General features: G+C 39.0%; 2 protein-coding genes across 2 annotated transcripts; one reads left to right on the plus strand and one right to left on the minus strand.

The window, feature by feature from the left end:
* Positions 1-26,661: 26,661 nt before the first annotated feature.
* LOC149245531 (TIM-barrel signal transduction protein) lies at positions 26,662-86,192 on the minus strand. The gene is made up of 9 exons (XM_089457795.1): positions 85,917-86,192; positions 78,629-79,285; positions 78,119-78,325; positions 77,446-77,661; positions 77,009-77,240; positions 28,132-28,379; positions 27,836-28,014; positions 27,300-27,553; positions 26,662-27,216 (listed from the first exon to the last, which is right to left on the minus strand). The coding sequence occupies exons 1-9, from the start codon at positions 86,046-86,048 to the stop codon at positions 27,062-27,064; spliced, it is 2,280 nt and encodes a 759-aa protein (XP_089313921.1). The 5' UTR covers positions 86,049-86,192; the 3' UTR covers positions 26,662-27,061.
* Positions 86,193-108,673: 22,481 nt separating this feature from the next.
* Positions 108,674-109,879, plus strand: LOC149245532 (uncharacterized). Its single transcript, XM_089439122.1, has one exon. It carries the CDS (start codon positions 108,674-108,676, stop codon positions 109,877-109,879), a length of 1,206 nt encoding a protein of 401 aa, XP_089295248.1.
* Positions 109,880-144,179: the final 34,300 nt, after the last annotated feature.

Here is a 144,179-nt window from a genome sequence, read left to right on the forward strand (position 1 = left end):
TTGGTTTGGCAATGGCGCAGGCAATGCAGGATCTGATGTACTTCCCGACATCCTGTCGAAGATTTGGCCAATAGAAATACTTCTACAGTACTGCCACAGTTTTCTTGATCCCAAAATGCCCAGCAGCCCGACTATAGTGCGCTTCCCAAATCATCTTGGCACACTCGCTTGAAGGAACACAAAGGTGACCCAGGTGGCATAACAGGGCATCTTGGAGGTGAAAATCTGGAACATGCTGACCCTCCAAGAGCGTCTGGTATGTGTGGCCGAATTTTGGGTAGTCTCGTGCCCACAAGAGTTGAGCACGGTGGATAATGCCATGGTCAGTGGTCGGCTAAGGCAATCTGCAACATTATTGGTGTTTCCCTTCTTATACTTGATATTAAAATGGAACTGTTACAGGTATGTGGACCACTTCTAATGGCGATCATTTTGCAACTTCTCTTGTGTTTGTATGAACTGCAGGGGATGGTGGTCTGTGTGGATGACCGTTTCCTTCCCCAAAATGTAATACTTCCATTGTCGGCAGGCTTGCACAATGGAATACATCTCTTTTTCATAAGTGGGATACTTCCAGACTGTGTCTGAAAGTTTCTCACTATGATATGCCACTAGATGCTCGTGTTGAGTAAGGACTGCCCCAATAGCATAGTCAGAAACATCTATCTCAACCTCAAATGGTTATTGCAAGTCTCATAATGCGAGCACTAGTGCTGAGAAAAGGTGATGTTTCAACTCTGTGAATGCCTTCTGTTGAGATTCAGACCAAAATAATTTTGCTTTCGCTTCTCCCTTGGTGACTAGACTCAAGGGCCAAGTGATATGAGAGAATCCCAACACGAACCTGCAATAGAAATTGGCAAGACCCAGAAAGCTGCGGAGCTCTGTCAAAGTTCTTGGAGCTGGCCAATCCCGTGTGACTTGGATCTTGGCTGGATCCACATTGACCCCCCATTCATCAATAATGTATCCTAGATACTGAACTTGGGTCATGCCAAAAGTGCATTTCTCCAAATTGGCACATAGCTTGTGTTGCCGCAGTGTTTGGAGAACCTGTCGGATGTGATGGAGGTGCTCTTCCCAACTCTGGCTAAAGATCAGGATGTCATCCAAGTATACCACTACAAATGAGTCAGTGAATGGCCGCAATATGTCATCCATCAGCCTCATGAAGGTTGCAGGAGAATTCGTCAAACCAAAAAGCATAACCAACCATTCGAAAAGGCCCTCCTTGGCTTTGAAGGTAGTCTTCCACACATCGGAGGGTTCAATTGGTACCTAGTGATATCCTGACTTAAAGTCGATCTTGCTGAAATATTTTGCCCCCTTCAGTTGGTCCAAAAGGTCATCAATTCATGGGATCGAGTACCTATTCTGGACAGTGATCTTGTTTAGCGCCCGATAGTCAATACAGAGTCTCCAAGTCCCATCCTTTTTCTGTACCAACACGATCAGGCTCCTACGGGGCGATGAACTTGGTCGGATGTGACCTTTTTGCAGTATTTCATTAATCTGCCTCTTGATTTCGTCGTTCTCCAGAACGGAGCGTCGATAGATTGGTCCATTGAGCAGTGGTGCCCCTGGGGTCAAATCGATGGAGTGCTTGACCTAGTAGTGCAGATGCACGCCTGCGAGGGAGGTGAAGATGTCCTTGTACTCCTCCACGACCTTGTTCATATGTTGTTGTCGTGCAGAGGGGCCCTATCTAGAGGTCGTGGCCACTGTCTTCTTCTTTCCTTGAGGGCGTATCATCAGGAAAACAAATTTCTCGGTTTTAGAAATGAGCTTACTGCATTGTTTTGCAGTAACTAAAGAGATGGCGGTAGGCGGTGTTACCTCTGATATCCTGTACAACTTATTTCCCTAAGTAACAATAATAGCACAAGGCATGGACTCATACACAACATGTCGCTTCCACAAGTATGGTTGGCCTACTAATACATCACAAACATCAAGGGGAGCAACGTCACACAATACCTCATCCATGAAGGGCTTGATTTTGTATGGAAGGCGACACCGTTGGCTCATGTGAAGATCTTGTCCTTGGTGAAGCCACCCGATGGTGTATGGTTGTGGATGTGTTGTGGTCGGTAAACCTAGCCGCTTCACGACCTCTGCCGAAATGAGGTTCTTTTGGCTCCTGTTGTCAACAATGAACTGTAGTGGGGAACCCTTTACCCACATCTGGGAGTGGAAGAGGTGCTCCTCCTCCTCTGGATCTTCGGGTTCCTCCTTCTAGATCTTCGTGGTGGCAACGGTGGCGTTGGGCTCCGCATCGATAATCTGCTTCCCTTTGTCATTCCCCTTATCGGGTTCTAACTCAGAGTCGAACATGCATCTGATTCTGAAGACTTTAGCTCGGCCACCAGTGACTGCTTGGCCCGACACTCACTTGTGTTGTGAGTGGAGCTCTTATGGAACTCACACCACTTTCCCATGTCCTTCTTCGGCTTCGCGGTGTTGTTCTTTGCTTGCAGCTTTGGCGGGTTGTCCTGGGCCACCCCGCCTTGGCTTTGTCCTTTGTTTAGCGGTTTGGGGGCACCTTTCCCTTGCTTCGGATTCGCAGATCCAAAGTCTCGCTTCTTCTGTTTAAACTTCTACTCAATCTTGACAGCGTATCGGTACGCCATGTCGAGCAAGGAGATGTCTAGGAACTCCATCTCGTCCTAGATGTACCTGTGTAGGCAGTCACGATATTTGAGTACCAAATGCAGCTCAGAATCCTTGATACCCAACTTTGTGCGAAGGGTATGAAAAGTATTGGTAAACTTTGGCACATCTTGGTCCCTTCCCTGCCGCAGCGTGGTCCACTTTATGTATTTATCCTCATAGCTTCTGACAGGGTAGTACTACTCCTTGATGGTATTCCGGAATGAATTCCAAGTGGATGAGGCTGAAAACAGTGAGGCTATACTTTCATCCTTCTGCTCGCGGTAGGTTTCTCACCAGTACTTGACGTGGGGAGCCGCTTTGAGAAGAGCGAAAGTAATATTTTCCCGGCCGGAAAATCATGGACAGAAAAATACCCTTCTAGCATATTTAACCATTTATCTATAGCGTCTGCATCTATATGACCCTCAAATATGTGAATGTCAAAATTAACTTGTACTTTAAAGGGTGTGGCACTTCTAGAGTAGATGTTGGAAGTAGATGTGTTGCCCCTGCGTAGCTGCTGAACGATCTGGGCAAAGTTGTCCATCATCACATTCCTTTATCGCTCGAGGGCCTCTTTCAGCAAGATTTTGATAGGATCTCCTGCCCCCTCGTCTTTCTTTCCATCCGCCATGTGAGGCCATTGGGATTTGTGAGGTTGGTCTTGCAAAGGTTCGACTAGTTCAAGCCCTAACTCCTTATATCTCGACCTCGTTGGGGACATGCAAAGAAAAACAGAGAAAGAGCAGACCGCTCTGATACCACTGATCCGGATTTAAACAGGAATGCAACAAATCACAGATATGACCATAAATACAAAGATGCAACAGAAATAATACTTCATTTCGTTGATGTAAAATATTGAAATATGCTTACAAACAGAAATGGAAATAAACTAGCTCGGGCGATAGTAGCTTACCTCTGAGAAGAGATGTGGTGGCTACATGCCTCTGAATTGTCTTACAATGAGGCTCAAATGCCTATTTATTATTGAGAAACAATGGAAAACCCTAAACATTCAAAAACCTAAACCTAGGAGATGAAGTGCCAAACTATGGGCCCCGTTTGGGGTAAATTGGTACATCAACTTCCCAAGGTCATAACTTTGGCATACGATCTCCGTTTGACGCACACAATACCTTGTTAGAAAGATCTATCCGAGAACTACAACTTTTGAATGAGAAACATCAAATTGATGTTTCTCCCATTTTTCCCAAAAAAACGTTGTTTAGGGCCTCAAAACGACTTCGGAAGTTCACGCCCCGAAAAATTGCCAAAAATAGTAATTGTGCTACAAATAAGGAAACCAAAAAACTGAAAAAAAAAACAATGGTGGAGGTCCAAGTGTGTTAAAATTGGCAACTAGGGCCAAAATCCATGTGGGTTATCTTATTTATGGCAGTTGATATTTTTATTAGATCCCTCTCATCGAGAGGTGTAGGATTGATCTAAAGATCATCCGATTCCGATAAGTATTTATGAAGATATGAATTTATTTAGATTATCGACAAATTGTCAAGTCAGCCAACAACTTATGTAGGTTCAGAAGCCCAAACATCATGTCTATTCAACCTCTACGTTTTTAGTATAAATAGAAGAGGACTTGAAGTCATTTGTCACACACTTACTCTTCAAGTGATCTCCTCCTCTCCACGTCTTTGGGTTTTGGTGAAGGAGAGACACCAAGAGATTACGCTGGCCTACAGATGATGCCCTAAACGCAGAGAAGGTGAAGGCCTGATACGCAGCACTAAATTACAGTCATGGAGGAGACATCAAGACGCAGTCACCTTAAGATCATGCATCCGCAGTAAAGAGGAGACTTAGCCGCAGTAAAGAGGTCTATTATTCAGCTGAAGGAGAAGCCCTAGCTGTTGTCCAAAGGTACTCTAGACGCGGGTCTAAAGGAAGTCTTAGATGCAGTTGTGAAGGTGCTTTAGAAGCCCTACACGCAGTAATAAGGAGCCCTTGATCCACCGTTCAGATATGCTCCTATCTGCAGCTAGCCGCAGTCAAATAGAGGTTGCTATACATAGTCAAAGTTGGCCTCATTTCGGTGTTACTACTCACTGTCAAGAGGAATGTTAATTCACTGTTCTAAGTGGTCCAAATCCGCAGTTAAGGGTGGACCTAATGTGCCCTAATCACAGCAAGTTTTCAGCGTGAAAGTGGCATGGTTTGGGCATCTATTTTGTGACAGTATAAGGTTAGTTTCTTCTTACAAGAGAACCAAATTAAAGGAGCATAGGATCAGACCCGTTGAGGTGTCCAAGGCAGCGTCATACACAGCCCTAATCTACAGTCTAAGAAGTCCCATCCGCTGCAGTCATCTAATCGGTATAAACTTGGATTGATGTAGGTGACAACATGATAATTTAGGTCTGTTGGAAGGTGGAACTATAGCCTAGCTGCTTTGCTAGGCTGCAAGCCATAGAAAGCAGCTAAGGTTGATATACTTATTGCTGCATGATGTAACAACAAGTGACAGGTGCAACTGATGATGAAATGTAGCATAGCATGCATTGTGGACAGATCAACAATGAGTACAACACTGGGTGCAAATTCGTGTTGAAGAACAGCTCAATGATTGGAGCAGATCAGTGACAGGGGCACCAACATGAAGTGCATAGCATGGTTATGATTAGTGCAGTATGTAAAGGTGCAGCAAGTGGACAAGATGCAGCACTATGATAGGTGAAGGAGCCACCTTGGAGAATCAGTTGAAGCAACATGTCTTCAACTGATCTCATATAGATATAGAAAGTCAAAAGTGTTGACTTCAGTTGTAAATGTATTATCTCTCTCTCTCTTTCTCTGCTGAACTTTGAAGAACATAAAAGAATAATTGATAAAGGGTTTCCCCACATTGGGGTTTGTCCCTAGCTAGCGCCACATCTTGTGTCCTCTTGTCTTGGCTTGTCTTCTGCAATTTATGTTTATGTTCTATCTGCAGTTTACTTTAACGCTGATATGATTGCTAATCTGTAAAAGATATTATGCTAACTAAGAAAATTGAAATAAATTTCTCTAGCATGGAACATACCTAAAATTAACATGGTATAAGAGCTCAAGTGAAGACAATGCCCAAGCAAGAGTGAAAGAACAATCACCGAAGACAGTTGGGACAGGACAAAAGGATCAATGGGTTCCACATCTCTCTTCTAAATTCACCAAGGGTGAAGTCGAAGCAGAGAATATTATCAGAATGGCGTAGTGGATGTTTTTGATGGCCTACCTAAAGATCACTTCATTGGGAAGTTCGGATCTAAGGGTGGAAGGAAAAGCAGATGCCTTGGTTGCAATAAGTTCAGCCATTATGCGAAGGAGTGTCTAAATGGCAGACACATCTCTTGATGAAGATAACAATCATTCCAGGGACATCTTCAATGATCAAAGGAATGACAGGTAATGCAGGTCATCAAGAAAATGGTCGACTCTTCAAAGAAAGCAAGGAACCCCAGTGCCTCAAGGCACTTCATCGGATAGATGGGTGCACTCTCTAATTTGGTAGAGATGGAAACAATCGTGGGATTATACTTGGAGCCGATGCCACCTATTCCAAAAAGGGTGTAGGGAATGTTACCCCTCAATTGAATGAGGGTAACTCGATTCATTTACAGAATCTCTTTTATGTACTTGATCGCACGAAGAACCTAGTGTCCATTTCAACAATGGAAGTCAAAGGTTACAGGGTGGCACTCATCGATGGAAAGGTACGTGTTTGAAAATAGAATTTTCAAATATGTTTTTGAGTTCAGGATTGTATCAAGTTGCAGGAAGTCCACTAGGGACCATGTCTATTGATACATAGCACCGAAGTTCTGTGAGTCAGATGGTGATAGGGATGCCTGAATTCAAAAAGAGCATGAAAGTACATGTCTGAGATGTACCGAAGGAAAATCTTACAAGGGGACTATTCCCCTCATGTAGCAGGTCCTCAGGTTTGGAACAACCCGAGGAGTTTGAGATTCATGATCAGGAATCTCATGTATACAGGTGGAAGAAAGCCCTCTATGGCTTGAAGCAAAACTCCCCGGGCATAGTATGAGAGGATTGATAGCTGTCAGATGGAGTTGAGATTCACTAGGAGTGAAACCAATCCAAACCATTACCTTGAAGGTTGTGGATGTAGACCTCTCATACTGGCACCTTATGAGGACGACCTATTTCTAACACATGCAGACCCTCTCATTTGCAGAAGTAAGAGGGAGTTGGATTCCAAATGTGGAATGATAAACTGCTAGCCTGTGACTACCTCGAGGATCTTAATTTTCAGAAGTTACATGGTAGTAATGTCGGACCATATTTGGGAACTGCCTCTGAGTTTCATAAACTCACTCGCGTTGATGTTCTTGGTGAACTTCCATCCGGACAAATGTTTTGCAGTTAGCATGGTGAGCTCATATTTGGTTGAGCCTCACTGGATTGGTGCCAAGAATCCTCTTAGATACTTCGGGGCACAATCTCCATTAACTTCGGGTTAGTAGAGAACTGGTCTGGGACCAGTGGTACATACTCTGAGACTGACTTCAAGTCAGTAGAGGACTGGTTTGGGACCAGTGGGAGTGGTACATACTATGATACTGACTTTGGGTCAATTGAGGACTGGTCTGGGACCAGTGGTACACACTCTGAGACTGACTTCGAGTCAGTGGAGAATGGTATGACACATTCTCGATCAATTCTTCTTCTTCATGGTTCAGCAGAGCAGAGCTGAGCTGAGCAGATCTGAGTAGAGCTAAGCTGCGCTGAGCTGAGCAGAGCTGAGCTGAGCTGAGCAGAGCTGAGCTGAGCTGAGCAGAGCTGAGTTGAGCATAGAGCAGAGCTAGCAGAGCTGAGCAAAGCTAACAGAGCTGAGAAAAGCATATCAGAGCAGTGTAGAACACTAATGGCAGAGATAGTACAGTCGGACATATGGATCAACGGATGGAGTTCTCCCTAGTTGAGAGGGAGTGTTAAAATTGGCAACTAGGGCCAAACTCCATGTGGGTCATCTTATTTATGGCAACTTATATTTTTATTGGAACCCTCTCATCGAGAGGTGTAGGATTGATCTAAAGATCATCCGATTCCGATAAGTATTTATGAAGATATGAATTTATTTAGATTATGGACAAATTGTCAAGTCGGCCAGCGACTTATGTACGCTCAGAATCCCAAACGTCATGTCTATTCAACCTATACGTTTTTAGTATAAATAGAAGAGGACTTAAAGTCATTTGTCACACACTTACTCTTCAAGTGATCTCCTCCTCTCCACGTCTTTGGGTTTTGGTGAAGGAGAGACACCAAGAGATTACGCTGGCCTACAAATGATGCCCTAAACGTAGAGAAGGTGAAGGCTTGATACGCAGCACTAAATTACAGTCATGGAGGAGACATCAAGACGCAGTCACCTTAAGATCATGCATCTGCAGTAAAGAGGAGACTTAGCCGCAGTAAAGAGGTCTATTATGCAGCTGAAGGAGAAGCCCTAGCTGCTATCCAAAGGTACTCTAGCCGCAGGTCTAAAGGAAGTCTTAGACGCAGTTGTGAAGGTGCTTTAGAAGCCCTACACGCAGTAATAAGGAGCCCTTGATCCACTGTTCAGATATGCTCCTATCTGCAGCTAGCCGCAGTAAAATAGAGGCTGCTATACATAGTCAAAGCTGGCCTCATTTTGGTGTTACTACTCACTGTCAAGAGGAATGTTAATTCACTATTCTAAGTGGTCCAAATCCGCAGTTAAGGGTGGACCTAATGTGCCCTAATCACAGCAAGTTGTCAGCATGAAAGTGTCATGGTTTGGGCATCTATTTTGTGACAGTATAAGGTTATTTTCTTCTTACAAGAGAACCAAATTAAAGGAGCATAGTATCAGCCCTGTTGAGGTGTCCAAGGCAGCTTCATACGCAGCCCTAATCCGCAGTCTAAGAAGTCCCATCCGCTGCAGTCATCTAATCGGTATAAACTTGGATTGTTGTAGGTGACAGCATGATAATTTAGGTCTGCTGGAAGGTGGAACTATAGCCTAGTTGCTTTGCTAGGCTGCAAGCCATAGCAAGCAGCTAAGGCTAATATACTTATTGTTGCATGATGTAACAACAAGTGACAGGTGCAACTGATGATGAAATGCAGCATAGCAGGCATTGTGGACAGATCAGCAATGAGTACAACGCTGGGTGCAGATTCGTGTTGAAGAACAGCTCAATGATTGGAGCAGATCAGTGATAGGGGCAACAACATGAAGTGTATAGCATGGTTATGATTAGTGCAGCATGGTGCAGTATGTAGAGGTGCAGCAAGTGGACAAGATGCAACACTATGATAGGTGAAGGAGTCACCTTGGAGAATCAGTTGAAGCAAGATGTCTTCAACTGACCTCATATAGATATAGAAAGTCAAAAATTGTTGACTTCAGTTGTAAATGTACTATCTCTCTCTCTCTTTCTCCGCTGAACTTTGAAGAACATAAAAGAAGAATTGATCAAGGGTTTCCCCACATTGGGGTTTGTCCCTGGCTAGCACCACATCTTGTGTCCACTTGTCTTGGCTTGTCTTCTGTGATTTATGTTTATGTTCTATCTGCAGTTTACTTTAATGTTGATGTGATTGCTAATCTAGAAAAGATATTGTGCTAACAAAGAAAATTGAAATAAATTGCTCTAGCATGGAACATAGCTAAAATTTACAAAGTGGAATAGGCGGGTGGCCACCAATATCAACCTGGATCACTTACATTTGTCTTGCATTGGTTTGTTGCTTATTGTCGTTGTTGTTGTTGCTTCATGCGGTGTTGTTGCCTGCAGAGTGGGTTTCCATGTAGTGGCTATACTGACATGTTCATTGAGCTTTGAGGAGTTGTAACAGTACCTCCAAGGGTCCTCCTCTACCCAATGAAATGTCTCGTGGATCCATGGGTAATACAGCTTAGCACCGCGGTTCTTGCAAATATCGCAGGGATCATACGGATTGAATTCCTTGGTGTCAAACTCAAACTTCACTAACTCCTTAGCTTCAGCATCTACATCCTTCAAGATTTTAATCTCGTATGATCCAATCTGTAAAGGAAGAGCGGTTCATGGCGCCTTCTTCCTCCTATGCAGCCCTATTGATAACCCTATGGAGATGTGATATGAGACCTCTTGCATGACTAGTTTGTTTATGGCATACCTTGGTAGAACATGTAGAGGCTTCTCTCCACCAAACATCCTGATGAAGGTGCCACCGGGTGAGGCATATCAATCTGCAATGTTAAGTATTTCCTTCATCGCTTCTTGGGACATGCAAGGTGGATCATGCTCAAAGATCAACTTGTACACCGGGATAATGAAATGGTTAGTCAGCCTCGCCATAACTCCTCTGTCGCTGCAATTAGAAAGCAAATTGCAATAAATGTTGACTACAACTTTGGGAAGAGCAACATCAATCCATTAACTCTGGTTAATCCCAGTTTTCCCAAAAAAACGTCTTTTATGGCCTCAAAATGGCTCTAGAAGTTCAGGACCCGAAAAACTACGAAAAATAGTAAATTGTGCTACAATTAAGGAAACTGAAAAATTGAAAGAAATAATGGTGGAGGTCCAAGTGGAATAGGCGGGTGGCCACCAATATCCACCTGGATCACTTACATTTGTCATGCACTGGTTTGTTGCTTATTGTCGTTGTTATTGTTGCTTCCTACGGTGTTGTTGCCTGCAGAGTGGGTTTCCATGTAGTGTCTATACTGACATGTTCATTGAGCTTTGAGGAGTTGTAACAGTATCTCCAAGGGTCCTCCTCTGCACAATGAAATGTCTTGTGGATCCATGGGTAATACAGCTTAGCACCGCGGTTCTTGCAAATACTACGAGGATCATATGGATTGAAGTCCTTGGTGTCGAACTCAAACTTCATAACTCCTTAGCTTCAGCATCTACATCCTTCAAGATTTTAATCTCATACAATCCAATCTGTAAAGGAAGAGTGAGTCATGGCGCATTCTTCCTCCTATGCAGCCCTGTTGATAACCCTACGGAGATGTGATATGAGACCTCTTGCGTGACTAGTTTGTTTATGGCATACCTTGGTAGAACATGCAGAGGCTTCTCTCCACCAAACATCCTGATGAAGGTGCCACCGGGTGAGGCATATCAATCTGCAATGTTAAGTATTGCCTTCATCGCTTCTTGGGACATGCAAGGTGGATCATGCTCAAAGATCAACTTGTACACCGGGATAATGAAATGTTTAGTCAGCCTCGCCATAACTCCTCCGTAGTTGCAGTTAGAAAGCAACTTGCAATAAATGTTGACGACAACTTTGGGAAGAGAAACATCGGTCCATTAACTCTTGTTAATCCCAGTTTTCCCAAAAAACGTCGTTTATGGCCTCAAAACGGCTTCGGAAGTTCAAGACCCGAAAAACTGCTAAAAATAGTAAATTGTGCTACAACTAAGGAAACTGAAAAACTGAAAGAAACAATGGTGGAGGTCCAAGTGGAATAGGTGGGTGGCCACCAATATCCACCTAGATCACTTACGCTTGTCCTACGCTGGTTTGTTTCTTATTGTCATTGTCGTTGTTGCTTCTTGCGGTGTTGTTGCCTGCAGAGTGGGTTTCCATGTAGTGACTATACTAACATGATCATTGAGCTTTTTGGAGTTGTAACAGTACCTCCAAGGGTCCTCCTCTGCCCAATGAAATGTCTCGTGGATCCATGGGTAATACAACTTAGCACCGCGGTTCTTGCAAATACCGCGGGGATCATACGGATTGAAGTCCTTGGTGTCGAACTCAAACTTCACTAACTCCTTAGCTTCAACGTCTACATCCTTCAATACTTTAATCTCGTACAATCCAATCTGTAAAGGAAGAGCGGATCATGGCGCATTCTTCCTCCTATGCAACCCTGTTGCTAACCCTATGGAGATGTGATATGGGACCTCTTGCATGACTAGTTTGTTTATGGCATACCTTGGTAGAACATGCAAAGGCTTCTCTCCACCAGACATCCTGATGAAGGTGCCACCGGGTGAGGCATATCAATCTACAATGTTAAGTATTGCCTTCATCGCTTCTTGGGACATACAAGGTGGATCATGCTCAAAGATCAACTTGTACACCGAGATAATGAAATGGTTAGTCAGCCTCGCCATAACTCCTCTGTAGCTGCAGTTAGAAAGAAACTTGCAATAAATGTTGACGACAACCTCTGTCAGTGTCCATGTCCAACCCATGCCAGGAAACTGATGATGGGCACAAATTGCATCAAGTAAATATGTGGACATGTAGAATCTCGCTTGCTCATCCTTGGGTGGATTTCGGGCATTAGTCATATGGACTTTCAACTGAAGAGCCAACAGATCCAACCAATTGAATGGCCTTCCATCATTCACCAACTGGTCCAACACAACCACCCAATTTTCTGGAAAGGACTTTGTGCTCTCTTGACCATACAATTGGCATGCAAAGATGATCAAGAACTGGTAGGTCTTTCTGAGTGACTTAGTCTTGTAAACATGGTTGTGTCATTTTGAACTTCGACGGTTCTTTCACTCGGTGCTTTATAACATCTCTGGTGTTTACAAAGCTATGGGTGGCATAGAAGAGTGCATCCATGCGGTTCACCGGCATAGGAAAATGATACATCTGTTGATAGTTCTTCGACCTGAAGTTGGCAAGTTGTATCCCACTGGCACTACTCAATGTCATAGTCTTTGGATCTGTGTGTGAGACAACCCAGTGGATGATGTCTGCACATGGGAAGTTGGGGCACCTGTATTTAACCTTCTGTAAGCCTAACCGGTGGACATTAACATAAACTTGTCGATCCTCTAGATCTTCCTTGAAGTCCCCTACAAAGATATCCTTGATTTCCTGCCATGTTAACTTCATGCCCTTCTCAATGAACAATTGAGTGTCTACATAAACTGGAAAATTCACTGACACCTGCTCAACTGCTTCCCCAGTGCTACTCTCGACAGTATCCTTTGATGCAACTCTCTTGGAAGCCATGTTACCTGTAACTGTTGGAGAGTTGCTCAACAACTATTGTACCTGGAGACAAAGATGACACTCATGGCATGCAAATGTTAGTTTGAAACCAAAAGCACTTCAAGAACAGACCAAACAACAAATCGGGCAACTGCTGGGAAGAAATGCACAATCTGGCTCTCAAAGGTGACTGACTATCAACTGGAACTGCGCATTGCACAGTCCCAACAGTCAATGGGAGGGCTTGCTGACTCGAATTGCACAATGCGCAGTTCAGTCTGGCTTAGGTTGGGTGAGACTACGCATTGCGCAATCCCAGTGGCCAAGGCTCAGGACTGGCTCCTGGAACTATGTAGTGCGCAGTTGGAGCCAGGCCTTGGCAGCCTCTGTGCAATTCTTGGAGCCAAGGCAAAACCTTGAGATCCAAAAATGCGTAGTGCATGTCGAGGGGGAGCAAGATTCAAGCCAAGGAAGCCTAGATTTTCCCAATGGGAGCATGAAAACAAGCAGATCTGAATGTGGGAATGATGGTGGGTGAAGATCTGAGTGAATGATGATGCATGAAAATAAAACGAGTGCAGGAATCAATCAAACTGAAGAACAATGAAGCATGTGGATTGCGGCGACCGTTAGTGCAAAAATTGGGTAATGCATGCAACACTTGGGAAAGGCAATGCAAAAATTAAAACAACACTTATATAAGCTAAAACAAATCAAAACGCCAAAGGTCGCTCAATAAAATGGGTAAAACAATACTCTTACAAGCCAAACAAACAAAAGCGACAAAAAAAGCGGCAAAAGGCTAGAAAATCAAAACTTACCCAGAAAAGTTGCGACGATTGTGCTGAAGGTTCATTGATCTCCTCGGGAATGCTAAAGCTCCAAGATCAAATGTGTAAATGAGCTCTGGTAACGACATTTAAATAGATTTGGTTGATTTAGGGTTTATGACACGAAGGCCAAAAATCAAGGGGAAAAACGACACTTGGTGGCAGTGTCCAAAATAACTCGAATGCCACCTCCAAACTGTTAAAAATAGATCCCTATTTTCTATGGATGTTTTTTCACATTTTGCTTTTTGTTTTTTGCTTTTTCGAGAAAAGATGCCATGCATTGCTCCGAGAGATTGTGCAGTTTTGGGAAGGGCTGGGCAACTCACTGGCTTGTACACTAGAAAACTTCTGAGCAATAAGCTTCTGCGCAATTTCTGGGTTGAGTGGCTCTGGGCTGCCTCTCATGCTCTACACAATTTCCCAGCTGAAGGCTAGTTGTCAGCTGGCTCTGCACAATTTTGGCGCTAAAGGCTCATTGTCGGCTTAGACTGTGCAATTCTTGATAGCAAGGTTGGTTGCCCTTGAGGATTGTGCAATTCTCGAGAGCAAGGTTGGTTGCCCTCGAGGATTGCGCAGTTCACTAAGGCAAGCCTGGAACCAAGTTGAAACCAAGTCAAGAGATCGGCTTGTGGGTTAGACAGTAAACCAAGTGAGAAAACACGAACCAAAATGAAAAAGATAAAGCTCAATCAAAGCACAAGCACCTGGGTCAATGCGAGATAAGCTGATGTGATTTAGGAGGGAGGTTCCAAAATGAAGCATAGGCAATTTTTTGGAGGGTGATTGTAGTCGCTACAACAAAACACTATGATACACAATGACTGTGCTTATGATAAATGAAACACTTTATTTCATTCAAGTCATTCCATGATTGTGAGGTTGACTCTTCACTCTTTCCCTTACCCTTTCTAGTCCCTTTACCTCTACTCTTATTTGATTAACCAAATAGAGCTAGGTTCTCATCAACACACTCCTTCCTAGCCTTTAATTCCATCCAACTCTTCTTATGGATATAGTCATCTCAAAGCCTCTCAAAGTCAAGAAGGTTTTCTCGAGCACAAATGCCTATGTCAAATGGTTCCTATGAAGCTAGTAAACCATTTAGTGCTATGTTCACTAACTCTGCATAAGCAACCTTCTCCCCAACCATTGCAAGCTAATCACAAATCTATTTGATATTTATAAATAAATAATCCCTGCTTAATCTAGTCATCTCTGTTTGTTCTGCAATAAGATCTTCACATTTATGCTCTGGCTCTAGAAAAAAAAGTAGCCAAGGCATCAAACATCTCCTCCGTCACAGTCTTCTCAAATCCACTAACTTCCAAGATCATCCGCTTGGCCTTCACTTTTTGTTTTGCGTTGCCAAGTCCCATGGATTTGTGGGGAGTCACACGTCCTTGTCAATATCCCAAAGATCATTCTCTTTTAGTAATATTTTAATCTCATTTTCCATGCTCTGAAGTTTGAGGCACCATCCAATTTGTTCTCAAACTCGAGGCATGTTGTTGCTATCTTTGAGATCTATTGCACAAACTCCCAAATAAAATAAAAAACTTCAAAATTCTCTTATTCCTGCTCCTTTGAGCAATAGATAGAAGCTGCAAATCCTTGAGAATCTCAATCAAGATCAAGCTTTAATACAATGTTAGAATTTCATGCCCTAGGTGACTAATGTCCTTATTATCTCAATCAAACAAGTAGATGACTAAAATTATGTTGAAATTAAATTCCAGACCATAGCATCAATCACAGATAGCTATAAATTACACGTGGAAGCATAAAAAACTATTTCGCATATACATAGGTAAGTACTTAAATTAGCTTTCATTTCTTTGAAAAGCTTACAAGGAAACCTCCACACACTCTTCCAAAACAAAAAAACATGCACAAATACCAAAAAAACCTTGAAGCTGAGTTTCTCCCAGCTGTTAGAGAGATACAACTGCTGAAAAATTCAGGAACAACAATTCTATGTTGTACAACACTGCTGTTCAGATTGCTGTTGTACGTATTCCATACAATCATAGAGATCCTTATGGTACTGTCTATAGCTATATGGATGACACATGGCTGTACGAAACTGGTCTCTCGAGCTGTGTGCTGCTCAGGAATGTCTCTTCCTTGGCTGCCTTTTCTCTTTCTTGGGCAACTGCTCAAGTGTGTGTAAAAGACTCCACCTTGTCCACTATTTATAGCTTTAATAGAAAATCTATTTTTAAAATTACTCCTAGCGTAAATACAAATTGCTTAAAAAAAAGCCTTTCACTTTTTTGCTAAAGTGAATTACAAAATAGAATTACCTTTCCAAAATTTAGAATTTCTCTTTGAAAATAATTTTTTCAAAAATAAGTTTAACTACTTTTCACATGTTCAGAATGAACATTTGTGGACGTTCATATCCAAGATATGCATCCAAGATATATTCTCAACAAATCGTAGCAACAAATTATTAGTCTAACAGCTGGCATATTGCATGTCTCAGCATATGAATCACATGATCAATTTACTCGGTATCCTAGTTCTGAGTTTATCAAGATTGAACGTTTTATATACTGGTGGTTTTTCATTTTATTAGAGTGATGGTTGGCGTAACTGATGTCGTCCTAACAGATCTTAAAACTGCCAATATGAATCAATTTAGTAAAATAATTACTCTTCATCTCTGCCTGGTGATATTTGAGGCATTAAATGGCAATATTGTTCTGTCCAATAATAATCATTATAACATTACAGACCTGAAGCAAACATTTGATGCTAAGTAGTTTCTTATTACTTAACAGTAGAATGTTTTGACATATGTTGCACACATGCAATAAATCTGATCTGAACTTAAGAGCCTTCTATTCAGAAATTTGACACCAGTTCTAAGGTTATCTATAGTCATCACTATGGGTTTCTCTTGAATAAGTGAACTGTGGACTTTTCAATCTAAATTTTGGATCTTTACCTCAATGATTTCGATTCGATACTCTCAGACTCTTATCTAGCTGTCCCGTTTCCTCTTTAGGCATGAATTAAATCTGTGATATCTACAGTAGATGATCAATGTTGGGGTGCTCATTTATGGTTTTATATGTTGGATGGATCTCCATCCTGCACATATGTATAATGCTAATTCTGTTAAAATTGGGAAGTAGGGCCAACTTCCACCTTAGGACAGCTCATATGATGGAGATGATTATTGCATTGGATTCCTCTTTTTGAGAAGTACAATTTTGATATAAAGATCATCTCATTCTTACAAGCAAAAATGGAATTTTAAATTTATTTTTTCTAATGAATAAATTGTCAAGGTCAGCCTCAGTGAAATGTAAGTTCATGAAGCCCAATGGATGTCTCCTCACCCTCAACGAAATGTATAAATAGAAGTGACCCTTCTCTCATTTGGACATCATCTCAACTCATCACATCATCTCCTCTCACTTCTCTTGATTGGTTCGTACAACATGGAGGCTCTCTACTTCGCACGTGTGGAAGAGGACAGATTTCTGGACTGGTTTTGGAGGCCGAAAATTTCAGGGATTAGGGCATGTGTTGACCAGCGTTGACTTCTCTTTTGTGGGCAGAATTTCGATTTCTGCAGAACACATTCTTTGGCATGGATTTCAAGGTGATTGGGGACTGTTTGACCAAGTTGACTGATGCATTGACTTTCTGGTTTGACCGCATAATTACAGCAGACTTTGACTAGGTTGACCGAGCAGGTTTTGGGTTGACTTTGACTCCCTTGGCAGACCGCATTCTTCTGTTGTTGATCGAGCTGCTTGGAGGACGTTTTGGGACAGCTTTGACTGTCGTTGACTTTCTAGTTAGGGCTGCATTGGCTGCTGATTTGACTGTTGATTTCGTAGAACTGTTTTGGGCTTGTATTTCTGATATTTGTACTCTCTCTCTCTGCTGAACTATTGAAGAATAATAAGAAGATTTGATCAAAGGGTTTCCCCACATTGGGGTTTGTCCCTGACATCCGCCACATCTTGTGTCCTCTTGTCTTGGCTTGTCTTCTACATATGTTTTTATATTCTATCTGCATTTACTGTCAATGTATATAAGTTAATGTGATTACTAGTGAAGATGATTGGAAATTTTCACTGGGGTGATAAAAAACATTAAAGTAAATTGTGCTAAAGCATAGAACATACCATTGTTATCTCAAATTAACATGGTATCGGAGCTCAGATGGAGACAAAGCCCAAGCAAGAGTGAAGTAAAGCAATCACTAAGGGAAGTTGTTGGACAACGACTTGGAACTAGTACCAATGATGACTACATCTTTCTTCAAATCCTAGGACAAGCGTAAGGACAAAACCAACTATCATGCATGGAAGATGACTCTAGATTTGGCATTGGAAGAAAATGAGGCTATGGACTATGTCAAAGGAAGAATAGCATAGCCTCCTTCAAATGCATCCGCTGTGCACAAACCAAGTATAAGAAAGGTGAGGTTAAAGCTAAGAAAATTATTGTTGATTCTATTTATAAGCCTTTGTTTGCCTATATTTCTGATTTGGAAACATCTAAAGAGATGTATGACAAGCTGGTTGGGATGTTCAAAGTAAATAATGAAAATCAAGTTATCTTTCTCAAGAACAAGTTGAAAGACATCAAAATGGATAGAGTAGAATCCATCCAATCCTACTTCATGAGGATTACCAAGATCAAAAATGATCTCCTATCTATTGGAGAAGTCATTGGTGACAGGGAACTTACTCTTATTGCTCTTGGTGGCTTTGCAAGAGAATAGGATGTGTTTAACACTACCATCCTTGACAATGATGGATTCTGAGATTTGATGAACTATTGGCCAAATGCACTCAAGAAGAAATAAAGATGATGGAAAGAGACAAGACCTCAAATGGGAACAATCCTACCGCCTTCTCTGCTCATTCTAAGAAAAGGAACAATGTTGGTCTAAGGAATCAAGGACAAGGGTTCAGGTCGGGATTCAAAGAAGAAAGGAAAGGAAGGTGCTTCAATTGCAATAGGTTTGACCACTTCCCTAGAGAGTTTCCTCACAAGAAGGATACTCCAAGAGATGATGACAACAATAACAATAACTTCAAGGGAAATGGAAATCAAAGGTACAACAAGTTCAATAACAAAGGAAAGAAGAATGCTCCCGTTGCTCGAAATGGAAATGGTTGTCCTCCCAAGAAGTCGAGAAACTCCAGATGTGAATTAGTTAATGTTGTAAAGCAAAAAGAATTTTATCTTATTTCCGCCCTCTCCACCGCCTCTCCTTCAGATACATTGGACCATTGGTTGATTGACAGTGGTGCCTCAAGGCACTTCACTGGATACAAAGAAGCTCTCTCAAACTTGGTTGAAAAGAAGACAAATATGGAGATTATACTTGGGGATAATGCCACTTATCCCGTGAAAGGAATTGGAACTGCTACTCTTCACTTTGTTGATTTTGGGTAGCATCGGATGCGCTCTAGCTCCGAAATTTTGTGGAGGGGCTAGAACACATGAGATCTCCAGAACCCAGAAATCGTTTGGAGAAATTCCACCCAGATGAGAAGTTATTAAAATAATTAATATTTTTAATGAGTTCCTAAGTCTAAACTTAAGAAAATAAAAATATTAATGTATATTAATAATAATATGGGTGAGAAGGTTCTAAGTTATGAGGATCAAGCATATTTTAATCTTAGTCGTTGATTAGAGATTAGATCACGGTCGTTGATTCATCAACAAGAAAAGTATAAGAGGAGGCTTGAGGATCAGTTCGAGACACACCGAATTGATCAAAGAGTACGATTTTTCTGGGGTGAGGTTTGCTGAGAAAATCGAGCTAGTGATATGATTTGTAGTGAGAGGGGCAGTTTGGCAAAGGGACTTCAGTCCAAGGCCGAGGATACATAGAAGAGAGTTAGAGCAGAAACAGGAGAGATAGCGCATCTCTAGAGAGGGTGACACAGAAGCTAGCGGGGTTGACGCAGAGGCTAGAGGAGCTGACGCATAAGCTAGAGGGGCTGACGCAGTTCTCTAGAGGCAATGCAGGAGTTTTCTATGGGGCAGAGAGAGCAGCAGTTTAGCATATCGACTTATGATCAAGGAAGGCTCACTGGGAGGGTGACGCAGCTCCTAGAGGAGGTGACGCAGTTCCAGCGCAGAGCTTGGAGCAGCCATCACTGCCCAACACTGGGAACAACAGTTGTCATCTATGGGGTCTAATCATCCAGTTGTTGGATAGTCAAAATATCTGTCTCCGGATAGAGGTACTTCTGCTAGGTTTATTCTCTATTGGGTTAGCCGAATTTGGCACCATAATTGTATTCAGAAATCTACTTAATAATACAAACCCTCTATATGTTGCATTGGTTTTCCCGAATTGGGTTTTTCCGGGGACGATTGTCCAAAAATAACGGTGTCCCTTGTGTGATTGTCTCAGTTTATTTCAGTTCATGATCTGTATGTATGTGTAGGCTACAATAGTGTTACTCATCGATGTTTATGTAATTAAATAACTTGTTAAATGCAAAGAACAAGTAGGAGATGATAAACCAATGATTGCAGTAGGATTTCTGATGTGTAGATTCAGAAATTTTCACACACTTAAATCAAGGTCAAACTCTTCATTTACAAGAAGTGTTATATGTACTTGATCTGAAAAATAACTTGGTCTCTATTTTTGCGATGGAGGATAAAGGTTTTAAAGTGATATTTATTGATGGGAAGGTTCGTGTTTGGCAAAGGAACCCAAGAGATGCATTCACTCTTGGATTCAGGGTTGAAGGTCTCTATCAGGTTGGAGGAATTCCATTGGGAGCAATGACTTGTGACCAATGTTGCACGAAGCGGGAGCGAAGCGGAAGCGGGGACGCCGAAGCGTCATTTTCCAAAAATCTAGGAAGCGAAGCGTCCGCGGAAGCGTCTGCTATATATATATATATATTTGCATTTATACTCAAAACAAACATCCCAAATACCAAATTAATTGTAGAAGACATGAAAACATGCATATTTTTGCATAAATCAAGATAGATATAACATCCATTGTACATTAATGATCTAGAATCTAGATTCTTCTCCTCTTGTCTAGCCTTTGCCTCTACCTCGATTGTCTAGGGATATTAGTCAACATTGCCCAATTTTGATCAAACTACCTAATTCAAGACTTAAAATATGGTAGAAAAAGCTTAACATGTTTGATCGATGATTTTGACTTGATTGAAAGGTAATTTTTTGCTAAGGGCATGCCGCGTGACAAAGGAGTTCAACAATTAACACCACCAACACCAGGGTACATATAGGGCTTGGTGCTCTTGATTAAATGCTAACCGCATACCTTCATACTTGATATAATCTAATGAAATGCCACAATCCCATTGTTCCTGAATACCTAAAAATTGTTAAGTCTGCTGAATTTTGAATAGGATATGAAATTCTATTTTCTCCATATGAAGTCCAATGAGGCTGGAACCACTCTCAAACATTCTGAGTCATTTCATGGTAATGTTAAAAATTTAAGTAAAAGGATGAAAATGAAAAATAAAGGAGAATGTCACTTTTACTTTAAGAATTTAACATTACCATGAGGGAGCATCTGCTATATTTATATTTTTTTTTGCTTTCATTTGTCACCCTAACCCAAGGTGGACCCACCCCCAACAAGCAAACTCACCTAAAATTTAAAAAAAAATTGAAAAAAAAAACGATTTTCTAAATGCTTTTCCGGAAGCTTTTCTGGAAGCGTACGGAAGCGTCTGGGAAGCGCCTGGGAAGCGTCTGGGAAGCGTCTGGGAAGCGTCGTACGAAGCGCGCTTCGGCGCTTCGGAAGCGCCAGCGCTTCCAAATTTCCAGGAAGCGTCTAAAAATTTCGGAAGCGCGCTTCCGGCCAAGCTTCCTAGGCACTTCCGTACGGGACGCGCTTCGGAGCTTGGAACCAGGGGGGGGGGCGCTTCGTGCAACACTGCTTGTGACACTTCTCTTCAATCCGAATTATGACACCAAAGATTTGCTCACCTTCATTTCAAAGCCTTACCTGATGTAAGGAAGATGGTCACAGGTATGGCCGAATTCAATTTAAATCATGAAGCTGTTTCTCAGGGATGTGAAGCTGGAAAACATACAAGGGGACCATTCCCCTCAAGTGAGACTCAAACCACTGATATTCTTCAATTGGTCCATTCTGATCTATTAAGTATGTTGCCTGTGACATCTTTGGGTGGATATTTATACTATGTTATTTTTGTGGATGACTTCTCTCACAAAACATGGATCTATTTCTTAAAGAAGAAGGATGAAGCATTCAAATGGTTCTACTCATTCAAAGCCTTGGTCGAGAATTAAACAGAGAATAATATCAAAATATTGAGGACCCATAATGGGACCGAATATGAGTCAAATGAATTCAAAGACCATTGTAGAGAAGTTGGCATTAAGAGGGAGACCACTACCGCATATACTCCTAAACAAAATGGTGTTAACAAAAGGAAGAATCGTACTATCATAGAAGCCACCCATGCTATGCTACATGATCAAGGTCTTCCGAAGTTCTTATGGGGAGAAGTTGCCAACACCACTGTGTATGTCCAAAATTGATGCCCACATCAAGCTTTGGACTTCAAGACACCCGAAAAAGTTTTCACCAGTAAGAAACCTGATGTCTCTCATTTCAGAATTTTTGATTGTCCTGTACCAAAAGAGAAAAGAAACAAACTAGATGCATCTGGGAAGAAAGGAACGTTTGTGGGCTACAGTGAAACTTCGAAGGCATATAAAATCTATGTGCATGGTCAAAGGGAAGTGGAATTAAGTCATGATGTCACTTTCGATGAAGATTATGCTTTTAGAAAAATGATATCTTCCTATCCCTAGGAAGGACAATGATGATGTTGATGTAGAAAAGCAGGATGAACCTTTGTCTGATGAATCGATGCTCAATGTTGAAGGTCCAATGAATCCCATTGATCCACCTCCTAGTGAGCCCTTTACTTCAAGGAAAAGGCCTTTGTGGCTCAAAGATACACTTGAAGATGCTGAGAAACATATTGCACCGAGGGGGGCATTTTGTGGAAGCAAGAAGTCGAATAGGTATCAAGGGTACTTAGCTGCCATGAGTACCATTGTTCAATCTGAGCCTTGTACATTCGAAGATGTCATGAAACTTGGAAGGATGCAATGAACGAGGAGTATGAGTCGATCATGAAAAATGATGTCTAGGATGTGGTTCCTAGACCCAAGGACAAGTCTGTGGTCACTTCTAAATGGCTCTACAAGATCAAACATGGAGCTTATGGGAGTGCTGAAAAGTTCAAGGTCAGATTTGTAGCTTGAGGCTTCTCCCCAAAGGAAGGAGTAGACTACGATGAGATATTTTCCTCAGTTGCCTGATATACCACCATCCATTCGATTATAGCCCTTGCTGCCTCGCAAAGATGGAACCTACACCAGATGGATGTCAAAATTGCCTTCTTACATGGTTCGCTTAAGGAGGAAGTGTATGTGGAACAAGCCGAGGGGTTCGAGGTTCAAGATCGTGAAACACATGTATGCAAGTTGAAGAAATCCCTCTATGGGTTGAAGCAAGCCCCTAGGGCTTGGTATGAGAGGATCAATAGCTATCTTATGAAGCTGGAATTTACAAGGAGCGACGTTGAGCCGAACTTATACTTCAAGGTTGAAAAGGACAGACCTCTCATTTTAGTCCTTTATGTGGATGATCTCTTTCTGACAAGTGATGACCCTCTTATTCATCAATGCAAGAGGGATTTGGCTTCCACGTTCGAGATGAAGGACCTAGGACTAATGCATTATTTCCTAGGGTTGGAGGTCTGGAAGAAGCTAGGTGAGATTTCCTTTCTCAAGGAAAATACATTGTGAAGTTACTTGAGAGGTGTGGGATGGTGGACTACAAGTCTGTAACTACTCCGATGGAACTCAACTTTAAGAAGCTATGGAAGTGTTGTTGGGCTCGGATTGGCGAACCCTACCGAGCATTGTCAACTTGTGGGGGCTCTGATGTTTTTGGTCAACTCCCATCCTGACATATGCTTCGTTGTGAACACGTTGAGTCAATATATGGTCGAGCCTCATCACATTCATTGGATTGCTGCTAAGAATCTCTTGAGATATCTTCGGGGCACAATCCACTATGGACTGAGATACACTGTCGGGAACTTGAGGCTACATGGATATTCAGATGTTGACTGGGCTGGTAGTGTGGTGGATCGTAAGAGCATGTCTGGGTGTTGCTTCTCTTTGGGGTCTGCTTCAATATCTTGGATGAGTAGGAAGCAGAAATCAGTTGCACTAAGCACCGTCGAGGACGAATACATTGCTGCGAGTATGGCCTGTTGTGAAGCAGTTTGGTTGAGAAAGCTCTTCAGTGAGCTATTTGAGCACGTGCTAGATACCGTCGTGATCTTTTGCGACAACCAAAGTGGGATTCGTCTACCAAAGAATCCCATGTTCCACGACTGCTCCAAGCACATTGATATCGGTACCACTTTATCCGGGATATGGTACAACGAGGAGCAGTTAGGCTCCAACACATCAGGACGGATGAGCAGGTTGCAGACATTTTCACAAAGCCTTTGGGGAAGGTCAAATTCTTAACCTTCCGAGAGAGACTTGGAGTCGTGGAACGACCCTCCTATGAGGGTCCCGTATGAGTTGGACATAGAGCTCTGGGAGCTCCTGGGGGCGTGGGGTACTTCTTGGAGCTATGAGCGACCATAGGGTGAGTGGTTCACCTTCCCCTAGTGGTGTGCCGAATACAGGGTGAGTGGTTCACCTTCCCCTAGTGGTGCACCAGATACAGGGTGAGTGGTTCACCTTCCCCTATGATACCCCATTATGGTTTACATCTGTGTAGGGTGAGTGGTTCACCTTCCCCTACCCGGACACATGCATGTAGGGTGAGTGGTTCATCTTCCCCTACGACTGACATATGCATACGATGAGTGGTTCACCTTCTCCTATGGGATATGAGCAGGATGAGTGGTTCACCTTCTTCTATGGCATATGAGCAGGATGAGTGGTTCACCTTCTCCTATTGATGCCCCAGCACACATCCTACCCATAGAGTCCGGGATTCATGGGAAGTACCTCTCATCTAGCCAATGAGTTGGGAAAAGATGGTTAGGGACCATATTACTCCCTATGACTAGGATGCATGGTGTTCAACAACTTGATTCGGGATCAAGGACTAACTTTTGACAGTGGAGAGTGGTATGATCTTATGACTCATTCTCGATCACTTCTCCATTATTACTTCATGGTTCAGCAAAGCAGAGCAGGGCAGTGATGACAAGGATGGTACAGGAGTGACAGGTTGGCATGATGATGTTCGTTGGATTGGCGGGTGGAATTCTCCTTAGTTGAGAGGGAGTATTAAAATTGACAACTAGGGTCAACTTCCACCTTAGAACAGCTCATATGATGGAGATGATTATTGCATTGGATTCCTCTTTTCGAGAAGTACAATTTTGATAGAAAGATCATCTCATTCTGACAAGCAGAAATGGAATTTTGAATTTATTCTTTCTAATGGATAAATTGTCAAGGTTGGCCTCAGTGAAATATAGGCTCATGAAGCCCAATGGATGTGTCTCCTCACCCTCAACGAAGTGTATAAATATAAGTGACCCTTCTCTCATTTGGACATCATATCAACTCATTACATCATCTTCTCTCTCCTCTCTTGATTGGTTCATACTTGGAGGCTCTCTACTTCGCACGTGTGGAAGAGGATAGATTACTGGACTGGTTTTGGAGGCCGAAATTTTCAGAAATTAAGGTATGCGTTGATCAGTGTTGACTTGGAGTATTTGACCAGCATTGACTTCTGTTTTGTGGGCAGAATTTCGATTTCTACAGGCCACATTATTTGGCACGGATTTTGAGGTGATTGGGGACTGTTTGACAGAGTTGACTGTTGCATTGACTTTCTGGTTTGACTGCAGAATTACAGCAGACTTTGATTGGGTTGACCAAACAGGCTTTGGGTTGACTTTGACTCCCTTGGCAGACTGCATTCTTCTGTTGTGATCAAGCTGCTTGGAGGACGTTTTGGGACAGCTTTGACCACCGTTGACTTTCTGGTTAGGGCTCATTGACTGCTGGTTTGACTGTTGATTTGACTGCTGATTTGGCAGAACTGTTTTGGGCTTGTATTTCTGATATTTGGACTCTCGCTCTCTCTGCTGAACTATTGAAGAATAATAAGAAGATTTGATCAAAGGATTTCCTCACGTTGGGGTTTGTCCCTGGCATCCGCCACATCTTGTGTCCTCTTCTCTTAGCTTGTCGTCTGCATATGTTTTTATGTTCTATCTGCATTTACTGTCAATGTGTATAAGTTAATGTGATTGCTACTAAAGATAATTGGAAATTGTCATTGGGCTGATAAGGAACACTGAAGTAAATTGTGCTAGAGCATAGAACATACCATTGTTATCTAAAATTAACAAATTCACACTTGTTAAAACTTAAAAGTTTCATTCATGATTATGAACTTCTTCATTTTGCACAATATGGACTGTGTCTCACTATTTCAAGTTCTAAAACAAATCTACAATTGTTCATAAGTGAAAAAGAATTTGAATTCATTACTTCGAAAGGTTAATCCTTTATTTCATTTTCAGCGATACTTCACACTTTCAATACACTTCCAAAACACAAACATTCATTCTTGAGTCATTTCAGTTCCCAATAAGTCTTTGGAGCTTCACATTCACATTTCACAAGGCTAGAGAACCATTGAGAGTATTGGGCTTGAAGCCTTAAACTTCCTCATAAATTTTCTCTAATGTCCTACTTGGACATCTTGGACTAGAAATGTTCAGTTCTTTGTGAGCTTGGGCTTTTAGGAGTTCTCTTCACTTTAAAGATCTTTGGCTTTTCACCTTAAAAGTGAGTGAGTGGGTTAAGTGAGGTCAACTTGAGCTAAGCTTCTTCACCCTAGGGATTCCCCTAGGTTACGATTTCCTTTATTTAAAGAGTGAAGCAAATCACCAAAGTGATACTGGGTGTTTTGCTTGATTTGCTTGATAATACTCTTGAGGATAAGACTTTTCCTTGTAGAAAGGGATTGAGAAATAGCAATACTTATGATTCAATTGGAGATGTGACGTTATCCACATTCAAAATCAAACTTATATAGAATACCTGTTAAGAAAGGTATTTATGACTCATTTGGAGATGTCATCTTATACACGTTTAAAATCAAACCTTATACAGGATCCCTCCTAAGAAGTGTTTTACATCATGCACGCAAACCAATGTGCAATTTTCTTCATATTTACCATTTAGATTCATTGAAATTCCTCTGTTGTAGGTGTCGAAATACAATAGAAAATACACATGGATATCTTAATGCATTTTAATAGGAATCTTGGAAGTGGATTAAGTACAGAGGATTTTTTTCATGCCCACAGTCAATAGAGCATACTCCCACAATGATTTATTACACCCAATAGAAGAGAGAAATTCCCCACATAAGACACATGCATAAGAAAAAAATCCACGAGGACACATTAAGGAATGTCAACAAAGTGATATTCTCCTAATTCCCATACTCATTCTGATTCCCATATTGTGGTCGCAAGATCAGTAATTTAACAGGCCAGCTTCTAATTCCTTGGCATGCCCAGCCCTTTTTCCTGTGTCTATGATGACGCTGATATGGTTTTGTACTGTTTTATAGTCTTCACAATGGCCTCTTCTACTGGTAGTCTCTCCATGCTCGATGCTCCATAGAAGCCATGGACTCCTCTTGTCCTCTGAAGCACATATTCTGCCTCTTTGGGACCTGAAATAGGACCTGTAATAGATGAAAGCTTTTCAGTCAAATATTTCCAAACATGTCAAAAATATAAATCTTTACGGAGTCTTCTATAAGCTAACCTCCATGGCATAACATAATCACATTTGGATTTACTCGGGCAGCAGCATCAGTAATCGCTTGCACACGTGCAACACTGTCATCCAAAGAGAGAGCTGTTTTTGCACCGATAGACCCTGAAGTTGTGAGCCCCATATGTGCAACAATGATGTCAGAACCTGCAGCTGCCATTACAGAAGCTTCCGCTTCATTGAATGCATATGGGGTGGTCAACAAACCCATCTTATGTGCTTTGTGAATCACATCAACCTCCAACCTGTTGTCCACTCAAAAATATCCATATGGATTTCAAATAAGTTACACATATCCATTTTGATTCTCTGTCAGTCTACAATAATAATACTTTATTTGGAAAATGACTATTGCCCACTGAAATATGTGCATAAAGGGAAGAAACAAACGTTGAAAGCATTTTAATTCAAAAGCAGTCTATCTAGACATGACACTACCTAGCCTTTTAGATGTTTATCTAGATTTTTAAATCAGCTGCAGATCCTTATCAACAGATGGTGCTGATTCCAGAGAAAAGAAGTTTTACCTGTATCCCATGCCAGTTTCCTCTAGATTTTGGCGAAAATTACCATCGAATAGACCAACAGTAGGAAAGTTTTGAACTCCTGCAAAACCAATAGACTCTAGCTGCCGCAAAAAGCTATCCATCCGCCTAAATGGATCTGTACCGCAAACACCAGCTAGAACTGGTACTCTTTTTACAACCTAATATATCAGTATACAATGCTTTTTCAGCTAGAGCACATCAGAATGCTCATGTACAATATTCGATTTACCAATAAAAAAGTTGATAAACCATCGCTATTATAATTTTGAACTTACTGGTAGGACCTCATTGGCCATATCAAGTACTACTGCATTAGCATCTGCAAAAGGTAACAAACCAGCTAAGGAACCTCTTCCTGCCATGCGAAAGCGTCCAGAGTTATATATAATTATCATATCTACACCGCCTTCTTCTTCAAACTTAGCAGATATTCCAGTTCCTGCTCCAGCCCCAATTATTGGCACACCTCGAGCAATTTGGTCTTTAAGACTTTGCAGTATGGTTCGTGTTGTTTTCAACGTTTCTGTTCACTCAGAACAAAAATAATTCAATCGGCTACTAGTCAGCTAAACAATTGGCTCACTATTAATATACTTTGTTTCGACTGTCCATTTGTATGTTTAGCTCTGTATTTTTTTTTTTAATAAATACGGAAAAATCTTATAATGCCCAGGGTTATTGAGCTAATTTCTGTTGATATAATTTCAAGATCTCGATTGATAGAGACATTATCTTGCAAAACCTGACAATTCTAAACAACTTGTGATTAGTTCAGAAGGGGCAGACTGCTATCTTGAATTTTAGGTCATTAATCTATTTCTTTCAGTTTAAATAATAAAAAATAAATAAATAACCAATTCTTAATCAAAAGTAATATTAGATCACACTACAAGATTAAAAATCCATTTCAGGGAGCATTTACTATCTAGTAGATACTCAATATCCTACTTGTGATACTTAAAAACATCGAACTTTTAATCATACATAAAATCTGGATATTATAGTTAATTACAAATTAATCTCATATTTCAAAAAACCCTTTTTTTCTTTATTTTGATATAAACAATATTTTCTGTGACTTGAAACTTCTGCTTGGTTAAGAGTTCATGTTCCCAGGAGATGCAAAAAAAAGTTAACAGCCCTAAACCCAAAGCTATCTGGCAAGAGTGGAAGCTTGTCCCTTTATGGACCACCAGCAGGGTATTCTAAGTAGTGTGGTTTCTCACAGTAGTCGACCTGACTCAACTTGCTTTCACATGCGCCAACCCCTGACATACCTTTATGCAGCTACCAACATTGTTTACCAGCAGCTCGACCTTCTCTAACTATTTCGACCTTCGACTAGCTGCTGACTGGCCCTACTGTGCCTTTGTCAACTCTCTCACAACTCCTTGTGATTGTTGTTTTCGCCAGCGTCAGTTGGCTCGTCGACTTGTAGTTTCATTCAACTGATGGTCGATGAATCTTCTCGCGTCTCTGTCTCCTGCCTAAGCTCTGTCTTGTGGGCCCTTGTGAAATCTTCTCTATTGCAGCTACTGGAAATTATTTTTCTAACTCAAAAATTAATTATGCAGTTTATTTGCTACGGAAAATAACGAATAAAATCACAGCTACAATTTTCACTATAAAAATACTGCGGAAAATAAAATATTGGAAATTGAGAAATTCTAGCGCACACAATATTTTCGACACAGTTATTTTTGGACAATTATCCCCAGGAAAAACCCAACTTGGGAAAACCGGTGCAGCAGATGAGCGTTTTATTATTAATATTCAGCATCAATTCTGAGTACAATGATTTAGATGCCCAACTGGCAATCTAATCTGAGGAAAATATTGTGAGAATTTTCTCTCATCCTACAACTATTTTTTGCCTCCGAAATAGCTCCCCCAGGCTCTGCACTGAGCTCCCTGCGTCACCCTCTGCGCAGAGTCTACACTGGCCCTCTGGAGATTTCAGCCTTCCTTCCTTCAATTCTTCCGGGAACTGGAAATCCTCCTCCAAGAATGCTACTGCTCTCCTCTTCCACTTGCCACTCACCCTTTGGCTCTATCTTTTCTGCTAAGTTGTTGCTACTGATAAAATCGAACTGCGTGGGCAACTAAGTTTTTGCACAGGATGATCTCCATCACCACATCGACTTTCTTTTATAATCCACTGTTGGAGCACCAACGACCAAGATTAAAACTTAATCAATGGCTAGGATAATTTTGTATCGATTTGCGTGAGTTTCTAGATGATTCATGCCTTATCTCAATTAATACTGATTAATTAACCATATTCCCTAAGTTTAGACTTAAGAAATATTTAAAAATCGGTTAATAATCTAATTGAGACACTTCTAGGCGGAATTTCCAGAAACAATTTCTAGGTTTTGGAGATCTCATGTATTCTAGCCTCTCCACAAAATTTTGTGGCTAGAACATATCCGATGCTACAAAAAATAACACTCTCTCTTAGTTAGGAATGTGTTTTAATGCTACTATACACCCTGTAGCAGCACCCTGTCTCTGCCCCATCTCCTGTCATGTTGCTGATGTCTGACCATACTGCACACCAACCACTGCGCAACTCTGATATATGTTGCATCTGTTTTGTTGCTGACCCTACCATACCGTTGCCAACACTGCAACTCCCTCTCATCTGTTGTTGTTGCAATTGCAACATCTGCACATCTAAAATAGCCTATCCTTTCTACTGAAATGGGTTCTCCACCATATCCAATTGTTCTCTGAAATAGAAGAACTTAGTGATGAGCCTCGGTATTGAAACAAAAATGTTGCAACTCCCAAGGCTACCAACTTTGATTATCAACCCGGGGTTTGTACAAAGTTCAAACATAACAGGTATCGACACTATATGTGCAGCATACAATGCATATTTCCTTTGTTGTCATGATGTAATGGAGTGCATGTACTGAAATCAAATCCTAAACTAATTGCAGAAAATGAAATGCCCGAAATGGAAATTTTAACCTATTGCAAGAAAGAAAGTACAAGGAAAGAAACCTATTCTAATTGCATAAAGTAAAGATCATGAACTAAATGTCAACCATTACATTTCAAAGAGTTTAGATCTATTAACAGAGTTCATTGGATGTAGCAATCAAGAAAATCATCATTGTATTATGCAATCCATAAATCTGTTCATTAGCCCAAATCGCTGAAATGTTTTGCATAGGTAAAGAGGCAATTCCTAAGTGGTCTTTAGTCTTCCCTAATAATTGATTTAGAGCCTAGGGGTCTTGATTCAACCCTAAGGGACAATAACAAAGCTTCTTGAGAAAATCTAGTGTTGATTTGGGGTAACATCGGATGTGCTCTAGCCATGAAAATTGGTGGAGAGGCTAAAGCACATGAGATCTTCAAGACCCAGATATCATTTTGGGAAATTCCATCCAGATGGGGAGTTATTAAAATAATTAATATCTTTAATGGGTTACTAAGTCTAAACTTAGGAAAACAAATATATTAATGGGTACTAATAAAGATAAGGATGAGAAGCTTCTAAGAGATAAGGATCAAATCTATTTTAATCTTAGTCGTTGATTACGGACTTAATCTTGATCGTTGATTCATCAACAGGGAAAGTATAAGAGAAGACTTGAGGGTCATTTGGAGATACACCAGTAGATACTCAATATCCCAAGGAAAATAGATTTTTTAGAGAGAAGGGAAAAATGATTTTAGAGGGAGAGTTGCAGGGTGGAGGAAGAGGGGGTGATTAGCAGCAGTCAGAAAGCTCAGAAGAGGAGAAGCAGGGACTCTGAGAGACAGCACAAAGGGAGACGTAGATCATAGAGATGCAGTGGATGATGCAATGAAGGACAGAGCAGCGCAGAGCCAAGCCGGATGACGCAACGCTGACACGGCAGGGAAAGGAAGTCCTACAGGGTGTCAGAAAGTCTTGGAGAAAAGTCTCAGGTGTTTTCTCCCAACGTCTATGTAAAATCTTTCTGTAAAAGCGATTGTTGCTGAAGATTAATAAAACCCTCCTCTGCTACACCAGTTTTTCCGGGGACAATTGTCTAAAAATAACTATGTTGATGTGTTTGATTCTTGTGCATGTATTTGTTTTTGTATAATGGTGTGATATCTGCAGTAGAATTTATTTTAATATTTACTGAAGGGATTTCATAAATAACTCACTGGAAAATAAGTAGGTAAAATAAATCAGTTGCTGCAGTAATAGAATTTCCCTTTAGAAATTTTCACATGGTATCAGAGCAAAGATTCAAAGACAGGAAGGGAAACTCAATTATGGGTCAAGATCATAATGCAGAGGCGTCCACATCAAGAGACTCGTGCAGATTTTCAGAAGAGTGCACAAGAGAGAAATTTCGATTTTTCTATGTTGGCTTCCAAATTGGAAGAAGAAGTTGCTTGCGTAGCAAGCTCTGCATCATCAGGGGTATGGTATATAGACAGTGGAGCCTCCTGGCATATGACAAGAATCCGAGAATGTTTCTCAGATTATCAGGAGGAAAGAATGAATTTTCAGATCACCATGGGGAATAAGGCAAAGTGTACTCCAGTAGGGAAGGGTACTATAGTTTTTCAAATAGAAACAGGAGAGCGGTTCCAAGCTACCAATGTGCTACATGTGCCAGGACTGGGGATGAACTTACTTTCTGTATCTCAACTTCAAAGCAAGGGCTATGACGTTTTCTTCATTAAGGAGAAAGTATACATCAAACACCCGAGTTGGAAAAAGAAGGTACAGATCGGAATTAGGAGTAACAGGTTGTCACCAATGGCACTGATAGGCAGTAATGGAGACAAGGATTTGAATGAACTATGGCACAGAAGGATGGGACATTTGCACCATGGGGCTCTGAGAATTCAGGAAAACTATAATAGGGGATCCAGATCTTAGTACAGAAAGAGATGATGTATGCAGAGGGTGTGCTCTGGGAAAGTATGCCAAAGCAGCGTTTCCTAGAAGTAAAAATAGGGCCAAGAGTGTACTAGGATCGATACACTCAGATATCTGCGGACCGATGTCCACAAAAGCTCTTAGTGGTGCCGAATATTTCGTCACCTTCATCGATGACCATTCTAGGAAAACTTGGATCTATTTTCTGAAAACCAAGGATGAGGTTTTCTGTCGATTCAAAGAGTTCAAGGCTCTAGTGGAGAATCTAACAAGAAAGAAAATAAAAGTGTTGCGCTCAAACAATGGTGGAGAGTATGTCGACAAGGACTTCACTGATTTTTGCGCTAGGGAGGGCATCAGAAGAGAGTGGACAGCTCCTTACAATCCAGAGCAGAATGGAGTAGCAGAAAGGAAGAACATGACTATTATGGAAGCAACTAGGGCTATGATGTATGATCAGGATATGCCAAAATTCCTGTGGGCAGAAGCATGTAGCACGGCAGACTATGTCCATAATAAAACTCCTCATAAGGCATTGGGCAAGATTACTCCAGAGCAAGTCTTCACCGAGAAGACACCTTAAGTTAGCCATTTCAAGATATTGGATAGTTTAGCATATTGGCGTATGCCCGAGGAGAAGAGAAAGAAGTTAGATCAAACTGCAGAGAAAGGATATCTTGTGGGATATAGCGAGAATGCTAAGGCATATAGAATCTATCTTCCAAGGAGTAGGAAGCTGGTAGTTCGACGAGATGTGAAGTTCATGGAAGATAGGGCCTTAAGAAAATCTCGAGAAATGCCTTCCGAGGAGCAGTCAAAAGATGAACCATTGGTCAAACCACTTCAACCAGCGGAAGCTAATACCAGGAATTCTCCTTCAGAACAGGAGGAATCACAGGAAGAGGAAGAGCTAATAGATGCACCTACTACCAAAGGAAGAACGAGTCGAGAACTTGAACACATTCTGCTAGATGCAGAAGATTTCGTTGGTGCACCCAGGAACAATAAAAGGGAGCGAAAACAGCCAGATAGATATCAGGCCTTAGAAGCTCAGGTTGGGGAACCTTCCACTTTTCAGGAGGCCACTCAACATCAAGTTTTGATGGATGCAATGGTGGAGGAATACAACTCTATAATGGTGAATGTGTCTGGGAGTAGTGCCTAGGCTTCGGGACAGATCAGTGGTAGGTTCGAGATGGATCTACAAGATTAAATACGCTGCAGACGGCAGTGTGGAAAAATGCAAAGTCAGATTTGTGGCTAAGGGGTATGCTCAGAAGGAAGGAATAGACTACGAAGAGACCTTCGCCCCAATAGCCAAGTATACATCTATTAGAACCGTGATATCTCTTGCAGCGCTGGTAGCTCGCAAGGCTCATAACCTTGAGGTCACGGGTTCAAATCATGTCTCTGTCAGACCAGAACATACGAAGTATTTTGGTCCGGAAAGGCGAGGGCGTTATATGGGGAGGATAAACGCAAGGTGGGGGGCACATTGAAAGAATACGACGGCGAAACACTTGCTCGCATAAGGACCCGAATGATAATGGTAGGCAGCCCAGAGCAGCCCCCCCCCTACCGACGAATTTGGAAGAGGGGTCGGCCCCGTAGTTGTCGTCTCTCTCTCAGGAGGTGGTGATTTGGTGACAATAGGTTCCAAAGTGGCTTTGTTACCAATTCCATTAGGAACCTCTCGTATAAGTAATAAAATCTCCCAAATCTGGCTTGTAGGGGTGTTTGAAAAAGTAGCCAGCGAGTCACTAGCCAGCCAAGCCATCTAACTACGATTCTTCCCATCGTAAGCGAAATAAGCGAAAATTTACATATATTCTTTGTACGATAACGCATGTGACTATTTCCAATTCTCTTTCGACGGGTGGAAGATTCATCAGAGGGATGTCAAAACAGCATTCTTGAACGGGGTGATAGAAGAGGAAGTATACATTGAACAGCCAGAAGGCTTTGAGACACATGAGAAGAAATTTCATGTATGCGGATTGAAGAAAGCTTGTATGGGCTCAAACAGACACCTAGACCATGGTATGGTCGAATTGATGGCTACATGCAGAAGATGTGGTTCGTCAAGAGCGATGCAGATCCCAATCTCTACTATCTGGTTGTAGAGAATGAGCCTCTAGTCCTAGTACTATATGTGGATGATCTCTACCTGACAGGATCATCCAGGCTCATCGAGGATTGCAAGAAGAATCTAGCCACAGAATTCGACATGAAGGATTTGGGACAAATGCATTATTTCCTGGGGTTGGAAGTTTGGCAGCAGAAGGGTGAGATCTTCCTTAGACAAGGGAGATATGCTACAGAGATCCTGAAGAGATTCAGGATGTAGGGCTATAGGCTGATGGCTACTCCAATGATCACCAACTGGAAGAAAATTGATGCATCAGAAGACAAAAGATGTTGATCCCACCTTATACAGGCAGCTCATATGGTCCCTGATGTATCTAGTCAATACCAGGCTAGACATTTGTTACGTTGTCAACACCCTCAGTCAGTTCATGGTGGAACTGAAGAGGCCGCATTAGGCAGCAGCCAAACATGTTCTCATATATATACAGGGAATAGTCGAGTATGGATTCTTGTATGCCAAAAGTAATGATATCAGACTGAGTGGGTTTACTGACGCAAATTGGGCTAGAAGTTCAATAGATCGGAAAAGTACCTCTGGGTACTGTTTCAACATTGGATCGGGGATGACCTCCTGGTGCAGTAGGAAACAGAAATCTGTAGCTCTGAGCTTAGCTGAAGTAGAATATATGGCCGCTAGCACAGCTTCGTGCGAAGCCATATGGCTTAGAAAATTGCTTGTGAACCTATTTAGAAGAAGGATGGAGGCGACCAGGATCATGTGTGATAATCAGAGTTGCATCAAGCTCTCTGAGAATCCATATTTCATAATCGATCAAAGCACATTGATATTCGGTGTCACTTTGTCAAAGATTGTGTCCAATGAGGAGTTGTACAGTGGAGCTACACTCCTACAGGAGAACAGGTGGCGGACATCCTTACCAAGGCCCTTGGAAGAACAAAGTTCGTTTATTTCAGGGAGAAGATGGGGATGGTAAAGAATCCATTTCAGTAGCAGAAATGGATAAGTGTCAGGTGTTGCAGTGCAGCAGTTAGCAGTGTTATGGGCAGCATGATGCAGCATTTGTGAGAGAGTTGCAGTGCAGATGCAATGTTGGGAGGAAGGACCAGCAGCAGCATGGATGCAGAGGGAGTTGCAGTACAGATGTAGTAGTAGCAGAGCCATGGGCAGCAGTAAAGGAGGCAATAGTGCAGTAGATGTAGGGCAGCAGGCCTAGCATCAGCACAAGTACAGGTGTCGGATGATCAGTGTGATGTTCAGTGGTGGAGCATTACTAGAGCACATTCCTCGCTAAGAGGGAGTGTTGATTTGGGGTAGCATCGGATGTGCTCTAGCCATGAAAATTGGTGGAGAGGCTAAAGCACATGAGATCTCCAAGACCCCGAAATCATTTTGGGAAATTCCATCCGGATGAGGAGTTATTAAAATAATTAATATTTTAATGAGTTCCTAAGTCTAAACTTAGGAAAATAAAAATATTAATGGGTATTAATAAAGATAAGGATGAGAAGCTTCTAAGAAACGAGGATAAAGTCTATTTTAATCTTATCTAATGATTAGGGACTTAATCTCGATCGTTGATTCATCAACAGGAAAAGTATAAGAGAAGACTTGAGGGTCATTTGGAGATACACCAGCAAATACTCAGTATCCCAAGGAAAATCGATTTTTCAGAGAGAAGGGGAAATTGATTTCAGAGGGAGAGTTGCAGGGTGGAGGAAGAGGGGGTGATTAGCAGCAGTAAGAAAGCTCAGAGACTCTGAGAGACAATGCAGAGGGAGACGCAGATCATAGAGGCAGTGGATGACGCAGTGAAAGACAGATCAGTGCAGAGCCAAGCAAAATGACACAGGGTTGATGCAGTAGGGAAAGGAAGTCCTCCAAGGTGTCAGAAAGTCTTGGAGAAAAGTCTCAGGTGTTTTCTCCCAGTGTCTATGTAAAATCTTTCTGTAAAAGCGATTGTTGCTAAAGATTAATAAAACCCTCCTCTATTGCACCGGTTTTCCCACATTGGGTTTTTCCGGGGACAATTGTCCAAAAATAACTGTGTTGATGTGTTTGATTCTTGTGCATGTATTTGTTTCTGTATAATGGTGTGATATCTGCAATAGAATTTATTTTAATATTTACTGAAGGGATTTCATAAATAACTTATTGGAAAATAAGTAGGTAAAATAAATTAGTTGCTGTAGTAATAGAATTTCCCTTTAGAAATTTTCACATTTAGGCAAGTATATACATGTTGGAAGGTTGCTACAGGGTTTCCTGTAGTTTACTACAGGAAACAACAGATTTGCTATAGGGAGTTATAATTCACCGAATGACCACCCAAATCAAATCCAAATTGGATGGGACAAATTTTGTTATTGACTAGGATGTCTTAGGTGTTGGAATTTCTAAGTCTAACACGTTAAAAACCCTCCATGCACTTTACTGATTTATTCCTACCTACTTGTTCTATTAATTAACAAGTTATTTACCATGTAAATACTGAAAATAAATACAAGTGCATGCTCAACACATTACAGATCATTAACTAAAGGAAACAGAAACAAGCACACAAATGACACCGTTATTTTTGGACTAATGTCCCCGGAAAAAACCCAATGTGAGAAAACCAGTGTAGCTATCTGAAGGTTTTATTATTAAGCAGTTCTTTTCTGAGTACACTGGGTGCCAAACTAGCTAACCCGACAGAGATAAAAAAATCTCGCAGCAATACCTCTCTTCGGAAACAAGTATTCGGAAAGCTTGCTCCACGAATTCCCTCTCCAGCACAATCTGAAGGTCTGCGTCAGCCTGAAACCCTCTGCATCAGCCTACTGAGGCTCTGCACAGCCTCTCTGCGTCACTCTTGCAACCTCTGCGTGGATGACGCAGGCCCTTCTGGCTTTGCGCAGTCTCTGCTGCCTCTGCGTGGCTCCCTCTAGCTCTGTGTCTGCCTCTCTCTGCTTCTGCACTGGTCTCTCGGCACTGTCCCTGCCTCTCTGCCTCGTACTCACTGCCCCTCGCTGCAACTGATCATTGATTCTATCTCTCTTAGCAAACCCCACTCTAGATAATAGAATGACTGATCACTCTGGTGTATTCTCCAACTGACCCTCAAGCCTTCTCTTATACTTTCCTCGTTGACAAATCAGCGGCCGAGATTAAGTCCATAATCGACAGCTAAGATTAGATCTGGCTTGATCCATGTCTTTTGAACCATTCTAACACAGTTTTATATTAATTCACATTAATATTTTAATTTCCCTAAGTTTAGACTTAGGGATTCCATTAAAAATATTAATTATTTTAATATCTCCCAAACTGTTTAGAATTTGCCCAAACCCTTTTTGGGTATTGGATCTCATGTTCCCTAAGCTCTCCACCAAATTTTGTGGTTAGAGCATCCAATGCTACCCCAAATCAACACTCCCTCTTAGCGAGGACTATGCTCTAGCAATACTCCTCACTGAGTATTACCCTGATCATCCGGCATCGGTCCCTGTGCTGATGCTAGGCCTGCTGCCCAACATCCTCTGCACTACTGCATCCTGTACTGCTGCCCATAGCTTTGCCACTGCCATTGCTGCATCTGTACGACAGCTCCCTCTGCATCCGTGCTGCTGCCCATGGCCCTGCCACTGCCACTACTGCGTCTGCACTGCATCTCCTCTCATCATGCTGCATCATGCTGCCCATAGCACTACCACTGCTAACTGCTGCACTGCAACTCAGTTACTGAGAAGTAAGTAACTGATCTCCCAACTCTGACCTCTCTGTCAAGCTAGAGTACTCCTGATGCTGAAGCTCCCTCTACCGCTGACAAGTGCTCCCTCTCTGACCTCTGCACTACTGCAACAACTCCCTGCATCTCGCACCGTTGCACACCTTTATGTGCCATCCTGCACTGGTGCAACACTCCCGTGCCTCTCGCACTGTTGCATCCTGCTAGCCTCGCGTTGTCCTGGGAATTCTGCACTGTAGCTCTCTTTGCCGCTTCATCCGCATCCGTCTCTACCCACATCCTCTAGTCCTGCTACTCCTCTTTGAGGCTCCCGTAGCATGGTCTAATCCAAGAGGCTAGGTACCTCAAGGATCCTGCCCCTCATCACCTGTAGTCCGTATGACTACAGCTCGATGTCTCCCCACTTCCGCTCAAGTGGCGTGTGTGCACTCATGGCACAATCATGTCTCCACTTCCTTCTCTGCCCTTGCTTGCGCTGCCTTGGTCTCGTAAGCCTCTCCCTTGTTCTTCTTCCTTGGACATTGGGTCGCATAATGACCCAGCTCCCCACAGTGGAAGCATTTGATCTTGGAGAGGTCCTTTTTCTTCCGTTTCTCTTGCTTTCCCTCAGATGCTAGGGCAACATCCTCCTCCTCCTCCTTGACTCTGATCCCCTTGCCGCTACTTCCCGCCTTGCTTAGACTTCTGATCTCTTCTTGGCGAAGAGCCGCCCACATTTCCTCCCAATGTGGAAGGGTCGCTCTGCCTAGTATACTCTGGACAAATACCTCCCAGTCGTCTGTGACTGCGTTCAGGGTTGTTCTCACCATCAATTCCTAATCCGGCGTGGCCCCTATGGAAGTCAGCTGATCTTCGATATCATTCAGTCGACCGAGGAAGGTATGGATCGGTTCTCCCTTTATCTAGAATGACCGCGACTGATTTTCTAGTAACATCCTTCTCTGCATAGAAGTATGCTGGTACAATTTCTTCAGGGCCTCCCACATCTCATTTGTGGTTTCCTTCTCGGCAATGTGTGGTACTACATGGTCCTTGACCCCGTCAAGGATGATGCTCTTGGCCCTCGCCATTGCCTTCTCGTACCTGTCGTTATCAGTTGGGTCAACTGGGATCGCTATCGTCCTCAAGGCAAAGTGCTTGACACGATTTCTGTCAAGTACAGATAAGATTTTGGCCTTCCAGACCACGAAGTTTGAGGCTCCGTCCAGTCTTTCTCGGTCTCTTACTCCGTGTAATGCCATGCTGCTCTTCTACTTCCCTCTTGGAAGTTCTCAATGTGACTCACTCTGAGCCTTGATTTCCCTCCTCGAAACCCTTCTGCCGATGTCGAGATGCCCCCTACTCTGATTGTCTGTGCAACTGCACCACTGATTCGAATTTTGCGGCTAGAAACCCTTGGTAGCAACTCCCTCCTCCTTAGCATTGCCCTGTTAGGTATTGTGCTGACTACAATGCCCCACCGGCTCCACTCTGCAACTTACCCACAGCCTCCTAAACCCCAGTAACCTGAAGGTGAGAGCTCCTAGGCTCTACACAGTCCCGACACCGACAAACTAGCTGCCTCAGCCAACTGTATCAACCCTCCTGGCCTCTGCATGGCTCCGCGTGAGCCTATCTTTGCCTCCTTTAGCCTCTGCGCAGCCTCTTCTTGGCTCGAACTTGATGACGCAGGCACTGCGTCACCCCTTCCTTGCTGCTTTGCTGCCAGGAACAACTTCTGTCACTCGAGACAACTGTTTTCTGCTACTGCTACTCTGCTCTACTGATGTCCTCAGTTCTCCTGTGATCTGCAACCTAGCAAAGATACCATGTTGGAATTTCTAAGTCTGACATGTTAGAAACCCTCCTTGCACTTTACTGATTTATTCCTACCTACTTGTTATGTTAATTAACAAGTTATTTACCATGTAAATACTGAAAATAAATACAAGTGCATGCTCAACACATTACAAATCATCAACTGAAGGAAACAGAAACAAGCACACAAATGACACCGTTATTTTGGACTAATGTCCCTGGAAAAACCCAATGCGGGAAAACCGGTACAGCTATCTGAGGGTTTTATTATTAAGCAGTGCTTTTCTGAGTACACTGGGTGCCAAACTGGCTAGCCCGACAAAGATAAAAAATCTAGTAGCAATACCTCTCTTTGGAAACAGGTATTCGAAAAGCCTGCTCCACGAAATCCCTCTCCGGCACAATCTGAAGCTCAGCATCAGCCCTGCTGGCCTCTGTGTCAGCCTGAAACCCTCTGCGTCAGCCTACTAAGGCTCTGCGCAGCCTCTCTTGCTCTCTACGTCACTCCTGCAGCCTTTGCGTGGATGACGCAAGCCCTTCTGGCTTTACGCAGTCTCTACTGGCTCTACGTGGCTCCCTCTTGCTCTGTGTCTGCCTCTCTCTGCTTCTGCACTAGTCTCTCAGCACTGTCCCTGCCTCTCTGCCTTGTACTCACTACCCCTTGCTGCAATTGATCACTGATTCTATCTCTCTTAGCAAACCCCGCTCTAGAGAATAGAATGACTAATCACTCTGGTGTATTCTCCAACTGACCCTCAAGCCTCCTCTTATACTTTCCTCGTTGACAAATCAACAGCTGAGATTAAGTCCCTAATCGACAACTAAGATTAGATCTGGCTTGATCCATGTCTTTTGAACCATTCTAACATGGTTTTATATTAATTCACATTAATATTTTAATTTCCCTAAGTTTAGACTTAGGGACTCCATTAAAAATATTAATTATTTTAATATCTCCCAAACTGTTTAGAATCTGCCCAAACCCTTTCTGGGTATTGGAGATCTCATGTGCCCTAACCTCTCCACCAAATTTCGTGGTTAGAACACATCCGATGCTACTCCAAATCAACATTAGATCTCCATTCCAAGTGGAATCACTCAAAAAGATCTCTGTTAACCCATGCTAAAAAATAGCAGAAAATTACTAGTCTAAAATCTAGAAATTCGAGAACTAGTGATTTAGTAAATCCTAAGTCACCAGATTCATGTTTGTGTTCAAGTTCGGCAACCTTGAAATTCAAATAAAGTTCGGCACCTAAAATTTTGTCAATAAAGTTCGACGTAAAATTTGACATATAGAAATTCGAAAAAAAAAAAAAAAAATATATATATATATATATATATAATCAATTTAAAGTCAAATTCAAAGTCCATAATGCACATTGCAAACACAAAAGATTATTTCTCAAACATTTAAATCATTTCCACATAATTTTATAAACCATGAAAGCGAGTGCCAAATTCCAATAAAGAACCAACTTCCATACATAGTAAACAAGGTGAGAAATTCATCATAGACATTGGCACCCATATCAAATTCAACAAAACCATGGGCCATATCAGATTTCATATATTGAAAAACAATCTGATAAAAAAGTATTCAAAATATATAAACTCGAAAGTTTAAAGTAGCTTGGCAGTTTTAGAAAATTGTTCATGCAAAAAGTAAACTAGAAATCTAAAACAGGAACACAAGTTTTATTCTTGATGTTCTTGTGGCCCACTTGTTATATCAAAAAGTTCTATATCATCAAGAGCAATAGGAGCTGTGAATCTACTAGATGCTTCAAAATCAAATTCATCAGTCAATTCCCTATCAATGTCACTATCAATGTACAAATCAGCTTCATCCATTGATGCATTTGGAACAAGATCAATCCACGGAGTAGAGGAATTGGATGACTCTTTAGCCACATTTTTCAAAGCCAACTGCAAGTTACTACGAACATAAACAAGATCTTCTAATCTTCCAGATAACAATCTATTTCCTTTCTTGGAATGAATGTGGTCAAAGGAACTCTAATTCCTTTCACATGTTGATGCACTCGATCCCTGGCTTAAGATACGAAGTGCAAAATTTTGCAATTTTGGTGCCCCTGAACCATAAAATTCCCACCATATTACTGGATCACTTTTGCTCCTATCATACTTTGCTGATTGTGTTCCAAATAACCCTTCTTCTAACCTATATGCCCTAAACTGACTTCTGACCAAACCTACAATTTCTAGATCTAGATTTAGCTTCTCAATAGCCTGGATAAGTCCATTCATGACTTATTCATCCCTATGTCTTGGTAACCCAAACAATCTACAGTGCAAATAGCATGTTTCTGCACGTAATGGACTATGCATCATCTTCCATCTTTGATCAATTAAATCCCATATCTCCTGGTAATCAGCTTGCACATTATTAAAAGCAGTTGCAATGGTCTGTTTGCAAGAATCAATGCTTTCATAAACAAAACCCATACAAGGTTTGTCACCATCAACCATGCGGAGCGCATTAACAATTGGGCCACATATTTTTAAAACCTTGTTTGCATTTTCCCAAAAACCATTATTGAGCACTATTTGTTCAACATTTTTCCCCTTAGTTTCTTTTGAAAGGGTAGATCTCTCCCACTTAGGCTCGCTTTTTCCTCAACAACTCTTTTCAGAGTAACATAAAAAGTGGCAAACCTTGTATCACAAGGCCTCAACAACTCTTTTGATGCATTCTTCCTGTATATGCTCAAAGTGAGACGATGGTTGATGATGAAGTTTGCAATTGTTTTGGCTCTTCGGATTGTCTCATTGACCCAAGGAAATTTGGCTAAGTCATGCAACATTAAATCCAAGCAGTGAGTTGCACAAGGGGTCCAATAAATGTGATTATACTTTTCCATAATCAGCTTCCCTGCACCAACACAATTTGATGCATTATCTGTAATAACATGGACAACATTTTTCTCCCCAACCTCTTGAATCGCTTCATCCAAAATTCCAAAAATAAATTCTGATGTCTTCACTCGATCCATTGCATTTACTGCCTTCAAGAAAAGTACCCCTTGAGGACTATAAACAAGCACATTGATCAATGGGCAATGACACAAATCTGACCAACCATCACTCAAAATTGTGCATCCTGTAAGCTTCCAAGACTCTTTAATCTGAACCAACTTTCCTGTCACTCTGTCTTTTGTTTTCTTTAGCAAAGTTGTCCTTAAAGCTTCAGATCTAGGAGGAACATAGCCCTTCCCAAAATCAATGGCCTTTTTAATTACATTTTTAAAATATGGACTCCTCGCCACATTAAAGGGAATTGCACATGCATAAAAGAATTTTGCAACAGCATCATCAACTTCTTGTTTCTCAACAGGTTTCCAGAATTGATTTAATGTTTTGGTTCCACCTGTTTTTACTTGAGTAGAACTTGATCCACCAATGGTTGAGATTGAATTAATGGTGTTGGAGGAAGACATGGCAATCTCCCTCTCAATTCGCTGCCTCTTATTTTCCCTTTTCTCCTTTTCCATCTTTGAAGTGAAATAGTCTTTCTCCACTGTGGCTTTTTGTTCATCAGAGATCTTAGTGCAGCCTTCAACACCACCTCCACTTCCATTGCTAATATTGAGAAGGTGATCCACTGGTCTAGTTAAAGAGCCAGTAATACATGTCCACACAACTGACACAAAAGATTTTTCCCATCTTTTTTGACAAAATTCCATGCTACAGCAGTGGATTTTGGGGGTGCCATTGAAATTTGAAGGTTCTAAACTTCTGATTGTTGAAGACTGAGGTGAAGGCTTGAAGCCTGAAATGTCTGCAATTTTTTTTAATTTACATTTTAATTAGTTTTATATTTGTTTTGCAAAATGAAATTATGAAAGTTTGAAACTATGATTTATTTAAAAAAAAAAAAAAAATATCAGTTCAAAATTCAGCCTTAGCCTCTTTAAATCCTGATAAATTGTATAATGTATTTAACTGATAAAAACTAGTAAATGGTATTGAACTGATAATAAAAAAATGTGTATTTTAATTTTTGACTTACCTGGAACTTGGAAGCTGGAGTCTGGACAATGCTGCTTGTTGGAGCCTGGACGCTGCTTGAAGGCTTGTTGAGGCTACTTGAAAGTGGCTCACTAATCTCAGCTTTGTCAAAAGTTAGAAGTTCTAACTTAGAACTGCAAGTCTGCAAGTTTGCAACCCTCGAGCCTTAAGTTTAAAACTTTCAACAGAACTGTGAGTCGCTGCACTGGTGAGTCGCTGTAGCTTGCCACAATTAATGCGCTACCACAGAAAATATAAAACCCCTGAGGGCCGAGACTGTAGGCTGTGTTCACTGTTAGGGCCGACGTTGTAGCTGTGTATGCGGACGCCAGAGAGGAGTTGTGCCTGTCGCGGAGAGGAGCCCTGGAGCTGTGCCTGTGGCTGTCACGGTTCACGGTTCACCAGTAGGTTGTGGTCTTGGTCGCCACAAAAGTGCAATAGCGTTGCCGCTGCTCAGTATTGTCAGAGTCTGGACTGTCACCAGTTGTGGTGAATGATAATAAAACTAAACAGTGAACAATGAAAGCCGCGGGCACAATTGCAAACAATGAAACGAAAACCACGGGCCCGCAAATTCCTAAATAACGTTTTTAATTTATTTATTTTTAAAATGAACTTCAACGATTTTTCAACGTTTTTTTTTTAAGTTCGGCGAATTTGTTCGGCATAAAATTCGAGTTCGCCATGATGTTCAAGTTCACCATTTTGTTCGGCGAACTTGAACGAATAAATTTGAATTCATTTGAAGTTCGACGAATTTCGAATTTATTCGTTCAAGTTCGCCAACCCAGTGACTAAGAGTAAATCTATCAAATTCCTAACCTAATCAAGTGCAAATGCAATGGGGTAATTTTTGTTATTAACTCGAATGTTTTTGTGATCTAGTGCAAGTGAAATCAACTCGATTGAAGCTCGTTAGCATGCTCTAAAAAATAGCAGAAATTTATTATTATTTGCCATAAGGGACTTCCAGAAATCTAGACTTGCGAATAAACAAATTAATCCAAGTAACTCAATGATTACTATGACCTTCCAAAGTTGTTCCAATGATGAAATGATGCTTGTGATCCTACAAAGTAACTTACTTCAACCATTTAACTCAATCCTACAACAATAAATCATTAATACTAAATGCAGAAATAGAAAACAAGAACAAGAGATGCATGTGAATAAGAAGTGAAAAGAAGAAAAGAAATGATACAAAAGGGCTCTGAGGCTCCTAGGATGGCCAAGCCCAAAGAAACTCAGAGTCCTATGGAGGAGACCAAAATTTAGAAGTTGAACATGGAACCAATCTTCATTATTTCCATCAATACAATTACATCCCTGCAATAAATGAAAGTGGCGCTACAAAAATATGAGTTCTCTCCACAAGAAGACTAATAAAAATCCACCCCTAGAGGCAAATTCGACCTGGTTCTTATACAAAACGATTAAGAATCATTCCCCATGAAAGGAAGAAGCTTTCCCCACCAAAATCCTTTGATTAGTCGATCTGGTTCCCAATACTATGAATCTGCATTAAATGGCAAGGAACACATTCCTAGATTTTCTCAATCATTGGAGCTCCACAATTTGTGCCATAATTCCATAATATCTTGTTGATTTATTATTTAATATTGATCCTCCTGTAGTAGGGAGCAAGTCCCTAGATTATCTCCTCCTCCAAATCTCCATAATCTGTCCAATATTCTCATAATATTCCACAAAAATAAATAATATTAGGCACAAATATACAATTATCCATAAATCTTCCTAATGAACATATTAAAGTTAAAAATGCATTATCTAATGCAAAAAGAGAGGTTTAATGTGTTGAAGGATGGTCAGATGGGCCTTAATTTATGTCTAATTTAGAGGCCCATCATACCCCCTATTGTAAGTGTTTCTCATCCTCTAAGCAACTTAGTGACCACATTGTGCCTCATTCATGTCCCTGGTGGCCTCTCTCTTGTGCATTCCTCATTCCTTTCTCTTCAGAAACTTGGTTGTAAGTTTTACAAGGACAAGCACAAAAATGTAGTTGTTCTTTTCATGATTGTTTAACAGTCCTTCAAGCAAAAAAAAACAACTTTCCTCTTTGCAAGTGAACGGTTATGAAACCAGCTCACAAAAAGATAGAAAAGAAAGATCAACGCCTTAGAATTCAGCCTCTTCGAGGGGGCAACCTCTTTTACATTACACAAATGAGCAATTCTTAGATGATACAAATGAAAAGACCTCCTTTCTCTATATAGGAGTCTAAGGGGTCATAACATAAGCAGAGCCGACATAACAATAATAATGTAAGGGCACAATAATAACAATAGTGGGCTTCTATGGGGCACAATAGTAACAATATGGGCACTACATGGGTACATCAATATAATAAGTGGGTTGTACTAATAACAATAAAGGGTTACACTAGTAGTATAGGGGCCTAACATGCCCCTCCTTCAAAAAGCGTTGTCCTCAACGCTTGAATAGTTCTTGATGTTTCTGTATAAAATTCTTGTCCTCCCATGTCGAATCTTCAGCGGGTAAGTTCTTCCACTTGATGAGATACTCTGAAATTGATCGATTTCGTAGCTGTCGGGTTCTTGTTTCTGTAACTGCTCCAAGTTCCAATATGATTTTTCCTTCTTCTTCAATTTCTGGCAATATTGTTTGAATTGGGATCTTTTGCAACTTTTGAATAAGTGGCCATACTTCTTCGTCATTTTTCCATTCATCCCTTGCTTCGTTTATCCAGTCTAGTTGGATAATAGAAATAGCACAAAACAATGCTTCCACATCCTCATCCTTGAAGAGTCTTCCCATTCGGTAAGGTCGCCATTTTTTAAGTGCATGTAGTATTGCCAACATTTCCTTCTCATAAATAGCTTGCTTGAGATGTAGCAGTAAAAATACCCAATCACCTACATCAAAACATTTTTCACTACGATGTTGATCTGCCTGTTGTTTCGTTTGATTTTGCACCGAAGTGGCGTTATCCTTTAAAAGTTAGAGAACTTGTTGTTGATGCTCGATGTGATCTTTCACTGCTTGAACCTTTTTCTTCTTGATATGTCCTTCTATCTCTAAAGTTTGAGGAGTGGTAATTTCTTCCAATCTGTTACAAGACATGGTCGGATTCATTTCTTGATGCTTGATGTGATCTTTCACTTCTTGAACATTTTTCTTCTTGATGTCTTTCTATCTTGATAGTTTGAGGAGTGGTAATTTCAACCAATGAATTACAAGATATGGTTGTATTCATTTCTTCTTTCTCAATGTGATCTTTCACTTCTTGCACCTTTTTCTTCTTGATATGTCCTTCTATCTTGAGAGTTTGAGGAGTGGTAATTCTTGCCAATGCTTTACAAGATATGGTCTGATTCATTTCTTCTTTCTCTGGGGTGGGGTCCTGGCGTATATCTTCTTCTTTTGATGTTTCTTGATCATTTTCTTCCTCATCTTCATATTCTATGTAAAATCATTTCTTCTTAGCACACTTATGACCTTTAGTGCATTTGCTATCACAATTGTAACAAAGCCCTTTTTCTCTTTTTTCTTCCAATTGTTGTGGTGTAACCCTTGTAGGTTGTCGAAGGCTAGGAGAAACAACACTTCCATATTTATAGTTGTGAGGGGTATGCTTCCTGGTTTCCATAATTTTGCTTTCCACTATGTCACAAAGCCCTTTTACTCTTTCCAATTGTTGTGGTGTTTCTCTAAAGAAGGTGTTGCTCTTTGTATCCTCATAATGTGCTATCATTTCCTCCGTGAGAATTGACCACATAACAAGTTGTTTACGAGAACAAAGCCCTTCATACCATAAAAGTTGATTTTGTTCTAAATATGAAGATGCAATAAATACCTTTTGTAACAGTGGTACACCATGTAGATCAAAATATTGCTCCATCTGAAGTATCCAATTTACTGGATCCTTGCCATCAAACTTCCTCATCTTGCTTTTTCTTGATTTTAGGAGCTCGATCTTGAAACGACTGTAACTCTGTACTTTCGGATCTTTAAGATCTGAAATTGCAACTTGTAGTATCCCTCTGTGTTCTCTTTCCAATGCCACCAGTCTGATCCAAATTGGATTCTCCAAGGAAGAGTTATGCGAAATCTCCCACAGTGACCTGATTATAGACTAGTTCAGTAGAGCGAACTTGTATGATGTGCCACGAGTCACTGTTTCAACCTTTGGCTCTGAAAAATATATACAAGAAACTATAGTCCATCCTCTTTCTGTACCTTCTTACAAAATTTCAATCCGATGCTCAGAGAGAAAGTTATGATGATTTTCCCCAGGTCACCTGTTTGGAATGTAATTCAGGAGTCTGCAAAAAGACCAACTTCCGCAGATCATATCTCCGCAAATATAGTGTGAAAAACTCTGAAATTCGGACCTGAGCTTCAGTGTGATGTCTTCTCAAATGGATTTTTTTTTAGCTTCTGAAACGTCGTAGAAAAAAGTTATAGTGAAAATGCCACGATGACCTGTTTGGAGCAGCGAAACCCTAGAATCCAAAGCTCTAATACCAAATGTTATGGAACCAGCTCACAAAAAGATAGAAAAGAGAGATCAACGCCTTAGAATTCAGCCTCTTCGAGGGGGCAACCTCCTTTACATTACACAAATGAGCAATTCTTGGATGATACAAATTAAAAAACCTCCTTTCTATATATAGGAGTCTAAGGGGTCATAACATAATCAGAGCCGACATAACAATAATAATGTAAGGGCACAATAATAACAATAGTGGGCTTCTATGGGGCACAATAGTAACAATATGGGCACTACATGGGTACATCAATATAATAAGTGGGTTGTACTAATAACAATAAGGGGTTACACTAGTAGTATAGGGGCCTAACATGAACTTTGTTGGCTTGTAGATCCATTTCATTCATATCCTCTCCCTTGAAACCTTCATTCCATTTTCACTCATTTTTCCAAAACTATTTGTGCATAGAAAAAATCACAGTGTTTCTTGAGACCATTAGCCTATCTTCTTTCCCTTATTCAAGATGGGTTCTTGAATATTTTTCAGTTTGGCAAGGTCTTCCACATCCTTTTCCAACCTTCTGCTACATTTTTCCACCATTTGGACACCTCTGAAACCTTCAAAACGTCTTTACATGAGAACTAGGACATCCTATAGTAATTCCTGTACTAACTACAGGAAACCCTGTAGTGGTCCCTGTAGCAGTTCCTGTAGTACTAGAGGAAACCCTATTGAAACCTATTTTGAGCAGAAATGATAGTCTGAGCCTAGGGTAGGCCCTCAACTTGACTTCCATGCCTTTCTCCCCTTTCTATAACATCTTTTAGGCCTTGGACAAAAGCTAGAAAGAGATTAGAGACCTCTTGGAAAGCCTCTTTTCATCACTGCAGTTTGAGTTCTATTTTGATGGTGAATGTCTTCTTGCCTTTTGTTGCCTTCTTCTTCTCTTTTTTGGCCTAGATGATTGCCTAATGGCCTTGGAGTTCTTTGTTTTGATTAGGTTTCTCTTAAGCACTGCCATTTTGGGTTTTAGCACAATTTGTTCATTTCTTCCTTCTTGTAGCAGCATTTTGCCTTCCTGTAGCAGTCATTCATTCTCTTTCAGGGTCTTCTAACTGTATGGGAGTGATGAGAAATGATGTATAGGGGTTGGAGGATGATGCTAGGGCTCAGAGGGAGTAGTGTAGGTTTATGAAAATGGAGAGGATGTGCTCTGTGTGTTTTTTCAAAAAAAAAATTGGGTGAGATAGAGTGTAGGGTTTGTTCTTGAAAAATAATATTTTTTTCTTACGAAATGGGATGGATGAATGATGGATAGATAGTGGATATGAAGTGGATGGAGGGCTTGGAGTGTTGTGGTGACTTGGTCTTTGCAGAAATTTCTTCTTTTAACTAGTGTCCTCATTCCTCGAAATCATCACCCTTCCTAATTTGGTTTTTCCACATTGCATGAGTGAAGGAGTGAGCTACAATTAACTAGTTGAAGGTGGTCGAGACTGCTGACTCATCCTTAGATTATAAAACCTCATTTCTCATGCATTAACAACAAATTCCTAACTATAATATGCTCAAGAGAAGAGGTCAAGAATATTGTATACTTGTACCTACCTGATGGTTGTTGGAGAGGCACGTATGATGCCGCTGAGTTGATGATCAATCCATGATCCTCTGGAGGTGATAATTTCCTTTGTTTGCTTTTGCACAGGTCTTCATAGCTTGGTGATTTGAAACCTCTATCTTCTAGTTACCATGAAGAAGTTATCTTAGTCAAATCTGGCCATCTTTGAGTGTTGGGTTTGGCCATGGATGATGTTCACCTTCCCTACACCTTATTCCACCATTAGACACCTTTCCCACACTTTATTTCACCTTCTATACCTTCCTATAGCTTTCAGCTTGTTTCCTGTAGTAAACTAGGACTCCTGTAGTACTACAGGAAACCTTGTAGCAACCTTGTTTTGTCCATATCTCCCAAACGGTAGAATGGATTGACCTAAAATTTTCTGAGCATGTTGCCATCATCCTTATGCACCTCCCCATAAAAAAAATTGGCCAATGGATGCACGAATCTCAAGAAAAATTAAAAATGGCTGAAGTTGATGGAGGTTGATTTCTTGGAAACCGTGCACTAGAATTTGCTGAAATTGCTTGGGCATGTTACCATCATCCATATGCATCTCCCCATGAAACAACTTTGCAAATGGATGCACGAATATCGAGAAAATTCAAAAATGGTTGTAGGTGATGGAGGTCAATTTCTCGAAAACTGTGCACTGGAATTTGCTGAAATTGCTTGAGCATGTTACCATCATCCATATGCATCTCCACCTGAAACAACTTGGCAAATGGATGCATGGTTTTCAAGATATGACAAAAATAATTTTCTGCTCTATGTATTTATGTTTCCTGTAGTAAAACAGAGTATTCCTGTAGTATTTTAGGACAACAAGGAAAATGAATGGGAAAAGCTTGGGAATGATGGGTGGATGGTGGAAATAAATGAGGGTGATGGATTGGCATGGCCTTGGCCCTTCTGGAGCATCTGAGCAAAGGAGGAGAAAGTCCAAGTTTGACTTCCTTTGACTAGAAATTTGACCATTTTTTTCTTTTCTTTGGTGTCAACTTGTTTTTGTTGCTTGCAGATGTTGGAGAGAACCTACATTCATCAGGAAGATACATGGAGCAAAGATTTTTATTTTTTTCTTCTTTTTTCTTCTAGGCCTACTAGCCGCCTCAATGAGGTATTCAACTAGTAGGTTTGCTTAGGCACCTCAAAGGAGGTTTTCACCTAAGATATTTTATTTTTCTCTTTTTTCCAACCCATTGACCGTCTCGTGGAAGTTTTCAATCAATGAGCCAATCTCAGGCGCCGCAAGGAGGTTTTCACCTGAGATTTTATTTTTCTCTCTTATTTTTCATTTTTTATTTCTTTTCCTATCCTACTCTACTTGAAAAACAAAATCGCTTTCAAGTGTAGGAATACTGTTGACACCTAATCATCAGGATTGGGTGAATAACTGAAATTCATGTAAATAAATAATGGAGAATATGAATAGTCGTCGGGAGATGAAATGAACAGTCTCTCCCTCATGTATATAATAAACACCAATCTAAATGAAATCAACGAATTGTTTTTGAGGAGTTACTGCCTGGCCTGACATGGTATCAGAGCCAGCTCCATTTTTTGGTATCTCCTTCCAGTCTTGTAACTCCCTTCTGCCATTTTCTTCCTTTTGCCAGTTTCTTGCAATTTGTCCCCCTGCGGAGTCTGTCTACTGCGCTCTCTATCTGCCATAATTATTGTCTACGCCATTCTACGCTCTATGTTATCCACTGCGTGGCTTCTGCGCATAACCATTGTCTGCCATATTCCATATATTTTGACCTGCCGGATACGAACCAAAGATTCCCTTACTAGTTTCGGCGCTAGTTCTGCCATGCCTCAGCTTTGAAAACCATGGATTCTTCAGACAAAATGTTGGTTTGTGATGCTTGATGCAGTTGTCGCTATTTTCCTTCACGGTGCCTCCTAAGCCTCTCACCAACAACCACCACCACCGTCGCTCGCCCAAATCAAAGAAGCACCCGTTGTTTCTATTTCTGAATCGCTGCCATTCATTCATTCAATCCATCATTGATTCCAGAGGCGCTCGGCTGCATACAAGAAGAAGAGGCCCTTGTATCAATCCGAGCATCTCAACTAATACGGATTCAAGCAAGAAGGAAGCTCCTGAAGGCAAACGGATTTGACCTCGCTACTCTAAGCATTGGACGATGGTCTGACGATGTTGCTGGTTTGTAATACGTAATACCGCCTTTACCATACCATTGTTTATTGTTTAACGCTGCCAATATATCTGTTTACGCTACTGGTGTCTGTTAACGCTGCCCATATTGGTGCTATTTCCGTTTACGCTACCCATATTACGTTTACGCTGCCCAAATTGGTACCTCACACAGGTCTCTCACTACGCTGCCACACCATATGTCGTCTCTCCCCACTGCGCAGCAGAACCACACTCCAGTTTTTTATTCATATTCACTCCGGCCATAAACGCTTCTATCTCCCGCTATACTCCGCTATTGATCCCGCTCCACCTCTAATATAATGCTCCACCTCTCGGTTTATATATACTATGTGGCCCTAATTTATTATGTATGTTTTTAATACTAGAATATTGACATAAAAGATATGCTTGCTGGCGAATTTTATGGAAGCTGAACGCAGAAGCTCAAGGCTAAATGTGGAAGTTTGGTAAAAAAATTATTTGTTGTCGTCTACATGGTACACTGAGGACGATGTTGGTATTTACGCTATAAAACTTTGTGTATTTACCCTGAGCTTGGTGACCATGCTTGGTGCTTGGTGCCTTTTAATGTTGGATTCATAATTTCTGCGTTGACTTCTTCTTATGAAGTGTGGAGTTCTCCTTATGATGTGCATATATATGACATGCCATGGTATAATATGTGGAATATATATTGCATGATATATGAATATTGAGAGCTTGCAGTTGATTCCATTTTGTAAAGACAGTAAATTGCTATTAGTGTTTTGCTACGAGTATTGTAATTATTTTTTGGGCTCAGTTCAAATTTTATGATGGAGAAGTTTGTTGAAAAAGAGAAGGGTTTGGAAAAGAAGACAACTCTTCTTGCACATAGAGAAAATAATCTTGCTCAAGATTCTTCCAGAGGAAGAGGTAGAAGAGATTTCAGAGGCAGGGGGGCAGACACTCAAGGAGAAAAGGCAGATTTGCATTGCATACGCTGCAAAAGAAATGGATCACATGATGCCTCTACATGCAAGTTACCATGGGACAAAATTGAGCAGCAAAGAAATCAACAGAAAGGTAAAATTGATGATACAGACAAAGGTAAAGCACCGGAATCCGCTCACTATGTTGTGGCACAATGTAATATTGGAGTAAATGAAGATTTATTTAATGCTTCACTTGCTTCTTGGAAAAATGATTGGTTGCTTGATTCAAGAGCAACTTGCCACATGACTCATAGAAAAGATTTTTTTGAATAATTTACTGACAATGTTGATGGAGCAGTATACTTTGCAGACCAATCAAAAATCAAGCCATCAGGGCTTGGCACAATTAGGTTTAAATTGCCTGGTCTTCCAGACTTTCTTTTGCATCATGTTCTATATCTCCCACAGCTGAAGAGAAACTTGTTGTCCTTGGTCCACATCCGCCAGCAAGGTCACTCCATTCATATGTTTGATGGCAAGCTTGAGGTGAGAAAAGCATCTGACCACTCACTTGTCATGAGGGGAATAGAAGAAGAAAGGCTTCTCAAGCTGCAAGGTACCTCTGCTCGTGCACAACATTTCTCATACAATTCTCATTATGAAGAAGGTACACTTCCATCAAGTTTATTATGGCATGCTAGATTTGGACATTTGAACTATGACAGCCTCTGCTTGTTGAAGAAAAATGGTGTTGCTGGTTTGCCTACAATTCCTAGGAAATTTAAGCAATGTGATGCTTGCATTCTAGGAAAGCATAGCAAACAGTGTTTTCATGATTCACATTCAAGAGCACATAGAAAACTTGAACTCATTCATTCATATTTATGTGGTCCAATGCCTGTTCCTTCTGCAAATGGAAACAAATATATGATGACATTTATTGATGACTACACCAGAATGTGTTGGGTTTATTTATTGAAGAACAAATCTGATGCTTTTCAAACATTCAAGAACTTTCATAAATGGATTGAAAATGATGCACAATGCCATATTGGGTCTATTGGATCTATTCACATTGATAATGGAAAAGAATACACATCAAATGAATTTGAAAACTATCTTCGCCAACATGGGATCAAACATCAAACAATTGTGCCTTATAATCCCCAATAGAATGGTGTAGCTGAAAGAATGAATAAGACAATATTAAATATGGTACGATCCATGCTCTTCTTCAAAAATGTAAAGATAATGTTTTGGGTTGATGTTGTTCTATGTGCTGCATATATAAAGAATAGATGTCCATCTAATGCTATTAGAAACAAGACTCCATATGAAATGTGGTATGGACATGTTCCTTCGGTAAAGCATCTCAGGGTCTTTGATTCCACCTGTTATGCCTTGATACCAAAGGTACATAGAAACAAACTTGGTGCAAGAAGTCGTAGTGTATCTTCCTGGGGTATTCAAAAACCTCCAAAGCATACCGTCTCTATGATGAAGTCAATAGAAAGTTTGTTGTATCTAGAGATGTAATTTTTCTTGAATCATCCAAAACTGACAAGTTGTTGAGTGACAACTTGATCGCTTGGATAGATTCACAAACGCAAAATCATTTCAAGAATTTAATCAGATTCCACATCTTGAAGGGGGGAATTCCTATACTAGATCAACATGTGGAATCTTCTTATGAAGAACACTCTCCTCCGCATGAAACTCCAACAACGAATGATGCTTTAAGTGATGTGATTGATAGAATTGGGAGACTCAATCTTGATTCAGTCCCAACTCAATCAACGGAGCAGCCTGGACCATCTGAGAAAGGTCCCCCAAAGTGGCTGACAAAGACACTTGAAAGTGGTCATCCTGATGAGGTTGGAAAGACAGGAATTAGAAATTCAAATCGGCAAAATGGAGGTGATGTAGATGACTCTAATTCACCTGTTGATATGGATGTTTCTTATGATTGTGAATTGAATTTGTCTACAGATTTTGAACCAACTTCCTTCAAAGAAGTTGCTTCTCATGATGAATGGAAAGAAGCGATGCAAAAGGAGTATGATGCCCTCATAAAGAATGGCACTTGGAATCTGGTTGATCCTCCATTAGGAACCAAACCAATTGGCTGCAAGTGGGTCTTCAAGAACAAGAATAAAGTTGATGGCTCACTTAACAAGCATAAAGCCAGGCTTGTGGCAAAAGGTTTTGCACAGAAGGAAGGGGTCGATTATGAGGAGACTTTTGCCCCCACAGCAAAATGGGCTACCATCCGGACACTCTTTGCCCTAGCAGCTCAGAACGGTTGGAAAGTCCATCAAATGGATGTAAAAACTGCTTTCTTGAATGGAGATTTAAAAGAGAATGTTTTTATGTCTCAACCTGAAGGATTTGTTGTGAAAGGACATGAACATAAAGTATGCAAACTTGTGAAATCCTTGTATGGCCTCAAACAAGCACCGCGAGCCTGGTATGAAAAACTAACTGAGCATCTTTTGAAACTCAATTTCAAACATTATGATTTTGATGATGCAACTTTATTTGTCAAGAAAGTTGGCAAAATAGTTGTATATCTTGTGGTATATGTAAATGATCTTTTGATGACAGGGAACAATGAAAGCTACATTGCATCCATAAAGAAGGAATTGGGGAAAAGTTTTGAAATGACTGATTTGAGCTATGTAGATTACTATCTTGGTATTGAAGTAACTCAACATCCGAAGTCCATATTTCTTTTTCAAAAGAAATACATTGGAGATCTGTTGAACAGGTTTGGCATGACAAAATGCAATCCTCGTACTACTCCAATGGAACAAAACTTAAAGCTCACATCTATTGAAAGAAAAGAATTTAAGGATGCAACAAAGTATAGACGACTTGTAGGAAGTCTCAACTACCTAACCACTACCAGACCAGACAATCCGTTTGCTGTTGGAATCCTCTCCAGGTTTATGCAATAGCCTTGTGAGGGACATTGGGCTGCTGCAAAAAGAGTTCTAAGGTACTTGAAGGGAACTCAAGACTTTGGAATCAAGTATACATAGGTGGACGACTTCAGTTTGATTGGATACTCTGATTCAGACTTCGATGGAGACAAAGAAACTGGGGTATCTACTTCAGGATATGCTATGAGTCTTGGATCAGGAGCTGTCTCCTGGAGATCACGCAAACAATCAGTTCCAGCAGATTACACAACAGAAGCAGAATACGTGGCAGCAGCTAAGGCAGCAAAAGAAATTGTGTGGCTCGGGAAAATTCTTGAAGATTTGCAGGTAAAACAAGTACAATCAACTCCACTCATGATTGACAATACCTCTGTAATAAAGTTGGCCAAGAACCCAAAGTTCCATGATCGAACGAAGCACATCAATACTAAATATCATCTAATTTGACATCATGTTGAGGCCAAAACAATCCATCTCCGCAATTGTTCCATGAACGAGCAAATTGCAGACATCTTCACCAAAGCTCTTGGAAGAGAAAAGCTTGAAAGATTCAGAACGATGCTTGGACTCACGAACATTCCTTCAGATTAAGGGGGGTAATGTTCACACCTAATCATCAGGATTGGGTGAATAATTGAAATTGATGTGAATAAATAATGGAGAATATGAATAGTCACCGGGAGATGAAATGAACAGACTCTCCCTCATGTATATAATAAACACCAATCTAAATGAAATCAACGAATTGTTTTTGAGGAGTTACTGCCTAGCCTGACAAATACTTCCAATGAATCCAAGTGCACATCAAGATGACAGATAAACTGATGTGTAGGCTTGAAATGTATTCTTTGACATGTACCTGGATGTAAGAGACCGAATGCTTTGACTTTGATGATATCAAGCACAGTTGAAGAAGAGAGTATTGTTGCAACTTAGTGACTATCTGGAACCATATTTCAATATAGTTGTGATGCCCCTGGTCCACTTGCTGATTTGGATCATCTTGGACGTCTTCTTCTTCCATGAAATTCAAATCTTCATCTTTTTGTTGATTGTTCTCTTGAACACATGGAGGATTTGATGGTAACCATGAGGGAGCTTTCTCAATCTCTGATTTTGATGTCTGCTCTTCATCAAATGTAGCCCATGATCCTTTGGTATTCTCATTTGAATCTTCTTCTTTTGGATGTGGTCCTTCAATGATATCAAGAGAATCTTTTTTTTGCAATACTCTTCTTGAGCTAAGATGAATACCATTTAGATCAAGAGGAGATGTTTGGAAGTATTGTACCTCAGCATTGTAAGTGGGATGAGCTACTTCACTGTGTGGGTTTGGAAATGGTGGTACAAGTAGTTGAGTGGAAGTGGATATTTGAGATGGATGTGATTGTGGTTGTAGTTGTGGTGGAGGTGAATGGTAGGGATAACATGGAGTTGGGTATGGAGGATATTGAGAATATTGTGGATGACTCCCATAAGTTCCTTTCCAACCTTGTTGCCAAGATTGGTTTGGGGTTGAGAAAAAGGGTGTGTTCCAATTACTTTGAGATGGATGTGCATAAGCTTGAAATTGTGAATTAGGCTCTTGCAGTTGATTTTTTTGGGTAGCATCAGATGTGATCTAGCTCCGAAATTTTGTGGAGGGGCTGGAACACATGAGATCTCCAAGACCCAGAAATCGTTTGGTGAAATTCCACCCAGATTGTATTTTATTAAAATAATTAATATTTTTAATGGGGTTCCTAAGTCTAAACTTAGTAAAATCAAAATATTAATGGGTATTAATGATAATATGGGTGAGAAGATTCTAAGATACGAGGATCAAGTCTAATTTAATTTTAGCCGTTGATTATAGATTAGATCACAGTCGTTGATATCTCAACAGGAAAAGTACAAAGAAAGACTTGAGAGTCATTTGGAGGCACACCGGGCAAATACTCAGTAACCCGAGGGAAATCGATTCTCAAAGAGTAAGAGTTCGATTTCAGAGGGAGAGTTGCAGGGTGAAGGAAGAGGAGGGTATCAGCATCAGTCGAAGACTGAGGAGGAGAGGACGCAGTGCATCAAAGGGACAGCTCAAAGAGGCAGCGCGGCAAGGGGCGCAGTCCTCACGCAGAGATGACACAAAGGTGATGCAGTGGAGGCTGGAGGGTCTCTTAGGTGTCAGAATTTCTTCGAAGGGTGGAAGAAAATTATCTCTGGTGTTTTCTCAGAGGTTTCTCTATGTTCTGCAAATCATTCCTTGTAAAGAGATTGTTGTTGAAGAATAATAAATAAACCCTCATCTGCTGCACCAGTTTTCCCGCATTGGGTTTTTCCAGGGACTATTGTCCAAAAATAACTGTGTTGATGTGATTGATTCTTGTGCTTGTATTTCACTATTCCTTTCTCTATGTTATTATGTGACAACTGCAGTAGAATTTACTTTGTTGTTTACTGAAGGGTTTTGTAAATAACTTATTGTGGAAAATAAGTAGGAGAAATAAATCAGTTACTACAGTAGAATTTCGTATTAGAAATTTTCACATGGTATTAGAGCAGAGATCGGGCAACAGGGTTAGAGAATCTGCAATGAGTCGTGAACATGATGCTAGAGCAGCAACTCAAAAAGAACTTATGCAGTTCTCCGGGGAAAGAGGAAAGAATGAAGAATATAATGGATCACGACAATTCTGTGTTAGCTTCTAGACTGGAAGAAGAAGTCGCTTGCTTGGCAAGTTCTGCTTCCTCTGAGGTTTGGTATATTGATAGTGGAGCTTTTGCGCACATGACGGGAATACGAGAATGTTTCTCGAGCTATCAAGAAGAACAAATGAACTTCCAAATCACCATGGGAAATAAGTCAAAATGTACCCCCGTAGGAAGAGGTACTGTAGTTTTTCAAACAGAAGCAGGGGATTGGCTTCGAGCTACCAATGTGTTGCATGTGCCTGGATTGGGGATGAACTTACTCTCTGTATCTCAGTTACAGAACAAGGGCTATGATGTTTACTTCATTGGGAAGAAAGTATATGTCAAACATCCGAGTTGGAAGAAGGCCCAAATTGGAGTCAGAAGTAACAGACTGTATAAGTTACAGCTAGAATCTCCAATGGCACTGATAGGCAGTAGTGGTGAAAAAGATTTGAATGAACTATGGCACAGAAGGATGGGGCACTTACACCATGGGGCTCTAAGAATTCTCAAAAGAACCGTCACAGGAGTTCCAAAATTAAGTACCAAATGAGACGATGTATGCAGAGGTTGCGTACTGGGCAAGTACACCAAAGCGGCTTATTCCAGAAGTAACAATAGGGCAAAGAGTGTTCTAGGATTGATACACTCAGATATCTACGGACCCATGTCCACAAAAGCTCTTAGTGGTGTCGAATACTTCGTCACCTTCATTGATGACCATTCCAGGAAGACTTGGATCTACTTTCTAAAAACCAAGGATGAGGTTTTTGATCGATTCAAAGAGTTTAAAGCTTTGGTTGAGAATCTGACAGGGAAGAGGATAAAAGTGTTGCGCTCAAACGATGGTGGAGAATACATTAATAAGGACTTCACTGATTTTTGCGCAAGGGAAGGCATTAGAAGAGAATGGACAGCTCCATATAATCCGGAGCAAAATGGAGTAGCAGAGAGGAAGAACAGAACTATTGTTGAAGTAGCGAGGACAATGTTGTATGATCAAGATATGCCCAAATTTCTATGGGTAGAAGCATGCAGCACAACAGTATATGTTCAGAACAGGACTCCTCACAGGGCATTAGGTAAGATTACTCTAGAGAGTGTCTTCACCGGCAAGAAGCCTGAAGTGAGTCATTTCAGAATATTTGGGAGTTTGGCATACTGCCATATACCCGAAGAAAAGAGGAAGAAGTTGGATCAAACTGCAGAAAAAGGATATCTTGTGGGATATAGCGAGAATGCTAAGGCATATAGAATCTACCTTCCGGGAAATAGAAAGATCGTAGTACGACGGGATGTAAAGTTCATGGAGGACAGAGCTTTTAGGAAATCCCGAGAAATGCCTTCCGAAGAGCAGTCAAAGGATGATCCATTGGTCCAACCACTTCGACCAGCAGAAACCAGCACCAGTATTTCTCCAAAGGACAAGAATCCAAAGGCATCACAATGGGTGGAATCTCAGGAGGAGGAGCAAATAGATCTACCCACTACCAGTGGAAGAACGAGTCGGGAACTTCGACAGATACTACGAGATGCAGAGGATTTCATTGGAGCTCCTAGGAACGAGAAAAGGGAGCGTAGACAACCAGATAGATACCAAGCCTTGGTGGCTCAGGTTGGAGAACCCTCTAGTTTTCAGGAGGTCATTCAGCATCAAGTATGGGTAGATGCTATGGTGGAGGAATACAGTTCCATAATGATCAATGATGTCTGGGAAGTGGTACCTAGGCCTCAGGACAGATCAGTTGTAGGTTCGAGATGGATCTACAAGGTCAAATATGTTGTAGATGGCAGTGTGGAAAAATACAAAGCCAGGTTCGTGGCTAAGGGGTATGCTCAGAAGGAAGGGATAGACTACGAAGAAACCTTCGCCCCGGTAACTAGATATACTTCTATTAGATCCGTGATATCCCTTGCAGCATAGATACGGTGGGAGATTCACCCGATGGACGTCAAGACTGTGTTCTTGAACAGGGTGATAGAAGAAGAAGTATACATTGAACAACCAGAGGGTTTTGAGACACATGAGAAGAAAACTCATGTATGTAGGTTGAAGAAAGCCTTGTATGGGCTTAAACAAGCGCCTAGAGCATGGTACGATCGAATTGATGGTTACTTGCAGAAGATGGGATTCGTCAAGAGTGATGTAGATCCCAACCTCTACTATCTGATTGTAGAGAATGAGCCTCTAATTCTGGTGTTATATGTGGATGACCTTTTCCTGACAAGTTCATCCAGGCTCATCAAAGATTGCAAGGAAAACCTAGCTACAAAATTTGACATGAAGGATTTGGGATGGATGCATTATTTTCTGGGGTTGGAAGTTTGGCAGCAAAAGGGTGGAATTTTCCTTGGACAAGGGAGATACGCTACAGAAATTTTAAAGAGGTTCAGAATGCAGGACTGTAGACCCATGGCTACTCCAATGATTACCAACTGGAAGAAGATTGATGCGTCTGAAGATAAAGAAGTAGATCCCACCTTATACAGGCAACTCATAGAGTTTGTGATGTATGTGGTCAACACTGGGCCAAACATTTGTTACATTGTCAACACCCTCAGTCAATTCATGGTGGAACCGAGGAGTGCACATTGCGCAGCAAGCATGGATTAATGTACACCTGAGGCAATGATATCAGGTTGAGTGGGTTCACTGACGCAGATTGGGCTAGAAGTTCAGTAGATCGGAAAAGTACCACTGGGTATTGTTTCAACATTGGATTAGGAATGACCTCCTGGTGTAGTAGGAAACAGAAATCCATAGCTCTGAGCTCAACTGAAGCTGAATATATGACAGCTAGCACAACATCATGTGAAGCCATATATTCAGAGAAGGATGGAAGCAACCAATATTTTGTGTGATAATCAGAGTTGCATCAAGCTCTCTGAGAATCCAGTTTTTCATGATCAGTCGAAGCACATTAACATCAGGTGTCATTTTATCAGAGACTATGTCCAGCGAGGGGCAGTACAGTTACAGTACACTCCGACAAGAGAACAGGTGGCAAACATTCTCACCAAGGCTTCTATTCAAGAGAAGGGTGGAAGCGACCAATATTTTGTGTGATAATCAGAGTTGCATCAAGCTCTCTGAGAATCCAGTTTTTCATGATCGGTCGAAGCACATTGACATCAGGTGTCACTTTATCATAGACTGTGTCCAGCGAGGGGCAGCACAGTTGCAGTACACTCCGATAGGAGAACAGGTGGTAGAAATTCTCACCAAGGCTCTAGGAAGAACAAAGTTTGTTTATTTCAGGGAGAAGATGGGAATGATTGAGAATCTGTTTCAGTAGCAGAAACGGATAGTGCAATTCTTAAGAGGGAGCTGCAGTTCAGCAGTTAGCAGTGACAGTGGCAGTGTCATGGGCAGTGGTACAGATTGCAGTAGCGCAGTGGATAAGGGGCAGCAAGTCAAGCATCAGTAGCGCAGAGGACCGATGTCTTGGATCAGTGTGATACTTCTGCTGGGAAGTATTGCTAGAGCACATTCCTCGCTAAGAGGGAGTGTTGATTTTTTTGGGTAGCATCGGATGTGCTCTAGCTCCGAAAATTTGTGGAGGGGCTAAAACACATGAGATCTACAAGACTTAGAAATTGTTTGGTGAAATTCCATCTGTATTGTATTTTATTAAAATAATTAATATTTTTAATGGGGTTCCTAAGTCTAAACTTAGGAAAATTAAAATATTAATGGGTATTAATGAAAATATGGGTGAGAAGCTTCTAAGACACGAGGATCAAGTCTAATTTAATCTTAGCCGTTGATTAAAGATTAGCTCACGGTTGTTGATATCTCAACAGGAAAAATATAAAGAAAGACTTGAGAGTCATTTGGAGACACACCGGCCAAATACTTAGTAACCCGAGGGAAATCGATTCTCAGGGAGTAAGAGTTCGATTTCAAAGGGAGAGTTGCAGCGTGAAGAGGAGGGTATCAGCATCAGTCAGAGACTGAGGAGGAGGGGACGCAATGCATCAGAGGGACAACTCAAAGAGGCAGCGCAGCAAGGGACACAGTGCTCACGCAGAGATGATGCAGAGGTGACGCAGTGGAGGTTGGAGGGTCTCTTGGGTGTGAGAGTTTCTCCGAAGGGTGGAGGAAAATTATCTTAGGTGTTTTCTCAGAGGTTTCTCTATGTTCTGCAAATCATTCCTTGTAAAGAGATTGTTGCTGAAGAATAATAAATAAACTCTCATCTGCTACACCGGTTTTCCCGCATTAGGTTTTTCTGGGGACTATTGTCCAAAAATAACTGTGTTGATGTGATTGATTCTTGTGCTTGTATTTCACTATTCTTTTCTCTATGCTATTATGTGACAACTGCAATAGAATTTACTTTGATGTTTGCTGAAGGGTTTTGTAAATAACTTTTGTGGAAAATAAGTAGGAGAAATAAATCAGTTACTGCAGTTGAATTTTGTGTTAGAAATTTTCACACTTGCATCATATCAGGTTGAATAGGCTGCCATGGTCCTCTTGGAGCTACATAACATAACTGCAATGGCAATTGACTTGTTCCATTGTCCTCTTGGTAAACTTCCTTCAACCTTGGTAATGAGAGGCAATATTTAACATCATGTGATTCTGCATGGACAACACAAATATCAGCATCTTCTTTTTGCTCATTTTGTATTCTTAACATTTTTACTTGTTTGGTTAGATTGCTAAGAATTTATGTTTTAAAGTCATCAAACAAATTTCCAAGTTTAGTTTGACTTACCGATCTTGATGTTAATTTACTTACTCTTGACCTTCTTCTTGATATGTGTTTGCATGTTTCACAAATTTCTTCAAATGATAATTGGTATACATCACCCCTAATGATGAGATCAAAGAGATCAATCCATTCATCCCTAATTGTTCTAAGTAAGAGGGTTTTTAGTGTGTCGAATACTAAATGATGTAGTTTCCCCCCTTAACATTATACATGAACCTCTCTATTAGATCCTCAAGGCTCTCATCTTTATATTTTTCTAGAAATATATTTTGCATATCGTTCCATGATCTTATTGAATTAGTCCCTAAACTCATGAACCATTTAAGAGTTTTATCCTTCAATGTTTCCAGAAACAATCTCAATTTTTGAGTGTTTAATAGGTAACCATAAGATCTACAAACTATTTCAAATTCAAAGAGAAAGGTTTCCGGATCCTCTGACCTCATACCATGGAAGTTGGGAATAAAAGATGGAGGGATGTTCTTCATATGCACACTGACATCAGTATCTTGAATGGGAAATCTAAACAGATCTTCCTCATTGTTACCATCTCCATCCATTTTCCTACCTTCTCTGTCACCTCTTCTTCTACCTGCAAAAATGAATGGTGATGTGGCTCTTACTGCACCACGTGATCAAATGGGGAGATTGTTGTTGGAGAAGTATTTTTTTTTATGATTGAATGAAAACACTAATGCAATGAAATTTTATGTTTTTGAAATGAAAGATACCTAACGCGATTTTTTTGTTTTTGCAGAAAGTAAAATAAATGAATCAACTAGGAAATAAAACAATGCATACTTTGAAACCTCCCCAGCAACGGTGCCAAAAAGTGATGAGCCTCGGTATTGCAACAAGAATGCTGCAACTCTCAAGGCTACCAACTTTTATTATCAACCTGAGGTTCGTACAAACTTAAGGGGTATCAGCACTATATGTGCACCGTACGATGTGTCATTCCTTTGTTGTCATGATGTAATGGAGTGCATGTACTGAAATCAAATCCTAAACTAATTGCAGAAATGAAATGCTCGAAATGGAAATCTTAACCTATTGCAAGAAAGAAAGTACAAAGAAAGAAACCTATTCTAATTACATAAAGTAAAGATCATGAACTAAATGTCAACCATTACATTTCAAAGAGTTTAGATCCATTAACAGAGTTCATTGGATGTGGCAATCAAGAAAATCATCATTGTATTATCCAATCCATAAATCTGTCCATTAGCCCAAATCATTGAAATGTTTTGCATGGGTAAAGAGGCAAGTCCTAAGTGGTCTTTAGTCTTCCCTAATAATTGATTTAGAGCCTAGGGGTCTTGATTCAACCCTAAGGGACAATAACCAAGCTTCTTGAGTGAATATGGGCAAGTATATACATGTTGGAAGGCTGCTACAAGGTTTCATGTAGTTTACTATAAGAAACAACAGATTTGCTATAGGGAGTTATAATTCACCGAATGACCAACCAAATCAAATCCAAATTGGATGGGACAAATTTTGTTATTGACTAGGATGTCTTAGGTCTCCATTCCAAGTGGAATCACTCAAAAAGACCTCTGTTAACCCATGCTAAAAAATGGCAGAAAATTACTAGTCTAAAATCTAGAAATTCGAGAACTAGTGAGCTAGTAAATCTATCAAATTCCTAACCTAATCAAGTGCAAATGCAATGGGATAGCTTTTGTTATTAACTAGAATTTTTTTGTGATCTAATGCAAGTGAAATCAACTCGATTGAAGCTCGTTAACATGCTCTAAAAAATAACAGAACTTTACTGTTATTTGCCACAAGGGACTTCCAGAAATCTAGATTTGGGAAAAAACAAACTAATCCAAGTTGCTCAATGATTACTATGACCTTCCAAAGTTGTTTCAATGATGAAATAATGCTTGTGATCTTGCAAAATAGCTTACTTTAACCATTTAACCCAATCCTACAACAAGAAATCATTAATACTAAATTCAGAAATAGAAAACAAGAACAAGAGATGCGTGTGAATAAGAAGTGAAAAAAAAAGTAAATGATATAAAAGGGCTCTAAGGCTCCTGGGATGGCCAAACCCAAGGAAACTCAAAGTCCTATGGAGGAGACCAAGATTTAGAAGCTGAACATGGCACCAATCTTGATTATTTTCATCAATACAATTACATCCCTGCAATAAATGAAAGTGGAGCTGCAAAAATATGAGTTCTCTCCACAAGAAGACTAATAAAAATCCACCCCTAGAGGCAAATTCGACATGGTACTTATACAAAATGATTAAGAATCATTCCCAATGAAAGGAGGAAGCTTTCCCCACCAAAATCCCTTGACTAGTAGATTCGGTTCCCAATACTAGGAATCTGCATTAAATGGCAGAGAACACATTCCTAGATTTTCTCAATCATTGGAGCTCCACAATCTGTGCCATAATTCAAAATATCTTGTTGATTTATTATTTAATATTGATCCTCCTGTAGTAGGGAGCAAGTCCCTAGATTATCTCCTCCTCCAAATCTCCATAATCTGCCCAATATTCTCATAATATTCCACAAAAATAAATAATATTAGGCACAAATATACAATTATCCATAAACCTTCCTAATGAACATATTAAAGTTAAAAATACATTATCTAATGCAAAAAGAGAGGTTTAATGTGCTGAAGGATGGTCAGATGGGCCTTAATTTATGTCTAATTTAGAGGCATGGGCCTTAATTTATGTCTAATTTAGAGGCCCATCACTTAGCTCTCCCTAGAGCTTTCATGAGTATATCTGCAACCTGCTCTTCTATGGGAACATACCGTAGCTGGACTGCTCCTCGTTGTACACAATCTATGATGAAGTGAGACTGAATATCGATGTGCTTCGACCTGTCATGAAACACTGGATTCTCAGAGAGCTTTATGCAACTCTGATTATCACAATAGACACTAGTCTCCTCCATCCTCTGCCTGAACAAGCTTACTAGCAGCTTCCGAATCCATATAGCTACGCACGTAGTTGTGCTGGCTACCATATACTCTACTTTTGCAAAGCTCAATGCTACTAACTTTTGCTTCTTGCTGCGTCAAGAAACCATCCCTGATCCAACACTGAAGCAGTACCCGAAGGTACTTTTCCTGTCCACTGAACTGCCTGCCCAATCTACGTCTGTGTATGCACAAAGTCTGACAACATCCTCTCAAGTATATTTCAACCCATACTCGATTTTGCCGCGAATATACCTTAGAATATGCCTTGCTGCTACCCAATTTACCCTTTTCAATTCCACCATGAACTGACTAAGGCTATTGACTGCGAAGCAAATATCTGTCCTAGTGTTGACCAAATACATGAGAGACCCAATGAGTTGTCTATACAAGGTGGGGTCGACATCCTTGTCATCTGATGCGTCTATCTTCTTCCAGTTGGTAATCATGGGCGTAGACATGGGTCTGCAGTCCTGCATTCTGAACCTTTTCAGAATATCTATAGCATATCTTCCTTGCCCAAGGAAGATCACCCTATCCTTCTGCCACACCTCCAATCCTAGGAAATAGTGCATCAACCCCAAATCCTTCATGTCGAATTTCATTGCCAGGTTCCTCTTGCAGTCTTCTATGAGCCTCGATGATCCTATCAAAAAGAGATCATCCACATACAAGACTAGAATGAGAGGCTCATCCTCTCCATCAAATAGTAAAGGTTGGGATTTGCGTCACTCTTAACGAACCCCATCTATTGCAGGTTGGTGTCAATTCTACCATACCAAGCCCTGGGAGACTGCTTGAGTCCGTATAGAGCTTTCTTCAATTTACACACATATGTGCGCCTCTCATGAGTCTCAAAGCCCTCTAGCTATTCTATGTACACTTCTTCCCAATGTTGCAAACAGCGGCATCGGGATAAAATCAACAAGGGTTTGGAAAACCAAAAAATCGTAATAATCGGGAAAATATCGGTAAAAATCGGCAAACATTGGCAAAATTAAGATAACATCAAAATATCGATAAAAATCGGTAAACATCAGCTAGGCCAAAAAATCGTGATTTTGAGATAAAATCGAGATGTTATCGAGATGTTCGCGACACTACTTCTTGCTCTATCACCTCGTTCAAGAAGGTTGTCTTGACGTCCATCTGGTGAATCTGCCAACCCATCTGAGATGCTAGAAATATAACTGACCGGATAGAAATGTATCTGACAACTGGGGCGAAGGTCTCCTCATAATCTATCCCTTCCTTCTGTGCATACCCCTTTGCCACGAACCTAGCCTTGTACTTTTCTACAATGTCGTATGTCGCATACTTGATCTTATAGATTCATCTCGAACATACAACTGATTTGTCCTCTGGCCTAGGCACTACCTCCCAAACATCATTCGTCATGATAGAGCTATACTCTTCTACCATGGCATCTATCCACACTTGATGTTGTGCCTCCTAAAAGTTGGAAGGTTCTGCAACCTGAGCCACCAAAGCTTGGTATTTGTCAGGCTGCCTGCGATGTCTCTTGCTCGTCCTAGGAGTTCCAATGAACTCCTCTGCATCTCTCAATGTCTAACGAACCTCCCTACTGGCTTGACCACTAGTCATGGGAGGTTCTGCCAGCTCCTCCTCATCCTGTCTCTGCTGCTCCATCTGCTGAGAACTCCTCGAATTTCCTGCACCGAGGAAATACCAATGTTTTAAAAAACGGTCGACTCGGAACCGACTCGGCCGAGTTGGTCTGAGCCAGGCCTGAAAATTGCAACTCGACCAACGAACCGGTTCGGCCAGCCGAGTTAATACCAAGCTGGCCAAGTTGTCTAACAACTCGGCCAGCTCGGTATTAACCCGGCCTGCTCGGCTGAGTCCGTATCAACCCGGTCGGGTTACGTACAGTGGCCCGATGACCCAAAGAATGTGTTTTTTTTTTTTTTTTTTTTTTTTTTTATTGTGGGGGACTTCAAAGCATTTTATTTTGTGTTTTGTTGGTCTTTGGGGTCCATTCCCCTCTCCCAAACCCTATTTAACCCACTCAACCCCTCTCATTCTCTCACAGCCATCTCATGCATTTGAGTGAGAATTTCAGTGAGAGTTTGTGAGGAGTTGTTGAGTTTGTTTTTGGAGCAGCAGTGAGAAGTCTTGGGCAAGCATTGTAGCTGGAGTGAGGAGCTTCTTGGGCAGCGATTTGGAGCATCATTGAGGAGTTGATTTCTTGGAGCAAGCTTGTGGAGGCAGTTTGTGCCTAGAGGTATTTTTTTTCACTTGTACAAATCTGTTTTTGTTTATTAAATTTTATGTGCAAATCTAGAAATCCTAAAGAGTGTTTTTTGTGAAAGAAATGAACATTGAATCAATGTTTTTTTTTTTCATTTTTAGATTATTTTCTTTCATTTCCAAGTCAAAAAATGGCACCTAGAGTGAAATATGTTGCTTGGGCATATGTTGAAATGGTTGAAAGTCAAATGCATTGCAAATTTTGCCATAGGAAAATTAAGGAAGGTCTTGGGGGCATTAATAGACTGAAACAACACTTGGCGGGGATTAGAGGCCAAATTACTCCATGTACCTCACCAGAAATTGGGGAGATTAGGAAGGAATTGTTAGCCAGCTTTGAGAAGTTTAAAGAAGATAAGGCTAGGCAAAAAGAGTTAGAGGCTGAAATTGGGAGGAAGAGGAATATACAAAAAATGATGGCTACCAACCCCCATTTTGATTTTGAGGGTTCTTCCTCTATCCCTTGTACTGATGCATCCAACCCCTTTCGATATGTTCCTCCCTCTTTTGAGTCTATTCAAGAAAAGGGAAAGGGTAGAATGAAAAAGGGTGATATGAATATCAAAAGTTATTTCACTCCCTCCTCTCCATCAGATGCACATGGTCCTCAAGCTAGTAGAAGTCAAATGCAGCCCACTTTAGATGACCATTGGAAGAAAGAATTGAGGGAGATTGCTTGTGATTACATAGCTAGATGGTGGTATGATGCTGATATCCCCTTCAATGCTTCCCGTTCACCATATTATGAGCCTATGTTTGATGCCATACATGCTGCTGGAAAAGGCTTCAAAGGCCCTACTATGCATGAGTTAAAGGGGTATCGTTTGCAGAAAGAAATTTCATCCATTAATGACTATTTGAAATATTTCAAGGACTCATGGGCAAGAACAGGATGTACCATCATGTCAGATGGATGGACTGATCAAAGAAACCATACCATCATAAACTTTCTTATCTTCTGCCCACGGGGAACCATGTTTTTAAAATCAGTTGATGCATCTGATAAGGTAAAAGATGGGCAATTGTTGTTTCAGCTATTGGATGAGGTTGTTGAGGAGGTGGGGGTGGCTAATGTTGTTCAAGTCATCACAGATAATGCCTCTAACTATGTTCTTGCTGGTAAACTATTAGAGAAAAAACACAAAACCATCTTTTGGACCCCATGTGCTGCACATTGCATAGACCTCATGCTTGAGGATATTGGAAAATTAGATTGGGTCAAAAACACTGTAGATCATGCCAAAAGCATAACAAAATTTATCTACAATCATTCATGGATTTTGAGCCTCATGAGGAAACACACTGGGGGCAGGGATATTATTAGGCCTGCCATCACTAGATTTGCTACTCATTTTTTGACATTGCAATCTATGCTTTCCCAACATAGAAACTTGCAAAAGTTGTTTTCCAGTGATAAATGGAATCAAAGCCAGTGGTCTCACAAACTGGAAGGCAAAGAATTGAAAAATAAAGTTAATGAAGAAATATTTTGGAGAAAGGCAGCAAAGATTGTGAAGCTTGTTGAGCCACTGGTTAAGGTGTTGCGGTTGGTGGATGGGGAAAGATTGGCTATGGGCTTCATTTATGAGGCCATGGATCAAGCAAAGGAGCAAATAAAGAGGGCATATAAGGATAAAGTGGCTAAGTATGAGCCCATTTGGGCAATCATTGATGAAAGATGGAACAATCAACTCCATCGCCCTATACATGCAGCTGGGTATTTTTTGAACCCACGGTATCATTATAAAGCTAAGGAGACAGGAGCTTTGAGGGGGGAGGTTAGAGATGGACTGATTGACTGCATTGATCGCATGATCCCATTAGAGTCTGATCAGCTGGAGATACACCGACAGGTCACGACCTTCACCAATGCCTCGGGTACCTTTGGGAAGAACCTAGCAAAGATTGCAAGAGAAGCAGATGAGCCAGGTAAACAAAAATTTCAATTTTCAAATTCTTAATAGTTTTTTTAAATTTTGTTAAATCATTTATAATTTGAAAGTTGGATATAATTTGTAATTTTGTTGAGCTGACTCATTACACTCCTATGTTTTTTGTAGCACAATAGTGGGAGGCTTTTGGTAGCCATTGTCCTGAATTGCAGAAGTTTGCAATTCGTATTTTGAGTCAAACTTGCAGTGCTACTGGGTGTGAGCGCAATTGGTCTATCTTTGAGAGGATTCACACAAAGAAGAGAAACTGTTTGGATCAAAAACGGTTAAATGATCTAGTCTATGTCCAATACAACCTCCGGCTCAGACACAACCAACTGCTGAACAAAAGACCTGATTCAAATTCCATTGTGTTGGAAGACATTGATCCAACATCAGATTGGGTAGTGGAGAGTCATCTAGCAGAGTTTGATTCTGATGAGGATCTTGATTTGGATTTACATGGGGAGGCATCACTCAAACATGATGTTCAGTTGAATGCAGATCCTGATCCACTTGTACCAGCCTCAGCCTCACAGCCAGCAAGTCCTCCAGTTGCAGGCGCTTCCTCTGCTCAGCCACGACAGAAGCGCAGCCGCATATCTCGTCTATCTCAGCTTGCATCTGCTGCACAGCCTGCTAGTGCTACCACTTCTACAGTTGCAGTTGGAGATGATGATGAGGAGGAGCCATGGGGCCCCCTGTCTGACTCTGATGATGATCCAGAGATTGATCCACATGATCTTGGCTCCTCTGGCAGTAGCTACTAGCCAATAGTACTGGTCACAGTTTACTTTTGTTGTAGAGGCCATTTCTAGCCTCCTTGGTTATGTGTTTTTGTTTTGAATCTTTGATCATGTATGTATTGGACAGTGCACTGGGTGCCATTTTGATATAATGGATATATTCATGAGCCTACTTTGATCATATGTTGTCTTCCATCTATATTCTAATGTTGTGTGTTTGGAAACATGAATGAAAATCTTTAAAATTATGTTTTTTTATAAAAATAAATAAATATTTAATGTATTTTTTACAACGACCGAGTCAATGAAATCGAGTCGGCCGAGTCGATACCGAGTCGAAGTCGGAGTCGGAGTCGACCCTCAACCGAGTCGGTGTCGAACTCGGAGTTTTAAAACATTGGGAAATACTGGTGTTGGTCACAGTGCTTGACCCTTGTGACTGTCCCCCTGCCTGTCCCACTGGCTGCCCTTGTGGCTGCCCCTACTACTAGACTAAAGGAGCTTCTGCTGACTGATTCTGATCACCTACAGGCATCTCATGAGACAACTTCACATCTCGTCTTACTACTATCTTCCTATTGCTAGGAATGTAGATTCTGAATGCCTTTGAGGTTTCACTATATCTAACGAAGAACCCCTTCTCTGCAATTTGATCCAGTTTGGTCCTTTTATCATCTGGCACATGACAATAAGCAATGCTGCCAAAAATTCTGAGGTGGCTAACTTCTGGCTTCTTCCCTATGAAGACTCCTAGCGTTTTCTTCCCCAATGCTCTATGAGGAGTCTTGTTCTGAATATACATTGTTGTGTTACATGCTTCTGCCCATAGAAATCTAGGTAGATCTTGGTCATATAACATAGCCTTTGCAGCGCCAACAATGGTTATGTTTTTCCGCTCTGCTACACCATTCTGTTGTGGATTATATGGAGTTGTCCATTCTCTCTTGATGTCTTCCTTCGCACAGAAATCTGTGAAGTCTTTATCAATATATTCTCCACCATTATCTGAGCGAAGCACCTTGATCTTCTTCCCTGTTGCATTCTCCACGAGAGCTTTAAACTCTCTGAAATGATCAAAGACCTCATCCTTGGTCTTCAAGAAGTAGATCCAAGTTTTCCTGGAATGATCATCAATAAAGGTGATGAAATATTTGACACCGCTGAGAGCTCTAGTGGACATCGGGCTGCAAATATCTGAGTGTATAAGTCCTAACACGCCATCAACTTTGTTGTCACTTCTTGGAAATGTCACCTTAGCATACTTCCCAAGTATGCATCCTTTGCACACATCATTGTGCTCAGTGCCAAGTTTAGGAACCCCTGTTACGGTTTCTTTGAGCATCTTGAGTGCTCCATGGTGTAGATGTCCCATTCTCCTGTGCCATAACTCATTTAGCTCCTTCCCACTGCTACTGTCACTGCCTATCAGTGCCATTAGAGAATTGATTTGTAACTAGTATAACTTGTTACTCCGAACCCCTATCTGTCTCAACTTTTCCCAGCTCAGGTGTTTGACATACACTTTCTTCCCCACGAAGTGAATATCATACCCCTTATCTTGTAACTAGGATACTGAAATCAAGTTCATACCCAATCCTCGCACATGCAATACATTTGTAGCACTGGTGCTTGCTCCCAACTCCCCCTGAAAATCTATGGTACCTCTCCCTACTGGAGTACATTTCGTTATGTTTCCCATAGTAATATGGAAGTCCATCTACTCCTCTTTGTAGTTAGAGAAATATTCTCTAACCCCTGTCATGTGAGCTGATGCTCCATTGTCTATATACCAAACTCCCTATGAGGCTGATCTTGATAAGCAAGCAAATCCGTCTTCTAATCTGGAAGACAAATCTGAAGTCTCCTTAATGTTACTTATGTCCATGGCTATAGTAGAAAAATCTAGTGTGTTATTCCTCTTTTCCACCCAACGCAGATTCTGCTTCTACAGCCTGTAGCAAAACCCTCTGCGTCCAACCAAGATTCTGCTCAACGAAAATCTAAGCTACAACTGCTCCCTCTGACTGTTGGATCACTGATCTGGACAATTCGATTTTCCTGCCTCCCTTCAACTAAAAATCGAACTGTTGCCCTAGCAACTCGGCCTGCCTGTCAATGGACTGCGTTGCCTCTGAAAATTTCAACCTATTGCTCCCTCTGAGCAGCGAAATTTTCCTCTTCGCTACTGAGCTTCCCGGTTGATCACTTATGCTCTAATACCATGTGAAATTTTATCTATTGCAGCTACTGGAAATTATTCTTCTAACTCAAAAATTAATTATGCAGTTTATTTGCTACGGCAAATAACAAATAAAATCACAGTTGCAATTTTCACCATAAAAATACTATGGAAAATAAAATACTGGAAACTGAGAAATTCTAGCACACACACAATAATTTCGACAGTTATTTTTTGACAATTGTCCCTGGAAAAACCCAACTTGGGAAAACCAGTGCAGCAGATGAGGGTTTTATTATTAATATTCAGCAACAATTCTGAGTACAATAATTTAGATGCCCAGCTAGAAATCTAATCTGAGGAAAACACTAGCAAAAATATTGTGAGAAATTTCTCTCATCCCACAGTTATTTTCTGCCTCCGAAATAGCTTCCCCAACCTCTGCATTGAGCTACCTGCATCACCCTCTGTGCAGAGCCTACGCTGGCCCTCTGGAGATTTTGGCCTTCCTTCCTTCGACTCTTCCAGGAACTGGAAATCCTCCTCCCGGAATGCTACTGCTCTCCTCTTCCACCTGCTACTCACCCTCTGGCTCTATCTTTTCTGCTGAGTTGCTGCTACTGAGAAAATCGAACTGCCTGGGCAACTAAGTATCTGCACTAGATGATCTCCATCACCACATCAACTTTCTTTTATAATCCATTGTTGGAGCACCAATGGCCAAGATTAAAACTTAATCAATGGCTAGGATCATTTCTGTATCGATCCATGTGAGTTTCTAGATGATTCATGCCTTATCTCAGTTAACTCTGATTAATTAACCATATTCCCTAACTTTAGACTTCAGAAATATTTAAAAATCAGTTAATAATCTCATTGAGACACTTCTAGGCGGAATTTCCAGAAACGACTTCTGGGTTTTGGAGATCTCATGTATTCTAGCCTCACCACAAAATTTCATGGCTATAACACATCCAATGCTACAAAAACTAACATCCCTTGCTCTACACAACTTGTCCTTTACCTGCAACTCACGATTTCCATGTGCACTATCGAGCCAGTTCACATCTTGTCACCCCTAATGGTGGCTAGACTACTCTTCGAGTGGTAGTTGTTCTTTTCTACCTAGTGACTAGCATGATTCCTCTTTTCCACCCACAATCCTTGCTGACAGCTCAATTGGTGACTGGTTGGAAATTTTCCTTGGCCTTGCTGCACCTCAACACCACACTTCCTTCGCACCCCCAACGGCCCTATTCTCGAATCGCAACGTCCTTTGAATGCGACCAAGCAGTTGGGTGGTTTAGTTCTCTAGCAGTCAAAATGCCTTCGCATTGGTCTGTTTCGCCACCCCTGCACCCTAGTGGCTACTGGCGAGTTTGGTGGCTAGTAGCTCGGCCTATGTGAGCTATGGCGGTTGGTTAACCCGTTGGTCGGCCACCTACGACCTTTGACTTTTCTCTTTTTTTTTTATATTTTTATTTTTTTTAAATGGCCCTTTTCCTTATTTTTTACATCCCTTCGTTTTCACAAAAAAACAAAATTACCCGTAAAAATTCTTCTTGGCCCAAAAAAAACTTCTCTTCAAGCTCTAGCGCAAGCCTTCTGCTTGATCTATGCTCTTCACTAACTGATCAATCTAGTGTTGGTCTTTATGCTGATCTCTACTCATACCATGTTAAATTTGCAAGAAACTCTACAACTACTTAGATGCATAATCGAAAACTGAAACTAGTTTACTTTCACCAAGATATAAAGTTTCTTAACAATTTAGATGCAACAGAATAAAAACACATATATAAAAGCACGTACACAAATTGACACACTTTTCTCAGGAAACCGAACAGGGAAAACCTGCTAGCTTGATGTGGCTATTTTATTTATTGTCTAGGAGCAATTGAATCTATTACAAAGCAATCTATCCCTCTGAGAACATACTTCTTCTCCTGCTAATCTAGTTTGGACTTGCCCTACCAACCCTTGATCCCAACTCCTAAATCCTAGCCCACTTGTGATCTCCTATTACTTAGGACACAAGCTCTTTGTGCTCTCCACAAACAACGCTCTCTCACAACTTGTGAGCTCTGTCTTGTCACAAACCTTTGTGCACAAAACAATTGTCTAACTTGTGCCTTTCATCCTTCCTTTATAGATTTGATCCATGCTAAATTAGGCTAGTTCAAATTTAGACTTGAGTCGTGATTGACAAGTTAACTATATCAAACTGGTTCTCTCTCCAATCGTCACTGGAGTTATAACTCATCCTTCCTTCAATCAATACTAGAGATCTAACTCACTCTAATTGAACTGCTAACTACCATCGTGTTCTGCAGTCAAACTGATGAAGACTCCACTTAACTGAAGCTCCAACTCTACGCATGCTAACTTGATGATTATTCTAGTAAACAAGAAATAACTCATCCTAACTGAAGTATAACTCATGAGGACCACTCAAGGTCTTGGTGCTCTTGATTAAATGTCAGTTCCATACCCTCATACATCACAAAAACTAGTAGAAGCATTGCAATCCTGCTAATCCTGAAAACTATTAAGTCTGCTGAATTTTGAATGGGATCTAAAATTCCACTTTCTCCATATGAAATCCAATGAGGTTGGAACCACTCTCAAACATCCCGAAACAATTAATGGTAATGTCCCACAGCTCAATCCCCTAATTCACTTTTTAAAAATGAGGGTTAAAAGAGCAAAAAATTGGTTATAAGGTGAAATTGACAGGGGCAAGGCAATAATTTCCAAATTATTGTGACAATTAACTAAAATATCGCGATGATTTCAAAAGGACAAATTATCCCAATAATTACTGCCAATATTATCATCGAGGTTGGTTTTGGCAATACTATCACAATAATTCCAATATTATTGTGATAAGTGTGACACTGAGAACTACATCCATTACTTTGAACTACAAATTTCTTAAGTCATAAAAAAAAGAAGAAAAAAGGCGCAATAAATAGAACGAGTATAATTCTAGTAACCAGTAACAGATTAGAATACCTGGTTTGGCATCAGGGAATTCGTTTAATGGATGTTGAACTATCTTATAATCTGTCAAATACTGTTGAGATTCAATTTCCTTCTTATTCAAAAGTTCATCTCCACTTTGCGTTTCATCTTGAGGAAGAGGAGATTTTATTATTTTAGGCTTCATTGTAGCAATCTCCAAGAAGGCATCCACTAATGCATCTGCAAACTCTGGATCATTGATGTGGTAAGGAAGTCTCCTAACCTGCCAGGAAATGCATGTGAGAAATATATACTTCTCGAACCAGACATGTAAAGTGAACCTATTACAGAGAATGACATTCACCAAGGGGGATGGTGGTGGAGCGGAAGGAGTGGTACTGTGAAAAAACTCCACATTAACATCTAATTGACAAGTGTAAAAAAGTTTAAAATGTATAAGAAAGCCAGGAATGCTTTGAAGCCACTACCTGTCGTTCCCTGGTTTTTTGAATGGATCTCTCTAACACTTCAATCAGTGTGCCCGTTGCTTGTGGATCATAGAAAGGCTTACCAGGAGCATCTAAAGCAGACACGCCCTTCTCAGGAAGCAATATCCTCACTGGAGAAGAGGAATTATTGAGCTTCTTAGAGATGAACTTCGCGAATTTCTTGTTCTCCTCCACTGTAGTTCGCATGAGAGTTACCTACCCAGATAAAAACAATTGACATTTAGAAAGGTCTTGTAAACAATAATATATCAAGAAATTGGTATAAAAACTTGTAACCGTGCTTTCACCTTGACATCATGCCTTCACAAAAATAGCTGAAGTTCTTTCAATCAAAATAAAGACTTATGATAACGTGCTTCTAATGCCATGATATATGGCACTTTATCAAGGTCCACCCCATCCAATCAACTTATTTTTCAGGACAATGTGATTCGTAAAGCTAAACAAAATGAAACATTTTTGGAAAAAATTGTGTGCAGTAGTTACTCTGCAGTGAAGAGAATATTAAAGAAACGCTAATCAAATTACCGATATAGTAACAATGCAGATTTGGTTATTTACTTAAACAATTGGAAAAAAGAGGGAAACAAGAGGATAAGAAGCATATAAACAGAGGCAAGAAGAACACACATCCAGAAGATTTCAGACTTACTTGGTCATTGTGAACATGAAAACTTCGGTGACTAAAATGAGACGGAATTGTATCTTTAGGTCCAAAGTTCACCATATCCAAAGCCCCTACACTGAGAACTAATGGAATCTTCTTCTTTAAAATGGCATCAAAACGCTGTTCATTGCATTCCATGACGCCTCCCACTATGTAATCAGCAACTTCTGTGGTTGTAATGTCTAAAATTCCCTGCAATGCACACCAAAAAAGATCTAGTCATAGAATTTCTTGTATATACTTTTTAAAAATCATGTTTTCCAAAATTTAGGCCAGCCGCCATATATCAAATCCATATTCTTTAATTCTAATTCAAAAGTAATATTCATCTCTTCAATCCATAAATATCTATTTTGCTATTCAGTTTAATGACAGCCATATAAACAACTATTTTTTTCGACATCAAGCAAATATATTATGACTACAAAGAGTTACAAAAATAGATGCATAACAGTAGCACCTAGAATATAAATTTTCAGGAGAAATAAAGAATACCTGTAAAAATCCTCCTGTTACTAGCTCTTCCATGGCTTTACCTCCAACCCCAGTTGCATGAAATACTAATGTCTCATAGCCTTTTGCATCTAGACTTTCTTTCACGGTATTCACACAGGGTGTGGTCACCCCAAACATGGTCATACCTACACTTGTATGTTTGTCTTCGTTCTTTAAAGCACCCATTCCCATCATTCTGCCAGCAATCACCCCTGCTGCTGCAGCTGCTGCATTGAACAATACAGTCCTACTTACACTGTTAAGCCCACTCAAATCCACCACCGAAGGAATCAATACTAGATCAGATGTTCCAATATAAGGAGCTGTTTGGCCACTTGCTACTGTAGAAACTATGAACTTCGGCACTCCAAGGGGAAGGGCCCTTAGAGAAGGAGCAATGAAAGAAGTTCCTCCACTTCCTCCTATCCCAATAACTCCAACTAACTCCCCTTTCAAATAGGCGTCCATCAGGAAGTGTTCAAGGGCTTTACCAATGATTGAACCTCCTTTTGATCTATCACTTACAACTACAAGGGCAGACTGCTTTGAAGTTTCAGGATGGTAGGAAAGAACCGCTTGTCGGGTAACAAATTCCCCTTCCTTCAGACATTTTTGTTCTTCTAAACCAACAGAAATATCAACAATTCTCACATCTACCTGAGAATTTCTTGCAAAAATGTAAACAGGTATCAAAATCTCTTAGAAAAAAAATGCCAAAAAGTATAATTTAGCATCTCTGAAGAATCCAGCGAATTGCCATTAACAAACACTTTGTGGCTTTTATCATAAACAGTAAAACTTGAACAAAGATTGATGAAATGACTAGATTCATTAGGCCTGTTCTCTGGAATGCATGTATTAATCCTCGTGATAATTCTAACAGCAACCAAAGCAAACCAATCTGAAAATAATATTTAATTTTTTTATCAGCTTCGTAAATTTGTAGAAAATTACATAGTAAAATAATCTCAAAGAAGAAAGAACAACCTAAGACACTGGATTACAATGGGACTTGGCATGGTTTTGAGAACCTCCATCGATACTGGGTTGAAAGTATGAAACCTGAGATAGAAGGTCCATTCTGTCCTCTTCTCTAAAATGTTGTAGCTCAAATATTAATCCCCCTAAATTGAACAGAAACCAAGATACCCCTGACAATTTTAACAGAAACTGAATCAAACTAATGCAACAGGCAGTGTTTATTTAACAGAGCGGGGCATTCTAGATGATTTCCTCATATCATAATCTCAGAAAATAAGAGCAGGATCCAGTACACCAAATTCAAGAGCAGATGACCTAATTGAGGTGGCAAGTCCTGACAGCATAGGCTAAGAATGGAACCTAAGACTTGTGTCACAATTTAAATAACTTGCATCCCTGCTACAATTAGAGATAAGGAAAAGACAGGTCTGGTTGTAGAGGATTGAAAGGATAAACGACGGAAGGATTTGTTCTATCTCCAGAAGTAAGTGTAGGTTTTATTTTATGGTGTAAGTGTAGGTTTTATTTTATGGTGTAGTTTAATTTATAGATGAAACAGTTTTTTCATTGGAATCTAGCGAAACAATTTTAAGATTGTGATTTTTTGTCGTTTAAAATACATTTTTGAATGCATAAATGGATTTAGCACCCTGTAAAACCCTAGGGCACTTGAATTCTATACAATAAACAACTTAAACTCAAGTTTTTAAAAATTTCTGCTGCATTTTGATTAAAATTAACCTGAAAAAATGCCCTGAAAAAGACCATTTCGTCGATTAGTTACACTGCCCATTATTTTACTAGATTAATCATTCCACTGATGGCGCATTCTTGGTAATCATATAATTGTAGATTCAAATTCCAAAGTGAGAGTTTTGTACTAAGTTACCGGAAACGCCTGAAGAATTTGCCGTCAACGCGGATCCCCATTTCCGATACGGAAACAGATACGATTCTTGTCTGGAACGCTGTAAAAACATTTTTGTGCCATTTCAAAAAATCGGAAACTTCAGATTTGGAATTAGATACGTTTCCAAGGGATTTAATCTATGTTGCACGGGTTCCCGCACCCGGGGGTGGGGTTCTCGAACCCATCCCGGGTTCCCGCACCCAAGTACCGGATTCGGGTACGGGTTCTTCCCAGAAGAACCCAAAAGAACCGGGTTCTTCCATGAAGAACCGGGTTCTTCAAAAAAAAAAATTGGGTTCTTTTCCTTTAATGGGTTCTTGGATTCTTGGGTTCTTCGGGTTCTTCGGGTTGGGTTCTTTGGGTTCTTTTAAAGGCTTGCCGGAATGAATGTCACAATTTCTTGCTGTTTCGGACTGTCTGCAACATGAGCCACAACTGTCAGTCCACTTTTATACACTCAATTTGCCTCCTACAGCTACGGCATAGTCCCTCCTCCTTGTTGTTGTCAAACACTGAGCTGTAGGGCTTGATTCATGCCACTCTTTACACAAAACAGCTCATTGTTCACTAAGGAACAGACCTCGGCCTCCCTATGCAGACTCATGTACCCAACCGAAGCCCTAAACAAAGATGACAATGCCACAAACTTACATCTACTCAGCCCAGACTTGTTAAATATTTTAATTTTTTATACTATATACTATAATATGAGAAGTATACGTTTTAGTTCTTTTAACCTGAAATAGTTGCAATTAGATTAATAAAGCGCAGAAAATCTTCATCATTTTTTGCATTAATGAATGGCATTACATAAATGCATTCATACACTAAATATAGCTCTGTGCTATTCTTTACAATATAAACCGTTCAGTGAGAATGTATTTCAACTCAATCATCTACACAACATTCAAGCCAGTTCATTATCTACCCTCTAACAATGGTTTTGTTTGCCCTTGCAATGTAATTTCACCATGGATCAACAAAATCCAATTAAATGGTTCAGAATTTGTTCAGGAAAAAGTAAAACAGTTCATAGTATATATATTTTAATTTTTGAAAAATTGAATCATTATATTAACATATAAATTCTGTGGTTTTTTTAAGGCTTGTGGCTACATTAAAGTATAAATTATGGCTGCTGGCAGCATATATTTCACTGCTGTCCCACCAAACACACAAGGCAGCCCAATAAAATAAAATTTAAAATGTTGAGTCTTTGAGAACTCAGAATACTTTAGGATTTTTGAGTGTACTCCTGAGTTTGTAGGAAACTTGGCTAGTGTATCTCAGTCAGCTGTGTGTGACAAAATCTGTCCCACACCGCGATTCATGTTAATATGTAAACAATGAACAGTTTTTTGGTGATAAATTTTGAAATTTCAATGTCAATGTTGAATGTTCAATGATGTGCATGTTTAAATGATTATCATTAAAGTTTTCTTGTTTAAAGTTGAAAAAATATACAAATTCAAATTTCATATATATTATTAATTATAAATTTATAATTTATAAAATATAATTATTAAAATTTAATATTATTATATTACCCGACGAACCCACGCACCCTGTTTCCAAAAATGTCGTCCCCGTCCCCGTTCCCGTCCCCGAACCCACGTTTCCTGGCAACATAGGATCATTTAATTTTTTTGGATCCGTTTTTGGAAATCTAGAAATGGATCCACGAAAATCGTGATCGAAATCCACCCTTAAAATGTTAAAAAGTGTGAAAATTTGTATAGCCATAAATAAATAATAAAAATGAAGAAATCAGATTTGCAAATAAACTCACTATAAACACAGTCTCATAACGTCTCTTCTAAATCTTTAGAAACAACAACACTCCATATATTTATCAAGGATTCTTACTAAGAAAAAGATAGATGTTCAAAAATGCAAACAAAATGGTTTGATGAATGTCTTCGTAAAGAGATTTATTTGAGCGATTAATTTTCAGTTTGGTTAAGGTTTTGTTAATTGCCATTGATTTTGCCCTTGATTTCATAAATCCCTCAAATATAACAAATATTCTTTGGCCAATCTTTTGCCTGCATATAGTCAAGAGACCAAGTTGACGTTGAGAAGATTGAAATGTTCAAATAGGCCTTGATGGAATCATAGTTTTAAAATTCGGCCGATTCAAAACGGAAACGGCCGAGTTGATCCGTTTCATTGCCCAAAAATGTGACTCGGTGGAGGAAACGGTTCAGTAGGTCGAGTCAGCCATGGCTCAGCCGAGTCATGGCTAACTCGGCCAACTCGGCCGTTTCTGTATTGACTCGGTCGAGTCATAACCAGTGGCCTGTAACCCCATCAAAACAGCGATTTGACATTTTTTTAATGACATTTTGAAGTGTTTGCTGATTGGTCTGAACTCCAATGTGTTTTATGAATTAGTTAAATGTTATTTGGGGTCCATTTCCCCCTCCCAAACCCTATTTAACACACTCAAATGCTCTCTACTATTGATATGCTATTCAAATTTCATGGTAATGTTAAATTCTTAAAGTAAAAGTGACATTCTCCTTAATCTTCATTTTCATCCTTTTACTTAAATTTTTAACATTACCATGAAATGACTCAGGATGTTTGAGAGTGGTTTCGGCCTCATTGGATTTCATATGGAGAAAGTAGAATTTTAGATTTCATTCAAAATCCAGCAGACTTATCAGTTTTTCAGGATTTCAGGATTGGAGGATTGCAATGTTTCCATTGAATTTTGTCATGTATTAGGGTATGGAACTTGTATTTAATCAAGAGCACCAATCCCTCTATGTACCTTGATGTTAGTGACATTGGTTGTCGAACTCCTCTGGGATTCGCTCCCAAACCAGGAGCTTCTGAAAATGTCACTCCCGCTCCCGTTTTCGCTCCTGCTCCCAAGTAACACAAAGAAGAGAAACCGTTTGGATCAAAAACGGTTAAATGATCTAGTTTATGTCCAATACAACCTCCGGCTTAGACGAAACCATTTGTTGAACAAAAGACCTGATTCAGATCCCATTGTGTTGGAAGACATTGATCCAACATCAGATTGGGTAGTGGAGAGTCGTCCAGCAGAGTTTGATCCTGATGAGGATCTTGATTTAGATTTAGATATTGAGACATCAGTTGAACTTGAACATGTTGTTCAGTTGAATGCAGATCCCAATCCACCAGCCTCAGTCTCACAGCCAGCAAGGACTCCAGTTGTAGGTGCTTCCTCTGCTCAGCCACGACAGAAGCGCAGCCGCATATCTACTCTATCTCAGCTTGCATCTGCTGCAGTTGCACAGCCTGCTAGTGGTACCACTTCTACAGCTGCAGTTGGAGATGATGATGATGAGGAGGAGCCATGGGGCCCCCTATCTGACTCTGATGATGATCCAGAGATTGATCGACATGATCTTGGCTCCTCTGGCAATAGCTACTAGCCAGTAGCTGTAGTACTAGTATTGGAGTCTGGTCACAGTTTACTTTTGTTGTAGAGGCCATTTCTAGCCTCCTTGGTTATGTGTTTTTTGTTTTGAGTCTTTGATCATGTATGACAGTTGACTATGTATTGCCATTGGGTACCATTTTGATATAATGGATTGGTTCATGAGCCTACTTTGATCATATGTTGTCTTCCATCTATATTATAATGCTGTGTGCTTGGAAACATGAACGAAAATCTTTAAAATTATGTTTAAAATCTTTAAAATTATGTTTTTTTATAAAAAAAATAAATATTTAATGTATTTTTTACAACGACCGAGTCATTGAAATCGAGCCGGCCGAGTCATTGTCGGAGTCGGAGTCGGAGTCGGAGTCGATCCTCGGCCGAGTCGGAGTCAGAGTAGGAGTTTTAAACCTATGGATGGAATATCCCAATGATCCCATGGGCCTTTTACTTGCCATGCAAGGAAGATAGATATCATCTGCCATGCATAACACGTTCTTTGAAGGAGTCAGACCTAAAAGCACAAAGACTGTAGCATTTTTTATTATATTACTAATGGTGATGATAATATGTTGAATGTTATAATAATCCCTAATGATGATGACAATGTTTATGCTGAATTGATGATAACGATTTGTTTATGTTGAATTCATGACGATGTTTATATATTTTTAGATATAGATTCTAGATTCTAAAAGATGAAAGGTAATATGAAATATATATGTGTGTGTGTGTGTGTGCGTGGTTTCCTTGCCATATCGTATCTTGATTTTTTAAAAATTTGCCGTATCCGTTTCAGTGCAACTTAGGTTTTGTAAAACAAAAAGTTTAAGATACATAAAAATCCTAGTTGGACACAAGTCACTGCAAAACTGATGATAACATATAAACTGTCCCAAAGTTTAGAAATATTCCCAATGTTTTGAGTGGACACTCTCCTCATTATTAGGAGATCAAACTGCCTTTTTGACAGTCTGATGAAGGACAGAGTGTCCACTCAAAAAATTGGGAATGCAACTTGATCCCCTGATGATGGGTCAAGTGTGCACTTCCAATGTTGGAAATGTTGCTAAACTTTGACATAGTTTACAATACAAAAATTATACTTGAACTATGATGAATTGTGAAAATCTGGAAATGTTGCTGAACTTTGACATAGTTTACAATACAGAAATCATACTTAAACTATGATGAATTGTGAAAATCCACATACTTATATTATTATTATTATTATTATTATTGCAACAAAAAAAGAGCAAAGTGTTTTACATCAGAGATGGTGAGGGGAAACCATACAACTGTGTTTAATGTTGCATTTAAGCCAGGTGCATTGTGTGAATTGAGTATAGGCACTAGCACAGACCCATCTAAAGCAGGGTCTGATATACAAGCTGAGGTTGTGAAGCGCTGAGATGCATATCTCTCATTCAGGTAAAAGCCAACGTATTAAATATTGAAATTCGAGATACACAACCTAGAGCTTCCCAAGCTCAATGTGCAGAGCTGAGAAGCCTGTTTAGATGCGTTTGTAGTACTAATAATAATTATTGTTTTTGTTATTATTTTGAACGGGTGACTGTTTGGACTCAAAATGTTTATCAGGGGAAAAAGTTCAGAAGAAACAAATAGGCTATTACAAAACCGGATCTAAACATCCCAATATTGCCATTTCGGCCATTGCAAAACCAGTGTTTAACATCAAAACAAACCAAGTGAAGGGATGGGTTTATTGTAAAACTATATGAGAATATACACAAAAACCCAATTGGACATCGGGGAATTGCATGAATATATATTGGAGAGACAGACTCGCAGATTTAGAACCATGTTGACAGCTCAAACTCACAATAATAATTGAAAATGGGCACTTGCACTTGTGCAGAACCAATGATTTTATATATATATATATATATATATATATGAGACTCAAATGAGCTACTGCAAAATCAGGGATTGAAAACAAAAGAAGAAGATGAAACCTTTAAGGAGGAGGCCTGCAAGAAGTTTGACAGAGCGGACTGTAAGCAATCTGAGAGAAATATGAGCTCCTTGCCTTTGGTGTCAACAGTTCCAATGCAGTAGACTTTGCAACCTCGTTTAGCATTAGCCATATTCAGACAAAACTGTAATAGACCATCCAAGCCGAACTGGATCCAAATTGCAGATCTCGCAGCACCGTCGAAACATAAACAAAAAGGATAGGATGCCAAATTCCAGATATGGCAGCACCGTCAAAACATAAACAAAAACGATAGTGATTAGGTTGCCAAATTCGGTGGGTGCACATGTATATACTATGTGTTAATAATAAATAATAATAATATACTTAACGAGGACGGGATGTATATGTCCTAGTATACGGAATATATATGTCCTACGTTGATCTCGTAAAATGGTAAGTTTTTCGAAGATTTTTTTGTACTTAGAGGACAGGATGTATATGTCCTATGTTGACCCTGTAGAATGGTAATGGTAATTTTCTTATTAGAATTTTTTTTTGCTAAATTAGGATTTGTTTAACCATTATGTGTTTTATTAGAATTGTGGATAAAATTTTAGTTAAATCTTGATTTTTGTTGTTTAAAGTTGATTTTGATTATATATATAGATTCAAGATTTTGAAAAAAAAATGGGCACGATTGTGGAGAGTTCACAATTTAAACTTGTGATTTCAACAAATTCCTATGAGATTATGGGCATTTAGAAGAGTAACTAGTTGAAATGAATGAAATTATAATTGTTTAGAAATATAAATTAATGTTCTTTTGTAATGTAACTGGAGTTGTTTAGTGATGCATTTATCTTGAAGTTATTTAGTTTTGTAACAAAATTTATTTTCATTAGAAAATTAAAGTTTCATTGTTCTTTGAATGTAGAGAATTATTATTATTATCCAATTTTCATTGATTTGAGTACTAAGTCTACGAAGGCATACATACTCTCTACCCTACATACTCTATCCCCCTCTGGTTTTGAACTTGTGACCTCTTAGGAGGAAACATATGCTCTTAACCATTAGGCTCACTCAAGCTATAAATTAAATAATATTAAAAGTTAAATTTTCATTAGATTTGAAATTACAATCATTTTTTTAATGATTCAAGTTAATTAGAATTAGATGAGATCTCAAGGGGCATCAATCCACTATGCGCAAACTTAGATCATGGTGAAACTATGTTCATTCCTAAAAAATTTGTTAGATTCTTATTAAAGTTGTGGTTGAAAGAGAGTCGTGTTACTACTATATTAGCTTACACCCACCCACCTCTACCGTGTAATGCCATAGTTATGGGTAATCAATGTACACCTTGCGGTGTGACACTTAACAAGTGTTGCATTATGATATACATCATTCGATGAGCAATGCCTCCACACTCATCCTTGTATATACACTCTTAAACAGGGTGTTGTTAGATACCTACTATTGCACCTGCCCTACTTGTCATGATTTCTACATACCTAAATGAACAAAAGTATTGCCATGCTCTCTACACAAGCGAACAAGATTGTTTTATAGAGTCTAACATGCAAGTAGTAGATAGGCTATAATAATGCATATGAGGGCAACAAGTAGGTTGATGGAGATGATTGGAAATGATGATAATCATTGATTTGTTTATTGACATTCATATGTATATACTTTTACCACTTACTTTATAGCCCACCTACACTTACCTGTCACTGGGATGTTAATCCCAATATCAATCCCAATAGTTTATGGTTTAATGAACAAGATATGGATTATAACAACGCAATTTTTCTCAATATATTTTGACAAAACAACCATAAAAACCACAAAGTTGAAATATATATTTTTATGTTTCTTTGACATGAGAACAAACAAAATGGATAAAATGTTGAAATTAAGGCACAAAGTATAATGATTTTCAAGAAAAAAATGGATATATGAGATTCATTGAGGGATTTAGAGTTGTTTGTATCATTTGAAAAAACCAAAGTTTGAAAGAGTAGGTTGGAAATATGAATAAATTACAAAATTATTCAAAGTTCAACTTACTCCTTAATGGTTCCATTCTAGTTTGAGTAATGAATGATTAACAAAGTTTCTATACAAAATGTTTTTCTAACCATGTTTTCATCTCACCGTGGTTGTCTTATTTTTTCTTTTCATTTTGAAAGCGTAATTGTTGTTTGTTGAGCTTTTCCTAGTAGATGTGTCAATGATAATATTTTTTTAATACATCTAAAGTTGTGCAAGCTTTGTTACTTAGTTATATGTTTTATGTAGATTAATGGAACTACATCATAGATGTGACATGTTATAATGTCGGTGTATAACTTATATTTCAATCGTGTCACTTGTCAATATTATCGAAGCATTTATAATCTATAATTTTAAAAATTAAAAGCAACATACCTTATGCCATCATCCTTTTAGAGGTTGGGCTTCCACCCATTGAGAAAAATCCAAAATTGTTGTATAACCGATAAACTTAAATTAAAAGAAATACACGATATCCAATAATATTATTAGTGTTTGTGCATGCACCCATAAAGAGCAGCACTGTGATTAAGTATCTAATGTTCAAACATGAGAATTGACATGGAGGATAAGAGGATTCATAGCATTACTTTGAATTCCAGTAAAATTATCCTTAAACTCAATATAGGATGGCATAATTATGTTGATTCTTAGCTAAACCATTGGAGAATAGAGCACTAATAGAGTGGGAGGGAACTTCACAAAATATTTATACCATTAAAAGCATTATCACCACTAAATTTAAATACAAATTATGGTGCAATTAAGAAATAGAGAATAATTGTCAAAGGATCTTAGCTCGAGTGGTCTGGGGAATAATTTTGTTTCCCCAACTACATGGGTTTAAGTCTTTGGAGACTTTGTAACTGGCCCGTTTGTGGTATTTATGAAATAGTTGTATCTGGTGTAATACTGGCAATTGATCTTTCGAAGTTATCAATTCTCCATTAATTCCTATTCCAATTTAAAAAAATAGAAAATAACCCTTGGATGGGGTTCCATCATGTCACCACATGCAAGTATGAAGAACTGTCACCATCCATCCTTAATTCAATCTACATGGATGGGACAATTGGCGGCAACGTAATAGGGTTCAGGCGTGCAACACAAACATTGTTGATGAAAATTGTACCATATTTTTCTCAAAATGTAGATCACTTCTTTCTCACTTATATAATGGATTGGTGAGACCAATTAATCTACATTCAATCATTATGAAGAAACACTTTGTGAATTATTAAAGGGAACCTCCAGAGATCTAAGCAAAGAACTATGGGTTGCCACAACACTTAGTAAGTTCAATCCTTTGGCTAATTTGGATTTTTGTTATATACCTAGTTTTATTAGAAGATCGTAGAAATGTATGTCAAAAGAAATCCCATACCAACTTTCGGTTTCTTTCTTCCTTTTCATTTTTGAGTAATTGGTTTCATGAGTGTTTGTCTATTATAAGTGTCAGAGATTGACTACTTTTAGGTCCAAGGTTAGGCTCATTTCCCCCTCACTTATCTTCTCATAATTGGGTTAAGTAGCGTGTTTTTTGTCTGGATTTTTACTTCAGATTGTGTGTCAATGATGCCTCATGTATGGGTGGTTACATCTTTCCCTTATATCATTGACATCGTCTCCCTTATAAGTCATTATCATCTCACACTTAGACCTATGTAGCCTCATAACTTGATTCCCATACTTAGCCCCTTTCAAATCCAGTGGCTTGACTCCAAGCCTTCCTCTCCCTAACACCTTAAAGCCATAATTTCTTCTGGTATGAATCAACATGGAACGAGATGCAATGGTAGATCCAAGTATGGTGGTAGAGGCCACCCTCGCACCTGTGCCTAGACCATTGTGGAAAATTTTGTAGCCACTTATTAGGCACAAAGAAAGGAAGAGGAAGAGATGAGATCAACATCACAAAAGACGAAGTTTTAGTTGAGATGAGGTTCTTGCAGGATATGAAAATAATATAGAATATAGCTCAATGGGTTCCTTATACATGAACCAGAAGGCCAGTAGGGGACAACATAACATATACCTCCAAGTTATGGACATATATTGGCAAATTAAGATGATGATGGGGAAAGTATAGATTGAATGGAGTGAATCCCAACATGAAATATTCCTATGCATTGATGCCATTCAACTCCAAGTGTAGAGGATGGCTCACAAAGCCACTTAGCTTGCTAAGAAAGTTGCCAATATGGAGTTTCCTGAGTCAGAGGAACAAGAGAAACTTCCAGTTGTTATACCAATGGACTCACCTTATAGGTAAACATGATAGGCATCTACTTTTTGGTTTGTTTATTTCTAGCAATGCAACTGCTTCACAAGTTAGCTTTGCTTTAACATTGGTAGCCAAAATGATGATAATAGTAGGCTTATAATTAATAGTTATACTTATACTTATGAGCATCCCTTTGCTTGGACAAAAGAAAATGTTATTATGTTGTCAGTCTAGCTTCCCTAGTGGTAGACAAGTAACCAAACTTATGTATTTGTTGTTTAAGATTCGAAGGTAATGCAAGTATGAGGAGCTTACCAAAAAAAATAGAGAAAGAGAAAATTATAGTATTGTAAAGAGATAATTAACCCCAACTTAAAAGGTCAAGAGTATCATTTTACAATAGTTAACTTAGCTAAGAAAATTAACATTGTTAAAATAATAACAAACTATCATGACCTTCATAGTGAAATAGAGCATTGGATAAAAACCTAAAACTCCGTGATAAAAAAGATTATGCAATTTTTGTGATACTAAGAAAGTGGAGAATGAAAAACGTTGTCTCCTAAAATGGCTTCTTTATACGCATTTTGTCTCAATCTAAGAAATATTTTAAAATTATTGATCTTCATAACTTAATTAACTCATGAAAACCAAGAAAATTGTGGAATGCATTTATCTTGTTTTGAATATAAAACCAAAATAATGGAACAAATCAATTACTTGCCTATTTCTCCAAGAGGCACTCTCTAGCCCAATATGGAAGAGATGTTGTAATGTAAACATAAACATTTTGACTTGGTTAAAATAATAATAATAATAATAATAATAATAATAATTTAGGGTTGGTAGTTTTTGGGCTCTTGGTTTTGACAACCCATGGTTTTGCCCATGGTATTTGCTCATGTTATTTGTTATGATGATGAAGCCTATTTAAAGGCTTGAGGAAATTCATTATGGAATGCAAGAGTACAAACTTAGGTCCATACTCCGGACTTGATTCAGCGCTTGATATATCTAAATTTGAGATGAATGTAGGCTAGTTAAATTTTTTTTAGTCCAATAAATTAAATATACCAAAATTAATTTAAATAAAGAACGTTCATCGTGATAAATGATGAAATAAAAAATTTATAGCATTTTTTAAAATATAAATAATTGTATCTGTATTGGATCATTATATTGTTTTTCATCCATCTCGATGCATTTGGAGTGGAAAAAGTGGATGAATCAGCTCATGGGGTTGTTTTTACCGGCGGGACCCAGTTTGGCAAAACAGGGTTTCAAACCTTCCGGGAGCAACTTGAGGCATCAAATGATGTCTTTTGGGGGTAAAACTTTTCCGCTTCTATTTCACACCATTTTATGTTATTCTACACACAGAGATATTTCCAACGACGTAAGAAGCACGTCAATTGGAGTCTGTATGCAAACGTTATGCCACTCAGAAGTTGACCTTCCTATTTCACACCTATAGTTCGGGAGGATGCCACGTCATCCCCCATTATTCATGGAAAAGGGGCTAGCCACGTGTTTGTGATGTAAAAGACTCTAGAAGAGTCTATATTGTAACTCTAATTAAGAGTTGATGTAGTCAAACTTAACCACTACTAGGCTATCGGGTTGTGTTATAATAGGGTCACCAAGAGGAAGAGGCATTCCATTCTTTCGAGAGAATTTTGTTCCATAGCTGAGCAAAGATAGACATGAGAGATAGGAGGTAGAGAACATAGAGAGGATTTGTGCAGTGTAGTAGCCCACGGGCCACATGCATTACTTATTTATACCTGCAACCATATTTCCAGATAGAGAAAGAGAGCGACTTGGCCTTACCTTCTAGGCTGGTTTTCTCCCAAAAGGGTTTCCCAAAGAGAATATATTGTGTCTTGTGTGTGCGTGTGTTGGGTCCCTATAATACTAGTTATTACCCCATTAATATTGTAGTTATACCCCTTATTTATGTTGTTGTGCTCCTATTACCCCCATATTGTTATTTTTGTGCCCCATAGAATCCCTCTATTGTTATTTTTGTGGCTTTATATTATTATTGTTAGGTCGGCTGGATTATATTGTGACTCCTTAGACTCCTATATATAGAAAGGAGGTTTTGTCATTTGTATCATCCAAGAATTGTTCATTTATGTAATGTAAAGGAGGTTGCCCCCTCGAAGAGGCTGAATTCTAAGGCGTTGATCTATCTTTTCTATCTTTTATTGAGCTGGTTTCATAACATTTGGTATCAGAGCTTTGGATTCTAGGGTTTCGCTGCTCCAAACAAGTCATCGTGGCATTTTCACTATAACTTTTTTTTTCTGTGACATTTCAGAAGTCGCAAAAAAAACCATTTGAGAAGAAATCGCGCTGAATCTTGGGTCCGAATTTCAGAGCTTTTTGCGCGATATTTGCGGAGATATGATTTGAGGAAGTTGGTCTTTTTGCAGACTCCTGAATTACATTCAAAACAGGTGACCTGGGGAAAATCATCATAACTTTCTCTCTGGGGATCGGATTGAAATTTCGTAAGAAGGTACAGAAAGAGGACGGACTGTAGTTTCTTGTATGTGTGTTTCAGATTCAAAGGTTGAAACAATGACTCGTGGCACTTCGTACAATTTTGCTCTACTGAACCAGTCTAAAAGCAAGTCACTGTGGGAGATTTCACATAACTCTTCCTTGGAGAATCCAATTTGGCTCAGACTTGTGGCATTGGAAAGAGGATGCGGAAGGCTACTACAAGTAGCAATTTCAGAACTTGATGATCTGAAATTACAGAGATACATCAGATTCAATATTAGGCTTCTATAAAGTGAAAAAAGGTGTGTAGTTTTTTTTTTTAATTTTTGTGTAAGCTTGGTTTAACGGAATTCAAAGGGCATAGTAAAGCATTATTATCGGTAACTGATGCCCCAAGGAAATAAAATGCAAACACCTAGTAAGGAACCTGAAAGCTCTAGCATGACTCATGAAGAAGAGGAAGAAATGCTACATGATATATCAAAATTACAAGAACAAGTGCAACAAATTTCATGCTCACAAAAGATAACAGAAGCTAAGATAAGTGGCGTGGAATCTAAGATAAATGGTGTGGAATCTAAGATAAAAGGCATGGAAGCTAATATGGAGGATTCAATGGCAGATTTGAAGATAGATTTGAAGACAGACATGGAAGAATTGAAGAAGTTGCTGCAAGAAAGGGTCACTAATGGTGAAAAGGTAGTAAAGGAAACTCATGATGAGAACAAAAGAAATGTTAATCATGATTCCATAGATGCTAATGTTGGATCAAAGAATCACCATATTCCAAAAATCGATATGAGGAAGTTTGATGGCAAGGATCTCGCCACATGGATATTACAGATGGAGCAATTCTTCGATCTCAATAATGTGCAAAATGCACAAAAGGTACGTATGGCAACTGTATATTTGGAACCAAATCAGTTTGTATGGTATCAATGGCTTTGCTCTCATAAACAATTTATCACTTGGGCAATTTTTACGGAAGAATTGATAGCACATTATGAAGATACAAAAAGCAACACTTTTTTTAGCCAATTGATAAGTCTCAAACAAAAGGGTTCAGTAATGGAGCACATTGAGGAGTTCCAAAAATTGAACATAAGGGTAAAAGATATTCCAGAGGAGCATAGGATTGATGTGTTCATAGGGTCTTTAAAGGATAATATCCAACATGATGTTCGCCTTTGGGAACCTGATTCATTAGAGAAGGCATTCAGGTTAGCAAGAAAAATGGAAAGAAAAATTATGGCAACCAGGAAGCATACCACTCACAACTATAAAGACGGAAGTGTTGTTGCCCCTAGTCTTCCACAACCTATAAGGTTGACACCACAACAATTGGAAGAAAAAAGAGCAAAAGGGCTTTGTTACAGTTGTGATAGCAAATACACTAAAGGTCATAAGTGTGCTGAGAAGAAATTATTCTACATAGATTGTGAAGAGGAAGAAGAAAAGGAGCAAGAAAGGTCAAAAGAAGAAGATATACTCCAGGAACAAAGCCTAGATGAAGAACAAATAAATCCGACCATATCTTGTAATGCATTGGCGGGAATTACCACTCCTCAAACCATCAAGATAGAAGGACAAATCAAGAAGAAAAAGGTAATAGTGTTGATTGATTCAGGAAGCACCCACAATTTTATTCATTGTAGGGTAGCAAAAGAATTGAATTGCTTCCTATATCCAGCACCAGAGTGTCAAGTGATGATTGCAAATGGAGGAACAATAAATTGCTCTGGAAAGTGCCATAATATCAAGCTATCCATGGGAGAATATGTATTGACTAGCCCAATGCTTTCCATTCCAATGGGAGGTGTTGATGTTGTACTAGGAGTCCAATGGCTACAATCCTTGGGTACAATAGCTTTTAATTTTCAAGAACTTTTCATCAAATTTTCTACGGAAGGAAAGGAAGTTGAATTAAGGGGTATTGCAGGGAAACCAGGAAAGATAATCAGCTCTAATGGCATGACTAAGCTTCTTAAAAAGGAGCAAAGAGGTGTAATTGCACAATTATGTTCGCTAGATGTTTCCACATTGGAATCATCTATTTCTCCAGATCTCCAAAAAGTCCTGGACAATCATTCCAAGGTATTTGAGACTCCCAAAGGTCTCCCACCTATGCGTGATCATGATCATGCTATTCATCTGATTCCAGGAAGTGTTCCTCCAAACATCAGGCCGTACAGATATCCCTATGTCCAAAAAAGTGAAATTGAACGTATGGTTGCAGAAATGCTAGAGGCTGGTATAATTCAACCAAGTCAAAGTTCTTTCTCAGCTCCAGTAGTATTGGTGCACAAGAAGGATGGATCATGGCGCATGTGTCCGGATTATAGGGAGCTCAACAAGCTCACTATTAAAGATAAGTTCCCCATTCCTGTTATTGATGAATTACTGGATGAATTGCATGGATCAATTTACTTCACCAAGTTGGATCTTCGTTCGGGATATCATCAAATCAGAATGAAGATTGAAGACATTCCGAAAACTGCATTTAGAACTCATGAGGGTCATTATGAATTTTTGGTCATGCCTTTTGGCCTTACCAATGCACCTTCAACATTTCAAGGTTTGATGAATTCAATTTTCAAACCATTCCTTAGAAAATTTGTGTTAGTATTTTTTGATGATATACTAATCTACAGCAAGTCTTGGAAGGATCATGTTGAACATGTTGACAGGGTGCTACAACTATTGGAGGAGAAACAATTATATGCAAAAAGATCCAAATGTTTCTTTGGAGTCCAGGAGGTGGAATATTTGGGTCATATTGTATCTCATGAAGGAGTTAAGGTAGACCCTAGCAAAATTAAAGCCATTAAGGAATGGAAAATCCCCACATCCATAAAGCATCTGCGAGGATTTCTTGGGTTGACAGGGTATTATCGCAAGTTTGTTAAGAATTATGGGAGAATAGCAGCACCTCTAACAACATTATTGAAGAAAGATTCATTTTCATGGACTCCGGAAGCAACAAAGGCCTTTGAACATCTTAAAGAGGCAATGTGCCAAGCACCGGTCTTAGCTACACCGGACTTCACAAAAACCTTTATTGTGGAATGTGATGCTTCAGGAAATGGAATTGGTGCTGTTCTAATGCAAGATGAAAGACCCATTGCTTTTGAAAGTCGTCCAATCAAGGGAAAGTTTTTAAGCAAAGCTATTTATGAGAAGGAAATGTTGGCAATACTCCATGCACTTAAGAAATGGCGACCCTACCTAATGGGAAGACACTTCAAGGTAAAAACGGATCATGATAGCCTTAAATACTTTTTAGAACAAAGATTATCCTCTGAAGAGCAACAAAAGTGGGTCACAAAGATGTTGGGTTATGACTTTGAAATCATCTACAAAAAAGGGAAGCAAAATGTGGTGGCAGATGCACTCTCAAGAAAGGATGAGGATGTGGAAGCATTGTTGTGTGCCATTTCTATTATCCAACCAGATTGGATAAACGAAGCAAGGGAGGAATGGAAGAATGATGAAGAAGTGTGGGCACTTATTCGAAAGCTACAACAAGATTCCAGTACTTCTGATACATTTAGCTGGCAAAATGATTCGTTATGGTACAAAGATCGCTTATACCTCTGTAAGAATTCCCAGCTAAAACAAAAGATTCTTATGGAATTGCACACTTCTCCCTTAGGAGGGCACTCAGGATTTTTAAAAACTTACCACAGGGTTAAGAAGGAATTTTTTTGGGATGGCCTTAAATCAGATATTCAAAAGTTTGTGGCGGAATGTTTGGTTTGCCAGCAAAATAAAGTTGAAACAATTAAGACACCGGGTCTATTACAACCTTTATCCATTCCAAGCCAACGTTGGGAGGAGGTTTCAATGGATTTTATCACAGGTTTACCCAAGTCTGAGGGAAAGAGTGTCATCATGGTGGTAGTTGACAGACTTACCAAGTATGCACACTTTTGTGCATTATCACATCCATTTAAAGCCAGTACAGTTTCTACTGCATTTATGGAAACAGTTCAAAAGCTACATGGAAACCCAAAGATTATTGTAAGTGACAGAGATCCCATTTTCACTGGAAATTTTTGGACAGAATTATTTTCTTGTCTTGGTACTCAGTTAGCTCATAGCTCATCTTATCATCCTCAATCTGATGGGCAAACTGAGATAGTAAACAAATGTTTGGAAGGATATCTTCGTTGCTTTGTATCTGATAAACAGACACAATGGGTCAAATGGTTGCCTCTGGCTGAATGGTGGTATAACACTTCCTTCCATACAACAACAAAAATGACCCAATTTATGGCACTTTATGGGTATCAACCACCATCCATCACATCATATTTAAGAGAAAATTCTAAGGTTCAGGCAGTGGAACATCACATCGAACATCAACAACAAGTCCTCCAACTCTTAAAGGATAACCTCGTGTTGGCACAAAATAGAATGAAACAACAGGCAGATCAACATCGCAGTGAAAGAAGTTTTGATGTAGGTGATTGGGTATTCCTACGGCTACAACCATATAAGCAAATGTCCCTAAAGCAAGCTAAGAAGGATAATAAATTATCACCAAAGTATTATGGTCCATACAAGGTGTTGCAAAAGATTGGTACTATGGCATACAAATTGGAGCTTCCTGCAGCTTCTCGATTGCACCCAGTTTTCCATGTTTCATGTTTAAAGAAGGTTATAGGTGACAAGCTCCCAATTCAAACAATATTGCCAGAACTTGACGAGGAAGGAAAAATTATATTGGAACCGGAAGCAGTCACAGAAACAAGAACTCGACAGCTACGAAATCGATCAATTTCAGAGTATCTTATCAAGTGGAAGAACTTATCCGCTGAAGATTCCACATGGGAGGATGAGAATTTTATGCAGAAGTATCCAGAACTACTCAAGCGTTGAGGACAACACTTTTTTGAAGGAGAGGGGCATGTTGGGTCCCTATAATACTAGTGATTACCCCATTACTATTGTAGTTATACCCCTTATTTATATTGTTGTGCCCCTATTACCCCCATATTGTTATTTCTGTGCCCCATAGAATCCCTCTATTGTTATTTTTGTGGCTTTATATTATTATTGTTAGGTCGGCTGGATTATATTGTGACTCCTTAGACTCCTATATATAGAAAGGAGGTTTTGTCATTTGTATCATCCAAGAATTGTTCATTTATGTAATGTAAAGGAGGTTGCCCCCTCGAAGAGGCTGAATTCTAAGGCGTTGATCTATCTTTTCTTGAGCTGGTTTCATAACAGCGTGTGAGCTTATTTTGTCGTTCTCTGCTTTTCTGCATAATTTCCATTCGCATGCATGCACTAATTATAGTTAAATATACAAATCTCAAAGTTTAATAAAATTGTAGTAGTGTAGAATCTTAGAATTTTAATATAATATTATCATATATGTTGTGACAAACTGTCCAGTGGAATATCAACATCAGTTTGCGGATAAAAAATCAATGTTAAGTTAATGTTGAAAGAGTAATGAAATTAGCAACTTCACAATGTCAATAACAAAATATTCAATGAATTTAATAATGATTAAGAGTAGCACTTAGAAAACAACTCTTTGATTTTTTAGTATGTTATTTTAATAATGAGTAATTTATTTATTTATATTATATATTATAAAGATAATTGCCTATAAACTAAGATCTAAAGTTGTTTATGATTGGTTAAGTGCTTGTCTTCTTTGAATATAAGTAAATATGTTAATGACCCAACACCTAAAGGCATCTAGCAAAAGTGGAAGTCTATTTCCTTATGGACCAATAACAAAGTATTTTATGTAATATGGTTTTCCTTGAATAACAATGATGAGTCTGTTTGTATTCGCAAATAGTAGTTAGTGATACTTGTCCTCACTATTAGTTGACAACTAAGTTATGATATGTTTTGACACTTTTGAAAACTAATGGGCCTAATGGTTAAGAACAAGTATTTCCTCTTAAGAGGTCATAGGTTCAAACCCATAGGGGGTAGCGTATGTATATCTCCATAGAATTTAGTAGTCAAATCACTGCACAAAATGTGTTATATTCTTTCCACGATTACCTCCAAGCATTGTACATTAAGTTGAGCATGGTAGAGGGTTAAGTGAAGCCCCCACATTGTACATTATGTTTGACATATTAGGCGAAGCCCCCTTGCATGTGGATTTAGGGACAACACCCACAAAAAAATTGGGCGGTCTTTTGAGTCCATTTTGGTGGTTTTTGGCACATGATTTTCAAATTTAACGATTTTGTAGAACATGATGGTTTAGCCTATGGTTTTGTAGTTTCGGTTAGGAACTATGGTTATATTCTAATCTAGGTTAAATTAATTGGAAATTTATGGGAGTTCTAGGATATATATGTGTGTGTGGAAAAATCTTTCAGGTTTTCTCACTTGGAGTTCTAAGGTAAAGTCTTTGTGTTAATGTGTTTGTTTTTCATTGCCTCCTTTATATTTTATTAAGAATATTTTGTGGCAATTAATTGTATAAGGCTAGAATGTCCATGGACGTGCATCCCTTGTCCCACAAACAAAAAAGTCTCATACACAAATTTTGTGTTTGGCTTGACCGTGAATTTAAAATTAGATTATTATTATTATTAGTAGAAGTAGTATATATATATATATATATATAGCTGTCGTTAATACAAATAATTTAATATTAATTAATAATATTAAATGAGAATAAATATTATAATACACAATTAAAATATTTATTCCCATTTAATATTATTAATTAACATTAAATTGTTTGTATTGGCCCACAAGGGGCAACTCAATTGGTGATCACCATGTCATGAAGTATTGTATGAACCATGATATTCAATGTTCAAATAAACCATGGATCAAGCCATACTTGCCCCTTGTGGGCTAATACAAACAATTTAATGTTAATTAATAATATTAAATGGGAATAAATATTTTAATTGTGTATTATAATATTTATTCCCATTTAATATTATTAATTAATATTAAATTTTTTGTATTAGCCCATAGGGGGCAACTCAATTGGTGATTGCCACGTTATGAAGTATTGTGTGAACCATGATATTCAATGTTCAAATCCCCGTGAGTTAAGAACACATACACAATTTCTTGTATTAAATATCCATTTATTGATATTTATTATATAATAATTTTCATATGAAACGATTGAAATTTATTATAACATAATTTCCATATATAACAAAAACGGAGTTTGAAAAAATTTAACTCCTTGACTACTTAAAAGACACATAAGGAGTGGAGATATTCCTATTTTTTGGATAAAAGGATTTAAGGCATAGGGTTAAGATTTTGGGGAAGAATAGTACAAAAGTAACATGATGTTAAAACCTTAGGAAGAGAACCCAATTGGGCCTCATTAGAAGTGACTGTGTGGTAGGCAATCTTATTAAATGTGAGTCATATTAGACTTTCATTTTGGTCGAGGGCATTTGTGCTAAGTAAGTAGGGATTGGCCTAAGTCTGTAGGAGTTAATGGTAATCTTATTGCATCCTAATATTTGAAAGTGGTTAGGGTTAGGATCCCTCAAAATAGTCAATTTTAGGGGGGTTTTCAATACATAAAAGGGGTGTGGGTATGTAAAAGCCTTTCCCTGATTTAGATTGGTTTTTATTATAGAAAAAGGGCGTGGGTATGTCAAAACCTTGGGACAACACATAGAGGGTTGATATTTATAGGTAGAAGCATGGATTTTGAGTTATTTAGTGGTTTGGTGGAACAAGAGAGTAGAAGCAAGGAAGAGGGAAGAGAAATCCAAATAAAGAGAACTAAATGTTTTGTTAAGAAAAGAAAGGAAGTAGAGAGAATAGTGGTTGGAAAATATTTTCACTTTGAATAGATCACATAGTTTTAGGGCATATCTTTAATTGGATTATTCCATAGGTTGTAGATAGTAGAAGGAATGCTCATAAAATGGCTAAGGTTTAGTTGGACTCTGTTTTTGGGTTATTATCATAGGATTCACTTGATGCCTTGAGGATGGTTATGGTTCTTAATGAGAGTGAAGGAAAATATGTCAATAATTGTGAGGAAAGAATAGTATTAGGGTTCATTCATATTGACACTATCGAAATGGAATCCATACTTCAATCCAATATTAGAGCCTATGTCAAAATTCCTAGTTTAGGTATTGCTTCCAAGGTTACCACTAGAATGTTGGTAAGATACATTTCTCATAAGTATTGGTGATATAAAAATCTATATGTGGACATTGCTTATAAGACATGTATGAAAAAAATAATGGAAGAAGTCCTTGTAGATTTAGGCATCAGGAAAGGACCCTTACACTTCATTGAAATAGTAATGGGTGCACGAGCGCATATATAGATAATTGATTATTTTAAAATACCTGCAGATGTGTTAGATGGCATTCTTATGGGCATGTTCTAGAATAATGGAATTGTATATTTGTAGGGAATGTGTGGATAAGGAAAGTTACTTGCCATAATGAATAAGTGAAGGGGGGCATAAACCTTATAAAATGGGGGGTTGTGAGAAGCTATATTTAAACAAGATGAAGGGTATGTGTGGAAGTAGTCAAAGGGCATATAAAAGGAAGCATTAAAACTTCAAGAGAAGAATCCAGAAGGAGCTAAGAACTCTCAAGATTAAGATATTCACGAAAGGTCAAAGGAAATATATAAAAAAAAAAGGAAAATTTGGATACCCAAGTTGAAGATCTTTGGGAAGATAAAGATGGTAAGTCAAATCATATCAAATTAAATTGCCTTTTAATTTCGAAAGAAGGAAGCTATAACTTGGGGGTTATATAATATTTTCCATTAACCATAGAAATGGGTAATATATCTATATGTGAGAATAAAAGTCAAGAGATTAAGGGTTTCAAGAGTGAAGAAAGAGAAAAGAAGGAAATGCATGTAGCCCTCCTAAAAACAAGGCTTGGAATGATATGGATTTAGTTCATCAAGTGAAACAATACCCCAAAATTCTAGCTCTTATGAAGTCATAATTAAATAGAACCCTTCAAGATACGAATTTAAATTTATAAATGGGGATAATAGAGGGTGGATTGGTTAATTGGGTTTATCTTGGGTGGTTGAGAGGAATGATTGTTATCCTTCCATCCAAGTTTACTTCTTGTAAATGACATGTTGAATTCATGTCGATTATATTGTTATAATGGCTTCGAGCCTCATTGTTGTACAATCTTGACCCCTAAAGAATATCTTACCCTTTCCTTTAGACTAGAGGTTCGGAGTGCTTGGTTACATGCAAAAACAAAAATAGAGGGTGGATTATGGCATGGTCCTATTCAAGAATTACCTACAAATAACTCAAAGAGAAAATATTGCTAGCACCATTCCCAAGAAAAAACCTTGAATGAGATTCAACATGGGAAACAAAAATCCTTGAAAGGGATCCTTGGAGTAGGACAAAGCCCCTCCAAGTTTAACCCATGATTATTTTATCACTAAATACCAATGGGTTGGGAAACCCCTGAAAAAAATTATCCCTGACAAGATTGGTGGAAGCAACAAAGTTGATTGTTATAAGAAACAATGGGGAAAGGGGAGAAGAAGATAGAATCCTAGATAAAATCCTAAGGTGATGTAGATTTTTAGTACCCAATGCAATTCATATATTAAATGGGGTAATTTCTAGATCAAAATGACTTGTTGCAGTCATATTTTCTTACAACACGTAGTTGTATAAATTTCATTTTTTGGGAATTAGGACAAAGTATAAGAGTGATAAATTGCTATGGTCCCTATAATAACAAGAAGCCTTTATGGGATGACTTCTTCTCTTAAAAAGTTAAAAAGTCAAGATAAAGTCATTATTGGGGGTGACTTAAACTTTACCTTATGTAGTTTTAAGGTCTAAGCAAAAAACAAGACATAATATACTTGTTGAATATTTTAGGAAAAGCTTGAGGAGGTGTGGTTATTTGATGTAGAACCCATCAAGAGGTCCCCACCCAAAGAAATAATATAACAAAGGAAATTGGTGTTTCCAAGAGACTATGCAAGTTCCTAGTATGTGGTGTTCCATGCTAGTTGAAACATAATATTCAAAACAAGATATGTAGAAATATAATTGTGGAAGCAAATATAGAGTATAAAAATAACAACAGTGAGAAAACCATTACTAGTATTTAAAATAGAGATATGTTGGAAATCATACTAAGAGGGGGGGGGGGTGTGAATCAGTATTATCATATCAATAATTTTTCATTTCCCAAACAGATTTATATACGCTACTTCTGTGAAGTGAAATAGTGTGTACATGTTACTGTGATTAGTGAAACCAGCGTATACCCAGAGAACTTGTGATTTAGTTAATTTATCGTGTGTTGATATATAACCAGTGCATCAGTAACTTATAAAAAATTGTAGTAAAAACAGAATAAACCATCACACATAAATAACACACATGAACACCAAGATTTAAGGTGGAAACCCAATGTGGGTGAAAACCACCTGTTGTTGTTGTCTTTGTCTTCTTTTAATAATAATAAAATATGTTTACAATCTTGTACTGGTGCAGACTCATGCCAGTACACAGGCACCCACATGCAGAAGGCTACAACCTTCTCTCATTTTTTAGCTTCTAATGGAAGGGAGCTGCAACCCCCTAGCTCTTGTACTAGCGAATGTGTTTACTAGTACGTAGGCGCTGACCTACAAAAGGCTACAAACTTATATCTTCTTCCAGGGACCATGTTTCATAAATTTTCAGACTGGATGCTCCTGGTACACAACAATACACATGAAGGCCTCATTTCATCAAATTTTCATACTGGACCCATCAGAAACTTTGAAACTCAAACTGCATCAACCAATAATCAGTTAATCTGAACAATCAGATCACTGTCACCAGAACACTGTGCTGAACCCAGAAACCTGCATCATCATTCAGAACCAGTTGCAACCTCAAAAATCATGCATCAGAATGTATACGCTACTTTACTAAACCCAACCTACGTGTATACGCTACTTCCTTTAATCAAACCTGTGTATACCTTCAAAACTACTAAAACATAAAACTTTTGAATCAAGTTTGTACCAACTAGCAATATATTGAACATCTACTGTCAATTTACAAAGCTTTACACAAGTAGTAGCAGATATCACCCTTCTCACTTATACAATCAATCAAACATATATCAAACTCCTTATTCATTCAGTTTTACATTTAGATCTAAGAAGACTTCATTGACAGACAACAGTAAAACAACAGAACTGATTAGATAGATCAATCAGATTTGAAGAATAGGCTTTTCCTCTGTATACGCTACTTGTAAGAGTAGAACTTGCATGTACATGTGCTTTTACTGAGACAAACCAGCGTATAGATCTACAAATACCAACTTATAACTTCGTTGCTATTCTAGACTTCAGACAAACCCAGATCATGACATTTAAAGGATAAAACAGGTGTACACAATCAGATCTAACCCAACCAATATCAGATCATTCAATGATAAGTCATTTCAGGTCTCATGATCCTGATCCAACATTGAATTCAAGGTGCACACAATATTTTAGATCAAATCACCAACATAGCCCCTGCAATATAAAATATACTTAAGATAGAAGTATTCCTTAGAAACCCTTTTCACTTGCACACCTTGACCTTATGATCTTCTCCTCCTTATATAGTTTTAGGCTTTTCTCAATACCTTGGACCAAAAACCACTTAGGACCCGTGGTATTCTTGGATGGGATCAAATAGTCATTACTCCGCTCAATATTGTGGGCTAATACCATGGTATTGACCTCTGGTATTCTCTACTCTTGAAATTCCTTGATTTTCCTACTTGTACGTGCTTTTCCTCTTGCGGGAGTGTGTGTATACATATACACGATTTTTGTTCTATGGACCTGCGTGTATACGCTTTTTTGACTAAGTGGACCTGCGTATACATCTTAAACTGCTTTTCACCATCCTATACCTTCAACTTCTTCATTCTGATTAATAGACTTTAGTTCCATCTTCATGTTCTTCTGTACCAATGCCCTGTTACATCTGAATGGATCTGTTACACTGTGGGTTGCCTTTCATCAAAACTGAATTGACCTGTGAGTGAGTTTCCATCAAGGACAACACTTGTATCATAATGCCAACAATCTCCCCCTTTGGACTTGATGACAACCATGCTGGTGTTCATTACTGCAAGACGTAGAAAGTGTTAGAGATAACAAGCAACACCAAAATACTCTCCCCCTTTGAAATCAAGGGCAAAGGGCAGACCAAGTTATTCTCCCCCTTTGATATACATTATGTTGTCCATGCTCCCCCTGAGTACATGCCGAGTCTGCAGAGATATGTTTCAAAAGAATAACATGACTCTATAACTCAACTAAGTGAGTATGACCTCTCTATGACCAACGACTTATACATGCATCAATCACCCAACCAAGTGGGGATACACCATATTTGACTCATCCACCCAACCAAGTGGGGATATATTAATTATTTATACATGACATAAATACAACAATTATTACATCATCCATCCCATGCAAAGTGGGGATACAAATTACATCATATGTCCAATAGGACTCATTGAAATATAGACCATGACAGAAGAAGTCACATCACACCATAGATATTTACATGACTTATGCAACAAATGATATAAGTATATGAAGCCATAGCTAAACTCAACAACCATGATGCCAACAATGTAGAATGTGTGTGAAGGTTAATGCCCCCCTGAACCTGTGCTACCCATATCAGAGTCTGAACCACTTTTTTTCTGTCAAAAAAACATACATGCTCCTTCAGCCACAAAAAACTGCATGTATACGTGCCTATACTTCATGAAACCTGTGTATAATAACCTTCCTCTAAAAACTAGATTTAACAACAGGATGATGCAACAACTACTCCCAGCTTTTGTTTGAGATATTCAAATGTTTCTCTGGGAAGAGGTTTAGTGAATATATCAGCAACTTGTTCTTTGGAGGGAACATACTTCAATTTGACCTTTTGTTCAAGCACTTGTTCTCGTAGAAAATGGTACTTAATGGGTATGTGCTTGCTCTTGGAGTGCATGACTGGGTTTTTTGAAATACTGATGGCACTTGTATTATCACATATAATGGAAATGGGTGGAGTATATGTGATCTGGATGTCTTGTAATGTTTTCATCATCCAAAGTAGTTGTGTGCAGCAAGATGCAACAACCACATATTCTACTTCAGTTGTAGATAAGGCAATCGAACTTTGTTTCTTGTTGAACCAAGACACCAACCGTGAACCCATATAAAATGCTCCTCCACTAGTACTCTTCCGATCATCCACTTTTCCTACCCAATCAACATTTGTATAAGCATAAAGAGTAAGATTTGTATCTTTAGGATACCATCGAACAAAGTCTTGAGTTCCTTGAAGATATTTGAAAATTATTTTGACTACTTGGAGATGTGATTCCTTTGGATTTTCTTGGAACCTTCCAACAATTCCTACTGCATGCATGATATCAGGTCTGGTACCTGTTAGATAAAAAAAACTCCCAATCATAGATTTGTAAGTTGGCTGGTTTACTACTGGTGATTCATCGTTAGAACTAAGACTGCATCATGTTACCATTGGAGTACATACTGGTTTAGAATCTTCCATTATGTATTTCTTCAAGATCTACTTGAGATATTTGGTTTGTGAAAGAAAGATAGCATCTTTTGTTTGCCATACTTGTAGACCAAGAAAATAAGTAAGTTCACCAAGTAAGGACATTTCAAATTCTTGCTGCATTACTGAAGAAAAATTCTGACTCATGGATTCTTCATTGCTACCAAAGATGATATCATCAACATAAACAACAACAATTAACAGTTTATCATTTTCAACCTCTGTGTATAAATTTCTATCTGGAGACCCTTTTGTGAAACCTTGTCATTGTAGATATTTGTCAAGGTGGTAATACCAAGCCCTTGGAGCCTGTTTTAGACCATAGAGAGCCTTTTTGAGCTTGCATATGAGTTTTGCATCATTTCCAAGAATGAATCCTTCTGGCTGTTCAATATAAACTTCTTCTTCTAAATCTCCATTAAGAAAAATTGATTTTACATCCATTTGATATACTTTGAATTTTCGAAAACTAGAAAGAGCAAGAAACATCCTTATGGCTTCAAGTCTGGAAACAAGTGCAAAAGTTTCTTCAAAATCTATACCTTCTTGTTGAGCATACCCTTTACAAACAAGTCTTGCCTTGTTTCTAATAACTTCTCCATTTTCATTCATCTTATTCTTAAATATCCATTTTGTTCCTATAACACTTTTTTCATGAGGTCTAGGAACTAATTCCCAAGTATCATTATTTTCAATTTGGTCTAGTTCTTCATCCGTGGCCTTGACCCAAAATTCATCTTTGCAGGATTCATTTACATTCTGAGGTTCAGTGGAGGATAGTAATGCTAGATAACTTGAGGTCCCTGTAAGAGTTCTTCTTGTCTGTACACCAACCCCTTTTTCTTCGATAATTTGAGATTCTGGATGATTCTTCCGAACATACCTGGATGGAGTCTTTTCCCCGTCTGTTGTTGTTACACAACATTTTGTCACTGTGAAAACGCGCTCTACATTCGCTCTGCTAGGTCACGTCGCTGCTGAGCTCTTTCGGCCTTCGGCCCTTAGCCATGGCCCCTCCGGATGCAACCCCGGAGGCGGCTGCCACCCAACAGGCCTTCTCTGCCCTGGTCAAATCCTTGCCCCCACAGCGCCCTCGCCCAACAATCTCTAAGTTTGTAAAGAAGCTAGATGTTCTGCAAGAGGTAATCCTTCCTCCAGCACTTCCTCGCATGGCAGCACTTTCATTAGCAGAACGAGGTCTTATCAGACAATTCACTGGTCTCTGGCCCTCTCCGAAGACAGTGCAAAGATGGGTCGAACGAAACTGGTCTGATAAAATACAAGGCAAAATCTCCATCCGCTTCTACGGGAAAGGGTATTTCACCTTCCATTTTGAATCAAGAGAAGACAAGGATCTAATCTTTAGAAACAGACCATATTTCATGGATTCCAGAGGCTTATACCTCAACAAATGGACTCCAGATTTTGACCCCGAAATGGATGTCCCTAGCGCAGTCCCAGTCTGGGTTCGGCTCCCTCACCTTCCTCTCCACTGTTGGGGAGACGAATCGGTTCGAGCCATCGGGAATGTTGTTGGAAGATTCATTGACCGCAGTGAGCCAAAAGATAACATGCAAGCCTGCGCCCGCATATGTGTTGAAGTTGATCTCGGCAAAGGCCTTCCTGAGGCCATCAAACTCAAAGTGGATGACTGGATGCACATCCAACAATTGGACTACGAGCAGATCCCGTTTAAATGCAAGGTATGTCACGAATATGGCCATTTTTCCAATCGCTGCTCTAAATTAGTTGATGTTGAAAATGTTTCACAAGATGAGCAATGGGAAACAATTAAGAAAAAGAAGACTGCCCCCAACCCCAAGGCAAACCCTGAAGCTGCCCCTCCCAAAACTAATGCAACCATCCCCTCCACCTCATCTCTCCTTAACTCTTCCACCCCCTCCCTAGCCCATCCTCTCCCTCCCCCTACTTCATCCAATCCTTTTTCCGCCATCTCCCCCCCTGAAGACAACCCACCTTCCATGTCCCAAGTTGATGCCACTGAGCCCACCCTCCCTCTGCTTATCTCTTCCTCTTGTCCCCTCGATCCTCCCTCTTCTAGATCTACCAGGAGTTCTTCTAAAGAGCACGATGTAACTATGGACACACAAAAAAAACAAGGGCTAGGAAGGAAGTCTTCAAAGCAACAGAGAGATGAAAATACTCAAAAGGATATTGCCATGGGTACTCAGAACCCCATAGAAACTTACATTTTGGGGCAAAACAATAAAGAAGCAGTGCACAAGGAGCAAGGAGGGCGAGCAACTCTCCGTACCCCTCACACTCAATGATGAAATTTCTATCCTGGAATAGCAGGGGACTAGGGCACCCCTCCAAAATAGTTGCCCTAAGAGATCTAATAATACATGAAAAGCTAGAAATCCTATTGCTACAAGAAACAAAACAAGGACACCAAGAAATGAAAGGAATCATTGGTCAGCTAAAGCAGTATAATGGATGCATAAGTGAATCAAGGGGTGCCTCCAAGGGAATTGCAACCCTCTGGAACCATAGCATTTGGAATCACACAACAGATACAGTCAGCCAGTATTGGATTAAAATCATTCTAGAGAATTTAACAGATAACCAAAGGATTGTCATCTATAACATCTATGCACCAATCCACTACAAAGACAAAGAGCAATGCTGGACTTCCCTCAAAACAAACATAGATGAAGAAGGAAACATCAATATTATTCTCGGTGGAGACCTCAATCTCATTCTCCACTCCAATGAGAAAAGAGGAGGCTGCTTTTCTCATGACCCCTACAGATCACAGTTGGAGACCATCATGCAGGATCACGATCTAGTGGACGTTGTTCCAAAAAATCGCAGGTTCACTTGGAATAATCGCAGACTGGGCAAAGGTAATATCATGGAAAGGCTTGACAGGATTTTGGTGAATGTCACGCTCCTCTCATCTTACTCCACTACTTATGCCATTGTTCTCCCCTACTCAGCATCTGATCATTACCCCACAACTCTTGTTCTCGAAGCCCACTGCCCCTTAGGGCCCATACCTTTTAAATATAGCCCACTGTGGAGCAGCATTCCTGCTGTCCAAGAGATTGTCAAAAGCACATGGTGTCAGCACATAGAAGGATCGCTGGGGTACATATGGGAAAACAAGTTAAAAAGGACCAAATACGCCTTGAAGGAATGGGCAAAAAACTACTACACGGAACCTGAGAAGGACAAAACTGAGATAAAAAGCAAATTGGAAAAAATTCACAGCATAACAGAGGAACGAGGTCTCTCCCAGGAATACAAAGCACTTGAAGGTGATCTCTACTTCCAGCTATATCGTGCCAATAGAGCGGAGGAGCAAAAGTGGAGAATAAAATCAAGGCAGCTATGGCTGCAAGGAGGAGACAAAAATTCTGCTTTCTTTCATAAGCAGGCCACTGTCAGGAAAATTAGGAACAATGTTACCTCCATCATCGATGCTGAAGGCAATCTCCAAACCACTCAAGGTGCTATTAGAAAGGTAGCCTCAGATCACTACAGTGCTCTTTTAACAGAAACGAAAGAGGTGGAAGATTACTTAGATCTGTTGCAACACCTCCCCATTGAGATAAGCAAGGAAGTTAATGAAAACTTGATCAAGGAGATTGAAGAAGAATAAATAAGAAGAGCTATCTGGATGCTCCAACCAGACAAAGCTTCTAGCCCAGATGATTTCCCCATATGCTTCTTCCGAGCTTATTGGGGAATAATAAAAAAGATTTGGTCAAAATGATAAAATGGACTCAATGCAAGGGTAAAATTGGAGGTTTCACCAATGCCACCCATCTTGCCCTCCTTCCTAAAGAGAATCGACCTTCATCCTTCTCCCGATTTCGACCCATTTCTCTTTGTAATTCTTCTTACAAAATTCTGACCAAAATCCTCGCCTCTCGTCTTAAACCTCTCCTCCCCTCGCTCATCTCTGAAAATCAAGGAGGCTTCTTGGCCAATAGGCAAATTTCCGACTCAATTCTCCTTGTCCAAGAAGCTATACATTCTAGCCAATCTAGAAAGGAAAAAGGTTTCATTCTAAAATTGGACCTAGCCAATGCCTTCGACAGAGTTAGACACTCATTCCTCCTTGCTGTTCTAAAGAAAATGGGGTTTGTTGCGCCCTTCCTTGACCTTGTCAAAGCTTGCATATCAGGTCCTTGGATCTCTCCTCTTGTTAATGGCAGACCAGGGCCCTCCTTCCAATCCTCTCGAGGGCTGAGACAAGGCTGTCCCCTTTCTCCTTACCTATTCATCTTGATGGCTGAGTCCTTTAGTAAAGCCTTGGACTACAATCGGTGTGTCGATCTTATCACAGGTATTAAATTTGGGAATGGAGTTAAAAACATAAACCACTCTCAATTTGCTAATGATACACTGTTAATGGGAGGAGCCTCCAATATAATAGCCCACCGTTTCAAAGCCCTCTTAGACAAATACATGAGCTACTCAGGAGGTATGGTCAATCATCTCAAAAGTTGCATCTATGGTTGGAACACTTCTGCTCAAGTCCTTCATAACATCGCCAACACTTTTGGGGTCCCTTGCAAATTAGACTGGGGGCATTTCACTTATCTGGGCATGCCAGTGAGCGCTGGTCCTCTGAAAGTTGAAGTGTGGGATACTATCATAGATAAAATGAAAAGGAAAGTGTAGCAATGGGGTTCCACTTGGCTCAATCCAGCAGGCCGCCTAGTACTCCTAAAAACAGGTCTTTCTTCTTTGCCCTTATACCAATTCACGCTACTGCAAGCTCCTACTAATTTTCATCACAAAATGGAAGTCATCCTCCGTCATTTTCTTTGGCAAGGGGGGGAAATGAAAAAAAGAAGTACAATCTTATAAATTGGAAGCAGGTCATTCAAACCCAGGATCGTGGAGGCTTAGGAATCAGATCTCCCAAACTCCTAAATTTGGCTTTTGGTGGCAAGATTGTTTGGAGATTCATTAGCGGCCAATCTGCTTGGTGGAAAAGGGTGTTGGAAGCCAAATATCTAAACTATCCAAGACATCACCTCTTGGATTACGATATCCCTAACAGAGTTTGCTCCAAAATCTAGAAGTTGTGCAAGAAATAAATCCCCCTCCTCGTCCAAAACATCTCCAAAGTCCCCAAGGGCAGCACCAACATCAAAATTGGAGCAGACAGAATAATGGGACAGCAGCCCATCAGTAGCAAACCTGGAACTGATCAAATTCTCACCTTCTTTGACAACATAGGGCTTCATTACTTGGACCAGATATCTCAGTGGGATGCCCAATCCCGGATTTGGATAGGATGGACCTTCCCAGCCATACCCATGCTATAAAATTATATATTACAGAGCAATGGAACATATAAAATATTGCAGAAATATAAACACAGAAAATGCATAAAACAAGATAGACAAAGATATACATGGTTCACCCAGTTTGGGCTACATCCACAGAGAAATAGCCAATCCTTCTTTTATTATTATCCAACAAATTGAAGAGATACAACCTGCAACAAATCCACTGTAACTCCCTCTTCGCTCTCAATCTCCTCTCTCTTCCTCACTCAGAATACAGATATACATAGACGCAATACAATTCCCTCATATATAGTGAGGGGTTGCCTTCTAGGGCGAAAAACCCTAAATTAAACATAACTTCTACCGTTAGATCTCTGCCTAATGAATGGCCCAGATTGACTACGAAATTACAACATTTTACAAGGCAATTTTACATCTATTCTTAGCTTCGGGAGTGCTGCCCCCGAAACCCCCCTCCAGGGGGGGCTCCCAAAAGGTCGCAACCGCCCCCCCTGGACCCCCCCTGCAGCGAATATTTTACGGGCGGCGTTGCCACCCCATTACGAACTGGGGTCCAATGCGACGATACCTTTGAATACAGAAGATAATCAGGCTCCACACCCAACAACCCATAGACCTCGAAGCAATTTTTGCTAATCTTCAAGCCCACCTTCATTGCATAGCTCCAATTAAAAAAAACAGCATCGATGGCTTCCGTTGGGATCCTTCAGGTTCCAATTACACAATCAAAGCCGCCCACCAACATATCTGTAACAATGAATACCCCATGCCCATTTGGCCACATTGGAAAATCGTCTGGAAATCTGAGACCATTCCAAAAATAAAATTCTTCATTTGGGTCCTCCTAAAGGGGAAAGTACTCACTTCTGACAACTTGCAAAAACGAGGCATAATTGGTCCTTCCCATTGCCCAAACTGCCAAGCAGCTGAAGAAACCATCCAACACCTCTTCATCGCTTGCCCCTTTGCCACTGCCTGTTGGAAAGAAATCTCTTTTAACACCCATCTCCCCTGGAACCCCCAAAACTCCATTATTGAAGTTCTGCATCTTTGGAAGAAGAACTATCCGTGGCAACGAAAGAAGAACAATATTGCTAAAAGAGTTTGGGATGCTCTTCCCTATTCTCTTCTTTGGAACATATGGTTGGCAAGAAACTGCATGGTCTTCAAAGACAAAGAAACCAACACAAGGAAATTATGTAACAAGGCAAGGAGCCTTACTTTGGAAACCATCTCAGTCAAGAGTCAAAAGAAAATTGACATTGCTGACCTCTGTGTTGAAGAAAGGAATTTCATAGGGTATTTGTTGGATAAAAGTAACAACAACCAAAGCGGGAGTAACATCAGCAGCCAGTTCAGCAACTCTAATCACAGTTGGAAAATAAGATTGAAAGATGAGGAGTTCTTCACTTGGCTCAGAAACAACAACACCCACTATCTCTTCTTCGATGGGGCCTCCAAATCTAATCCAGGAATAGCAAGGGCTGGTGGAATCATTTACAATGCCAATGGAGATATCAAAATGACTTATGAATGGGGATTAGGCCCCCTCTCCAACAACAGGGTTGAAGCTCTCGCACTATACCAAGGGCTCATCCAGCTTCAAAAACTTGGCATAAACACTACAATGGTCCTTGGAGACTCGACCGCCATCATAAGTCTAATGGTTCACAACCGAAGTGCCTCTAATGTGCTCCTGCAACAAACTATCAATCGGTGTCAAGCTCTCTCACAGCAAATGATAGATATCCGTTTCTTCCATGTTCTTCGATCCTTCAACAAGGAGGCCGACACTTGTGCCAATAGAGCTTGCACCAGATCCATAGGCAATCTTCTATGCAACTCCATCGAATCCCAACATTATCTGCCATGATCAGAAACAAATCAATTATCAGAATGGCTCGCAGCAAATCAATTTTCACTGACACTCGCAGCGTCCTCAAGCAGAATCAGGTCCTGGTCGCTGCTAAAATCCACATTGAAATTCACTATCATGATGATTTTACCATCAAATCTCTGGAAACGATCCACCTATCTCCTTTCTGTCCCATCGCCCATGCTGCTCTGTTCCGCTCATTCCTCTCCCGTGATCCTCCTCGCATTTCTCCTGTGACTTCCACCCCATTCTCCCTTACCCCCTCGTCAGAGCCCGCCTACATAACCACACTCTCCTTCGCTCAGTATCACATCTCCTCTTCTCCCTGGCTGCATTCGCACCTTTCGCACCATCTGTTGTTTGCTCTCGGTCGTTCTTCAGCTCCGAGCCTTCGTTCCCCTTCCCTCTATACTATCCTTCTTCCTCTAAATTTCTTCTTCTCAGGCACGTTGGTACAACAATCTTGCATCTCTCTGATCTCACAGCGCACGGAGAGCTCAAACTGGCCATATGCAATGGCGAGAAATGAAGATTTCCTTCACTGCGCCGATCTGCAAGCAGAATTGGAACAAATTCGTGCTCATCAGAAGATTTTGGACACCAAAATCGACACCCATGCCCAGATCACTAAGGAGAAGCATGAGGTCGACCTCAATCTCTTTCTCCACAGAGTTTCTTCCCTTCAGGAGTAGTTCAATGACCTCTCAAACAGATGTAGCCATGTCCAAGAGTCCATCGACATTCTGAAGTTCATCATGGAAAAAAGTAACGCCCCTAGCACCAGCTCTTCAAATCTAAGGAACGCAGAAGCTGAAGGCAATCCTGAAGAATCTACAACCCACCAAATCAGTCATATAAACATAGACTAAGCATGTCATGCAAATTCTGTTTCTTACTGTTTCAGTTTATTAGAATCTATACTTGTTCAGGTTTTCCAAAAGTCAAGAATGACAGAAGCAAAGAGGAATTTTGTCTTCCTTGTAATATTTCCTTACTTTGCTTCCCGGGCATAATGCCTTGTAACACAGGAGTTTAGCCTCCTCAATTTTCTTTTTTGGAATAAAAACAACAACTGATTATGTAAAAAAAAAATAACATTTTGTCACTGTCCCTATACTCCCCATTCCTTGATCCTGGAGGACCTCTATAGTGAACCCCACATGCTTTGCCTTCATGAAGAAACTCCCATTATGTCCCTCTTCATGAGCAGATCATTTCCCTTTTGCACCATTTCCCCTGAAACTTCTATTTTGCCCAGTTTACAAGGCCGGCGCTAATGAATTTTGTCTCCCCCGCGCCGATGTGCAGAGATTAGCACTATTCCCCGTGCTGATCGGTGTGACTGAGTTGTGTTCCAGTCGCGTCGATCCTATTATGGAAAGTTTTTTAAATTAGAGCCGAAGCTTCCAACTCTAGAAGCTTCGTAACGGAAGTCTGGTAAATGGTTTGGATGGATGGGGTCGAGGATGACAGTTTGGGCTCCTTTCCCCTATAATGATGGAACTACCTCAAGGGATAAGTCCTCCCATGAGAAGAGGATCCATCTCCCATCCATATTTCCTATATAAACCTCCCTTCTTCCCAAGCACAAACTAGTCACAGTTAGAGTGTTGGCTGAGTGTGAGTATACTATTTTGATTAGACAAGCAAGCTATTACTAGTTGTAGCCATCTAGTTGTGTGAGGGAGAAGTGTGTTTGGTTTGGAGTGAATTCTAAAGGGAAGAGCCTTTAAACTATTATTTTTTGAAGCTATCATGGAATGCTAGCAGAAGTGTGTGGGAACCTGGTCTTGTCAGAGGAATACTGCGATGTCAAGATGAATGGTTGTAATCTCTATTTGATATTAATATATGCAACTATCGATTGATTTCCTACATGTTTTATAATATTACATATTTATGTCTTGATGCTTCTTCACTCATTAAGTAGGTTTAATTGCAATTTGTCTATTATTATGTTTGTGTGTTGTTGTTGTTTACTTGTTTCAGGAGCTTGAAGACGAAGCGAGCAAGCGAGGACATCATCAAGCAGGATAAGCGACCAAGAGGTAGGCCCTCTTGATTGATTCTAACCTAAGGAAATCTTCCATAGAATGTATCTGTTGTGGCTAGACCCATTATCGGGCTAGAGGAATTCGTTCGTGTCCGCACTTATAATTTTACTTCACCACAAATTGGCGACTCCGCTGGGGATCCCATCTTTTTGTTTGTTTTGGATTTCATGATTTCGTGAGAACTTTTCTAGTTTCACGTTTTCCCTTTGGTTCTGTTTCTTTTCTCCTGCTTACTGGCCTGAGTCTAAAATTCCTAGTAGCATATTTGGTCCCTGTTTTTTATTTTTATTTTTGTTTTTCCTTAGTTACCTCAGTTAGCGCGCTTAATCCGCTGACATTCGCGCTAACCAACGCGAATTGCTGAGGAACAGTTGCGCCAACCAGCCTCTGGCGCTTGTTGTTAGTTAGGCAGTCGCGTCGATGCTTGTAAGTGAAGATTAGGGCCTGACCCCAATCTTGGCCAGTGTGTTTTGCTCTCATGATTTTGACCCCATAAGCCTTTTGGACCATTTTCTCCCTGACTAGAAAGCTTAATTTACCTTGCTTTGTGTGCTTGCTTGGTTTAGCCACCCTTTGATGTGTTAAGTCTAGCCCTGTATGAAGTTCTTTTTTATTTTTTCTTTGAATCCCTTGATCAGCGCTAGTTGTCAGTTAGGCAGTCACGCTGATCAGGCCATCAACGCTAGTTGTAGTACTAGTCAGTTGTGTCGGTCGTGCCTATTGGCACTAGTTGTCAGTTAGGCAGTCGCGCCGGTCTCAGAGTTAAGAAAAAATCATAATTTCTCCCATTCCAGTGCCAGTGTGTCTTGACCCTCAGACTCTCTCTCCACCAAAAGTGACTAGGATGCTTTGTTTGCTTCGTTTTCAATTGAATGAGTGAAAGAGTCTCGTTTTTCTCTTATTTTGAGTGTCCCTTTTCTCATTCCGAGCATAGATTACATTGTTTGGTTTGTTGATTGAAGCATTTATGTGTTTGGTTTGTTCAATTTAGGGAAGAAGTTGCTTTTAGTTCCATTTATCATGCTTTGAATTTGATCGGTGCTTGTTTGTTCAAAATTGTGAATTTTTTCATTAAAGTGCTTTATGCGAAAGATTCATTTTGCATTTTATGAAAAGAGGAACATCATTCTAGTTTACTTAAGCAAAAATATTGCATTAGTAACATTATTGAGAAGCTAGGATTGCATCATCGTAAGCATTGGAAATGAAATGAAACTTCTTTTGTTGTTATAGGAAGATTAAGTGCATTTAAGAGATTTATTAGTGAAAGATTTCATTCTTTGATTGTTTCATTGATTGTGTGCTCTCTATCCCTCAATTAGTGATAACTTTCATCGAAGACAAAGATATCTTTTCTCATATAGCTGCATATAGGAGTTTTCAGATGACAACGGTAGGGCCTTGTAATTGAAACCTAATTCAAGATCAACCGTTAAAATTTATTGAATTAACCTAAGGAAGCATTGAAACTTAACGCTCACATTTAGTGGTCTAGGCTAGAGACATGTTCCGGCATCTTTAAACCTAGCAGTTGTTGTTCACTTTGGCATTAGACAACGTTAGTACGAACTTGTGCTCCCCGTACCATTGTGTATATAAAGGGAGACCCCACTAAGTTTGTGATCCTTTTATCTTTAGGAAGCCGAGTCAGCCACCTTGCAAACATGATACACCGAACACAACATTCGAGGAGATTGCTTGCCCGTACTTCTCGGTTCACCAGGCGGTATTATGTAGTTCACAGTTTCCTGGTAATTCTTTTTAGCTAGATCATCCAGAGCAGTCATTTGATCTTTTTTACTGTTTAACTTAAAATATCATCCAAACGTTGGTCCTTTCGAGCTCGTTTCCAATCGAAAGTGATAGAGTCACCTTTCGTCCTTTTCTTGACTCTTGAAACATGAAAAGGAAAAGTTTTGTTTCAGTGTCTTAAAATTAAATACCCATGAAATATTCCTTGTTAAATTTATCTTCCTTAGTGAATCTTTAAAGTCAATTCCAATGGCAACATTTCCAGAGTCCACCATTCAAGGGTTCCCCTCGGATGGGAATCCTGGTCCTTTTCCCTATTTTGGATATAGTGCTCCTTATATGGTGACGTTGTCCCTCCCTGGGTTAACCATTGGTTTACCTATCTGGTTATTTTTGATCTCGGTGGTCCCAAGTGCCCCAACTCCTGCCCTGCCATCTCCTTCATTTGAATCACATCACGTTTCTTCTAAGGTTGACCTCTCCCCTTCTTCCCCTGTTTCTTCCTCTTCCTCTTCTACTTCGCCTGGTGAAAGTTTGAACTCCAGTAACCAGGAGGCTAAGAAGAAGAAGAAGAAGATGAAGAAGAAGAAGTCAGATAAGTGAGAGGCCAACCATGTAGCTATTACTCCAAATGCACCCCCTGTCAATAAACCTTCTGATCCTCCATGGAAGGTCAGATTCCCTTGCAAGTTGTGTAAGGGTGACCATTTCCTTCGAGATTGTTCTGGCATTTCCAGAGTCTTAGAGGTATAGTCGCAAGACCTAAACCAACCATCCCCCTCGACCTCTGGAGATCATGTTGATGCTACACCCTCGGCTAGTGATGGTAAGAAGAAGGGAAAGATTAGATTCCCATGTAGGTTATGTGAAGGAGAGCATCTTCTTCACCTTTGTCCTCTTATGGATAAAGCTTCCAAAGTTTTGGAAAACCTTACAGCTCCTCAACCCCAACTTCTTGTTGGTTATCAGAGGCTTTCTTCTAACCCTCTCCCGGTTGGTAAAGAGATTGACTTGGATTCATCTCTTGCCCATCCTGCTCTTCCTGAGCGAGACTCTCTTGTGTCTATTCCCGACCAACCATTGGTCGAAAAGAGTGTCGACTTGGTTCCGCCACCAGTTGCTCACTTTGTTCCAGAAGAGAGTGGTGATCATACTACTCATGTTCTTCTCGTCTTCTAATATTCTCATGAATCGAAGAGTGACCATCTCGTCCCGACTATTCAAGAGAGTCCTTCTTCTATTCCTGCAGAGCATGGGGGAAATCATATGATGCCCCCACCAAGTAGTTTTGTCATTTCTTTTGATTGGAGTCACTTGACTGCTTTCCACCTCCCATCTTATGTGCCTTTCTAGATCATAGTACAAGCCTATAATATGGTAGTACCTGGCACTATATTAGATGAAGATGCATCTGTTAGCATCATGTCTTCTACTACTTGGCAAGCTTTGGGTTCCTCGCAACTCGTGCCTGTCACCCAGAATCTGTTGGCTTTCAACAGAGGAACGAGTCAACCTTTAGGGATCCTTCCGAAGTTTCCTATTACTTTGGAAGGAAAGATTGTCTATATAGACGTGATGGTAGTCCAAGGTCCTTTAGATTTCAATCTTCTCCTTGGACGCAACTATGTTTATGTCATGGGAGCTCTTGTTTCTTCGATTTTCCATGTGATTTGTTTTCCACATGAAGGGAGAATAGTCCGTTGATCAATTGTCGTTCATTGGTCACCAGGTGCCTCCTATGAAACCATCATCCCCTATTGGTTCTTGTTCACAAGAAGCACCTTCCCCGCCATAGGTCAATTATGTGGCTACCTGTTCCGTCTTTGCATATGCTGATGATCTAACAGATGGTATTGTACATTATGTACTGGGGGCATTGGAACCCAATCTGTCTTTGGTACCAAATGACATGTATTACTCCCAGGGCGTGGTTCTTCTGTCTAGTGAAGACCTTTCGAGAGCCATGTTCTCGTATGGTTCATGAACAGATGTGAGGATAGTTCTTGGTCTTGTGTCAACCTCGTTAAAAAATGAAACAACTACCTTTTCCAACTCAAGTCTTTGATTAAGATCTTGTAAAATCCTAGTCGAGTCTTTCATAAACCTTGGAAGTGAACCTTCATTCCATCCACCTAGTTGACTGAAATGAAGCTTGGGGGGCATGTACCTCGATTGAGTCATTATGATGGGGGCATGCAAACTTATAGCAAGCATAGTTTTTCGTTTCAAGCTTGTGTAAACATGAAACCGAATCCAAGCAGAGTTCTCCATGGTTCAAGCTTGTGTAAAAATGAACCCATGCCCAATTTACATCTCGTGATTGCCTTTTTTATCAGCTAATTTCTACTAGATGAGCCTTGGTTGTTTCATTCCATCGCCACCATCTCTTTGGCCGATCATATGCTTTCACTTGGTTGTTTTTACTTTCTTGAGGGACCAAAACAATGAGTGGTTTTGTTAGCCAGCCTCTTAACCATTACATGTTTTGAGCAATTCATCCATTGTCGGAACCAGTTTCTACCCTTTATACCACTCGTTCCTCCAGGACGAGTCACCTTTAAGCTCTTTTCTGACTCATAAAAGATGAAAATGTTGCCAAGTATTTTTTCCTTTTTGACTCGTTAAAGAGAATAAAAACTGGGGGTCTGCTTTCAGCTCTTTTTCGACCCTTTAAACGTGAAAAGATGGCCGAGCCCTTGTCATTTCAAACTTGTTAACAGATGCGAAACATCGTGTGCCTAGTATAAATTTACCCCTTTTTTGGGCTAGGAGGCGCTATTTACGAAAAAGGTACTCCTTGACTGAAATGGTCAAGCGGTTCTCTCAAGTATCGTTTTCTACCTTTTCAGGCTCGAGAGACACAAATGTATGAAAAGGGACCATGTGGAGTTTTCTTTTACGTGTCTTTTTCAAAATCTCTAAAACAAGAAAAAAATACCGAGTTACACCTTTGTCAGACTCGTTAAACTATTAAACGACATCGGATTCGTCGCCATGACGAACACGAGCTTCTCCTCCCTAGGGCTCGTTAAACTTACTAGGTCAGATTTGTCCGAAGGATGAACTTACAGTGTAAGCATATGCTATCCCCTTCAAGCTTGTGATTAAAAAATAATTGGGGTACTCGCCAGAAATGGCGGGGGCGCGGGGTGGAATTTGGAAATCTATCGAGTCGTGTCGGCAACTTACTCTTGAACATGACACTCTTTGCTTCGCGTCGGGTTGGGACATCCTCCTTTGCATTGTTGACCTTCCTGGGTTTGGGCCATTCATTTTTGCTTTCCATTTAATCTTTGCCATGTCATTATGACCACCGTTCCCATGGATCCAAAAGCTACCAAACTTCCAGTTGTGTCACTGATATGTTCAAGAGTTGTCCTTCTGCAGTTACACTTACCTCTGATTCTTTGTATCATCCAAAATTATTTTACATCCTCTCGTCTCATGTCGATGATGTGGGATTCATTATGGCCCTCCTTCGACATGGTCGATTTCCGTCGACTTCGACTCATTATCTGGGAAGTTGACCGAGAGAATCCCTTCTAGTACCTTAGAGATTGCATGCCTTAATGGCAAGTTCTTCACACTCGACGACAAGTTCACATCATTGGCTTTCAATCGAGTGATTTCATGGGTGTTCAACTTCAGTTCCTGTATTCACATTCCGTGAATTGTGCTGATAGTACCTTGAGGGCCATCGTCATTATTGGTGGTTTCTCTCACACTTGTTAACAATTTACATCATTGACTGGTAATCAAGCGACTTTCTAGCATGTTTGACGTCAACACATCTATTCGCATGCTAGGATCTGTACTTTGATCGGGTCGTGTTGGAGCGCAAGACCCTGGACTCAGATCACACAAGTCCAGGTTGCGAAGTGGTGTGACATGATTGTGATGATATGCATGTCTCTTTCAGATGGCTGGTTGTGACCAGACCATGAGTTATCATATGTGATCCTTCTTATTATTGGATGGTTGTGACCATACCTTGGTTTCATTATGATCCTCTTTGACGGATGGTTGCACCCATACCTGGATCCATTTACATGATCATTCTCTGGATGGCTGCGTCCATGCCACGATTCATGTATCATTTGACAAAGATCTCAGTTTATGTATATGTATTTGTACTTTCTTGCAGGTTTTCCAATAGAAGACCAGTTCCCCGCACTGATTTATAAGGCATTTCATCCCTCACTCTGGTTCGACCTTCACGCTTTAGGGGGCATCTGTTACACAACATTTTGTCACTGTCCCTATACTCCCCATTCCTTTATCCTAGAGGACCTCTATAGTGAACCCCACATGCTTTTCCTTCATGAAGAAACTCCCATTGTGTCCCTCTTCATGAGTAGATCATTTCCCTTTTGCACCATTTCCCTTGAAACTTCTGTTTTGCCCAGTTTACAAAGTCGGCGCTAATTACCTTTGTCTCCCCCACGCTGATCGGTGCGACTGAGTTGTGTTCCAGTCGCGTCGGTCCTATTATGGAATTTTTTTAAATTAGATCCGAAGCTTCCAACTCTAGAGCCTCCATAATGGAAGTTTGGTAAATGGTTTGGTTAGATGGGGTCGAGGATGACAATTTGGGCTCCTTTCCCCTATAATGATGGAACTACCTCAAGGGATAAATCCTTCTCCCATGAGAAGAGGATCCATCTCCCATCCATATTTCCTATATAAACCTCCCTTCTTCCCAAGAACAAGCTAGTCACAGTTAGAGTGTTGGCTGAGTGTGAGTATACTATTTTGATTAGACAAGCAAGCTATTACTAGTTGTAGCCATCTAGTTGTGTGAGGGAGAAGTGTGTTTAGTTTGGAGTGAAGTCTAAATGGAAGAGCCTTTAAACTATTATTGTTTGAAGCCATCATGGAATGCTAGCAGAAGTGTGTGGGAACCTGGTCTTGTCAGAGGAAGACCGTGACGTCAAGATGAATGGTTGTAATCTCTCTTTAACATTAATATATGCAACTATCGATTGATTTCCTACATGTTTTTTAATATTACACATTTGTGTCTTGATGCTTCTTGAATCATTAAGTAGGTTGTATTGCAATTTTTCTATTATTATGTTTGTGTGTTGTTGTTGTTTACTTGTTTCAGAAGCTTGAAGACGGAAGCAAGAGATTGCTGGAGTGAGCAAGCGAGGACATCATCAAGCAGGATAAGCGACCAAGAGGTAGGCCCTCTTGATTGATTCTAACCTAAGGAGATCTTCCATAGAATGTATCTGTTGTGGCTAGACCCATTATCGGGCTAGAGGAATTTGTTCGTGTCTGCACTTATAATTTTACTTCACCACAGTTGTATCTTCTTCTGGTGCTTCATTGGTTTCTTCTTCTATATCATTTTGATTTGATGTAGGAAAGCATTCCCCATCTTCCTCATTGTCATATTCCTCTATTTCATTTGTTTTGGATTTCTGCATGCTTCATCAATTACAACATCAATGCTTTCAACAATTTTCCAAAGTCTTTTGTTATAACATTTGTATCATTTACTTCTGGATGAATAACCAAGAAGAATTCTTTCATCTTCTCTGGGTTCGAACTTACCAAGTTTGTCTTCAGTACTTTTGATGAAACATTTGCTTCCAAACACTCTAAAGTGTTTTACAGTAGGAAGCTTACCATACCAAAGTTCATATGGAGTTTGATTGCTATTTATCCGAACATTTTCTTTGTTGAGAATAGTCATGGCAGCAAATGCAGCTTCACCCCAGAAGGTTGCAGGAGTTCTAGATTCATCAAGCATTACTCAAGCCATTTGTTGAACTGTTTTGTTCATTCTTTCCACCACACCATTTTGCTGAGGAGTTCTTGCGACGGAGAATTGCCTCTTTATTCCATGTTGTTCACAAAAGTCAAAGAATTCATCTGATATGAATTCTCCCCCTCGATTAGATCTGAGACATTTGATTTTTCGATTTGATTCATTTTCAACTAAAGCTTTGAAGGCTTTAAACTTTTCAAATGCTTCATCTTTATGCTTTAGTAGACCTATCCAACACATCCTGGAAAAATCATCAATAAATAAAATAAAGTATTCTTCTCCATGAGGTGACTTTTTCCTTGTTGGTCCACATAAATTAGTATGGATGAGTTCAAGAGGCTTACTTTTTGATCCTTATTTTTCATTGAAGTGAACTCTGGTTTGCTTACCAACTTGACATGGTTTGCATATGGTATTTTCTAGGATGTTGATATCTAGAAGATCACGAACTGCCTTGAGCCTGCATGCTTTTCTTATTTGAGAAAAGCTTAGATGTCCCAATCTTCTATGCCATAGCCAATTTTCATCAGTTTTGCTTAGATAACATTGTTATTGTCCTCCTTTGAGTATGTATAAGTTGTTTAGAATCCTTGTTCCTTTGATCACGGTCTTTTCTGTATCAAGCTCACGAACCACACATTCGTTTGATTGAAACGCAACTTCATTTCCTTGATCACACATTTGAATGACATTCAACAGGTTATGTTTTAAACCATCTACATACATGACATTTCCAGCTTTAACCTTTTCTTTCAAGAAGATAGAACCTTTACCTTTAATGACAGCTGGAGTTTCATTTCCAAATGAGACATTCTTTTCCTTTTCTAAAGCATTATATGAATGAAGTTTCTCTTTATCACCTGTCATGTGTTTGGAGCATCTGTTGTCGATGTACCACTGATTTTCTTGTCCTTCTGCATACAGAGCTATGCCACATCTTTCTGATTGAGATTCCTTCTTTCTCCATATCTTGGGATTTAATGATGTTTGCTCCTTTTGAAGTGATGGCCGAAATTTGCTCCTGCATTCAGATTCTTCATGACCAAAGTTGTTACAAATTGAACATTCTACTTCATTTTCAAGAGGAGAAAAGTTATTATATGAACTTTTCTTGATTCCTGTTACACTCCTTTGATTTTGTGCTTCTCTAGTCATGATGTAAGCAACACATTGAGCAGCCTTATGCCCAAAGTTATGACATGAAAAACATTGCCCATTAAAGAAGTTTCTGCGATCATAGAATCTTTTGGCATTGTTTACCTGTTGGTTGAAGCTTCTACTGATATTCATCCTTGGAGTAAATTGGGTATGATTTACCTGATGAGTAATTTTAGGCCTTTGCTGACGATTGACATACTGTTCACTAGTCTTTGCTACATCAAGATAGCTTCTGGTGGAGGCTGATGGCTTCTGTGATTGAGATGATTCTTCAGTATATCCAAGACCTGTCTTTATCAGAGGAGAATTCTAAACTTTAATGATTTCATTTAAAGTTTCAAATCCTTTAGCAAATCTAAGATTAAGAGATTTAGTCTTCTCAATTTCTTTTCTTAGACCCACAATTTCACATTCTATATTTTCATTGTGTTTTTCTCTTTCAGTGAGTTGGTGTGTCAACGTATCAATGATCATACTCTTTTCTTCTAAACATATTTTGAGTTTAGTATTTTCTTCAAGAGAGTCTTCCTCTTCTAAGGCATCCAAAAAATCATCATTGTCATAAGCCATGAGAATTCTATAATCTTGGTCAGTTTCATCTTCATCACTATTGGATAAGCCATCACTATCTTCATGCGTATAGTAACTCCTTCTATTCACAACCTGTTTTCTATTTCCTTTTGCATATTCCTTTCCTTTTTCATATTTATCTTTATGAGGACATTTGGTAGCATAATGGCTGACTCTACCACAAGCAAAGCATTTGAAAGGTAGCTTACCTCTGAATCTTTTGGAACCCCGTTGAAGCTTCTTGACAAAATTTACCTCATCTTCTTCTTCTGAAATGTGTTTTGATTCATTGTGCTCTTCCTTTTCTTTTCCCTTTGCTGACGCTTTAAAAGCGGCTTCTCTCATATCTGATGGACCTCCTTTTCTCATTTCAAAGGCAGTTAGGATTCCATGGAGTTGAGTCACAATAATAGTTTGAAGATCCTGTTTTTCTTCTATGGAAGACACTTTTGACTCAAATTTAGAAGACAAAGATCTCAAATTTTCTCAACTAAAGTAGCTTCTTTTATCTCTTCACCCAGATTCTTCATACAATTAACAATCTCAGCTATACGTAAAAAGTAACTAGCAACACTCTCAACACTATGCATCTTAAGATTTTCATACTGAATTCTGAGAGTTTGAAGCTTAACACGTTTTACCTGAGAGTCTCCTTCGTAGCTCTGAATGATTTTGTCCCATATCTCTTTGGTTGTCTTGAGCTGCATGACTTTGACAAATTTTGATTTTGACAAACTTCCCAATAACGTATTGACAACTTTGGCATTGGTTTCGTATAACTTCTTACTTGCAGAGTCTGTAGGAATTGTTGCTAGAAATTGATATCCTCCTTCCACAATTTCCCAAACATCGGCTCCAAGCGATTGTAGATAGGCTCTGGTTCTTATTTTCCAATATACTAAGTTGCTCCCATTGAAGATTGGTGGTCTGATGGATCCCATGCCTTCGTGATTATTCATCTTGAAAGATCTTCCTTCAAGTGATCAAGCTTCTTTTGAAGGACCTACTTTGATACCAATTGTTGGAAATAATACTGAGAGGGGGGGTGAATCAGTATTATCAGATCAATAATTTTTCATTTCCCAAACATATTTATATACGCTACTTATGTGAAGTGAACTAGCATGTACACGCTACTGTGATTAGTGAAACTAGCATATACCCAGAGAACTTGTGATTTAGTTAATTTATCATGTGTTGATCTATAACCAGTGCATCAGTAACTTATTAAACAATGCAGTAAAAACAAAATAAACCATCACACATAAGCAACACACATGAACACCAAGATTTAAGGTGGAAACCAAATGTGGGTGAAAACCACCTGCTGCTGTCGTCTCTGTCTTCTTTTAATAATAAGAAAATCTATTTACAATCTTGTACTAGTGCAGACTCATACCAGTATGCAGGCACCCACCTGCAAAAGGCTACAACCTTCTCTCATTTTCCAGCTTCTACTGGAAGGGAGCTGCAACCCCCTAGCTCTTGTACTAGCCAATGTGTTTACTAGTACATAGGCGCCAGCCTATAGAAGGCTACAACCTTCTCTCTTCTTCCAGGGACCACGTTTCATAAATTTCATACTGGATGCTCCTGGTACACAACAATACACATGAAGGCCTTGTTTCATCAAATTTTCATACTGGACCCATCATAAACTTTGAAACTCAAACTGCATCAACCAACAATCAGTTAATCTGAACAATCAGATCACTGTCACCAGAACACTGTGCTGAACCCAAAAACCTGCATCATCATTCAGAACCAACTGCAACCTCAAAAATCATGCATCAGAATGTATATGCTACTTTACTGAACCCAACCTGCATGTATACGCTACTTCCTTTAATCAAACCTGCGTATACCTTCAAAACTACTGAAACATAAAACTTTTGAATCAAGTATGTACCAACCAGCAATATACTAAACATCTACTGTCAATTTACAGATATTTACACAGGCAGTAGCAGAGATCACCCTTCTCACTTATACAATCAATCAATCAGATATCAAACTCCTTATTCATTCAGTTTTACATTCAGATCTAAGAAGACTTCATTGACAGACAACAATAAAACAACAGAACTGATCAGATAGATCAATCAGATATGAAGAATAGGATTTTCCTCTATATACGCTTCTTGGAAGAGTAGAACCTGCGTGTACATGCGCTTTACCGAGACGAACCAACATATAGATCTACAAATATTAACTGATAACTTTGCTGCTATTCCAAACTTCAGACAAACCCAAATCATGACATTTAAAGAATAAAATAGGTGTACACAATCAGATTTGGCCCAACTAATATCCAATCATTCAATGATAAGTCATTTCAGGTCTCATGATCCTCATCAAACATTGAATTCAAGGTGCACACAATATTTCAGATCAAATCACCAACATATCCCCTGCAATATAAAATATACTTCAGATAGAAGTATTCCTTAGAAACCCTTTTCACTTGCACACCTTGGCCTTATGATCTTCTCCTTATATAGTTTTAGGCTTTTCTCAATACCTTGGACCAAAAACCACTTAGGACCATTGGTATTCTTGGACGAGATCAAATAGTCGTTACTTTGCTCAATATTGTGGGCTAATACCATGGTATTGACCCCTGGTATTCTCTACTCTTAAAATTCCTTGATTTTCCAACATGTACGCGCTTTTCCTCTTGCGAGAGTGTGTGTATACGTATACACTCTTTTTGTTCTGTGGACCTGCATGTATACGCTGTTTTGACTAAGTGGACCTATGTATACATCTTAAACTTCTTTTCACCATCCTTTACCTTCAACTTCTTCATTCTGATTAGTAGACTTTAGTTCCATCTTCCTGTTCTTCTTTACCAATGCCCTATTATATTTGAATGGATTTGTTACACTATGGGTTTCCTTTCATCAAAACTGAACTGACATGTGAGTGAGTTGCCATCAAGGACAACACTTGTATCATAATGCCAACAAGATCAATGTTCATTTTCCTCTTTGATGGGGCAACCTCCAATTGATCAAAGCTCCAAATACAATATTATTCACTTAGCACCCAATTACATAGCTTATACTACTATATATAGTTTCTAATTGACCAAAACTACAACACTTAGTGGGCCCCCATTAATGACTCCATAACCACTAACTAGTGGTTCTTCTTTAATAATACCAACTTACATTTATTGATTTCACACTATACTACCTTGTGAGCCTTATTTAATAGAGATGGCCCTTCTATAATAAGTAACAACCTATTCTCCTAACTATGGGAGTTAGATTGGGACATTAACATTTTGTTCCCCTTACAAAGTAGTGTTGTCCACAAGGTCGGAGATGAGGAAATTAGAGGATAAACTCTATTGGTTCCCATGTAGAATATTCGAGCATTGTAGCATTATGTTGGATAAAGACTTTTTGGATAGTGTGTTGGAAAAAGTGATACTCATATTTGTCCAAAATGGACTTAAGCTGCAACTAAATGGGACTCTTTTCACCTAGTTTGGAAAGTTTGGTTTGAACTTTATAACCAAAAATTGTCTTTTTTTAAGAGCACCAAATGAAAGACTAGATGGAGCTTAGAATGGTTGGGAAGAGTTGATTTGTAAGGCACCAAGTTTATATGTTTAGTATAGTATAGGTTCCATAAAACTTAGGTACTGACTTCTAATGGCTCTTCTCCTTGAGTGATGTCTTCTTATAGGGTTGGAAGTGCAAGAAAACCTAATCCCCTTCATTAAAGTGACATTCAAAGTGATTTTGATTATCATATTGCTTCATTCAATTTTATGCTAACATCAAATTATCATTTAGGGTACAAAGAATGTCAACATGGATTGTTAAGGTCTTGTCACATCTTGAACCTTAAAGAAGCATGGTAAGTAGGGAATTCTTGATGTGGGAATTATTCCATAGCATACCTCAAAGGGGTTCATTTTAGTAGCACCATGATAGGTGGTATTATATCACCATTCAACCAAGGGTAATCATTGGAACTATTGTACATGTCATTTCAAAGCAAAACAATATAAATAAGCTTCCAAACACTTCTTAACTACTTCCATTCAACTCATTATGGGAAATTTAAGGTCTAAAATGAGTCTCATAAGGAGAATAATTAAATAATAGGTAAAATAATAAAATAAGGTTTATAAAATTTGAAAAGAAAAAAAATATATCAATTATATATTTGAGATACTCCTTATAGGCTTACTCAAATTTCAAACATAAACAATCACCCAATGTGGAATTAAATATGTATCAAATAAGTACCTAATCGACATGCTTTTGATAGACCCATAATGAGAAAAACTAGAAATACATGAAAAAAAATATGCATTTTGTTGACAGGCATAATGTGACCCTTGCTGGAATGCCATCAACAAAGTGAGGAAACCCTATCGCGAGACCCAATTAGACCCACTTTTGTTTGTTGTAGTGACCTCCAACTGGTATCTAGGCCTGGTTGCCACTTAGAGGGCAAAGAATCGCTCTTGCCTCCATTATCAACTTTATTGTTCGTTGCATTATTTGTTATTATTACTTTGATTCTTTAAGTTGATTAACCAAGGATTGGGGCAATTTTATTGTCGAACTGAATAAATGTGAGGCAACATAACTAGAATTCTTCACTTAATTATAAATTAAGAACAAAACAATTAAGAACTTTTCGAGATTTTGATCAAGGTCGTTTTTGCTTTCAAAAAACCCAAAAGCACTTGTTTTTCCTTGCAAAAAACTTCAAAAGATGGTCATATATAGAAACAAATGAAATTTTGAAAGAAAATAAATCTGTGAATATCAACAATAATGGGGTTAGATCTTGGTTAGCTTACTAAAAAAGTGTAAGTTTTCTCTTTATTTTTAATTTTTCTAGATCTCACAAAGCACAAGATAATGAGCATACACGAGAAAACACTTTCCACTTTGTTTCTGATTTTCCCAAATTGCATAGAGCACATAACAAAGAACATACATAGACTCGAAAGAGTAGCAAACCAAGATAAAAACATAAAATCAAAATATTAACTTTGTGAGAAAAAAATTTAAAATGACATATTCAAACTTTATAGCTTTATATTTAACAAAAAAGGTTGTATCTTAGGCAAACAAAAACCTTTTTGAGTGAGATTTAACAAAAAATGGTTATATCTTAGGCAAACAAAAACCTTTTTGAGTGAAACAAATAGCATTTTCAACTGAAATCAATGCTTTAGATGCAAAGAGAATAATCCACTCAGCCCATAAATATACAAAATTAGCAGGAACCCATAAATGTGGCAACACAAGTTTGAGATTTTGATCAACAATGGGAGTTGGTCTTCAAACAAGCTCTAGTACCATGTTCACGAAAACAGGGTATTCCACATAGTGCAAATACCTCCAGTAACCATTGACAACTAAATAAAAAATCCAAAGTTACCAACTTAATGAGAACATTATCGAGTTTTCATTTATTTAGAGGTCACATTTAATGTTAATTTTTATGCTCGTTTTGAAAAGTGGTACTACTGGTAGCACCCTTTTTTTTTGGTGGGTGGGGGGAAGGCTTTGCCACCTTAAATGTTTTTATTTATAAAGTATCGACATTTTTTTTTAATGTTGGTTTTTCAATATTATGGATGTTTTTTTTCAAATTTTAGTTTTTTAAGCATTTTTTTCGAGTTTGTTTATTTTTTCTAATGCTTTTTTTGTAATGAAATTTTCAATTTTTCACAATGTTAAAAAAAACAGTTAGTATTTTAAAGTTATTATTTTCACATAATTATTTAGCATTAATTAATTTATGATGTCATATTTTTTAAATATAGTGTAAAATATAGATTTTAACACTACTTTATATTTGCTTCAATATGCAATGAATAATTGTTGCTTAAAAATAATAGTTTTAAATATTAATATATATATATATATATATATATATATATATATATATATATATATATATATATATATAATAATACATTTTTTGTGTTTAATATTTTGCTTGAAATGGTATGTCAAATAAAGGATTTTTATAGGGATATATATGTGTGTGTGTGTGTAAGCTAATGTGTGTTTCTTTTCATTACCATAAAAACAAAGATAATACATTGTTTAGACCATTTCTTCCATCAAGACTAATCATGTGGTCTCAACCTACTGAGTGGGAAACCGAGTATTTTGACCATCTATTAACCGAGTAACAAGGCCAAAATTGTAACAATGATAGCATTTGTAACCTAACTAGAGAGTCTAAAGAAACATCGAACCAATACAGATCAGTAGAGCACATCAAACACCTACGAATATGAAGAGTTAACTAGGGTCAAGTCTCTTGCACTGGATCCTAGAGGGGTTGGTGATGTAGCAATACATGGGATATGGCACTCGAATTGAGCTAGTTATATATCCATATGTTCCATGTGAAACCTCATATTACACTACTCCCTCTTAATGTCTGTTGAGTTAGTGAAAATGTTATACTAGTCTACTTGTTGCTCCATAAGGATTCTACCCATCAAAGTCTTCATTTTCTAGTAAAGGAAAAGGGCTTGGAAATATTGCTTCCTATGACCCCTGGTATGATCAGGATCTGAAACCAAATTCCCAAATTCCTCGAGGAACTCTAAGTATGACATAGCATGGAAATATCTGGCAGCCAAATTCTCCAAGTTTTGCAGTCCACTTTTGAAATCCATAGGGGTAGTCTCTTGAAAGGTTCTTATTGCCTCTTAGGCTTACAAGTGGTCCCGGTTATGCCCCTGAGGACCACGACCACCTTTGTGACTTTGAATCCTCTGATGCTACATTTCAATAGCCCTACAAACCCTGACCTATCTCTCAACAAGACACAAAAAGTAGGTGGAGGGTTTATGTTGCAAAATCCTTCGCAATTCTCTGAAAATTATAGGCCTAAATACATACACAATCTTCCATCTCCCCGTGGGGCAAATATCAATAACTTTAGACAAACAAAGATGCAAAACACAATTTTCAACAACCTAGTGGTACCTCGCATTCGCAACAGAGGTCACAGGTTGACTAGCAATTACAAATCCAATGGTAAAGTCTTGGGAATTAAAACCCCTCCCATAAAGAAATCCCAAGACTAGCGGTGAGGACATACTGACTTTATATGAGTCACAGAAGAGATCGTAATCTTGAACGGAAGGGGCCCCTTCCTCTCTGACTCCACCAAAAAAATACAAAGGCCTTCCCCCAATTATAATGACAACATCTAAGTAACAGAGAGCCCAAGCGATAAGCCAATTAAATTTATCTTCACTAGAAATATGCATCCATATTGTATACCATACATTAAACCACATAATAATAATAAAGAATAGAGAATTAGGTAGGATGAGAGTTAACTTGAGTTGCAGAAAAGCCAACTTTTGCATGTAGAGGTTCTCGACTAGCCTTACGAAAACTGGCTTGAAGAAGAGACTCAACTCCAGAGCTACTACATGTGTTCACCGCCCAAACTATTCCCTCCTCCAAACAATACCATTCATGAGAAGACTAAACCAACTGGTGTGGAAGTACCTTATCCAAGAGCAGTTATTATTCCCCTTTGGCTCTTACTTGTCACCAATGGTGAGGGATACTAGTTCCCCCACGTTAAGATAGAATTGAATATTGTGCAGCCAAATATATAAACATTCTCCCTATTCATGTGATTCCAATTAAGGTGTCACATCCATAGGCATGCATGGGGGTGGTACGCCACCCCCTGAATTTAATGACCACTATTTTCATGAGACGCGGGCTAGTGGGCATAAAGGCCTAGACTCCATTTGCCTCGAGTCGCACCCCCATCAGGGAGAAGTGTTTATAGTTTTATGTTAAAAGATGATATTATTTAAATTTTTCTCCTAAAGTAATGATTCAACACATAAAAATTAAGGTAAAAATAATATAATACAAATATTAATCATAAAGCAACAATAAATGAATATTTATAATAAATCTCAAAATCAAAACATTGCAAGTATAACTTATTAACAATTGCATAATTGAGCTTGTTTTTCAAGCACAAATTGAACTTAATAATATCATATAAATCCAAATTCATAATCCTCAAGGGCTTCATCATTATTTTCTTCCACAATATTATGTGCTTCTCTAGGTTCATTTTTCTGTTCCATTGGATATTTGATGTCCGCAAGTTCCCCATTGTGTTCATTTCAAAATAATCTATCTAATAGTGGTTCTGGTTCCTTAGATATTTTGCCTCACGTGATTCACTAAAATCTCCTTTTCTCAAACCAATTTCTAGCATTTCATTTCAAAAAAATTATAGCATTAATTATTTGCCAAATAAAATTTTATTTTCGTGGGTCCTTGTTAATGTGTATGCAATTTCCTCCATTTTGTAAGTAGCATACTAGTGTTGTTCTTAATCACCAAATACAAAATAAATAATTAAGTAAATTAATATAAACACATATAAATTAAAAAATAATAAATTTGTCCATGAGGTCTTGGATAGACGGTGATCGGGTGGTCTGTTAAGGCAGTCCTTGATGTGAAGTCACTGGTTTAATTCCCTACCTCGACCGGGGTGATATATTAGACATGGTGAAGATTTAGTCCTACCAAGATTACGAAAAAAATAATAATAAAAATTGGAGTTTGATTTCATATCATAAATCTTCCTTGAACTTGAGAATAAATCCAAAAATCCAATCTCCTTCATTTGGAAATGTATCTGTAAGATAATTAATCAATTCTTGTTGCTTTTTATGAATGTTAATGATCTCTCCTTTCACATCATTTTGCTCACATCTTAGTTTTTTTATCACATCATTATAAACCAATACTTGACCATGTTTCCTTCCATCTTTTTCATTTATAATCATTATATTTTGTTCAACATGCAACCTGTATGATCTCAGTATCACTTGTAAATGGCTGACTAGTAGAATTACTAATATTTGGATTTTGCGTGTAGCATGAAATAATAAAAAATTAGTTAAATTGTACATAAATAAAATTATTTTTTAATTTTAATCACTAAATATAAAATGTAAATGTCTTACCAAAAAAGTTCCTTCCTTGAGATCGTTTTCCTTTGAAGCTTGATAGTACTAATTACGTGTTTGAATGAAAAATCACAAAACTCCAAAATGACAATGTTGTGACTTCTACAAATCTTGTAACCTCCATTGAAATCTTGGTAAGTATAAGATCGACTATCATACCCAATGTTTTGGATATCAAAGCCATGAGGGATATTTGCAATAATTAGGGAGTATTATTTTATAAGAACAAGAGCTTCAATATTTCCACAATCATCTAATATTACTTGATATTGGATGTGTCAAGCCAATTCCAAATGTAGTGGTTAAGAGTTACAATCAAGTTCAAAATTTTGAAAATGTTGATTTCTTTGTCTTTCAAACTTACATTTTTAAATGAAACTTTTGAAGGTCTTTGGTACTCCATCTTTATTCCTCTTTGTCATATTTAATGAAATAGAAAAATATATCTATAAGTAATGAAATAAAAATACTCTACAGATGAATCAAATGAATAGCGTAAATCAACATACCCATTTGAATGCAACAAAAAATTGTTTTAGTGTCATTGTAGAGCTTGAATCTGGATTGTTGCACCTAACATCATCCCAAGTCTCTTCATTCAACATTTTAACCATTTGTTGTTGTATTCTCATATAAACCTTGCGGCTAAATAAATAAAATAAAGAATGCTATAATAATGTATATAATAAAATATGTGCAACAACATTAGATTAAAATGAAAAAAAAAATGAACTCCAAGCACATATAAAGATAACTCAACAAACTTGTGAAATTCATCAGACATTTCTTATATTGGCAGTTCACTTGACCTTATATGCGATAATATTTCTTTGATAAGCCTTTCATCCTTCACTCTTTGCATTGTTCTCCAAGTTGTGATATTCATATCTTCTAGAAGATTCTTGATTTGAAGATTTGTCTTATTGGTATACATGTTAAGGAGTTTAACCTTCTAAACTTATAATTTTTTATACCAATATTCTTTCGCATCTTGAAGATATCATCTATCAAATCCCATTTCTTCCAACTTTAAAATTCTTATTGAAAAAATCTATCCATAACTCTGAATGCATCACTTTGCAATTTTTTCCTTTTGTATTTTACTCATGCACCAATTCTCTTATAGCCTCTATAGAATCGTTTCCTGCAGTCACATAATATTTATAGTCAAAACATTATAATATATCAAATGCATCCCTGCTAGAAACCTCCAATGGATCAACAAAAAATGTGTAGTCAACCACATGTGTATATGGATTGTAGCTCATCAATGTTTTTGAGTTATGAATATGTAGGTGGTGTGGCTTTGTAATTTGGTATTTGGATTTCCCTTGTATGGGTCTATAAAGCTACCTCACATTTAACTGAAATGTATGCCCCCATCAACCAAGTTGTTCTCCCTTAACTAATTTCAAATGACTTTTTTTTGGTTAATAATAACATCCTCTAGATCAACACCTGATGTTATGATTTCCTTGTTGCTTTTAGAAAATTCACTATGATATTTAGAGCTAACCATGGTTTGTTCATAATAATCAACAAAAATTGATTTCATCATCTTATCTTTTAAAATAGTTTCTTCTCAATCAACAATATCTCCCTAATCAAGAGGAATGGAATCATCCTTTGGCATATTTCTTTTCTACTTTTGATGTTTCATGTTCTTTTGAACAAGAGTGGTAACCTCATTTCCATCAATATCAACATCATCTTCATTTTGAGTTTCCACATGTTAAAATACCACCTTTTTAACCTTATTAGATTGATAAATTTTATATAGTGGCAGGAGGGGTGGGGCTCTTTATATCTCTGGCAATGATAAAGTATTCAAGTACACATGGGGTCTTGGTCACATGACAAACAAATAGGTAGGTATTCACAACCTTTATCAAGGTCTATGGATAGCCAAATAAAATAAGGTGCAAGAGCTCACAATCCTAGGAGATTCCTTCCTCGTTTTGCAACATTTAGTCATAGATGAAATGATAAAGGAGAAATCTCTAGAGAATATTATGAAAAGAGTATGGAAAATGGAAAAATCCACTCCATTTATATCCTTCTTTCATGTCTTACGAGACCATAATAAATAAACTGACAAACTTGCTAATGATGGTTGTAAATTGAAAATAGGAGACGTATATAACAATGGCCAACTTAAGACCCGGATGCGGGTGTTCACTCCAGCAATTAATGATGGAGCATGCCAAGCTACCATCAAGCATGACGGATGGCAGGCAAAAGTCCTCTGGGGTTTGCGTCGGTGGTTATCAGTTAAGGCTCAATGCAGGTGACTTCACATCCGTTCAGGCCCGAGGTAAATCTGCATTCAAGGCGAGCATGGCAACTCTGTCCTTGATGCGAACCAGGATTATGGATGTGCGTAATTCTCCCGCGGAAGTGAATGTATATGTTCTTTATAATGTGCAGCCAGTTCAATTTCATGGCTAGAACTCTCCTGTCGATGCTCGTGTTCTGCTCAGGAATCCTCAAGCCTTCAGTTTACTCTGGCTCGAGCGGCTTCTTAGGTCTCTTGCTCTTGGTGCTATGCCTCGCAGCAGGGGAGTTCCGCGACGAGGGGGTCGGTCTGGCATCAGAGCTGGCCTTTCTCATTTGGACCTGCAGCAGGCGGTCCCAATTGCCTCTGTTCCTCCCTCATCCCTGCTATCGGACCAGGAGAGATTTGTCCCGAACGGCTCACACCAGTCCTTCCGCCTTATTTTCCAAAGCCGACTTATTAGACCAGTGGTGACTGTAAATTTCACTATGTACATCTCAGAGGAGGAGGGCCACACTCCAGCTCGACTTCCCCTGCTTCCACAAGCGCTCAGGAAAGCAACATTCTCCTGGGGGACATGAATGGTTTGGTGTATCGGGCTGACTGTCTGTATGAGGAAGCCTCGGTCCAGGAAGAACCTCCGTCGTCCAAACCAGCCAGGGAAGAGGACAAGATCAGCGGACCTTCTCAGCATGGATTTGGCTGCCTTCACTTGGTCACTGACTCTCGTGGAGAGCCGATTTTGGATGATGATGGGTATGTTACCTGGCTTGCCTCTCCAAGTCCAGAGAAAGAAGATAAGCAAGCGTCACCCAGCCATGCGATCTAATATCCATCGGGTGCACATGTCACGCTTTTTTGATCTTGTGTCATGGATTTTGCAGCAATTTACTCCTGTTTGTTTCAGTCTAATGCTCCTGGTTGTTTGTTCAGTCAATACAGTTATCATACTTTGTCCTAGAGTCAGCTATCCTAAATGCTTCTGTCTAGTTAAGATTACTGTTGTTTATGATAAATGTAGTCCGAGTCCAGTTAGTCAGAACATCAGGGCAAATCGAAACTATGAGGTTTGTTTTGTAAAACCGCTAGACCGGTTCAACAATATTGTCCAGGTTTTTTTGTTTGAGGACTGGCTTCGGCCTCCTCTGAAGGTCTGACCTCTATGTACATATTTTTCACTTTTTTAATATAGAACTAGTCTTTACTCAGAAAAAAAAAACATTGGCCAACTTAGGCCATCAATTTCCATTAATGAAGGTTAAAAAATATAATAATAATAAAATATTTAGACCATAGAAACAAAGATCATTGAAAAATTCATAGTAATTCAGAGTGATCTTGGTAATTCATAGTGGCCTTGCGGTAATTCATAGTGATCTTGGTAATTCATAGTGGCCTTGTGATAATTCATAGTGATCTTGGTCATGTAACGTAATCACACACACTTAAATCAATCCAACATACCATCTCAATTAAGGTGTAGATTAATACAAATATAGAGCAATCAATCCTGAGTCTACGACCACAGTACGTTGTCCTGAGGATACAGGTGAAGGTAATAATGAAGTGTGATGGTATCTTGCATCGACGAGTATGTGGGATTTCTCTATGGTGGATGTCCATTGTTTAGAATTTCCCACCATTATGCTTCTCCGTATTTGGAAATGGAGTGAGGTTTGGGAAAGTTTTTGAAGAAGCTAGAGTTTTTTGGAGCAAGTAGCAGGCTTTCCCCTTCAACCCTAGGTGACAATTTACAAAGAATTTCATCCCCCTTGCATAGAATTTGTGTGCAATAATTCCAGTTTAAGTAAGTTTTAAATGTATTATATGGGAACTAGATGGTGTTGGTATTGAGAACATTAATATTTTCTTTGTATGCCTTTGAGCTCACAAATCTTGGTTGGTTTGCAAAATTTCATCACAATTCAAGAGGGTATAAGTGTTAATTTCTATAGTTTGTTTATCACAAAGGAGACAAACGCTATGGATATTAAATTTGACAACTTCTGAAATAAAGAAATTGTTTTGGGTCTTAAAACTCTAGTGTTTCAACCTTGTGGAAAAAAATTAGTCGAGCCTCTTGACCTTGATTGAGGCCTCATAACAAAAGGACTTGTGTCAATATTGGGTTCCTAGATTGAGAAGAATTATAGCAGTTGTCTCTCAAAAATGGACAAGTCGATCTCTATGCTACCAATAAATGTTATAAAGGGATGTAAATGCAGGCATCTCATTTCCAATATGGCTTAGAGAGTTGATGCCATCCAATGGGACATTTTCACTCTTATATTAAAGCAAAATGATCAAGGAGAAACCATAAATAATGGAATTGATAAAATTCAAAGTCTGAAAAATGGAGCAGGATGTCAAGAAGATGGAATGCCTTCTCTACGTTGATAAATAGCATGGCTAAAGGAACAACTCAAGCAAATAAATAATAGTTTTAGTAAAGCAACAAGCACATGCTCATAGCCAATAGTCAAATGCCTGGACTTAAATGAGCCTCTCTAGGAAGGTGACCAATTCATTGGCATCAGGGATTATATTATCAATTAGTACTTTATGTTTTTTAAATTTCATGTTGTGATGGGGAAATTTTGTAAGTTTTATACCTACAAAAACCCCAATTTTGTTGATCAGTAGCATGCTCCTGATGATAATTTTGTATATCTCTTGCATATGAGAAATAACATATAATTTTTTAAGCAGATGTTATATAATACTTGATGTATATTTCGCGACCAAACATGGATTTATAATATAAATACTCTTTCTATTTTAAAAATCATATCCAATAGTCAAATGCACAGACTTAATTGAGCCTCTCGAGGAAGGTGGAAATTTCATTAGTATCAAGGATTATATTATCAATTAGTTGTTTATGTTTTTTAAATGTCATGTTTTTATGGGGCAATTCTGTAAGGTTTATACCTACAAAAACCCCAGTTTTGTTGATCAATAACATGCTTTTGATGATAATTTTGTATATCTCTTAGATGTGATGAATAGGATATAAATTTTGAAGTAGATGTTTTGTACTATACATACATACATACATACATACATACATACATAGAGAGAGAGAGAGAGAGAGAGAGAGAGAGAGAGAGAGAGAGAGAATTCTATTTCCTCTTTCTTGATCATGTGTATATATTGTTGCAGTTTCAACTTTTATTTCTCTTCATTTATTTTTCCTTCTTTTTTCCTTAGCAACATGAAAGGCCTTGATGACTTCCATGATATATTTATTTTTAGAATAAATCCCCTCCAATATATTTGAAAGTTTCATATAAAATTCCTGTATTTTATTTCTTGTAATTGGTATTTTATTAATCAGTCAAAGTGGTACATCATATACATCCATATTAGTCACTTTAGCCAATGTGGTCTGCCACTAGGGACTAGAACAATGATGGAAAAGTAGAATTTTGGTCCAAAAAAGGACATGAAAAAAACATTGTCTAAACCATAGTCTATGAATGTTACTGAAAACAGAGCTTCTAAAAAGGTATATAAGACTAGATTATCCAAAATGCAGCCGGGTTTCCTATAAACTAGATACACATGAGATATATGGAAAGCCAAAAGGAGAAACATATTGTTTTTTAAACTACAAACTATGGTGTCCTTCAAATGGAGGTAGAAACATTCATTGAAACTATTGGTGTGTTTGGGGATGTTGTGCCCTTGCCTCAAGAAATAATGGCTTAAATTTGAGCAAGCCAAAGGGCCATGTCATGATGCTCAAAAGAAATTTCCTAGTACTCTGCCTAGATGTCATCTAGCTGTAAAGAAATTTCGTGTTTTGCTTTGTTTCTCTCTAGAAATACTTTTTCAAAGAGAGATTAAATATGAAAGAATAACTCCACAATGCAAATATATTGGCTTTGTCTCCCACTACTGTTCCCTAAGTCAGGAACCCACTCAACCACAGAAGCCAAAATGTTTGCATTAGCAAACTTGTAATGGTTTTCCATAGCTTATGTTGTAGCGTGATCCAATTCAAGCTAGATAAGATCATGGGCTTGTGAATGATATCAAAGTGAAACAGTGTGGGCAAGTTGATAACGCTCATGCTACCTTTAACACAACGAGAATAACATCTACGACACCTAGCTCATTATCTAGGCATGGTAGTCAAAACAAATGAGGGAGTGTATCGAATTACTAAGGGATTGTGTTGCCTATTTGTAAAGTGCTTGGAGTGTGAAGTAAGCAAAAGACAAAGTGGGGTGAGTGTATAGGTGTAGTAAACTGGGAGGTTGAGAGTTTCTTGGTCGCGATGACTTGAGGGAGAAACCAAAGCATAAGATAGGGTAATGAGACCCTAATTTCAAATCCAACCCCCCACCAAGACAACTAAAATATGAAACAACTAATAGCCACCACATCCACAGTATAAAAGAACCATAAAAAGTAGCATAACACAATACACCCAATTTTAAAGTCAATACTCCATAAAGATGAATGAATAATAAATTACTAACATCAACCACAACCATAATGAAAGTGAACCATATCATGCGTCATCGAGGACATAGAGAAACCAAGGAATAAAATACCTAGAGCCAAATGCATAAACATGGAGAGGTCTAAGTGAGGTTGGTCAACTTACCGCTTGCCTCTACAATTGAGACCCTATAAACATAAATTGCTAGGTTAAGTGGAAGGACAATTCTATCAATGTTCTGCTAATGAGAAATTTGAGCTTGAGTAGTGGCTAGGAGACCAATTGTACGAAACACTGCCTTGTATATTTTGATGAAATTGCCTTGCCTTTTAGGTAAAGGACTAGTAATGGAGGAAGCAGGGGTGGTCAGGTCTAGAGGACTTGATTCGCCCCCTAGAGAGATATAGAAACAAAAAATTGAATTAGAGAAAACGCAATGTGAGTAAAGGTTGAAGGTTAAGTCTTTAAGATTAAGCAGGTCGAATGGAGCGGACAGAAAAATGAGGGATGCAATTCCTTATCCATGGAAAAATCTTGAATAGGCACCTTACATAATGAATGCGCTATCATGAGTTCAACAAAATGTGTGTTCATCATGTGAAGTGTATGCATTTGGAGGATAGGATGACCCCTCTTCCTCCCTCTATTGTGCAGGATGACAACGGTGCAACGTCTCATCACCCCTATTACCTTGGTTTATCACCCCATTAGGGGTAAATCCTATAAAAATAAAATATAATATTTTAGTGATAATATGTTTTAAGAAAACATAATGATACTTACAACAATACATAATACATAATACATAAAAAGCATAAACAAACTTACATTTCTTTCTTTAGTGCCTTGCACGAAAAGTGCACATATTTATGTCGAACCTTGTTCCATTTTATAATTGCTATTTTTGAAACAATATCTAATCTTGTTATACATCATGGCTTGTTTTACAAGAGCATAAACAATATGTGTACTCGTCACCAAACAAATGCCTTGTACCAAGCCAAGTATATGATAATTTCCTTGCATGTGTTTAAACTTGGGACAATCTAAATACATAGGTTCTAAATTGTTGTTTCACTTGTCTTTGAGAAATTATGAATACTCCATTCTGTTGTCTTTTGGTGTTGTTTTCCATTCTCTAACATTATTCATTCATTTTGAGATGCTACTTGATGGACCCTAATGAAAAACATAAGCTTTCGCTTAAGTAGCATTCATCAAGGGTCCAATTATAGTTTTGGATGTTATTATTGCAACTCTTGATCTAGAAATGTTCATGTAAGATTATAAATTACTCAAGCATATCTATATATCTAGAATCAAAAATTATTTGCAAGATCCCATTCAAAAATAAATAAATAAAAATCCAACAAGGCAGGAAATGTTTGCTCTAATACCATGTAAGATTATCAATTACTCATGCTATTAATCGCAATTGTAAAAGTATATAGAAGACCTTCATTATATAATAATGGAGGAGGCCCAATGTCAATTAAAGATAACGATGGAAATTGGGCAGGTACAAATCCTTACATGAGCTTACAAGTCACTATAGCTGGCTCATCAAGAAAAGAAGCAATAGAAAAGACCAACTCTAACAATTTAGAGTTACTCTCCTTGTTGTTGTTTTCCTAAATGGAAGATTAAAATCATAAATATTGATTTTATAACATTAATGGAAAATATTCTTATTATATCACAATAAAAAGCTTTAAAATTGAATTTTGAAAAAAAAACAATTTTTTAATCCTAAAATAAAATTAATGAACAATAAAATGTACACATTCTATCCATCACGTATGAATGTGTGTGTGTTTATTATAAACTTTCTATGTTAACGAGCGCAGAAGAGTAATGTTGGGAATCATTTTTCTCTTAATCCAACGGAAATTTGAATTCATCCTCGTTGGAATAGGGGGAACATGATGGTCGACATCGCTTTTCAACCCTTGTGGACATACAAAGTACCATGTTCAATATATTTTTATATTAACATTTTTTTTTTTATTAATTGATGTTTTTAGGAATATTTTCTAAATTTTTTATTTATAATTTATAAATATTTATTGAATTTATTTATTTTTTAATGTTTTTATTTTTTTAATTTGTAACTTTATGATATTATTAATGTTTTTTTTTCATTGTTTTTTATTTTATTTTAATTTAATTTTAAATGTTTACTTCTATTTCGAGTTTTTTTAATTGTGGGAAAACTTTTGTTTACAAAAAAAAGATTATTTTAATTGTTTTTATTTTATTCCAATCTTTCTATATTTTATTTTTGTAAGTTAGTCTTTTATTAGTTTTCAATGCTCTAATTTTTTTTGGGTATGTACATATGTATTTGTATTGGTTGATATTGATCATTCAAAAAAATATAATTAATTTTTTATTTTTTTTGAAATTACTTTATTTTTAAAGTAAAAGTGAAAAAATATTAAATAATGAAAAAAATTAAAAGGGAAAAGTTATTTTAACTTTATTTCTTTTTCTTCTTTACATATGCAATTGTATTACCTTCCAAACAAGATGTTACAGGAGAGTGCTAGAGGTTTTAGATTGGTTGGTAATTTGGGAAACCTAATTGTATCCAAAAATGTATTCATTTAAGAGAGGCAGAAGACAAGAAGCTATCTTGAGATTCAAAATACATAATACATATGTTGAAAGTCGGGCCTTCAAGGCCTTGAGAGAAAGACTAAGAAACCGATAACTAATAAATTAAAAACATAATAAGAGTCAATAAGCTAAGACAATGAATTTGAGTCTATTGCTACAACTTAGATTGGCTCCTTGTCATTGCTCGGTGAATAACCAGGAGTAGGGGGGATGCGAAGATGCTTCTCACTATGCTCCAATGGATGGTATAGGTTTGTCATGCATCAATGTAGGTATTCCATGGAGAAGAGGAGGTCCTCCTTGTTTTCATGCTTGTCCAGTAAGACTTTTCCCATTAAATACTTCATGTGCCAATACAAGTCCACCATGTACATGTATTGATTATATCATCCATGTATGTGAATTGCATCAGGCACCCAATCAGTGATATCTACCAGTACCTTCATGTCAAATAGAATATGTTGTTGCTTGGTTACTTCCCTTTTAGAATATGAGATTTATTCTTGAATAGGAGGCAGGGTGAGATCTCGAAAATGTGTTACTAAGCCTTTAACTCTTAGTTGAGCCAATGTGATTCCCCAATTGTCACGCTCTTGATAATATGTTACCCCCTGGTGGACACAAACTCTGTGACAGGGAATGTTTGATGCACAAGGAGGAAGGTTGGGCTTAAGAGCGAGGAGGGGGGCATCAAAGGAGAGATAGGGGTGAGGTGTCCATAGGAAAATGTGCTTGGAATAGTGTCCAAGGCAAGGGGTTGAAAGCAAGAAAGGCATGGACAAGAAGAAAATTTTCCAAGAAAGGATGGGTCTAGAGAGAATGAGGTGCTAGGAAGGTTGTAAAGGAACAGAAAGTGACAAGAATTAAATAGAACCCAAAACCGTAACAGAGGTTGTTGAAATATGGCAACAAGAATATTCCAATTTAATTTGTCCTTGAATTAAATTGTGAATTAAAATCGAATTTAGTCTTAACAACTATTTGGAAATAATTAATTAATTAATTTTAAATTAATTAGTTGGAGAAATTCAAGTTAGAAGTATTTCTGAAGTCATGTAAGAGTTATCCCTTAAATTAAGGAGATA

The sequence above is a fragment of the Pinus tabuliformis genome, chromosome 7 (genome assembly GCF_031772625.1).
Source record: "Pinus tabuliformis cultivar Carrire ecotype Pingquan chromosome 7, CPIR1, whole genome shotgun sequence".
In the NCBI taxonomy this organism is placed as follows: domain Eukaryota; kingdom Viridiplantae; phylum Streptophyta; class Pinopsida; order Pinales; family Pinaceae; genus Pinus; species Pinus tabuliformis.

Excerpts from the sequence above, each read along its gene's own strand:
- LOC149245531 (XM_089457795.1), bottom strand. The coding sequence starts at position 86,048 with ATGGCTAATGCTAAACGAGGTTGCAAAGTCTACTGCATTGGAACTGTT. Across the intron at positions 28,380-77,008 it reads ATTCCCTGATGCCAAACCAG|AAACGTTGAAAACAACACGA; the intron begins GTATTCTAATCT and ends CTGAGTGAACAG. Across the intron at positions 27,217-27,299 it reads GATTATGTTATGCCATGGAG|GTCCTATTTCAGGTCCCAAA; the intron begins GTTAGCTTATAG and ends CATCTATTACAG.
- LOC149245532 (XM_089439122.1), top strand. The coding sequence starts at position 108,674 with ATGAAAGGAATCATTGGTCAGCTAAAGCAGTATAATGGATGCATAAGT.